Genomic DNA, 144,179 nt, shown 5'->3' on the forward strand with positions numbered 1-144,179 from the left:
TTTCCTGAGGCCTCCCCAGCCATAACTCCTGTACAGCCTACAGAACTGTGAGTCAAACCTCTTTTCTTTATAAACTACTCAGTCTCAGGTAGTTCTTTATAACAAAGTGAGAACATACTGATATAGTCCTCAAAAACAACAACAAAAAAAATCTGTGAAATTGCCATAGCCAAGAAGAACATAAGTAGACATGACTACAAAATATAATCTGGTATTTTGGCTGAGAACCTGGAACAGAAAAAATACATTAGATTAGAGTAAAGAAAATTACAAAAACAAAAACAAACAAACAAACAAAAAACCAAAGATGCTCCTTGACTTTCAATGGGTTATTTTCTGATAAACCCATCTTTGTTGAAAATGTTGTAAGTCTAAAATGCATTTAATACATCTAACCTACCGAACACTTTAGCTTAGCTTAGCCTATCTTAAACATGCTCAAAACACTTACATTAGCTTACTATTAGGCAAAATCATCTCACACAAAGCCGATTTCATAATGGATTTTTTGAATATCTCATGTGATTTATTAAATACTGCACTGAAAGTAAAAAACAGAATGGTTATATAGGCACTCAAAGTATGATTTGTACTGAATGTAAATCCCTTTTGCACCATCATAAATTGAAAAACGTCTAAGACAAACCATAGCAAGTCAGGAACTATCCACATGAGAGTTTGTTAATACATTAATACCGCTTATTAATTGTAACAAATGTAGTATAACAAAATGTTAATCATGTGGAAAATTGGATGCAGAGTATATGGAAACTCTCTGTAGTAGTTTCTCAATTTTTCTAAAAATGTAAAACTGTTCTGAAAAATGAAATATATTGAAAAATAATGAGCCCTCCTATGTCTCAGCAATTCTATTTCTAGGTATATAATAAATAGAAATATGTACATATATTCATATAATAAATGTACAGCAATGTTTATAGCATTACTGTTCTTAAAAGCTTCAAATTGGAAATAATCCTAAAATCTTTAAATTGTATAATGAACATATGTACTGTATTATAGTTACAGTGAAACTCTATGCACCAATAAGAATGAATAGACTACAGCTACACACAACATAGATAAACCTAACAAACTACGCAAAGAAAACTTCTTTTAAAAGTGCATACTATGATTTTATTTATATAAAATTAAAACTACTACAGCTAACCTGTAGCATTATAAGACAGGAGAGTGTGCTTACCCTTGTGGGGAGGTGACTGGGTCAGAACATAGGGGTCTTGTGTCTTCAGGTGCTGGTAATGTTCTCTTCTTTGATCTGGGTGCTGGTTACAAGAGTGTTCACTTTATGAATTTCAATACAAGTTTGTTTTAAAAAAAGTTTGCGGCCGGGCGCGGTGGCTCAAGCCTGTAATCCCAGCACTTTGGGAGGCCGAGACGGGCGGATCACGAGGTCAGGAGATCGAGACCATCCTGGCTAATATGGTGAAACCCCGTCTCTACTAAAAAATACAAAAAACTAGCTGGGCGACGAGGCGGGCGCCTGTAGTCCCAGCTACTCGGGAGGCTGAGACAGGAGAATGGCGTGAACCCGGGAGGCGGAGCTTGCAGTGAGCTGAGAGCCGGCCACTGCACTCCAGCCTGGGCGACAGAGCAAGACTCCGTCTCAAAAAAAAAAAAAAAAAAAAAGTTTGCACCTGTAATTTCAGCACTTTGGGAGGCTGAGGCAGGCAGATCATGACATCAGGAGATCGAGACCATCCTGGCTAATACGGTGAAACCCCATCTCTATTAAAAATACAAAAAATTAGCTGGGCATGGTGGCAGGAACCTGTAGTCCCAGCTACTCGGGAGGTTGAGGCAGGAGAATCACTTGAACCCTAGAGGTGGAGGATGCTGTGAGCTGAGATAGTGTCACTGCACTCCAGCCTGGGCAACAGAGAGAGACTCCGTCTCCAAAAAAAAAAAAAAAAAAAAAAAAATTTGCAGAACATTCACAGGATGTTGAAGCATTGTTACACCCAGTACATGATGAATACTGAAGTATTCATGAATGCCCTGGCATGAGATGCTTTTAGACCAGGTGTCTCTAACTCTGGCCACAGATCTATTTGGAACTGTTAGCAACTGGGTCTCACAGCATAAGATGAGTGGTGGGCAAGTGAAAGAAGCTTCATCTGTATTTATGGTAGCTCCCCAGCACTCGCGTTACCAACTGAACTCCACCTCCTGTCAGATCAGTGATGGCACTAGATCTAATAGGAATTCAAACCCTATTGTTAACCATGCATGTGAAGGATCTAGGTTGTGTGCTCCTTATGGGATTTAATGCTCCTGTCACTGTCTCTCATTGCCCTTAGATAAGACTGTATTAGTCTGTTCTCATGCTGTTAATAAAGACATTCCCGAGACTGGGTAATTTACAAAGGAAAGAGATGTATTTAATTGACTCGCAGTTCAGCATAGATGGGGAGACCTCAGGAAACCTGCAGTCATGGTGGAAGGGGAAACAAATACGTCCTTCTTCACAAGGCAGCAGCAAAAAGAAGTGCAGAGCAAAGGTGGGGAGAAGCCCCTTATAACGCCATCAGATTTTGTGAAAACTCACTCACTATCACAAGAACAGCATGGAGGTAGCTGCCCCCATGATTCAGTTACCTCCTACCAGGTCCCTCCCATGACATGTTTGGATTATGGGAACTACAATTCAGGAAAAGATTTGGGTGGGGACACAGCCAAACTATATCAGGGACCATATCGTTGCAGGTAAACAAGCTCAGGGCTCCCACCGATTCCACATTGTGGTGAGTTGTATAATTATTTCACTATATAGTACAATGTCATAATAATAGAAATTAAGTGCAAAATAAATGTAATGTGCTTGAATCATCCTGAAACACTCCCTTTGCCCCTCTGGTCTGTGGAAAAATTGTCTTCCATGAAACTGGTCCCTGGTGCCCAGAAGGTTGGGTACCACTGTTTTGGACAACTAAGTTCTCCAATGACCTGTCATAAAGTAAAATATCACAGATCAAGAAAATAAAACACAAACAAAAGAAAGTAAGCCTTGGCAATAACATGGGGTGTGTTACTGTGTTTGTGGAATTGAAATCCTATTTTTAGCTTTAGTTCTCTAAAATAAGGGGTGGAATATGAAAGCAAATACAATAACAGAAAGAAGTGACAAATAATTATAGCTACTGACACAGGGTTGAATAGGCTTAGATAGTGAATGAATATGTTATGTCTTCCTTACAAGAGAAAAATAACAGCATAGGACTATCTCCTCTCAAAAATGTAAGAAGATCCCCTTGTAACAACAACCAACTGGTATATTGCCATCAATCAATCCATGTGCCTTTATTTTTATCCTACTTGTAATAAGAGAACAAGTATTTATTCAGAGAGGTAGTATGAAACATAAACTGTAAGGCAAGATTGCCTGAAAGATTGCCTTAAATCCTGGCCCCGTTATTTAGTAGCTGTGTGGCCTTGGGCACGTGCCTTACTTCTTCCTAAAGAACTAATAATACCTTTTCAATAATGTGTTTATGAGGATTAAATGTAAGCTTTTTTTAATATTAGCCAAGATCATATATCAAGTCCTGCAAATTAATTCATTAAATCATAGAACAAACATACAAGGAAGTCATTTTTACCTCTAACTTACAGCAGAAGAAACTGAGACTTAGAGTCCTTAAGTGATTTGCCTAAGGTCACTCAGCTTTTAAATAGTGGAACAGAATTTCAAATTCAAATGCATACTCTTCCCCTTCCCAGGCTTCTCAACCCACCCAAAATGCTTTCATCCACTAAATTAGGTTCTTTCATTCAGGATATAAATCAGTCTGTCATTTTAAAGATCTCTGAAACCATCATTAGGTTGTTCTTTTGAGAACATATCTCCTATTATTTTTGAGAGGTCGTATATGTTAGCTCATTTAATTCCTTATTCAGGTAAATGAAATCTATTATTTTTCATCTTCTCCTCGTTGTAGTGATGAGAACCAATGATCATTATCTGCAATATAAAAGGCTTTTTCTTATGTGAAGAGCGGTTATTAATTTTAGAGAAGATAACAAACTAAGTCTAAAATTTCACATATACTAGAGCAAATTAAAGGGCCTTTGGCCATACAATCTCATTCTCCATGAATGGTCTCTGACATCTCTGCATCTCATTTTGTAAATCTTCCAAATAATTAGTCACCTTATTATATTTACCCAGGGATAATCTTGAAGAGACAACAATTACATATTTATAAAATACATTCTGACTATTGGGTGAATTTGCTTTGACAGCGTGGTGCCTTTTTCCCTTGCATCTTTTTATTCTAGTTGCCACAGACATATGGAACTTTAAGAAGTATGCTGAAATTTGGATTTTTGTTTTACTTGCTGATTTTGACAAAAAAAGAGCAAGCAAACAAACAAAAAAATGAAATGAACAAGAACCCCCTTGTGCCTTTCTTTTAAGGAAAAAAGAGAGGTTGAAATTACAAAATGCCATGATCAAAGTCAATTTTTAAGCTCAGATTTTGACACAATAATTTTACAGAAAAATCACTTGAGTGCATGAATTTCCATTGTTATATATTTAGAACTAATCAAGAAAAATTTAATCTTTTTTATTTTGCACATATATAAGAAAATTCCATACATTGATATCAATATACCAGAGTCTTTTTTGTTGCTGTTAATTTACCTTATAAGATGACTGACATTTCTATCATTATGTTGATAGTACAATATGGAATTAAGCTTAACTACTGACCCCTTGTTTCAGAATGTTTATACTGCTATTGTTATTTAAATATTAGAGGTCTAGAATGTTTGTAATAAATCCTGAATATCTCCAGTCAGGAGGGGTGCTTGCTACTGCTACATGGAAACTAGTTCAGGACTCAACCTATTAACAATGCAGGCTCTCAGTTGGAACCCTTATACTTAGGAGTGGTGGAGAATCAGAGGCAGATCTAGTCTTAAAAAAACTGCAAAACAGCTTAGAGTCAGTTCTAACCTTGAGCTATTTAAGGTTATCTGCCCTTATTCCAACTGATCTACAAGAAATAAGATGAATCCTCATAGAAAAAGGTAACAACATTCTGAGATTCTACAAGTAATACTATATGTAATATTTGGCATTCAATAAAAAATTACTAGGGATATAAAAGATAAAGCCCAGAGGGGAAAAAAAAGACAGATGACCCAGTTATTGGAGTTATCAAATACAGACTTTAAAGTCACTTAATTAATATCTTCAAGAAAATAAATACACAATGGATATGTTTTCCCTAGAGAATTAAAATTCAGTGAAAGAGAATCATATTGGATGTCTAAATCTAAAATTATTGACTGGTTAATATTCAAAATTTAATACATGAGTTGAATGATAACTTTCAGATATTATTAGACAAACAGAAGATGAGGCAGTTGAATATTTATAGTCTGAAGCACAGAGAGCAGAAAAGGTAATAGCTATGTAAAACGACACAATAGATAATATGGGGTTAGTAAAAAATATGTAATATATTTGTAATTGCAGTTCCAGATGTGTAGGAGAGATAAAATGAGAGGCAGAAGCAATATTTGAAAAAAAAAGATTTTCCAAAACTAAAGACATTAACTTACAAATTTATTAATTTATAAATTCTGTTTTAAAACCCAACCAGATTAAATATGAAAATATTCACACCCAAAGGCATTAGAGAAATACTGCTGACTTCCAATGTCAAGTAACCATTGCCTCAAATCAGTACCAATCTGACATCTAACATTTCAGTAGAAACAGTAAAGAGAAGAGAGTAGAATTAATCTTATTAAGCAAGTCAGTGGGATTATCAGTATTATTAATCTCTAAGATGATGCAATAAAGTAATTTTAAAGTGGCAACGAAATAAATATATTTTTAGATGTAAAAAAATTGTCATCAGTGTAATTACACTAATGCAAATACTAAAATTTTTTTTAATCAGGCAAATAAAAATGATCTGAGATAGAAAAATAGTAAGGCGTGAGGCAATAAAAAGCAATGATAAAGGTAAATGTGTGAGCATATATGAATATCCCTATACAGGACAACAACAGCAGAATAATAACATTGGTAATAATTACAATAATTATGAGGTGGTGAAGGAGGATGTCTTATAAACTATATATTGTGGGCCTTTGTGTGTGGAAATTAATAAACTGATTTTAACGTATACATGGAAATGAAAAGGGCCAAAAAGACCAATATAATCTTAAAGAATAACAACGTTGAAAGACGTTTCAGATATTGAGACTTACTATAGTGCCATGGAAATTAAGAACATATGGTATTGGAGCAAAGACAGATATATAGATCAATGGAAAAAGAATAGGGTCAAGAAGCAGATTCAGATGCATATAATCACCAGATTTATGAAAAAGGCTCTACTGAAGTGCTCCAGGGAAGGGCTTTTTTTTTTCTTTTAAATAAACAGGACTGAGTCAATCAGAAAATTAGAAGTGCATGTGGGAAAAAGTGAATCTTGACCTTTGATTTATACTAAAGGAAGAAAACTCTTGGCTGCTACTTTGCACTTAAGAAGAAAACATGAAAGAACATCCTCATGACTCTGGGTAGCAAACATTTCTTAAATAGGACATTGAGAAGTACCAACCATAAAGAAATAGTGATTAAAATGGATTACGTTACGACGAAGAAGTCCTGCTTATTAAAAGATACTGTTATGACAGTAAAAGTCAGGCATGGGGAAGCTGTTATACATGTATCCTGCAAGGACTTCTACCTATATATATAAAGAACTTCTACTTATTAACAAACAGATAGCCAAACACCTCCCCTCACCATAAAAAGGAGTTAAATATATTAAAGCCAGTTCACAAAAGATGATATTTTAATGCCAACAGGCATATGAAAAAATACTCAATATCATTATCACCAAAGGAATGCAAATTAAATTCACAATGAACTATCACCACAAAACCCACAGAACAGCTTACATGAGAAAAGATTGACCAGACCGAGTATTCATAGAAGGTGGATAACTAGAACTTTCATAAACTGTTGTTGGCCTGTCAGTTAGTAAAAACACTTTGGAAAATTGTTTGGCAGAATCTTCTCAAGCTAAAAATACATATGCTCACTTTTCTACTAGTTCCATTCCTAATTATATACTCAACAAAACTGCACACATATGATTAAACAAAGTCATGCATAAGAAGGTTCATGATAGCATTATTTGTAATAGCCTCCAACTGAAAGCTACTCAAAATTACCACTAACAGTCAAATGGATAAATACATTCTAGTACATTCCTGCAATGGAAAGTTGGTATATTCCTACAATATTTAACAGTGAGAGTGAACACACTAACTGCTACACAAGAGAAATAAATGAATTTCACAAATACAATATAGAACAAAGGAAACAATATACAAAAAATGACATACAGTATTATTTTGTTTGTATAAAGGTAAAAATAGCTAAATTGATATATGAATTTAGAAGTAAGGATAGTGATTACCACAAATGTAGTCACTGGGAGGAAACATTAGGAATGCTTCCAGCATGCAGGTAATGTTTTCTTTCTTGACCCTGGTGGTGGTTACATAGTGTCTATTAATTTGATGATAGGAAGAGTTGTGTAATATTCTACATGTATGTTAAATTTCAATCAAAAGCTTGTTAAAAATGACACTCAATTATTTGCCATTGAATCCCTTACAGTACACTTCATATTTCTGCCAATTTCAGTAATTAAAGAGGGGAAAGTGTATGTCTTACGATCAAATAATGACAAACAAGTTTAGAAATGAGGCTTCTGTGAGTGGGAATCCGTTTGAGGCAGCGAATGGTACTAATTGCTCCTTGGAGCCTTAGGAAACATAAAGTCCACTGAAAAGGCTGTAATTAATGTGACAGGAGTCACACTGGTGGAAGGATTAGGGGCACCAGCCAGGAGAGCTCAGAGATAGAACTTGAGCTTTCTTCCAGATGACAGTTTACCTAGACATTTACAGGAAGCAGACGACGGTGGGAAGGGAGTCATTTTCTTTACCAAGGAGACTATCTCTGTGGAAATCTTAGCACAGGGCCTTCCATGTCCTTGATTGCTGACAATAAATGAGCTTGTCCTGACACACATGCTTTGCCACCTGAAAGTGGGCCTGAAGCACCCTTATAAGTAACAGACTGAGACAGATAGAAAGCTGAGGGTCATTTCATCAACCTCACTAGATGGACTGCCACCTTGGTTGGGAACATGGCAGCAATTTAATGGATGCACATAAACAAAAATGTAATTACCACTGTTGGGATTTGTCCTGACACATGGTTAACACTCCCATTCTTGTGCAAAGTGACAGAGGAGAATGTTTCTTGCTCTAGACAGAAGAGGGAAACTGGCCAATGTTTTAGAAAACCTAGAATAGATAAGCCTTTAACACCAACATAGGCAGGCTCAAATCTAGATGAATCCATCCACTGTATTTATCGTATCTTTTTGTTTTCTCATTCTCACAAGCAGATCTTATCTTTCTTTTCTTTGAGGTGGAGCAGCATGTTGAATTAGGATAAATTAATAGACTAAAACAAAATATAACAAAAGCCTAGTTTCAACCCCTTACTGATTCTCTAATTTGAATCATAATTGTTTTCGTCTATGAAATGGCAAAAATAATTTCATCTATAAAAGATGATATATAAATGAACCCATTTTATAATGCTTGTGAGTACAAATGAGATAGTAAATATGGAAACATCTTTCAACTGTGAACAACTATTAAAACACTAGTAATTAATAACATACAAAAGCTGATTTCTTAATTCATATCTACTTAAGGTCTGATTGTGCTGTTCATCTTGTATAGTAGATATCTGTGAAATGTCCTATACTCTAAGGGAAAAAATAATTCCCATAGATTTCTCATATTACTTCAGGACACTCTCTCTTGAATTTGTCACACAGCACTTTTTATGGTTATCTAGTACATAAGTAATTCTTGGTAGATTTTAGGTGTCAGTATTTGTTGAACGAAAGTCAAAATTAAATATTAAACTTTTTTATTAGACTGTAGTTTGTTGGATTGTAATATTAAAAAAGAATATTAAAATTAAATATCAACTTTGGAAATAAGTGCTATGAGAAATGAGGTTCACGGAATATATTTTATCTGTTCATAGGCTTGAATCCACTGATTGAGTTATTGCAGAGACTCTATATTTTTGAAGGTTCTGTGTTTTATCAAATAGAATTTTTTTTTCAACAAAGGTTATTACATGATTATAAAGTAATTATTTTCCCAACTATTACGGGGAATTGGATGGATTTTAAAATTACAGTATTAAAATTACTTTAAAATTACAGTATTGTTGTATTGGGCTTTAACATGATTGTGACAATGAATCTATCTTATTACTACTTTTCTGTTTTGCTTTTCTTAAGTATGAAATGACCCTGCTCACCACCCATTACTGAAAGACAAATTCTGGCTATCTAGCTAAATGATAAAAATTTGAAGCCAAGGGACAGAAAAGTTCTGTGTCATTTGAAAAGGGTTAAAAATAGCAATTTCTGGTTTTTAGCACCATGAATCTCATCAGCTCAGAGAAGTTGACTGACATCTGACCTTGGCTTATGATTAAATGCCATCCACATCACAAGAACCTTCCCTTCCTTCCTTCCTTCCTTCCTTCCTTCCTTCCTTCCTTCCTTCCTTTTTCCTTCTTCTAACAGTCCAGTATATGTATATTGATTATATTGGATATTATTCATTCCCCCATCCAGTCTTACTCCCTACCCTTATCCATCCTGTACTGTGTTCCTTGAAGTAGTATTTTTTTTCCATTTATTCACTCATTTAATCATTATGGGTGTTGTCAACTGGATTTCCTGTCTTCTAGCTTGCAGTTGGGAATGGTCAATTGAAAGCACTGGTAGTAAATTGAAAAGTGGGAGGGGGGTGAAGTAATAAAGTTGGGGATATTGTGCCATGTCCACAACCTGCTGTTTCATAGGTTGGCATGAACTGTGTTTCCGGTCAATGATGACCAGGGTACCTCTTAGTTACCTATCCTATAGCTCCATCTTTCTGTCAGGGTTTCAAGGATCATTCCTCTTTTCTCCGTCAAACCTGGATGTGGTAACAGTTCCCAGCTCTTGTTAATTCTGGAATGCTATACAACTATTTTTGAGAAATTATTTTATTATACATATTTTCCTCTATAATACCAAATGAGCATACCATCTCATTCCTCTTGAAACTCTAACCTATCAGAGTGATACTGTAAACAACTGTTAAAACACCAGTAATTAATAAAATATAAAAGCTGATTTCTTAATTCATATCAAGCATTATGGGAGATGAAGAATATGGAAAAGAATAGGAATTAAGAGACTTCCCTAGGTAACTTACAATTCATACATAAAATGTCGAGGAAAAGTGCTGTATTATTGAACTCAAATAGATTAGGAGTTCAGAGAAAGGGGAGTTAATGAATGCAGAATCAAAAAAAAAAAAAATTTATCCTTCAGCTCTCAGAAGAATAATCTTTTCTCAAGAAAATCTTTCCTGACCTTTAAATGGGAAATCCAACTATCACATATTCTCATGACACAGATCATTTGTAATTTGTAGCAGCAGTTGAGATTTTACATGTGTCTATTTGATTATTCAATAGGCATTGTTTTTATCATTGGATAATAAGCTCTTTGAAGGCAGAGACCATGCTTGCTTTTTTTCATAAAATTCTAACTTTAGCACCTAGCACTACACATAGGACATAGCAGGTACACAATATTTTACTTGTTGATTAAATGAGTGAACAGATGTAAAAAATAAAATAGACGTGGTGAGCAATTTTAGCAACTATAAACTGGGTTTAATGACTGTTTATCACATATCTGGAATGCATGTGCACACTGTAACATTAAATGTCTCTTTGGGAATCTTTCTCTGAATAAACAGAGAAAGAGATATCTTTTCTATGAAGTTCTTCTAAGGAGTAGACTGATCAATATTTAGTGACTTTTGGTCCTTATCCAAAGTATAATTACAGAATCATTAAATGATAAGACTTTCAGGTCAAATGTTGAGTCACATGATCGATTTCACTGTGGAGTCCTAATGCCAACCATAGATCTCTGCTTTAGCTGATGACAAGTGACATTCTCTATGATTCAGTTTTACACACTTGCTACCGGAAGCCTGAGCTCCCTGAGGATGTGGTTGTTTATGGTCTAAACAGGCAATGATTCTCAAATGTTTGTGCATCAGAATCACCTGTTGGGTTGTTAAACGCAAATTGCTTGTCCTCCCTTCCAGAGTGCCTGATTCAGCAGATCCAGGGTTGAAGGGAGCAGAAAGAATTGGCATTCCTAATATGTTCCCATGTGATGCTACTGGTGCTGCTGATCTGGGCACTGAAATATGAGAAACACTGCATTTAAGGATGCCTTTATTCCCAGACATCCAAAGTTTGTTTTTCCATACAAATCCTGTCACTACTAATAATTTTTCTTTTTCACAGTTTCTATAGTTTTACCTTAATCTGCTATTTCTACCTTGAATATTCAAGTTCAGCAAACATTTATGGCAAGGCTACTATATGGTGGCATCATTCCAGGAGCTAGAGATTTATTAATTAATGAAGCAAGAAACACAAGAAAAAATTTCCTGCCCTCATAGAGATTATATGTAGTGTTTATAGTCAGAAAGGTTAAATGTATGCTTTGTGCTTAACTTAAAAAACATTCCCAAGAAAGATATTGTAGTTATAGCATCTTATTCCACACAATTAATATAGTTTTAACTAATGTTTATTAGAAAAAGGAGGACATGTCAGAGGATCCAAGATGGCTGAATAGGAACAACTCCAGTCTACAGTTCCCAGCGTGAGCAACGCAGAAGACAGGTGATTTCTCCATTTCCAACTGAGGTGTCAGGTTCATCTCACTGGGGTTTGTCAGACAGTGGGTTCAGCAAACTGAGTGTGAGCTGAAGCAGGGTGGGGCATTGCCTCACTCGGGAAAAGCCAGGGGTCAGGGAATTCCCTTTCCTAGCAAAGGGAAGCCGTGACAGAGAGTACCTCGAAAATCGGGACACTCCCACCCGAATACTGAGCTTTTCCAATGGTCTTAGCAAACGGCACACCAGGAGATTATATCCCGTGCTGGCTTGGAAGGTCCCATGCCTACAGAGCCTCACTCACTGCTAGTACAGCAATCTGAGCTCGAACTGCAATGTGGCAGCGATGCTGGGGGAGGGACGTCTGCCATTGCTGAGGCTTGACTAGGTAAACAAAGCATCCAGGAAGCTCGAACTGGGTGGAGCCCACCTCAGCTCAAGAAGGCCTGCCTGCCTCTGTAGACTCCACCTCTGGGGACAGGGCATAGCTGAACAAAAGGCAGCACAAAATTCTGCAGGCTTTAACACCCTTGTCTGACAGCTTTGAAGAGAGTAGTGGTTCTCCTAGCATGGAATTTGAGATCTGAGAATGGACAGACTGCCTCCTCAAGTGGGTCCCTGACCCCCAAGTAGCCTAACTGGGAGACACCTCCCAGGAGAGTCCAACTGACACCTCATAGAGCCAGATGCCCCTTTGAGATGAAGCTTCCAGAGGAAGGATTAGGCAGCAACATTTGCCATTCTGCAATATTTGCTGCTCTGCAGCCTCTGCTGGTGATACCCAGGCAAACAGGGTCTGGAGTGGACCTCAGGCAAACTCTAACAGACCTGCAGCTGAGGGTCCTGACCATTAGAAGGAAAGCTAACAAATAGAAAGAACATCCACACGAAAATCCCATCTGTACGTCATCATCATCAAAGACCAAAGGTAGATAAAACCAAAAAGTTGGGGAGAAACCAGAGCAGAAAAGCAGAAAATTTTAAAAATCAGAGAGCCTCTTCTCCAAAGGAATGCAGCTCCTTGCCAGCAACAGAGCAAAGCTGGATGGAGAATGACTTTGACAAGTTGAGAGAAGAAGGCTTCAGACAATCAGTAGTAGCAAACTTCTCTGAGCTAAAGGAGGATGTTTGAACCCATTACAAAGAAGATAAAAACTTGAAAAAAAGATTAGACAAATGGCTAACTAGAATAAACAGTGTAGAGAAGACCTTAAACGACCTGATGAAGCTGAAAACCATAGCATGAGAACTATGTGACTCATGCACAAGCTTCAGTAGCTGATTCAATCAAGTGGAAGAAAGGGTATCAGTGATTGAAGATCAAATGAATGAAATTAAGTGAGAAGAAAAGTCTAGAGCAAAAAAAGTAGAAAGAAATGAACAAAGCCTCCAAGAAATATGGGACTATGTGAAAATACTAATTCTATGTCTGATTGGTGTATCTGAAAGTGATGGCGAGAATGGAACCAAGTTTGAAAACACTCTTCAGGATATTTTCCAGGAGAACTTCCCCAACCTAGCAAGGCAGGCCAACATTCAAATTCAGGAAATACAGAGAATGCCACAAAGATATTCCTCGAGAAGAGCAACTTCAAGACACATAATTGTCAGATTCACCAAAGTTGAAATGAAGGAAAAAATGTTAATGGCAGCCAGAGAGAAAGGTCAGGTTACCCACAAAGGGAAGTCCATCAGACTAACAGTGGATCTCTTAGCAGAAACTCTACAAGTCAGAAGAGAGTGGGGGCCAATATTCAACCTCTTAAAGAAAAGAATTTTCAACACAGAATTTCATATCCAGCCAAACTAAGCTTCATAAGTGAAGGAGAAACAAAATCCTTTACAGACAAACAAATGCTGAGAGATTTTATCATGACCAGGCCTGCCTTACAGCAGCTCCTGAAGGAAGCAGTAAACATGGAAAGGAACAACCAGTAACAGCCACTGCAAAAACATGCCAAATTGTAAAGACCATCAATGCTAGGAAGAAACTGCATCAACTAACGAGCAAAATAACCAGCTAACATCACAATGACAGGATCAAATTCACACATAACAGTATTAACCTTAAATGTAAATGGGTTACACACTCCAATTAAAAGACACAGACTGGCAAATGGGATAAACAGGCAAGACCCATCAGTGTGCTGTATTCAGGAGACCCATCTCATATGCAGAGACATACATAGGCTCAAAATAAAGGGATAGAGAAAGATCTACCAACAAACGGAAAACAAAACAAAACAAAAGCAGGGGTTGCAATCCTAGTCTCTGATAAAAGAGACTTTAAACCAACAAAGATCAAAAGAGACAAAGAAGGCCATTACATAATGGTAAAGGGATCAATTCAACAAGAAGAGCTAACTATCCTAAATATACATGCACCCAATACAGGAACACCCATATTCACAAAGCAACTCCTTAGAGACCTACAAAGAGACTTAGACTCCCCCACAATAACAATGGGAGACTTTAACCCCCACTGTCAACATTAGACTGGTCAACGAGACAGAAAGTTAACAAGGATATTCCAGAATTGAACTCAGCTCTGCACCAAGTGGACCTAATAGACATCTACAGAACTCTCCACCCCAAACCAACAGAATATACATTCATCAGCAGAATATACACATCACACTTATTCCAAAATTGACCACGTAGTTGGAAGTAAAGCACTCCTCAGCAAACGTAAACGAACAGAAATTATAACAAATTGTCTTTCAGACCACAGTGCAATCAAACTAGAACTCAGGATTAAGAAAGTCATGCAAAGCCACTGAACTACATGAAAACTGAACAACCCACTCCTGAATGACTACTGGGTACCTAATGAAATGAAGGCAGAAATAAAGATGTTCTTTGAAACCAATGAGAACAAAGATACAACATATCAGAATCTCTGGGACACATTTAAAGCAGTGTGTAGAGGGAAATTTATAGCACTAAATGCCCACAAAAGAAATCAGGAAGATCTAAAATTGACACTCTAACATCACAATTGAAAGACTAGAGAAGCAAGAGAAAACACATTCAAAAACTAGCAGAAGGCAAGAAATAACTAAGATCAGAGCAGAACTGAAGGAGATAGAGACACCAAATACCCTTCAAAAAATCAATGAATCCAGGAGCTGGTTTTTTAAAAAGATCAACAAAATTGATAGACTACTAGCAAGAGTAATAAAGAAGAAAAGAGAGAAGAATCAAATAAATGCAATAAAAAATGATAAAGGGCATATCACCACCAACCCCACAGAAATACAAACTACCATCAGAGAATACTATAAACACCTATATGCAAATAAACTAGAAAATCTAAAAGAAATGGATAAATTCCTGGACACATACACCCTCCCAAGACTAAACCCTGAATAGACCAATATTAGGCTCTGAAATTGAAGCAATAATTAAGAGCCTACCAACCAAAAAAGTCCAGGTCCAGACGGATTCACAGCCGAATTCTATTAGAGGTACAGAGAGGAGCTGGTACCATTCCTTCTGAAACTATTCCAATCAATAGAAAAAGAGGGAATCCTCCCTAACTCATTTTATGAGGCCAGCATCATCCTGATACCAAAGCCTGGCAGAGACATAACAAAAAAGAAGACAGTTTTAGACCAATATCCCTGATGAACATTGATGCAAAAATTCTCGATAAAATACTGGCAAACCGAATCCAGCAGCACATCAAAAAGTTTATCCACCACAATCGAGTTGGCTTCATCCCTGTGATGCAAGACTGGTTTAACATGCACAAATTAATAAATGTAATCCCTCATATAAAAAGAACCAAAGAAAAAACCACATGATTATCTCAATATATGCAGAAAAGGCCTTTGATAAAATTCAACAGCCCTTCTTGCTAAAAAATTTCAATAAACTATGTATTGATGGGATGTATCTCAAAATAATAAGAGGTATTTATAACAAACCCACAGCCAATATCATACTGAATGGGCAAAAACTGGAAGCATTCCCTCTGAAAACTGGCACAAGACACAGATACCCTCTCTCACCACTCCTATTCAACATAGTGTTGGAAGTTCTGGTCAGGGCAATCAGTCAGGAGAAAGAAATAAAGGGTATTCAATTAGGAAAAGAGGAAGTCAAATTGTCCCTGTTTGCAGATGACAAGATTGTATATTTAGAAAACCCCATTGTCTCACCCCAACATCTCCTTAAGCTGATAAGCAACTTCAGCAAAGTCTCAGGATACAAAATCAATATGCAAAAATCACAAGCATGCCTATATACCAATAACAGACAAGCAGAGAGCCAAATCATGAGTGAACTCCCATTCACAATTGCTTCAAAGAGAATAAAATACCTAGGAAACTAACTTACAAGGAATGAGAAGGACCTCTTCAAGGAGAACTACAAACCACTGCTCAATGAAATAAAAGAGGACACAAACAAATGGAAGAACATTCCATGCTCATGGATAGGAAGAATCAATATTGTGAAAATGGCCATACTGCCCAAGGTAACTTATAGATTCAGTGACATCCCCATCAAGCTACCAATGTCGTTCTTCACAGAATTGGAAAAAACAACTTTAAAGTTCATATGCAACCAAAAAAGAGCCCGCATTGTGAAGACAATCCTAAGCTGAAAGAATAAAGCTGGAGGCATCACACTACCTGACTTCAAACTACACTGCAAGGCTACAGTAACCAAAACAGCATGGTACTGGTACCAAAGCAGAGATATAGACCAATGGAACAGAACAGAGTCCTCAGAAATACTACCACACATCTGCAATCATCTGATCTTTGACAAACTTGACAAAAACAAGAAATGGGGAAAGGATTCCCTATTTAATAAATGGTTCTGGGGAAACTGGCTAACCATATGTAGAAAGCCGAAACTGGATCCCATCCTTACACCTTATACAAAAATTAATTCAAGATGGAGTAGAGACCTAAATGTTAGACCTAAAACCATAAAAACCCTAGAAGAAAACCTAGGCAATATCATTCTGGACATAGGCATGGGCAAGGACTTCATGACTAAAACACCAAAACCAATGGCAACAAAAGCCAAAATAGACAAATGGGATCTAATTAAAGTAAAGAGCTTCTGCACAGCAAAAGAAACTACCATCAGAGTGAACAGCCAAACTATAGAATGGGAGAAAATTTTTACAATCTACCCATCTGACAAAGGGCTAATATCCAGAATCTACAAAGAACTTAAACAAATTCACAAGAAAAAATCAAACACCACCATCAAGAAGTGGGCAAAGGATATGAACAGACACTTCTCAAAAGAAGACATTTATGCAGCCAACAGACACATGAAAAAATGCTCATCATCACTGGACATCAGAGAAATGCAAATCAAAACCACAATGAGATACCATCTCACACCAGTTAGAATGGCAATCATTAAAAAGTCAGAATACAACAGGGGCTGGAGAGGATGTGGAGAAACAGAAACACTTTTACAGTGTTGGTGGGACTGTAAACTAGTTCAACCATTGTAGAAGACAGTGTGGCGATTCCTCAAGGATCTAGAACAAGAAATACCATTTGACTGAGCCATTCCATTACTGAGTATATACCCAAAGGAGTATAAATCATGCTGCTATAAAGACACATGCACACGTATGTTTACTGTGGCACTATTCACAATAGCAAAGACTTGGAACCAACCCAAATGTCCACCAGTGACAGACTGGATTACGAAAATGTGGCATATATACACCATGGAATACTATGCAGCCATAAAAAAGGGATGAGTTCATGTCCTTTCTAGGGACATGGATGAAACTGGAAACCATCATTCTGAGCAAAGTGTCACAAGGACAGAAAACCAAACACTGCATGTTCTCACTCATAGGTGGGAATTGAACAGTGAGAACACTTGGGCACAAAGTGGGGAACATCACACACCAGGGCCTGTCGTGGGGTAGGGGGTGGGTGGGATAGCATTAGCAGATATACCTAATGTAAATGACGAGTTTAATGGGTGCAGCACACCAGCATGGCACATGTACACATAGCTAATAAACCTGCATGTTATGCATATGTACCCTAGAACTTAAAATATAATTAAAAAAAGAGAAACAAAAAGGAGGGCACACATTTATACCAAATAAACGTACCTTCTGTTTTGAAAAAATTCTCATGACAAACTAAGACATATAATGCATTTGTTAAATATTTCTTTGAATTACATTCAAATGCCTCTTTCTCAGTATATATTAAGCAATATCACAGATAATGGTTGTAGTTTCTCTGTCTCATATAAAAATGTTATCCCAAACTGAAATATTTGATATTTTTAAATCAGGCATTTTTAAATACCCGAGGGTTTTAAACTGACATGGGAAATACACGACTAGAAATGTTGCCATTTGTTTTATTGAAAACTTGGATTAAACAGTAATTTCTGCATTTGTTTCCAATGTAGTTAAAGCTGATGAGATCAAGAAAATGATCTTGATGTTTTCATTCACACGTTTTTTTGCTATTTTTTCTACAGGTAGACAAATCCTTACATTTCTGCATATACATTCAGTATGTAGGGTATTATATTAACATTGTTATAAAATATCAGTAAAATATTTTTAGGAGTACTGATTATCCAGATGACTTTAAAAACTTCTAGTTTTTTTATTTATTAAAATGTAAACTTGCTTATCTTACAGTAGTATCAAATTTAGTAACGTGGTTTTAAAAAGCCTATAAATTGTTCCATTACCATGTAACTCATAGAGGGAATATAATAAAAAGGCTGGGTGGTATAGTATTAGAATAAAAAGCAACAGTGTTTCAGACATGAAGGCCTTTCTTTACATCCTTTGCTAAAAAGTTTGAACTGTAACATTAGAATCTGATAGCCTGAGTTCCTACCTCTGTTCTACCATTAAATAGCCAAGTGACTTTGGGCACTTCCCATACCCTTTCAGATTTTCATTTTTCTTATCTGTAAAACTGGCTTCACAAGAACACTTCAAAGGATTGCTTTGAGTTAAATCAAGTAAAGCTTCTTAGGCAGACTCCATCACATAGGTATGTATGCAATAAGTGTACATGTATTGATGCATATCAATGTCAGACAGATAACTACATCTGTTGACAGTTAGAAAAAGAACGAACAAGAGGCAGAAATAGTATACTGAAATGTTTCCTATTGGTGTGTCCCCCCGTGTGTAATGAACCACTAGTTAGAGACATGCTCCCAGGAACAGTGTTTCTGGATCAAACATATTGAGGAAACGTTGCATTTTCTATCTTCTTTCTGAACCTATTTGCGTATCAATATCCTTGAGAAGTTCTGCAAAATATTTCAAAACATCTCCCAGTTCTTTTAAAACTTCCTAAATATAGATCTCATGTAATATCAATTATATCCTATAGAACTTTTATAGAAAATACTTTGCAGAATGCTGGCCATACTTTACTGGGCTAATATGCTGGTAATAGGAAAAGAAAGACAAGCTGGTAGTCAAAGGAAATTAGAGAAAGAATACACAGGAATTTTACAAGCGGAAGGACCATCCTGAAATGGTAAGCATTACATCAGTGTTACTTTGATTTAAACAGCAATGGCAGCTTAAAACAATGTAAAAACTGAAGAACAGACAATTTTATAAGCAATGGCATGTGTCTGATATGGTGGGAAATAATAGTGTCAGCACATTCCACATGGGTAATTGGTTTTCATTGTGCATATTTCCAGCAAATTGGGCCTTTTGCTCCTAATTTAAACACCCATTTTTGCCTAATTATGTTGTGTATTTACATCTCACATTATCTTTGTTAACACGTGGAAATTCAGCTGGTGACCTAGCAGGAAGTCCCTTGAAGCCATAACTCTTAATTACCTTCCCTGGAGCCAGAGTGCTTTGAATTGAGAGGTAGTCAGAACTGGTTATAGGAAAAGTGCTGCAAAAAACACACAGATGTACAAGCCCTGATGGTTTTGATCTATACGTTTTTGCTCAGTGTTTTTTAGTAGTCAGTAGCATAGGCTTTTCATTCAAATAAGCTAGGTTCAAGTACACACTGTACTATTAAGTAGGTGGTATGAGCTTAACAAGTTACTTGATTGTTCCGTGCCTTAGTCTGTTGAATGTTAAAATGGAGAAATTATAATAATACTTAAACCCATAGGAATTGAGACAAAAAGACGTGAGAATATATGTAAAGCCTCTGAAATATAGAGTATGTTCACTAAAAATGACACTAGTTTTATAACTGTTCATTATAATTATTTCCTTGTGTGTAGTGAGACGTGATTAAATATTTGCTGCCCTCAAATTATATTTATAATGAATAGTATTCGTTAATAATAAGCAAGCCATAAATTTCTGTCCTTATTTGAATTATTTGTCTATTTGATGTTTTATATTCTCATTAAAAATACTAATGCATCAGCTTTTTGTTTCATATTTAATGTTAAAATATTAATTTGCTTTTTGGTGTGCTAATTATATATATTTATATATGTATACATTTTGAGACAGTGTCTCACTCTGTCGCCCAGGCTGGAGCGCAGTGGCACAATCTCGGCTCACTACAACCTCCAGGTTTAAGCGATTCTCATGCCTCAGTCTCTTGAGTAGCTAGGATTACCAGCACGTGCCACCATGCCCGGCTAATTTTTTGTATTTTTAGTAGAGACAGGGTTTTACCATGTTGTCCAGGCCAGTCTTCGACTCCTGACCTCAGGTGATCTGCTTGCCTCAGCCTCCCAAAATGCTGGGATTACAGGCGTGAGTCACCTCACCTGGCCGCTAACTGTATTCTTAAAGAAATATTTGTTCAATGTGTTAATGATTTTAAACATTATTAAATAAAATCATTGGAATAAAAACTAAAATCAGCGATTTCATGATTACTGAAATTTAGTAAATTTCAGCAATGACATGACAGCATAAGAACATTCTTAGTCAATAAAAAGATTTAAGACCGAGAAGTGTGTCTTTTATGATGGAATTCAAGTGATCCAATGTAGGCAAAAACTAAATATTTAAGTACAATCTCATGTAATAGAACAGCTGGCGTTCTAACAATGATTTTATATGACTCTTTTAACATAAGTACCTTAACGACAGCTACAGTTTATTAACTCTATTATCTTAGTCAACAATTGTTCCAATGACTATATACATTGTGCCTTTGACATCTCATGAAAATTATAGAGTAAGTACCATTATCCCCAATTTGCAGATGAGAAAACTGAGGTAAAAGAAAAATGGAAATTGTCTCAACTCAGTACTTTTGTCTCTGTCTTTCTTCGGGAGACAGAAAATACATCATTACTAGACATGAGCATTTCAGGACTTACGTGGGGCTAATGATAGCCTCCCATTTTCCTAATTTTTTTTTTTTTTAATGGATAGGCATTTGTCTCCAGCTGGATCAGGGCCATTCCCATGAATTTCTTGGGTGTGAGTCAGCAGGTAATGATTTTTTTCCCCACATTTGTGATTGCAAGTTCTATGTTTGTACAAATGAAGTGATTCATGGCATGTTTCTTCTGCCTTGAGAAAGCTTATATGTATTAGAAGCAAATGAATTTGAGACAGAGAAAAGAGAGAAATAGATGCTGTGAAGCCCTTGAATTATTTCCTCTCTAAATTCAGCTTAAACTCTGCAGTTTTGTGTTTCTGTCATGTCACCCACTATGTTTTGTTTTTTATTGTCAAGGTAATTAAGTCAGGTTTCTGCAATTTGCAATTAGAAGAGTTGCTCCTATTTAAATCAAGGAGAGTAGGTATGTTATCCAAACTAACACGGCTGATTAGTAGTAGAAGTAAGAATCAAACCTAGGTCAGTTAGTGCAAAAGCCCATTCTTTGAACACTGGAGACAAACATAGTTTGACAAATAAAAAAATCCAGCAATCAGTTTTTAAATTGGGTTATTTGTTTTCTTGCTACTGAGTTGAGTTTCTCATGTATTTTGGATACTTACTCATTATCAGATACAAGGTTTGCAAATATTTTCTCTTAATCTATAGGCTATTTCTTCACTCTTGTTTCCTTTACCATGCAGAAGGTTTTTTTTTTTTCTAAATGTTCATTAACTTAAAAACAGATACTCCATTAATTTACTCATACTAATCTTATTTGATCTAAACTTTTCAAGGGATTCGTTTTTTTTATTTTTTGTATTTTCATTGGTATATTATAGTTGTGCATATTTGGAAGTATTTGTGACATTTTGATACATTTACACAATGTGTAATTATTAAGACAGGGTCACCAGGATCTCTGTCACCTCAAACATTTATCTTTTCTTTGTGTTGGCAACATTACAATTCTTCTAAATATTTTGAATTATACAATAAATAAGTATTAAGCATAATTTACTTACAGTACTATTGAATACTAGAATTTAATATGAGCTACTGATTTATTTATTTATTTTTATTTTATTTTTTCATAAGTTATTTGGGTACAGGTGGTATTTGGTTACACGAGTAAGTTCTTCAGTGGTGATTTGTGAGATTTTGTGCACCCATCACTGAAGCAGTATACACTGAACCGTATTTGTTGCCTTTTATCCCTCGCCACCCACACTCTTCCCCCAAAGTTCCTAAAGTCTATTTTATCATTCTTAGTCTTTGTGTCCTCATAACTTATCTCCCACATATCAGTGAGAACATACGATATTTGCTTTTCCATTCCTGAGTCACTTCACTTAGAATTATAGTCTCCAATCTCATCCAGGTCACTGCAAATGCTGTTAATTCATTCCTTTATATGGCTAAGTAGTATTCCAGTAGATGTTAGCGTGAATACAGTGATTAGGGAACATTTGTACATTGCTGGAAACTAGTGCAGCCACTATGGAAAACAGTATGGAGATTCCTTAAAGAGCTAAAAGTAGAACTATCATTTGATCCAGCATTCCCACTGCTGGGTATTTACCTAGAGGAAAATAAGTTATTATATGAAAAAGATACTTGCACATGCATGTTTATAGCAGAACAATTCACAACTGCAAAATCAAGGAACTAACCCAAATGCCCATCAGTCAACGAGTGGATAAAGAAACTGTGGTATATATATATACGATGGAATACAATTGATTCTACCTCTAGGTATGCACCCAGAGGATTTGAAATCAGTATGTTGAAGAGATATATGCACCCATGTTCATGGCAGCATTATTCACAATAACCAAGATGTAGAATCAACCTAAGTGTCCATCAGTGGATGAACGGATAAATAAAATGTACATGTATGAAATGGAATATCATTCTGCCTTTAAAAAGAAAGAAATTCTGTCATTTGTAATAATGTGAATACACCCAGTTGACATCGTACTGAATTAAATAAGTTAGCCACAGAAAGACAAATACTTATATGTACAATCCAAAACAATCAAACTCAAAGAATCAGAAAGTAGGATGGCATTTATCAGAGACTAGAGGATGACAGGGCAATCGAGAGACATTGGTCAAAGGGCATCGAGTAGTTAGATAGGATGAATACAGTGGTTGTGCTCTACTCACAGCACGGTGACTATAGTTAATAGTAATGTATCATGTATTTCAAAATTGCTGAGCATAAATTTCAAATGTTCTTATTACAAAAAATAAGTATGCAATATATTAATTAGCTTGATTTAACCATTCCCCATCATATACATATATCATAACATGACATTGTACTCTGTAAATACATACAATTATAATTTGTCAATTAACAATAAAAATGGATTTTAAAATATCAGCAATTAGTGTGAGAGTGAGATGAACACCTTTTAATAATTCTTGGACTTTTTTCTAATTCCTTAACCAACATACTAAAAAGTGGATGAAATGATAAAATGTAGTCCTAAATTCTCATTATCAGTAACTACTTTCACATGAAGTCCTTTTAAAACAATGAAAATGGATTTTAATAGCTGATTATTGAATAAAAAGCCCAAAGAGGCAGCTTTTCCTAACCAGGTCATCAATTGTGATGCTAAAACAGCGATATCATGTTCACATAGTGTTAAATTAGATTTTTAGAGACTGTTGTCCTATACTGGTGGCATCCAAGAGCACATTGCCCAAACAGAAGCTAAACACTTGGTATGGTCCAAGGTAGATAGACAAAGAGCTGAAGCTTCTCTAAGCTGTTGAAAATAATGCACTAACAACTCAACTGAGAAGCTGATGATAATGCAATAATGGAACTGGATAGCCTGTAATAATATTTTGATTTTGTGGGAAATGTCTTTTCTTTATTGGAGCTGATAACAAGCTGTGACTATTGACATAGAGATGTAGAAGTTTCCCTGGCGTTTGGGCTCTGAATGCTGTTTATATTCCGAAGTCTGGTAATTCATATGAACAATGATGCCCCATTCTGACCACCCTCGTAAGAACCTCAAATGAATGACATTTGGTAAGTAAAATCATCATTTTTTTTTTTAAGTCGCCAAAAGCACAAGCAGTCTGCAGTGGCTAGAGTTGACTATTTCCCCAGGGGTAGGTGTTATGATTCCCCACACTGTCTTAGAAGGTCCACTGCTGCCAGAATATTTCATGGGGTGCTCTTACACATCATCCAACATGAGCTAATATATCATTTTAACTGCAGTTCTGGGAAACACAAATGGAGATGTTGGGTTGGAAATATACGAGGTGTATTGAACAGGGGGTGTTTTGATTGTGAATGCAGAGAATCTCAAGAAAATATGTATTCCTCTGAAACTGTTTCCGTATGTTTCCTGATCCACAGATTTCGCTACAGGAGACATGGTGTTATCTTGATTAATGCCTTCATCGTAAATACATGATAAATGAGACCTTACGTCCATTCTGGCCCTTTCTCACTGTAACAAGATCAAAGGAGATATATTTCATTCTGCTATGAAGGTTTTTTTTTTTATGTTGTGTAATGCAAAAAGGTGACCCACTCTTATAGCAACTCTACTTTTATGCATGCCTGTAAAGAAAGAAGAAGATAATTTCTAAGGTTAAGATCTCTTTTTTTTTCTCTAAGAGATAATTTTTTTTTTTTACACAATATGTGGGTGTTACAGAAGATAACAGTGTTTTCCTTTTTAGTACTCATTCTTGTCATATCTTGGAAAAAGAAAATAAAGGTGATGTTTGTCAGTTGTATCCAACAAAATGTTTACTAAATTTTTGTTCTTTGGGGTTATTTAAAGGTTTTTTTGGTGTTTAATTATGACAGAAATTTCCCATAATTTTCTATTTGAAACAGTTTTTCATTGAGCATCCTATATACTTGTTTACCTGTAGGTTAAATTCTTAGCAGCAAGGATGCTAATGGCTAAAAGTAATTAGCTAATTCATTACATTCGGATGTTTTGAAGGAAATATTTTGCACACACATAAAACTGAAAATTTTTATAAAATTTAACGGGTTTTATTCCTTTAGACAATTTGGCATTTATTTTTGCTTAGTAAGGCTAATTCTAAACAATGATTACAAAAAAGAAAACAAACAAACAAACAAACAAAAACACCCAACACTATTATTTCCATTTGTAGCATTGTTTTTACATGTGCATTTTTAATTCATAGAAAATTGATTTCTGCCTAAGAAAGGCAGAAAAGGAAGCAAGTTTAATTTTTTCTCCAAAGGTTTAGCTTGATTTCCCAACACCATTTATTTCATTCTCTGGAGAAGGGAAGTGTTAAACTGAGAAGAGTTTCTTAAGCACCCGGAGCATCAGTTATCTTATCAATAAAGTTATTGTTGCCTCTTCAGCGGGTCGTACTAAATAGCTAACAAAATAGCCCACGAGAAAACAACCCAAAACCACCAACAACGATTTCACATTTTAAAGATTTAAAACTACTGTTTCAACTTGTCAGGACTTTTGTATTGCATATGCTAATTAAATTCCTAAGATGAAAATTTATTTCAGTGAAAGCTATAGTTTTCCTTAAAGGAAAAAGTTTGCATACACAAATTTTTTATGTTATATCCTAAAGGATGATTTTCTTTGCAACAATTATTGACAAACTACTGGTAACTCCAGTCACGGGAATACTAAGACGAGGCTATTGACACATCAGGTGACAGGCATGGGCTTTGACTTCATTTGTTATGTGATGGAAAAGGATTTTCTTGGAGTCATTTTCCCTTGTGACACATACCTTGCAATTGAAAGCCAGAACACAGTAGATGTTCAAGGCATTCTAGTTGATTGAATTCACATGACTGGGTTTGGCAATTCAATCCCTGACTATAACAAAGAAAATGGCTAAATAATCCCCGTTGTGACACAGTCCAACATCCTGAGGTCAGACACCAGGCCTCAATTTTATTAGAGCTACACCTTAATTAACAATATTTAGCCAGTAATAGGCAGTTTATGAATTTATTCTACTAGGTATTGATGTTAGTTCATTTGAATTTAAAAATGTTAAAATGCAGCAGATTTTTTTTTTTTAAAGACAGAATCTTGCTCTGTTGCCCAGGCTGGAGTACAGTGGCGCCACCTCAGCTCACTGCAGACTCCGCCTCGCAGGTTAAAGTGAATCTTCTGCCTCGGTCTCCTGAGTAGCTGTGACCACAGATGCGTGCCACCATGCCCGGCTAATTTTTGTATTTTTAGTGGAGATGAGGTTTCACCATAGGAACTCCTGACCTCATGATCTGCTAGCCTCAGCTTCCCACAGTGCCAGAACCACCGGCATGAGCCACCGCCCCAGGCCAAATGCAGCTGATTCAGAGGCATTCACAATCTGTGCATGCACCTAGAGTTGGCTGTCAAACAGGAGCATTCTTTGCAAAGTCTTGGGGGAATTAGGGAGAGAAATTCTGCAGAACTAAACAGGCAGGCGGCCCATTGGGACACATGTTTCCTGTAACGGGTATTGTGCCAGTGCACAGTGTTGAAGGGCATAAATAAAATGTGATGGAAATAGAAAGGAAAGAGAGACTCTATTTCCATAGGGACATGTAAAGTATAGTGATAATATTCTAACAACAAATTATATAACTTTTTGCCCAAATCTATTTTTAAAGTGGAAGATTAGAGTTGAATTTTGTTCAAAAACGAAGGTTATGTTCCCTATCAGTTAGTTTTTGAAATAGATGACAGATTAATAGCTAAAGACTTCTCATTTTAAATATGCATCCAAAACTTTAGGATGATAAACTAAGTGTGATATGGAATGTTAAGAAACATCACTTTGGTCTGGCAACATAAAACTGGAATATAGATGAGTATGGTTTAAAAGCTGTGTCCCACCCAGAATTCATGTGTTGAAACATAATGCAAAATGTGAGAGTACTAAGAGGTGGGGCTTTTGGGGCAGCGATTAAGTCATGAGGGCATAGCCCTTCAGACAGTTGCCTCACTTTATCTTGCTCTCTTTCCTCTCTGCCTTTTGCAATGTAAAGATGCAATAACAGTGTACTATCAATGAGCAATGGTGCCTCACTGGACACTGAACCTGCTGGTGCCTTGATCTTGGACTTTTCAGCATCCAGCTGTTACAGTAGGTAGATAAGTATGGCAGGAGACAGCTCCGCCTACCAGCACACACTATCCTCACCATCAGGTGATGCTCAAGTAGATGTTAACTGTCTCTCTAAAAGGATAATTGGTCATAGCCAGTGCTGGAGAAAGGCAGTCTCTAAATAGACAGAAACATCTGAAACTGTTGATCAGAGGCTTCCTGATAAGATCTCAGGAGTTGGGCGAGTGGGCTCACATGTGTGCACTGAGACAAAATGGTGGAGTTAAACTGGTATAGGACCTTGTAGGAGCATTTGACTGGTAAGGGAACAACGCCTTTAGTGAGCATGAGCACAACTCCAGTAAACACACTGTGCATGCTCCCCTCCCAAGTGCTAGCAGGCCACCGCACATACAGACAACCCACCCCAAGGGAAATCAGGGGAGAAAAGATACAAGACCCCAGAGTATGCCAACTGCAATTAGTCCATTCTCATGCTGCAGATAAAGACATACCCAAGACTGGGTAATTTATAAAGATAAAGAGGTTTAATAAACTCACAGTTCCACCTGGCTAAGGAGGCCTTACAATCATGGTGGAAGGCAAAAGGCACATCTTACATGGTGGCAGACAAGAGAGAATGAGAGCCAAGTGAAAGGATAAACCCCTTATAAAACCATCAGCTCTTGTGAGACTTACTTGCTACCACCAGAACAGTATGGGGGAACTGCCTTCATGATTCAATTATCTCCCATCGGGTCCCTTCCACAACCCATGGGAATTATGGGAGCTACAATTCAAGATGAGATTTTGGTGGGGACACAGCCAAGCCATATCATCAACATATAAAACCATAAATCAATGGGTAAGCCAGGCACTTGATCTCTCAAGTCACCAGCTTGTCCCTCTCCCAAATGTACTATGCTTCTTTTCATTCCTGTTCTAAAACTTTTTAATAAACTTTTGCTCTTGCTGTAAAACTTGTCTCAGTCTCTCAATCTACCTTATGCCCCTCAGTGAAATTCTTTCTTCTGAGAAGGCAATAATTAGGTTGCTGTAGACCTGTACAGATTTACTGCTGGTAATACAGACAGTGAGAAAATACATTTTTAATATTTATAAATTATCTTGTCTCAAATAATCTATTATAGCAGCACAAATAGTTAAGACAATGTGTTATGGGCTGAACTGTATCTCCCCAGTGTTTACATGTTGAAGTACAAGCCCCTAATACCTCAGAAGGTGGCTATATTTAGGGATACCGTGTTTGAAGAGATAGTTAAGGTAAAATGATTTACTATGAGTGGGCACTAATTCAATATGACTGGTGACCTTATAAGAGGAGATTAGGACACAGGCACACAGAGAAGAAAGACCATGTAAAGACAGAGAGAAGACAGCCATCTACAAGACAAGAAGAGAGGACTCACGATAAATCAACCCTGCAAACACCTTATTCATGGACATCTAGCCTCCAGAACTGTGAGAAAATAAATTTCTGTTGTGGAAGCCAGCCAGTCTGTGGGACTTTGTTCTAGAAACCCTAGCAAATTAATACAATGAGATTCATGCATAATTTTCTTCAGTATTTTTGCATTCTACAAAATATGTTTTCTCTCAAATACAGTTTTGTATAGGGAATTCTACAAAGGTGAATTTGTAGAAAGGTGATTTTTTATTGATTATCACAGTGATTAAGATTCTCTCTCTCTTTTGACCAGATCAGCACTGTTCTTATAGTTTTGACAAAAGAAGATCGCTCAGAGCAGTCTGAGATATGTGAGGTATACAGGTCCAGAGACATATGAGTATGGGCCTTGTCACGTACTTCTCCATCCACACTTGAGGCAATTGTTTAAGGTCAGTTTCTTCCCGACTTGCTGCCTCACCCATTATCTTCATGTTCCTGGAATTTGTGATACGAAGAACAATATATAATCAATAGCTTATGTTATTTTAATGTAATTGTTGGTAAGCAAAACAGAAACTGCCTCTTCTTTTCCTTTAAAAATCCACCTGTAACTGCCTCTAATGGAAACACATATTCAGGGCAATTTGAATCTATGCACCTGGGTTGCAATCCTCAAGACTGGTCCCAGTAAACTCCTGACTTACATTAATTTTACCCAAGCTTCTTCTTTTCAGGTCAAGATATCTTATTATTTGCTTCTTATGACAACTTTGTAATTCATGTATTATTAATTCATGAATTTATGATGAAAAGAGGCAAAGACAGCTTAAGCAATTTGCCATGTTCACACAGCTTATAAATTACTGAGCCAAAGATCAAAACTAGATATTTCTTACTCTCAAACATTTTTTTAATCGCTATACAATCTTTACTTGTGCCTATCTTTTACAAAAAGACTGACAATGAGCAGTTCAAATGGCAGACTCTCAAAGGCTCTACTAGAAATAACATTATTTCAGTTAATTGAAGTTGTTAGGGCTCAGGTAATGATATCCTAAAGTATGGCATTTCAACTTGCTGAGTACTTGAATTCAAGGAAATTAAGAGGTCTCAGAAATAAAACTTCAAACCAATGTCTCTCTCTGACCTTTCCCAGCCCTTTCTGTCTCTCTGATCCTCTTTTTTTCTTCCCCTAAAGCACTAGAAGGGACTATTTCTGGAAGTTCCTTATCTGACTGAGAACACTTCTTTCCAAAAGAAATGTGATTGTCTTAAAACCCTGTCCCTAGTAATCTCATCAGATACCCAGGAAAGATCAACTACCTGAGAAGAGAAGAGATTGTGAGTCAAGATAACACCCAGACAGATTTTTCAACTATTCTTCTAAAGGCAGCTCTGAACGCTTACCTGGGAAACTTTATCTGCATAATTAAACAACCTTTGTTCATAATGAGGTTCTGCCCCCATCTTTCTGCCACCTACCCCAGAGCTCAAAGGAACTTTGTTCCAGGCCATTGTCCTATTTGCTCATTTATTTCCCCTGAACATTATTTATTCCTTTTTTTTTTTTTTTTGGAGATGGAGTCTCGCTCTGTCACCCAGGCTGGAGTGCAGTGGTGCAATCTCGGCTCACTGAAAGCTCTGAATCCTGGGTTCATGCCATTCTTCTGTCTCAGCCTCCCAAGTAGCTGGGACTACAGGTGCCTGCCACCATGCCCAGCTAATTTTTTTTTTTTTTGTATTTTTAGTAAAGACAGGGTTTCACATGTTAGCCAGGATGGTCTTGATCTCCTGACTATGTGATCCACATGCCTCAGCCTCCCAAAGTTCTGGGATTACAGGCCTGAGCCACTGCACCTAGCCCATTATTTACTCTTAAACCCTCCTTTCCCCTACCCTGTGATAACGAGCACATAGGCATCTGGACCTTGTTAAATTAATGTGTAATCACCCTGCTGGAACTCGTTCAATTTATTTAACTTGTGTAGGTTAAAAACATTTGTTCCTTTTTTCTCCTATTAGTCTGTCTGCTGTCACTTATTTCAGCAAAGCTTCAGAGAAGTCAGAAGAGAAGCTTGATTTCCATCCCTAAAAAATATTCAAGATTTTCTCCTGTCATATTTAGAATCTAATAGATTGACAGTCAAAGAGGAAAGAATAATTCAAGTACAGAATTAGAGGGTTCTAAATGAAAATTTTTCTGGGTACTAAGTAAGTAACATAATTCACTCAATAAATCTTTATTGAGCACTTCTTCCAGTCACCATTCAAACATGTGAGAGAGTTTGAAGCATTGCCCTAAGAGCTGAACATAGGCATAGCCCTTATTTCACAGAGGTTAGAGCATAATGGGAGAAAATAGACAAATTAAAATATCAATTAAAAAATTTTTAATGCTACAAGTGCATAAATGACTTGGGGACTTAAACATAGCTTATGGCTCAGACTTTGAGGTAAGATTTGTATGCAAAAGGAGAGAATCTCAATAAAATAGAATCAAGGTAGAAGGATTTGGGGATATTAAAAATAAGGGAAAGCATGAGTAGAAATTTCTGGTTATATCTCATTTCTTAGCATAATTTGAATTTTCAAAGAGGAAATGATACATATATGTTCTTAGCTTAGAGATTAGAGTCCTTCCTGATAATGTCAAGTATAATATATATATATATATATATATTTGTTTTTCTTTAGGATAATGTATAAGAATTCCTAGGCTTCAACCAAATATTGTGCCTATATTTTAGACTTGTCTTACAAAGCCTTGGTTTTTCTGAAGCTGTTGATCATTGAACATGTGTTATATCAGTTTCCTAGGGCTGTCATAACACATGAACACAAACTGTGTGAAGACCACAAAAATTTGTTCTGTTACTGTTCCAGAGGCTAGAAGTCTGGACTAAGAGTTAGTAGGGTTGGTTCCCATTGGAGTTTGAGGGAAAATCTGTTCAATGCTTCTCTCCTAGCTCCTGGTGGTTCTGGGTAGTTCTTGCCAACCTTTGGTTTGTAGATGCATCATGACATTCTTTGCCTTAATCTTCACAAGATGTTCTTTCCTGAGTCTCCTCTCCTCTTCCTATCAGGACACCAGTCATATTGGATCAAGGCCCACTCTAATGGCGTCATGTTAACTTGATTACATCTACAAAGGTCCTATTTTTAAGTAAGGTCACATTCCAGGTACTGGTATTAGAACTTCAACATATTTTTTGGGGTACACAATTCATCCCATAGTATATACCTCTATAGAAATATCTTCTTCGGCATCCATGATGCTTATATCGGTCATTTATAGCGAGAATAATGCTGTGTAGCAAATAGTCACAACACCTCATAACATGCAATCATAAATTTGGATTTTGGGTCACAGATCTGAAGATTGGCCATTTCTGCTGACCTGAGCTGGGCTCTGTGTTCTCACTCTCAGACTCCTGAAGTCAGCTGCAGGTGAGCTAGTTTTCTTTGCTGACTCTGGCTGGACTCTCTCACATGTTTGAATGCTGACTGGAACATCTGAGCTGCTTGTTTCTGCTCCACTTATCTCATCTTTGAGCATGCTAGGCTGAGGAGCAAGAAGGAAGGTGCAAACACAGTGCTTGTTCAAGCTTCTGTTGTGTGAAATTTGTTGTTATCCCATTGGCCAGAGCAAGTCATATGGCTAAACCCAGAATCAGAGTAAAGGACACCACCGAAAAACAGAGAGAGATTTGTAGAGACCAGGAAACATTGGGACTGTTAGTTCAACTAATTTATAATGTGCTAAACTTGTTATTTTTCTCTCATCTACTCTGCTTCTCATTTTTAAAGTTCATCTTTACTTTTTTTTCTCACATATAAGCTCCCCCAGCCCCTTAAGACAACTTTTCAATGATTCTTTACTCTCCTCTCTATACCCACTCAGACATTTAACTTAAATTTTCTTCTTTTCAGAAATATTTAATTTTGTTTGTTTGTACACACCAAATACCTTGAATGTCCTAAAATGAATTTATCTCTCCTCTGCTCTTCTTCTGTCAATAACTGTCCTTTCACTGCCCGTGAGATTACAATTACTTGTCCAGAACAAAATTTTTAAAGTTGCTTCTCTTTTGGCATTTCCTTTAAATGTTCTTCCTGTAAAATATGTTTTAGATTTATCTCTTTTCTTCTGTTCTTAACACATCAAATAAGCTCATACTTTAACACTTGAATTATTTGTTTTTCATAATCTATTACATATGCTTTCATTAGAATTACCTTAGCTCAAATATTATTTTCACTTCGGTACATCCTTTCCACAGTTACAACAACAAAATGAATTTCAGTTTTTCATTTTACAGCTTACCCCTTCTGGCTCTTTGCCAGCTTTTTCCCATCCTGCCTTTTCAGCTTTATTTATTAGTGTTTCCCCGTAAGAGTTACAGCTTCCTAAGGGCAAGACTTTGTCTCTGTTATTGTTAGTAAGCAGCACAGTATCTTGCCAAGCAAGATATAGGGTACAATATATATTTTGAACAGACTTAGAGTCACATATTCCCGCTTTCTAATCAAAATGCTATCTTCCCCTTCACTTCTGTCTTTGACTTTTGCCAATACCAGCCTAGAATGCCACCTCCTCACAACTGTAAAATACCCCTCAAAGGGATACAGAGCAGAAAGGAATGCCTCTTTTCTCAGCATGCTCATAATTTGTGGGGAGGAAGCCAAATAAACAAGTGACTATAATAAATTGTAGTAATTGCCAGGACAGAAATATTCATTAAAAGGTATGGAAATGTAGAAAAGGATACATAATCCAGCATTGATGGGACAAGCAAGTCTTCTCGAAAAGTGAAAGAGAGTAGAATTCTTCAGGCAGAGAAGACAGAGAGCAGAGCGGGAGGCATGGATCAAGCTGGCTATGAAGAAAACAGCAAACAGTATATTACTAAAAAGCGTTAAGTTGCTGAATGCTGAGATACAAATTGATAGGGAATGCAGTGGGTGTGAACCATATCTTGGAGGGTCTTGTCTTTATGCCATGTGAAAGAACTTGAACTTAATAAATGTGGAGATGCTTGAAGGCAGTTTTAATCAGGAGGATAACAGGTACAAGTTCACCATTCCAATCCTGGAACAAAACGTTAAGTCCCAGGTCCCAGTATTTACATGGCACTTACAACCTGCAAGCTCTGAGACTCATTCTCTTAATCGTCCTTTCAAATGTTTTTAAGTATTCTGAGAAATATTTCTCAGTTAATATATTCATGCCTTAATGGTTGACTTAGTTGACCTTGTCTTTTTTCGCCAGTTGTTCTCAAATGATGGTCTTCCACAGACAAATCATTAGTGAAAAGGGGAAACAAAAGTAGGCTTTTCTAGTAATATAGCAAAAATGTGGACAAAATCTTTTTTTGACAAATACTAATGAAGCAGCCAGGTGGGAGGGGGTCTCTGGCAAAACTCCAACTTGCCTGCGCACTAGGGTGGGGACACAGAAGTCCGGCTGGTTTGTAGCAGGGAGGAGCCTGGCCCCTCCTCTTCCTGTGTGGAACCTTGGCTTCAAAGGGAGAGGCAGGAAGCACACTAACCGGAAGTCTGGCTTTGAGGCGAGACCATGTTTCTGCTTTCATTCTTTTCACCCAATAAAACTCAGCTTTACTCATCCTTCAAGCCATCAGTGAGTCTCAATTTTTGTGACTATGGGATGGACAAGGACCCTGACTCTAGCTAAAATAAGGAAAAGAACTGCAACACTAACTTTTGATAGAATTCAAATCTATCAAATATGTAATGATGCAGACATTGAAGGCTAAATGAATAAAAATTGATAAGAAGTCATTCAGAGTACTTAGAGAATGAAGGTACCGCTTTATAAAATTACATTCAAGACCATTGATTTTTAAAATTAATTGTAAATAAACGAATATGCTTTTGCCTAAGAGTACCCCAATAGATAAAATAAGTTTTTCCACCTTGGGAGAAATAGAGTAATTTTTATTTTGATTTGAATCTGTAAAAGTATAGGACAAAAGTTAAAGTCAATATGAAGTGCAGACATGGGAATTAGAAGGTGGAAGAAGAATTTGTAGCACAAGCATAAATTTATTTGAAAGGCTAGATTAATGTTCACATGCTTATGCATGAAATGCTATTGCCTGTCTTAACTATTCCATTATGTGTTAATAATAAAATAACCCATATGTGCAAAATGAATATGTTACACCAAGAGAAAATGTTTAAAATGCCAAGTAAATACCACAACAAATGTATGAAAAATGCTTTACTTATGGTTTCACTTTGTGAATTCTTTTGATTTTTTTTCCTGTTTTTAGTCTTCTGCAGCACAGAAAGGAAGAGTTCTGTTCTTTATAGAGGAATCTTGTTTTGATACAATTTTACATTCATTCAGTTTATATTTAACTGGAAATTTAAGACATTGTGCTTTGTAATTTTTAAAAATAAGTATTTAAAACGATGTAGAGCTGTGAGGCTGGTTCTCAGAGCAGCAAGGCTTTGAGAAAAGCTTAAGAGTTGGTGCCAAGTCTTCTTTCCTTATTCTACTTTAAACTTTTTCTTGTTTAATTTGCATTGTTTAGGAAAAAAATTTGGAAATTGAATATCAGTTCCCTTCATTGATTTAATGCTTTTCTTTTTCACAAATATTCATTTATCAATTTTTCTGTGTATGTTTGAGAAGGATTTCATTTTTCATGAATTCAATAGTATATCCAATAACAATACACATTACCTCTGGACCCAATTTTTCAACATAATAATTTTCTTTTGTTTATGTAAAGCCGGCGGGGCATTAGACATGACTTTTGTTGTTGACTGTTCATTTGATTCACTTACATTATCAACTAGTTCTGCTTTTCTTGATATTTTGTTAGCTCTTCTCCATATTCATTTCTCCAGTGTTTTGAAGATGACAAGGATTTGAGTGTGATTATTATTCATGATGCTTATTATCTTTATACCAGTCTCACTTTTGTCACTGTTGTCCTGAACACCTTTTTAATACTTAACAGAAGATTGTTGTTTAAGTTGAAATTAAGCCATCTCTGTGGAATTGTTAGCAATAACAGTTTGTTCTCCATCATCTGTAGATAAACTACAGATGTAGAATAGTCTCTCTGCAAAGACAGTGAATGACATTTTCTCTACTTAAACCACACTGAGGGGTACAGCTTGCTTTTTTAGAAAAGTTGTTTTTAATATAGTGCTCTAAGGAAATCTATAGGCCTACAACTTTGTCCGGAGCTCTTGATAATACTTGTACACATTTTTCCAGTGCCTTCACCTTACCCCTTAGGTATTGTAGTGTGATGGTAAAAAACACAGGCTTTGGACTTAGGCAGATCTTAGTTCTAACATTAGTTCTCCCACTTATTAACTGGATGATTAAATTACTTAATTTTTATAAGATAGGGAAATACTTGCACCAATAAAGAAAATCAAGGTCGTGGTGATCTTGGAGGCCAAGATTGAAGGGAAGATGTTTGGACAGTGAGAGGAGAGGAGGATTTGGGGAACTCTTCCTCTGGTGGCATGTGCTTACCCTGGAAAAGTTGTCTTAAAGGTGAAAAAGCTGAGACGTTGCATTGGAAGTCTCACAGGGAAAGGTAGGCAAAAGCATTAGTATGCAGGGCCCACTAACGGTGGAAGGAACCTGATATATGGCCTCTACTTTGAGCTGAGGCTACATCACAGAAGTAAAGGTAAATGAAAGGAGAGGCAGAACAACATTTGCAAGGACTGAGGCTGACTTAGCCTGACCCCTTGTCAGAATCAAAGTTCAATCATCTTTGAGCTATTATAACATCCAGAGCCTTGAATAATTTTTCAGTGTCCAATATTTAATAGTAATAATAACAATAATAGTAATTTTCAAAACCCAACAGGGCCAACCCTTGTGGGGTGAGTGATACTGCTTTTGAGCAGGAAGGTGATGTTCTTATTTAGGCCAAAATGAAGACCCTAGAAGGAGGAGAGCAGCTGCTGGATAAGAAGCAGAAGGACAATGAACAGGGGTGTCAGGCTTTGTGAATAACTTGTTTGAAATGGCTTCCATATTTTTGTTGTCTGGATCCTGGCAATTAGATAGTCTCTTAAATAGTCACACAAATGATTGACTGGTTGGTCCCCAGTGCCATACAATCATGTTCAAATGATGACCATAAGCATCACATCTACGAGCTCCCAGCTTTGCACTATCCGACATCATCCTTCTGGTTGAACTAGCTGAAGCTGTTAAAAGTATGCCAGGTATGACCATGCCACCCAGGGAAGAAGGCAAAGGCCTACAAAGACTTTAAAGCTAATCTGAAATGCTTCCTTTAAAGTTTGTGCAGATCTCCATACATTATCATAAACAAGAGCTCTCTCTAAACCTTGCCACTGGCTGCTCTTTTTACCCTCAGATTTGTTCCCCTTCAGACACAGGAAAAGGCATTTGAATTTACTGAGAATAAGTTGTTTACTTCCTAAGACCATTGGTGGAAGCTTCCAGTAGTGTAGGTAGTGTAGACCATCCCAGTTGGGGACACAATGGACATACCTGTATTTGAGGCAGACGACAAGAAGAGTCCAGAGGACATAGAGGTCCATGAAGAAGGTTGTCAAGGTCAGGTAAGCAGCAGGACTCTTTATATGGCTTCTGTTTGTTGCCCCCTCTTCTGGATACACTGATGGGGAAGAAAATGAACATTCCGACACATGGAAACACATTCTTTCTCCGAGTCACAACATTGCAGTGCTTCACAAAGGGGCAGCAGCAAGACTGTCATCACAGCAGGCACGGTGGACATGCCAGCAACCAAGTCTGCATATTCCAGACAGATAAAGCCAGCACTGACAGGAGCAGCCTCCACAGATATAGGAGATAAAGGAACCAGCAGGGAGTGGTGGACACTTTTGTTATGTCCTCAGAAAGTCTTAACATGGCTATAGCAAGTGGAACAAGGCTGTCCCTGTCTTCAGAGGGTAGTTCCAGCTTATCAGCAAAAGCTACCAGTCTCTCCCAGAAGTTAGGATGCATGTGGTCATTGCAGGAGCTGAGACTGCCTGCAAGCCGGTTGCAGAAACTGCTAAAGAACCAGTGGTGGAACTCCCTCATATCAGTCTTGCAAGGTGAAGGCTATATAAGTGAATGGGATGGAAGCCAGAGAAGAGTCCCTGTATTAGTCTGTTTTCATATTGCTGATAAAGACATACCCAAGACTGGGTCATTTATAAAGAAAAAGAGGTTTAATGGACTCACAGTTCCACGTGCCTGGGAAGCCTCACAATCATGGTGGAAGGTGAAAGGGACTTCTTGCACAGTGATGCAAGAGAGTAAGAGAGCCAAGTGAAAGGGATTTCCCCTTATAAAACCACCAGATCTTGTGAGACTTATTCACTACCACGAGAACAGGGGTAGTGCATAAGTAAGACCCACCCCCATGATTCAGTTACATCTCACTGAGTCCATCCCACAACAGGTGGGAATTGTGGGAGCTACAATTCAAGATGAGATTTGGGTGGGGACACAGTAAAACCATATCAGTCCCCCAGTGTAATGCTAAATCACAGTGGGAAAAAGCTCCCTCTAAAAGACATTCCCACTATCATGAGACAGGGTGGACAAGTCAACTCTAACATACTAACTAACATACCTTCTGTTAGTTGGTAGCCCATCGTGGAATTACTAACGTGGAAAAGGGAAGTCCAGAGCAACCTAGTGGGCAGACAATGCAGCTCCTCCTAACAAAAATACCAAGCTCAGTCACTTGCAAAGGAGTCTAGGTTATCTCAAATTTTAGAGAGGAACCAATTATAACTAGCTCAGGGTCCTCAGGTTAAGAAGCTGAGCAGAACTAACTCCTTCTATATGAACTTCAATATTCAGTACATAAACATTGGTTTTAAGTTCTGTGATTGTAAGATCTATTAATAGTAGGATTAGCTCATTGCTGAACCTCAAAGCCTGTCCTATTACAAAAACAATGGCCCCAGATTCTGAAAATAAGGGATTAGACTGAATTGAATCATTGCTAAAAACATCCATGTCTACCCCACTGCATGAAATGTTGCACCAGCTTTTACAAAGACAAGACCCAGAAGTACTGGATTTTTCTTAATAAGTTGCACAGCCAGATCTACTACACAAACACTAATCCAATATCCTGCAAGATAGAGATCCAGGAGGATTTGCTCTTTATTAAAGAACCCCAAAGCCCACAGTGCTGCATGTGGTACAGAGGCAGATATTACGTCTGAGACTGTAGAGGAGAGCAGCATGGAGTCCATTATGCAGTTAACAGAGTATGGAGAATGACTGGACATTACTGGGGTCGTAATACCTGAGACCGAGGTGATCTCAATCTTTGAAGCCTATCAACAAACAAGGGGCCAGAGGATGAAAGTGAGGCTGTTTCTGATTTAGTCCTACTACTTTTAAATAAAAAAATCTTCTTTCTGAATTTACATGTTTCACAGGTAGTATAGCCTCCATCATGGATTCTGTCACATCAACCAAACAGCAGTTGGAGACTCCAGTACAGAGTCAGCAGAGACCAACCTCACATTCATCTTCAACTGAGCCAGTAGCATTTCCTTAACATGTCAGTCATGGGTTCTGCAAGCTGTGACCAGAAGTCACATTCTGGGTGGGCTGAGAAGCACTACCATCATCCTTTCCTCTTCTATTTCTTTTTGAAAGAACCCAGACATAGACGTAAAGTCTGTTCCATAAACAAGCAATAACAGAACACATGCTCTCTCAAGATATTCAAGGGAGGGAAGATGGGTAAGCATCTTTTGTGGGTAATCAGAATAGGAAGAGCTCTCATCTAGACTTAGCAACTCCACTTCTCGGTATATATTCTGGAGAAAGTCTAACGTGTTCTCAGAGGCAACTATGAGAATATTTGTATGAAAACAATTTATAAGGATAAAACACTGGAAATAGTCTGAAGTGTCCATCAACTTGTCAACTGGAGAATTGATAACATATATATACACATGTGTACATACATATGTGTGTGTTGTATACACATGTACATATATATGCATGTTGTATGCACACACATATATATATACACATGTGTATATATATTATATATTTTAAGTTATCAAAAGCTAGTTTGCTCATGGTTTCAGGCACACACAGCCAACCATGGTTCAAAAGTATTAAATGAATAACTCCAGAAATAAACAACTGATAAGTTTTAAATTGTGCACTTTTCTGAGTAGTGTGATACATTATCATACCATTCTGCTCCATACTGGCTAGGAATATGAATCATCTGTTAGTCTAGTGTACCCACATTGTTGATGCTCCCCACTCATTTAAACTTGGTAACCATGTTGGTCATCAGATCAACTGTCATAGTATTGCAACATTTGTGTTTGAGTAACCCTTATTTTACTTAATAATGGCCTCAAAGTGCAAGAGTAGTGGTGCTGGATATTGTTATAATACTATTTTATTATTGGGTATTGCTGTTAATCTCTTACCATGCCTAATTTATAAATTAAACATAATTATGGGCATGTATGTATGAGGAAAAAAGTCACATCGTATATATAGGGTTTGGTACTATCTGTGGTTTCATCATCAACTGGAAGGCCTTGGAATGTATCCCCATAGATAAATGAGGACTACTATATACATCATAAGTTATCATACATATGGTAGATAGGTAGGAAGGTAGATAGAAAGGTGGATAGACAGATATTATACAACAGTGAGAGTCATAAACATTGATGTGGAAGAATCTCACGTACAGTTGAGTAAAAAATAGTCACAGAAGTTGTTCTGTAATTTGATTTATAGAATATTTTGAAAACAAGACTAAACAAATTATTTAATGAAAATACTTGGCAAAATTAGAGATAAACAAGTGTTTCTATGGTAAAAAAGAGGGTGATATCATCCAGGAAGTAGATACAAGAGCTTCAATAGTGTTAGGAATTATTCTGTCTCATAAACATTGTGGTCAATTCACAGGTATTTATTTTTTAATATTTTTCACACATTAACAGTTTTCAAATCAAGACAATCTGAAGTGATGTAGTTTGCATTGTCATAGAAATATTTATTTCAACCAATTTGTTTTAGTACAATTGTACTTTTTATGTATTTATGAGAGTGGTATGTCAAAAACCAAAGTTGAGAGATCTTTTATTAATAAGAATAAAATAAAATTTTGAAGTTACAAAAAAAATGAATAAGAAGGCATTCAGGCTGGGCGTAGTGGCTCACGCCTGTAATCCCAGCACTTTGGGAGGCTGAGGTGGGTGGATCACGAGGTCAAGAGATTGAGACCATCCTGGCCAAAATGGTGAAACTCCATCTCTACTAAAAATACAAAAATTAACTGGGCATGGTGGCACACGTCTGTAGTCCCAGCTACTTGGGAGGCTGAGGCAGAAGAATCACTTGAAACTGAGAGGCGGAGTGAACTGAGATTGCGCCACTGCACTCCAGCCTGGCGACACAGTGAGACTTTGTCTCAAAGATTAAAAAGGAAGACATTCAAAGAACTGACTGGAGTAAAACCAAGGGGAAGGACAAACTATGAATAGATATACAGGGAGTCCAAATGAAACAAAAATATGATTAAGGATATAGAAGACAAGCTGAGAATTTTAGCTGAAAGCTAGCAAACATAGAAAAGAAATGAATGTAAATTCTGAAAATTAAAAATAAAATAATCAAAAATTAAGAACAGTTATATGTAATCTTACTAGACAAAATTTAGAACACCAGATAAAATCTGATTTTCAGATAAACACCAACTTACTATTTTAGAATGACCCGTGTATTACTTAGGATATGCTTGAACTAAAGAATTTTCTCCATGCAATATTTTGAACATATTGATATCAAAACGTATATATTATCTGAAATTAAAGTTTAATTGGGAATTTTTTACTTTTATCTGCTAACTCTAGGAACCTAAATACAAGATATATTTTAAAGTGGATTTAACATAGATAAAAAGAAAAGAGAATAGATCATAAGAAAAATTTGCAGAATGAAACGTGGAGATTTTAAAGAAAGAGAAAGACACCAGAGTGCATAATAAATAGAGGACGCATGAGAAGGCTTGACACGTGTAGCTCATGTTCAGAAGTAAAGGGAAGAAAGAAAACAGCAACAAAACGTCTGAAATGATGATCACTGGGAAATATGAAAAATTCACCTTTAGATTCAAGAAGGCCTATGAAACCCAAATGGTATAAATGAAAAGAAAACAACACTTGACATATCTAGTAAAACTGCTAAAAACAAAAGCCAAAGAGAAAGTATTGAAAGGGTTCAGGGAAAAAAATAATGTATTCAAAGAACAGTTAGACTGTCAGCTGATGTCCAGAAAGAATTAGTGCAAACTAGAAAAAATGAGATATCTTGAAAGTGATGAAAAGAAGTAACAACGTATTCATCTATACCCAGCATAAATATGAAAATAAAGGTAAAATGGAGACATTTCACACCGTAAAAAACCAAAAGGATTGGAAATCAGCAGATCTGCACTGAAAGAATTATTAAGGAGCTGCTCTAGGAAGAATGAATATGATCCCAAATAGAAGGTCAGAGATACAGGAGACGATAAACAGCAATAGAAAAAGCTAAACAGGCTTAAAAGTTTAAAGAGATATTGCTATATAAGATAATAATATGAAGTTTACAAAATATGAAGTATTAAAATTCAAAGTGAAATAGAACCCAAAGTTATGGGATCTACAAGGCTTTTACTGTTAGGAAAGAAAGTAAAAGGAGCAAGTAGTATTTATTTTTGAGAAGACAAGGATGCACTGTAATCAGTAGAGTAACTTTTAAAGTAATGGCACATGGGTATAAAACTATCAATTTAATATATGGGAGGAATCGAATCATCATCTTTATCATTATTCATACAATTAATTCTAGAGAAGATAGAAAAGGAAAAAAGCTGGGCGCGGTGGCTCACGCCTGTAATCCCAGCACTTTGGGAGGCTGAGGCAGGCAGATCACAGAGTCAGGAGATCGAGACCATCCTGGCTAAGACGGTGAAACCCGGTCCCTACTACAAACACAAAAACAAAATTAGCCGAACGTGGCGGTAGGTGCCTGTAGTGCCAGTTACTTGGGAGGCTGAGGTGGGAGAATGGCGTGAACTCGGGAGGTGGAGCTTGCAGTGAACCCAGATCGCACCACTGCACTCCAGCCTGGGTGAGAGAGGGAGACTCCGTCTCAAAAAAAAAAAAAAAAAAAAAAAGAAAGAAAGAAAAAGTAAAAAGAAAAAAAGCACACAAAACAGGTAGAAGCAATTGAAAAAAGTATACATATATATATAATTTATACAGACCTTAAAGTATTTCAAAGATTGTCATACATAAAACCAAATTAAGACACAAAAATTTATTAACATATTCTTTAAAAAACATATATTTAAAATATTAATTATAAAACCATTGAGGGCAAATAAAAAATATATACCACGTACACACTAACAAAAAGTGTAGCTATGTTAATATTAAAGTAGTTTATGACATTATTTCTAAAGAAAGCATTATTAGGGTTAGTGAATAAAACTCTATGATCATAAAACTTCAATCTACCCAGAACACCTACCAATTTTAAATTTATGTAGTTATAACAACCTCAAAATGGTTAAAGCAAAAATGGACAGATCCAAAATAAATAACAGAAAAAAAAAACAAATCCACAATCACTGTGGGAGAACTTTCAGTTATTGATAGAATAAGCAAGCAAAAATGATTAAAGATAAAGAAGAGTTCAATGTTATAATTATCTAATTTTACCGGATTGCCATAAATATGTTTGCCATATACAGAGCTCAACGAAAGCAGAATTACATATTCTTTCCAAATACAAATAGAACGTTTACAAAATTGACAATATATTTGGACCTGAGCGTGTTGTAATGAATTTCACAGAGTTGAAATTATACAAAGTATGTCCTCTGATTGGGTAAAATAAGAAACAGAAAGATGATTGAAAATTTCACGTATGTTTGGAAATTAAGATGTATACTTCTAAATTAGACATAGATCAACAAGAGCTCATAATGGAAATTAGGAAATAGGTAGGGACCAAATGATAATGAGATATGAAATCAAATGAAAGGCAGCCAATGCTATGCTTAGAGATAAATATATAAACTTAATTACATAAAATAGAAAATGAAAGAAAGACTGAAAATCAATAAGCAAATTACCCATCTCAATTCAAGAAGGTACATAAAGAACACCAAATCAACTCGAGAATGCAACTACTGCCAGACTACCAGAGTCAGTTACTGAATGTGAATATTCAGTTGTGTAGCTTAAGCAATATTTTATCAATTGATCTGAAAAACCTGAATCTGGCAAAGCTGTATGGGTACCTGACTGGCAAAATTCTAAAATGACCTCCGACATTCTACCCTTGGTGAATACAGCTTCCAAATGCTAACAGGTCATTAAATGTAGATTTCTGTCACAAAAAATTATTACCTGCTTCCACTCCACCCTGGGGACAGATGGTAGAAAATTATATACTAACTTTAACACATTCTATTTACGCATTTTCTGAACAATTCAGCAACTCCTCCTTTTTTCCTCATCTCTAATTCTAAATGTTAATAGCTAGTAGAAGATACATTGTAAAAAAATACGTAATATATTTTAATATATTTTTCATTTTAATATAATTTAACAAATTTCAAAATTTAGTGTTTTGTTAAGTTCTGATTGACTTATTTTCTACTCTATCCCAAAGAGATAGTATTTGGCTCTCTTTTCCACTTGATGAATATAAATATGATTTATTGACACCTACTTTGAAAAAGGCATTGTGACTGGCACCAAGAACGCAGCTGGGCAAAGAGGACCAAAATGCATTTAACCAATGAAGGCCATTTCCTAAAGGACTTTAGAGTATAATGAAATTAGTTATAAATTGATTCCAACAGAACGGAGGAACAACTGTGCTATTAATTGGGTCGCAAAGACTCACTTTGGGGTTTGACAGCTATCTTGGCTTGGTTTCCGTCTCCAGCATTGGCATTCCAAACCCTGCGAAATCTTAATAGATTTTCTCAACCCTGGAAAGAAAAGAAAGTAATTGAACAGAATGTAACAGTTTGAAAAAGAACGCAAACCCCTGGAGAGATTAGAGGTATTGACTCCAATATTGCATCATTCTGAAAATTTTTTTTGCATCTGCTAAACATGAATAGCTAGCTCCTTTATTTCCATATCACACCGTGGAAAAATTCTCTCTGGGGAAGTGATTCCTTTCTTGCATCCTCATCTATCTGTCTCCCCTTGGGATGCTTGGTCTGTTTTCTTCAGGTTATTCTATAATCCTGGTTAGAAACATTTCTGTTATGGTGATATTCAGTATGTCCCTTGAAAAGGGAGTGAAAGTAATATATCTTGATAGCTAGCTAAGAGCTGGGTATTGCTTTAAACATGTAACTTATATAATAGCTATTATTTTTGTTAATACTTTTCTTCTTATTGTCATAGCAAAAATTCATTTGAGCATTTACTATGTGTTGTATGTACATCATCTGAATTCTTACTGGAAACATAAAAGTCAGACAGTTTTTTTTTTTTTTTTTTAATCACTACAAAGGGAGAGACTGAGACTCAGAGAGATTAGGTATCCTGCACAAGGCACACAGTCAATAAGAAGGGTATCTGGGTTCCAGCCAAGTTGGCAACACCAATTTCCAACTTAGCCATTTTATCTCTTATTTTGTGTGTGTGTGTATGTGCACATGTGTGTGTGCGTGTGTGTGCACACATGCACCAGAATTTCTGGTCCTGAATCCTGGCTTATCGGGATGATCAGCAGTGTGATTCCGGCACATTATGTTAAAATTTCTGATTGACTTTCTTTATCTGTAAAATAGGGATAATTATAACACCTACCTCTTGGAGTTGTAAGATCAACGAATGAAAAACAGAATGGAGTCTGCTATCTGGTAAGTGCCATAAAAGAGTTGCCATCATGATTTTTCAACCGGTCTATCAGAATGGAAGTTCTATCTAACAACCACTCATAGTTTTTCTGTTAGTGTTTTATTGCTTTGCCACTTCCCACCTGTATCCTCTCTACCACTTTGATGAGCATGTAGGTGGGGGCTCATGATCTATACTCCCTGTGCAGAGTGGAAGCCAAGATAGGTGTGAGTATGATCTATGCGATTGTCAGCCCATGAGCTGCAAAGTTATGGACAGGGAAGCCCACCATATCTAGAAACTATCTATGACAACACAGGAGCCTCATTTTTCTTATGTGAGTCATATTAGCGCACAGTTAAAATGCAATGTCTTTGGAGAAGCACAGTAGTTTAGGCAGAAGCCATAAACTCAAACACCTGTAGGTATCAAGCATTGGGAAAGGAACTAGAATGAGTCAAGTGAGCTGGTGTTGGAGAACATGTGGGTCCATGTTTCAGGAAAGATTCTGAGAACTTCTGCCAGCTTCATGAAACATGGGTCTTTCTCCAGAAATTAGTAAAATATAGTTATCCCTAGGTATCCATGGCAGATTTGTTCCTGATCTGCTCATGGTCATAGAAATCCATAGATTCTCAAGTCCCTGATATAAAATGGTGTAGCATTTGCATATTACTATGTACCTCCTCTAGTGCTGTCATTTTTATATTACTTACAGTACCTAATGCAACATAAGTGCTATGTATAGATTTGTTATGCTGTATCATTTATAAAATAATGATGACAAAATAAGTTTCTAGACATTTGAACACAACCAAACATTTCTTTCCTCGAATATGTTTGACACATGTTCGGTTGAATTCATGGACATGGAACTATGACTGTACTCATGTTTATTTAAGAAGCAGTTACATGGTTTTTCAGGAACTGTTCTAAGAACTTTACACATATTAATTTATTTAATCTTCATAACAATCCTATGTGATAATTGCTACCATTGTTTTCATCTTATAGGTGAGGAAATAGAGGCACAGGGAGTGCCAGGTATTACTGGGACCCATGTTCATAGCTATAAGGACGAGAGTAGTCAAGATATGCTTAGTCTCGAGCTGGTCATTTTAAACAAAAAAATCATAGCTTGCCTTAGAGAGGACAATTCCTTAAACTCAACATAAGACAGTGTTTCTGTTTTTGTTTTGTTTTTGTTTTTGTTTTTTTTTTTTTCATTTCTAAAGACAGAAAAACTGAGGTTCAAAGAGATTAAGTGTTCTGCCCAAAGTCTTAAAACATCTTATATCTAAAGGCCACATCAGCCCTTTTCTGAATTTGAGATCCTCATTCATTCATTAAACCTTATCCTGTCTTATTTTAGTATCATAAGAAGATAAAATGAGTGAAGTTGTGGTTAAGTTTCCTATTTTATTTTTAAATAAACAAATGTAATACCAGGACCACTGCCTTTCAATTTCAGTGTGAAATTATTTAATCTTCTTCTTATTCCCTGAAAGAATCGAACGCTATGAATTTCCCAAGATATTTACTTGGTGGCTGCTTGCTATTAAGAAACTTCTCTGGAGATGATTATATATATATTTAAATCTATATTCCAGAGAAAAATGTTTTCTAGAGGTCCTTGGGACACCACACACACACACACACACACACACACACCCCAAATAGAAATACAATAAGCATTATAGGTCTTTAAAGAATGTGTCTGCCGTATCATATTTATAGGGTGAGACTGTTGTCTCTTCTTAGGTCTTATATCTTCTGTTTCTGGCAGATGAGGCTGACTCACTGTGACAGACAATTTAGAGCAATGTGAGGCTGAGGCTCTGCAATCTTTCACACGTCTCCTATTGGCTCCCCCAAAGAAGCTTTGCCTATTAACATGTCTGGCAGGGTTCTGACTTGAGTGCTCAGCTAGACTGTAAAAGACACTCATACCGGGCGACAAGCATGGGAATGGCAGGTTCCGCTGCTTCGCTAAGACGACTCAGGTTGCCTGTGGAGTAACGTGGCTCTCGGGAGTGATAAAAGTTTTTCTTTGAACCACCACAGCTAGACATTCTTAGGGAATGTACAATGTTTTATAGCAATGTCTCCCAAATTTATAAAGACAATGATGTCTTTATGTGTCATACCTTCCAGGATATTTTTACCTGCTGTTATGAAATGATGTAGGCAACCAAGATGATATCCTGGCCCTATTATGTACTAGTTGTGTGGTCTTGGACGTGTTTCTAGAAATAGACAAATCTTATTTTCTTCCAGTAAAAGGTAGAAAAGCACTAGTATAGAGAGGGATACTAAGAGCCAGGAGGTCACTTTTAGTGACTAATAACTCTATGTTTAGATTTAGAGAAGCATAGATTTGAATCCTGACTCAACTGGATGATCTTAGACAATGAACTAGATTTGTTTTTCAGCTTGTTTCCACATTTTTGGAATAGAGGTAGTATCTATCTGGAAGTTATACAAATTTAAAAAACAAGAATGCATATAAAATACTTAGCAATGTGCCAGGCACATAGGAAGTCACTGAATAAATGGTTGTTATTAGATTACTATCACCACCACTCTCCTATTCTTACTTAGTATTAAGACTTACTGTAAATACTTTAGAGTTTAGCTCAGGAAAATTCTTTCTAGAGACACAATTATTTTATTAAGTAGTCTCCTGGTATTTTGGGCTTTATTGCTAAAACTAAGTAATTTAAACTGTTGTGAATAGCATAAAAAAAGGAGAAGTCATATGGAAAGAAGAGAGCTAAAGATGGAAGTAAAACACAATAGTTACATTTGAAATGTTAGGGAGAGAAGAAAAGCAGAGAGGAAGCAAGCGGTACTCAAAGTGAACATACAACTAAGAACAAGAATCAGAATCCCCCAGATACGGAAATAAAGTCAACGTTCAATTTCAGTGTTAGCCAGGGGCTCCTGTTGTTGTTTGCTTCTTTTAGGGAAAAACACTTCAAGTCTTTCTCTTGAGTCGGAAGGACTCAAGAAATAATAATTGCAGGCTTGCTATTAGTTTCCATTGCAAAACCCACAATACTTTTGCACCAAATTAATAAATTCCTTGTAGTTGTTGCATTGCTCAATGTTAAGAACAAAAGCAGAACATTACGCAAAGCAGTAACAATGAATCCATGTCAGGGCAATTGGTGAAGGTCATGGGATTGGAGTTCTAGTCTTTAGGGCCTCAGGTGATATAACAGGAAAATGATCTCAGAAATCTAGGAGGAAGGTGCACCAGGGAACCCAGGAAGTTAAGCTCACAAGTAGAATAAGATATGGTCAGAGTCAGCAATCACTAGAAGTCAGAGTGAATTTAAAAATCTCAGGTTGCTTTATTATCGACTCTTCTTTTGACCTCTCATTTCAGAATCGTAGCCTGAAAATGTTGTGCTAACATAAAGAGGTGAAATTGATGGACTGTAAAGAGAACTGTGGGCTGGCCATGCCACCATAATTTTCTCTTGCTGTCATTTTTTCCCCTGAATTAAGTGATTCTGACCTTGAACAAATTGCTTAGCCTCTTTGAATGTAAGTGTCTTTACCTATGAAACTGAGGATATTATACTTCTCATAGAGGTTTTTGTGAGATTTAAGTGAAATGATATATTTTACACACTTCACTTAGGATTTGTGTACAGGTTATAAACTCAATAAATCAATATTTACCCTTAAGTAAAACAAACAAACAAAAAGTTTGATACAGCCAAATTGGGGCAGAGACTTAGAGATTTATTTCTTTAGGTATGTAATGCCTGTGCATTGGCACTACTACGTCAGCTCTTTCTCCATTCATGTGAGTTTTTGAGTGGTGCTGAATGGCACCATACACTGTAATAACAGCCAAGTTGATAACCAGTTAATCAAATGGCACGTGTTTATTGAACATAAACTATGAGCTGGCACAAGTAAGGAGCTGCGCCCACAAAGAAAAACCAGGCTAAATCCTTGTTCTCAAGTGCTGAAAATACAATGACAATAAGCAACTAAAATCACACACACAAACATAGGCAATGTGAGAATTTTTTCATTATACTGACTTTTGGCATGCAAAAGGCAGAGTCATTATTTAAGCTTTTTCTTCACAGATAATTGTGTTCTGTCTGTTGATATCATTAAAACTTAGGGCCTTTCTGCACTGGGAAAGAGTGCCAGTTACTGGAAGAAACTTTCTGTTTGAATTTTATAAGCATTTTATATTCCCAGTCAGTTTTAGTTTCGAAGCGTCATAAAGTAACATTTATCAAAAGCTTAAATGTCCTTTCCTGTCATTTTAAAGGAAGAATAATTTTGTCTTAAGCACATTATTTAACTATATTGAAAGTCTTAAAATATCAGCAAACGACTGAAAATAATTTTATGATGTAATAGCTACTGCAAGCCAAAGATGGATATATCTACTCAAAGTTTCAAGTCTTCAATAGATGTGTTTGTAAATTGTATAGTTATAGTTAATTAGCTACTGTATATTTAAAATGCTACCCCAAAGCTCTTGTTAAATGGTGCTTTTGTAGCATTAATTATGATTCAGTGGGACTTGCAGCAAAATTAAATTCTGAATGAATCAAGGGAGAACTGTTCTTTAGAACATTACAGTTAGTCCCACCAATGATCAGAAGATGTGATATTGTTATTATTTCCTGTAGATTAATTTCCCTTATTTTCACCAAATATAATTAGTAAGTAACTGATATTCTTCATAGATAACTCAAGAAACAGAGTCCTAGGGAACTCCAGTTTCTTAGAGACATCTGTCTATATTAATATTTTCCAAAAATCCAGCAATATCAGGCATTATCAGGAAGGAAGAGGCACATCAAACAGAAATACAATTTTTCAGTTGTATGAAATAACAGTGTTCAAATGGAAAGGGCCTTGGCTTTTCTCCTTGATAGCTATATAATTCTGTGAAGGTCAATTTGTTTCTGAGATTATTTCTGTAGCTTTCCATTTCTGCTTTTATAAAAAGGAGATAATTATACTCACAGGCATTTTTGTGTGAATCCATATACATATCTTGAAATGGTAGTGGTGATCTCATGAGTTGATCTTGCATCCATCTCCATGGCTATGTCCATATGTTATCTCCACTGTTGTTGCTGTAATTCCACCACCAAACTTATTAGAGTTTGATATGGTTTGACTCTGTATCCTCACCCAAATCTCATATTGAATTGTAATCCCCACATGTTGGGGGTGGAGCCTGGTGGGAAGTGACCGAGTCAGGGGTGGATCTCCCCCTTGCTGTTCTGGTGATAGTGAGTGAGTTCTCACAAGATCTGGTTGTTCGAAAGTGTGTGGCATATCCCCCGTGCCCTCCTTCTGTCACCATGAGAAAATATGCTTTGCTTCCCCTTCACCTTCCACCATGATTGTAAGTTTCCTGAGACCTCCCCGGCCATGTGGAACTGTGAATTCATTAAGCCACTTCTCTTCATAAAGTACTCAGTCTCAGGTAGTTCTTTTTAGCAGTGTGAAAACGAACTAATACAGAGTTGACATGGTTCTCCTTAGGCTTGACTTACTCTGTTTGCTGGATATGTGACCCTTAATGAGATTATTTGTAGGTCCACTAAATGCCTCCAGAAGTGTGAAATAATCTACCGTATAAATATGGCCAGTAAAGTTTTCCAAATCTCTCAAATCTCCTAATGGGGGTGTGCTGATGAGGCTAACCTTGGGTAATACGTCTTATAACTACACTTCTAAAAGGAAATAACAGAGCTAGAAAAGTCCAGAGAAGAGATCAATTGAACTAGTAGCTCTAAAATATTTGTGTATTCTAGAATCAGCAGGGAAGCTTACTAAAAGGCAGATTCCTGAAACACTATCAGATAATCTGATTCAGTAGGGAGTAGCAAAGGAATCTGAAATTTTCACAAATATCGGAGACATTCTGAGATGTGGGAAAGATTAGCCAATGACGGTAAAACGACATGAAACAGGCAGCTACGTGAAGCAGTAAGTTTTTCAAAGGTGGAAATATTCCTTTGCATTCTACCAATGTACATTGACTAATGGCAGAGCAGTGGAGATGGGGAGGCAGCCATATCTAAAAACTTCACATCACACTAGGTAGCTAGCTCTTAGTGATACTAAGGTGATAAGGTTTGGCACTGTGTCCCCACCCAAATCTCACTTTGAGTTGTAATAATTCCCAAACGTTATAGAAGGGACCCAGTAGGAGGTAACTGAATCATGGGGGTGGGTTTTTTCCCATGCTGTCCTCATGATGGTGAATAAGTCTCACGAGATCTCATGGTTTTATAAAGGGGATTTCCCCTGCACACGCTCTCTTGCCTGCCCGCATATAAGACAGGCCTTTGCTCTTCTTTCACTTTCCACCGTGAATGTGAGGCCTCCCTAGTCATGTGGAACTGTGAGTCCATTAAACGTCTTTCCTTTATATATCACTCAGTCTTGAGTATGTCTTTATTAGGCATCATGAGAATGGCCTAATACATAAGGTTTTCATCAAGATTTAGAAAAAAATAAAAATTAATAAAAATTGGTCTTAAGCCTCCTCCATTATACATTTTCTCCTCTGGTCCTGTTTTATCTCATCTACCTTTCTCTTTAGATAATATACAAGATAAAAATTTTCCCTATAGGCTGATAAAATTCACCTTCTCAAACCCCAGTGCCAGGATCTTCTCTCCAAGATTGATTTTAGTTCTCCAGCTCCTATACTATATCACCTGTGCATTGCCTAGTCTTACTTGGAGAACGAAGAAGGAATTTGTAGGGATTGGATTCTGCCCTTCATGTAAATGTCTCTCTGCTTCTTTCAGTGAGCAAACAGTCAAAACATCGTAATACAGAAACCATTCCATTTCCAATGAACATATTCTACTCTATATTTAACAATTTCTAGAATATTTGCATTTGAACAGGTGTTTCTCAATCCTTATAATTCCCTAATTGGTAACAAGCACTGGAACTTTTCACCTGTTTTGCCCACTCCAGCCAGGTCTAAAGAGCAATGCCAACCAATTGAAGGGGATTTCTTAAAATTGAATGTCTACTCATGTGACATAGTAAACACAGGCCTATGTACTAGACACATAATAGAAATAAAAGATTACTCTTAAGTCTCAAAAATATTAAGTATAAAGGACAGGAAGAGATAACTGCAATGTACATGAGCTTTGAGTCAGATGAAATCATGTTTGAATTATACATCAAGACGTACTAGTTTTGTGTCCATAAGCACATTCTTGACCTTACAAAGCCACAACTTTGGAATGGGATAAAACATGCAGCTTTATTACAAACATATATGAAAAATCAAACAGCTGGGTGGTTGAAATATAGTATATATTTAGTGAACATTCATTTCTCTTTCCTTTTCTTTCTATTTTATCTAGAAAGGAAGAAGCTTGTATAACTTATTATACCAAGAAGAGCAAAGGCTCAACTTAAGAATAAACTTTGATAGCAAGAGATAGCTCTAACAAATTGTCAATCCCTATTTCTTTACCATTTTTCTCCCTAGATTTTACAGATGTTACTTTTTCACATAAAGCTTAACAAGGGACTCAAGTGCAGTTTATTTTTCCCCATTTTTCTATGTCTTTCTGGTCAATAATTTCCCTAATATCAAGTGCAGCTTTCTCTCCAGACAGGCTAGCAGAGTCAATGTCTCAATATTACTTTGGTTCTCTCCTGAATTTTTGCAAGGGCATGCATGGGCCAATAGCCAGCAGCCACCCCTGAAAGGCTCAGGTGAGTAATGAGGCTCAGAGTTACAGATCAGAGGCTGTGCTGTCAGGAGGAACAGACCTTTACTGGCACCGCAGGAGCCCTCTGCAGTCAGTTGTAGAAATGCCATGGGTACCATTTTCTTATGTTAAGGACTACTAACTTTTATTTCAAATTCCAGCAGTAATAAAATGCATTTTAAAGTTAAGAGTAACCCTGAATGAAGTGTTTTTTTTTCTTTTTTTCATAAGTTGTACTTTTGATCACATTCAGTCAATCACACTTTAAGCCCAGTAGCCTCAAAGGAATACTCCCATTGCTGAAGTCCTTTCTCCATGGCTATGGACATAAGATACAGTAGGAAAGAGTGTGAGTAAAGATACAGGTGGATGCCTCCTTTGTGCACTGTGATAGGCACTGGAATAAATCCAGCTCTTCTCCACGAGCTGCCTGAAAAATGAGAGAGGGATAGAGTCTAACCAACAATTATCATGCAAGATATTGAGTGCAATATTTGAGATGTGGGGTGTCAGTAAAAGCTCTATTCACTATTCAACTTTTGGGAACTGCCTTGAAGAGTGATTAGGGGCTTTCCATCTTAAGAAAAGAGGTGGCATATAACAAAAGGAAAATCATGTCTATGGAAGAATAAAACAAAAAAAATTGAAGATTTAAAGAACTGGAATAAATCAGCTGTCACTACAATAGAGGACGAAACTATGTAGAATGGGATGGAAAGATAAGGGACAAAATATAACAATATAAAACTTTCCCACTAAAGAACAGTTTATAGCCTTATATGAAACTTGTAGATTTCCTATAGAAAGCAAAGTATGGGAGTAATAAGAATATACTTAGCAATATAATGGATAACTTTAACTGCAATGTGGAAGATTTGATATTAAAAGCAGAATCAGTCATGAGTGTTTGTGGTAGTCTAAGAACAATATGGTGAAGATTTACATCAAGCCAGTGGTTCTCAACTAAGGGAGATCCCTCTCACCTATACACAGGGGAAGTCTGGCAATGTCTGGAGACATTTTTGCTTGTCGCACCTGGAAAACTGATACCAGAATCTAGATAGAGGCCAGGAGTACTGCTAAACATTCTGCTTTCCCAACAAAAAAGTAACTCATTCAAAATGTCGATAGTGCCCAGTAGAGAAAGCTTTGTCTGGACAAAGTCTATGACACAAGAGACAGAGAAGAAGACTGAATTTGATGAACAATTTTAAAGAAATTTGAAGATTAATATAGAATGTAAGGAAAAGGAAAAAGTTAAGGATCTCTAAAAATTTGTTAACATAGAGGCCCTTAACAAATAAGATCATTTTGAATATAATAAAATAGGATGACATTATATTATCTGATCAGGGTCTCCAGTAGTTTGTCACCTAGAAGAGATTGAAGGCTAGAAATAGATTTTTGAGTCAATGTCTTTTAAGTTAGAGTTGAGACCAGGGAATGAATGAGATATTTAAAGAAGAGCATATAGGGTTTGTAATCAGAGATATGCATCAGAAACATCTGGTCCCACTCTGGGATATTTTAAATTGGTAGATTGAAAGTAAGTTCCAAGAATATGTCTCTTTAAATATACTTTTTGAAAGGATAAGCAATATGTGTTTAATGGCTCTCTCTATTGGGGGAAGAAGTAGTATAGAGGGATGCTTAGTCTGTGATGATAACTAGTTTTACATCATTCCGTTGAGATTCATAAAAATATTTTTATATAATTACAAAAACAAAAAATAGTATTTTCTAAAAATCTAAGGACAAGTTCAACAATACACTTACCTATTTTTTGAGTTGGTGGCATGAAAGAGAATCCATTCCAAGTGACTATACCATGTATGAATATAACTATATGCACCCAGTGGAACTGTGGCTTTGGTAATCATATTGGTGATCATAGTGCTACTCTGAGACTGATGTATATGCATTAGAAGCTAATGTAAATACATAATTATTCTTATGTCTGGGACTTGGGAAATGTAAAAATATGGGACATAGATAAATAATTTGTCAGTTAAGTAAAAATTCTATCTCAGTTATGATGTATTTAGCTTTAAAAAATTACATATTTTCTAACTTTGTTGAAAATTTAAAAAAAAAAGCAGCAATTAGCATTACCAGTATCAAATTATTGATGTCTCAATACCATTTACCAAGAAAAGGCAATAAGACCCCCTGGAAAAAATGACTGAATCCAAATCTGTTTCTTAATCCCACTTTTTAAAAGGTAAACACAAAACAATATACACATAACACCTTAGATGTTATCTGAGAATGATAGGGCACCAATTTATTATGTTAGAAATTTATAATAAAGGGAAAGAGATCATAAATCAGACATTTAACCTTACCTGTCCCCTACGTGTTGCACCTCAGAATGACAAATTAGCTGGATGAAGGGATTTCCTTTAAAAGAAGTAGTCTAGCCAATAAAGGAAGAAGGGAGGTTAAGGGAGGTTAGAATTAGACTATCATCATTTTGTAACTCTTACTGATGTAATGAATCTAGGCAATTATCTTTAGTTACTGCTAACATCACCAAAAGGAAAACCGCCAAACATGACATACCTTCTGCCCTCCAAAATCTCAAACTTGAAACTGTTGGAGCATCTAGATTTATTTTCAAAAACACAAGAAACAAAATAATGTATAAAATAACATCTTGGGAAGATAATCAGCAAAATCCAATCTGTGGGAAACAAGATAAACAACCCAGTTTCATCAACAACTTAATAATAAAGGGGCAGGGAAAGAGAGAGAGAGACCCAGAGAGTGAGTAGGGGGAGAGAGAGAGAAAATATCTTTTTTTTTTTTGAGATGAAGTTTAGCTCTTGTTGCTCAGGCTGGAGTGTAGTGGCGTGATCTCGGTCCACTGCAACCTCTGCCTCTCGGATTCAAATGATTCTCCTGCCTCAGCCTCCCAAATAGCTGGGATTACAGGTGCCTGCCACCACACCCATGGCTCAAGCCTACAATCCCAGCACTTTGGGAGGCCGAGGCGGGTGGATCACCTGAGGTCAGGAGTTTGAGACCAGCCTGGCCAACATGGTGAAACCCCATCTCTACTAAAAAAATATAGTTTAAAAAATTATTAAAAACACATAAGGGATATCAACCACCAACTAGAATATAAAGTTTTTATTCTAATTGTTATCCAATCCAGTGAGCTATAAAATAATAGTTTATAATACAGTCAAGTTAATTTTAAAACTAGTTGATAATATCAAAGAGTTAATACTAAATTTAGGTGTGATAATGATACATGATTACATTTTAAATTTTCCTTTTCTAAAGTATTACTAGATATATATTTTTTGGATGACACAATTATGAAATATATGAGATATTTGGGGAGTGAAAAGTGAGTTGAAGTTTAGAAGAAACAAGATTCGCCATAAATTGAATTATGGGAACCGCGTGATGGCAGAGCAGGGCTCATTTTAGTATTTTTTAATACTTTTGTATATGCTTGAAACTTCTCGATACTTTTCTAAAGCTTCTCAAGTGATTATATTTTTGCAAGTGACTACTGGTGCATAGTAAGAACACAAAGGCGTAAGAACATGGATTTGAAGAATTTGCTGTGGCAGGATTAACATCAGTAGCTGACTTTAAGCATGACCTTGAGTGCAATTCCAGGAGGTGCTGGGGGAGGCTCTGAAAAGATAGAGCTCCAGTATCTGCTCACACCAGAGTTAAAAGCAGACTCATTCAGATAATTTGGTTACTTATTTATTTCATTATTAAAGAAATTACTGTTTGTGTGTACCTATGTTGGTGTGTGTGTGCATGTGTATATCTGTTGGGATTCTTGGGGGATTAACTCCCCTGAAATACCAAAATCCACAGATGCTCAAGTCCCTTATATAAAATGGTATAGTATATGTATATAACCTATGCACATCCTTCTGCATACCTAATACAATGTAAATGCCTTGAAAATAGTTGTTATACTGTATTGTTTAGGGAATAATGGCGAGAAAATCTATATGTTAGGAAGACGAAACCATCTATTTTTTTCCCCTGAATACTTCTGATCTTTGATTGGTTGAATCCACAGATGTGGAACCCACAGATAAGGAGGGCCAGCATATGTGGTATGTTGTCTTTATTTGATTCTCTTAAGGTTCTTAAAGGTCTTTGAAGGGCTTTGTAATATATCTATTTTATAAACCCTTTCATAATTCCCCTCATTTCCCTCTTCTCATTCCACCAATGGATACAATACTACATAATTAAATAACTGATTAAGTGAGACTTGGTGGGCTTAATTAAACTAGGCTGGATTGGAGATACATGGGCACACATATGAAATCAAAGAACGTGGGTCCTGAACATAGGACCACAGGAAGGATGGAAAGATTCTTCTGGAATTCAAGGACATGTAGAGGGTTGCAAAACCTTGACTCAATTATATTTTAAGACTCTCATCTCCATAACTCTATTCAGGGCCCTAAAAGAATTTCTTTTATAAAGATGGTTAAATATTATCATGAAGCTCCATCTTAACAAGAAATTAATTCTCAACAGAAGAGTCTGCCAGGCTTGTGCAGAAAGGAAGGGGTATGGGTAGAAAATGCTACCAGGGTTTTAAGTCCTAAGGACATGTGTCTAAGCTTCAATGTCTCTTTAATATCAAGCAATGATACTCCTTGTTTCCAATTCTCCCAACTCACTCCCCTCACTCCTACCAGTAGCATATCTGATGCCTCTTTATCATTTAAAGTCAAAAACCATCATAGGACCTACCAAAACCCTGGCCATTACAATACTTTTTCATATAATGGGTGCCACTCTTTCCAGACACCATAGAGAGGTTTATTCTGATTTGGTTCACCTTGATGCTAGCAACTGGAAAACTGCTATTGGTATACGTGGGTGTTTATAAATAGGTGGTTTAGAAAATAAACCCAGATTACATCTGGCCATTTAAAGTGTCCACTCTATGGCAAGTTCCCTCTCCTGAACTGGGCCTCTCTAACTGTCCCCATGAAGCACTGTCCAATGTGTCTGATACTTCCAGTGTCTATGGATAGCATGTAGAATAATCTATTTGGTAAAACAGCTCGAGAGTGGAAACATCAAGGTGATTTGTGGCCTGGTGAGATAACTTCTCCTCTTCTGTACCCCATCTTACTTTTTCTTTAAACCTCCAGGAAGTGTCATTAATTTAGGGCTAAATCCACAGCAAGCCAGTTTTATTTCTGAGTCCCAGTTTCCAAGTTGATCAAATACAAATGCAATTGCTGAACAACCTGATAAGACTGTGAGACATTTTAAGAATCATTTGAAACAACTATCCATTTAACAATATGGCAGAGATAAGTAGAAAACAAAAATATGAAATATTAATGATATTGCCAGTTGACTCAGCTTGTCTAATTTTTAGTTCCTTAGTGTAGGCTTCTCTGAACCCCACAGTGTCATAAATATTTACAGCGTTGGGCTTCATTGTGTACATTGTCCTAAGTGTGTGCCCTCAACTTAACAGTTCTGAATCAGTAAGTCTGCCCCATTCTCTCCTAAACAGATGATAACCTGTACATTACTTAACGCTATGCTTTTCAGGACCCAAGAGTCTATTTAAACACACACTGAATACTGGATGTCTCAATAAAGATGTCTTGAATTACCTGGAATAATTGAACCATCCAGAAGATGCTAGATTTTTCCACATGGCATTGAAGTCTATGGTATAACAGTCACCTCATGTGACGGAGGCATCGTGTGACCAGGGACAAATGGTATATAAAACAGAAAGGTTAAGGGCTGTCAGATCCTGACTGTGCCCATTGTATTTCAGTAATTGCCACTTAGTATTTGATTTAATGGAAGCTGAGGAATAAAAAAATGTTTCTCTAGACATAGCTGTGATGCTAATTTTTACTATACCATTCTCTGTCTTCCTAAATTACATTTGGAAACCTCTGTTTTCTATTATAGTTTCCCTCTCCCGGCTTTCTGCACACATTCTCCAGTCTCTCAGTGGCCTCATTAAATACAACTACTGTACAATGTAAATTATAGGGTGTCTGGTTAACTAGTTTGTCCTGCTCTGAACTAAAGAGGCAAATTCCATTGTATCTATGGGGCAAAATATGTGCCTGTCATCCTTACTTGTTAGGCTGCCCAGTCTTCTTTTAGATCATTTATTGATGAAATTTGTTAACTCCAATTATGTGTGTCTTGGAGGGATCCTATGTATGTGCATTTAAAAACACCTTGTTCTATTTCTTCAAATTTGAGCTAGGAAAAGGTGCTCTTTGCTTCTATGAAATACCCATTGATAATAATAAAGTCAGAGAGTCTGGAAGGAGCTATTTTCATCACATTCAGCTCTTCAAGTTATACAAGCCTCCACAGGTAACACTAGTGAAAAATAATCATTAGAGACATCCTATGGGAACTGCAATTCCAAAGCAGGGGCTAATTAGTCATCCTTAGAGTATTACCTATTGTTCTGTTTCTAACTTGGTCTTGGAGAGATTCCAAAACTTGAAGATCCAGGATACAAATTTATTCTCTTAGTAATATTTACAGTAATTATAGTCCATGCCACAGTTAGAGTTAACTATGTTCTTCCCTGACTGTAAAGTCTGTGTGTGTGTGTGTGTGTGTGTGTAATTGAATAAAGGCAAAGAAGAAAAAAATAAAAAAACAAAAAACAAAAAACCCTGACTGTATCTGTAATCTCATACCAAATGCCCTTTTGAGATTCTTAACACCAAATTAAATCTTCTGTTCTTTGTTTTCTTGATCTAACTGGGACCAGCAGCCAAAGGCGATGAAAATCTACAAGATAAATTATTCTGGTTTCCAGTGAGGTTGTGGATACTACAAAACTTACAAGAGAGACAGGCCCTGCATACCACAAGTTCTGAAGAACATCAAAGCATTAGGGCTTTCTCAGAAAATCTGGAAGTCCCTAGATTACCATTTGAATGCCTATTCAATCACTTCAAATCCTTGAAAAGGCAACTTTGAAGGAGGGTGAAGGAGGTTAATAATTAATAATGTAGTACAGAGCTTCAACTGGAGCGATTTAAGCATTTAATAAACCAACACACAGCTAAAGCTAGCTCATTAGAAATAGGGACAACTGAAAATTGAAGAAAAAAGTTAGAGCAACACGGTTTGTTTTTGGCTACACCAGTCAGAAGTGTCTTCAATAGCAGTGAGAATAGATAGCTGTCTTTGAGTATAATTTGAGAGGAAGTTGGAAAGCTACAGAGCTCCAAAATAGCTCTACTATGAACTTACCACTTATGCCAAATTCTGAGATTTAACACATTTTGAAAGAAGCAGCCTGTAACATTTATTCCAAGTGAATTTATCAAGTCCTATTGAAACCAAAATTAATTTGGGAAAGAGTGGAAATATTTTGAACACCTAAACAGGAGTTGAAGAAAGAGAGAAAGAGAGCAATCAAGAAGATGTGATTGGCAATTCACATAAAGTAAAACAATAGGTTGGATTAGGAGACTTAGAAGCCATCAAAACTACAAATATCCTGGCACCAGTATTATATGTAATTCCCCCCCAAAAAATAACAACTATTAAATAGATCAAGGAAGTTCCAAATGCCGACAATGTTCCATTTCATATTTTGAACTAATTCATTGAGCTGACTATATTGTGTCCTCTGCCCATGCTTTGCCTTCTAATCAGGTATTCCCACACAGGCTGGATATTTTGATGGATGAACTGCACTGAAAGGGATCATGGACAAATCCTGAATATTTCCTGCTTTACAATTTTGCCAGCAGACTCCAGTTTCAGGTACAAAGAGACTCCTAGTAATATAGAGACCACAAACATGTAAAGGTACTGCAAAAGCAAGCAAGCAAACAAACAAAAACCAGAAAGTTTTGTCTTTCCCTGATGTAAGAGGAATCAGATGAAGTCCTAAGCCTCAGTCTCCCCATCCTTCTATATTATGTATTGGACATTCTATGAGCCCCTTCCGATGGAGATATTAGGCAGACATGGGTAATATTAGTGAGGACAGGAAGAGTTTGACTATTAAGAAGCCTTGGTGTATTAGTCCATTTACATGCTGCTGATAAAGATACACTCGAGATTGTGTAATTGATAAAGAAAAAGAGGTTTAATGGACTCACAGTTCCACGTGGCTAGGTAGGTCTCATAATCATGGCAGAAGGTGAAAGCCCCATCTTACATGGCAGCAGGTAACAGAGAGAATGAGAACCAAGTGAGAGGGGTTTCCCCTTATAAAACCATCAGATCTCGTGAGACTTATTCAATACCACGAGAACAGTACGGGGGGGGAAACTGCTCCCATGATTCAATTATCTGCTACCAGGTCCCTCCCACAACACATGGGAATTATGGGAGCAACAATGCAAGATGAGATTTGGGTGGGGACACAACCAAATCATATCACTTGCTGAACTCCAATTACAAATCTTACCCCTCCTCAGAACCAATAATCCCCAAACTTGCCTAGACCTCATAATCACTCAAGAGAGCTCTGCTCTGGATCTGTCAAGTCAGAATTTCCTCCACAGAAGATCTGGTCAGGCTCTTTTTAGTACATTCTTCAGAGGATTCTTCTGCTCTCAGCCTGGCACTTTCCTGTGGCCTGAGAGTTGGGAGCCACTGTTCTTTATTCTGTAGTTTGTTCTGGACCTTTTATGTTTCAAGTCATAAATCATACTCCCAAGAGCACTTTCAGCAACTTTTAGACTCTATTCTTTCATTTCTTTTAAATTCTCATTTCCTCAATGCCCTTTGCCTGTCGTAGGGATCTTATTCCCAACCCACATACATTTTCTGTGGCTTTCAAGTGTATTTTATAAAAATGACTGCATACGTGCTAGTTAACAGAAGCTGAATCCCCCAGCAGCGCCACAAATGCCTCTCTGGTGAAGTAACTCAGCCCATGGGGTTACTGGTATTGAGTTTTAAAAAGAAGGTCAAATATCACATCAGAAAATCAGAAGCTAGTGGTATCTGTTTGTGAGATTCATGGCAGAACAGTAAAAATAAAGTACTGGGTAAGGAGATCTAGGCTCCAATTCAAGCTTTTGTACTGATGTGTTGAACAACTTGAGCAAGTTATTTAATCTCTCAGATTCTGAATTTCTTCATTTGCCATTTGAGAGCTTTCTCATTTGCTTTATCTGCATCTGAGGGGTCCTTGAGGGTCAAATTAGTAGAAAGTGCTTCACAATTGTAACGTACTGTTAGTAATCCAAGAAACACCTCCTAAGATCTGCTTTTTTAACATTTAGATCAAAATTTTTTCCGTTACTTTACCATCTTCTAACTCTCAGTGCTTCTTCTCATAAGTGGAGATAGAGAAAGATCTGGCATGCCAGAGAATTTTGTTATCCTTAAGAATCTGAGTAATGGAAAGGAAATAACACAGTTTCTAAGATTTTTTTCCTTGTATTAGTTTCCTAGGACTATTGTTATAAATGAGCACAAACAGGTGGCTAAAAACAACAGAAATGTATTCTCTTACAGTGGTGGAAGACAGCAGTTTAAAATATGGGTGGGTGTTGTCCCGGTTGCACTCCCTCCAAAGCTGCTTAGGTAAAATCTTTCCTTTTCTCTTCGAGTTTGTGGCAGTTGCCAGCAATGCTTTGGGTTCTTTGGTTTGGGGCAGCTTAACTCAAATTTCTGCCCTCATCTTTACATGACTGTCTTCTCTCTATGTATATTTGTATCCACATTCCTCTCCTCTTATAAAGATACCGGTAATTGGATTAGAATTGGTCTTCATCCCTTGTAACTTCATCTCAACTTGATTACATCAGCAAAACTCCTGCTCTGAAATGAAGTTATGAAGCAGGAGAATAGGGTCTGGAAGCAGGGAACCTAAAGGCTTGCGGAACTAAATCAAAGGGAAAAACCCCAACTTCGTAAGACCAAGTAAGTGACTTTGCGACTCCAGCTATGATGGGAAACATCCTCTTCATTTGCATAGGATGTACAACAAGTAAATAACTTGTAACCTCACTTCATCCACTTCATTTGCATAGGCTATATGCCAAGTAAATAATTTCATAACTTTACTTCAGCCTCTTCATTTACACTTGGGTGTACACCAAGTAACCAATGTGAAACCTGTAGAGGGCATTTAAAACCCAGAAAATTCTGTATCTGACTCTTGAGCCACTTGCCCGGACCCACTCCCACCCTGTGGAGTGTGTTTTCCTTTTTCAATAAATCTCTGCTTTCATTGCTTCATTGTTTACTTGCTTTGTCTGTGCATTTTGTCAAATTCTTTGTTCAAAATGTCAAGAGTCTGGCCACCATCCACTGCTAACAGTTATCCAAGCAGATTTTGGGTGGACATGCTTTTGAGAGACCGTTAAACCCAGTACACTTCTATGGATTTTTTTCTCTCTCTCTTCTTGAGCCTCCTTTATAACTGATTTTTCAAAGCAAAACTTTGAATTTCTTATCAGAAATTATACAAATTAGGAAGAATCCTGCCTCTTTTATTTTAGTATGAAAATGAATCATGGCAGAAAACTAGAATTAGAGGGTTACAATCTACATTAAAAGAAGAAATCAGTTTCTATTGGAGGGGATGGAAAGGCCTTAGTACTACTGAAAGGGGTGTGGAAACACAACTGTTGAAACTTCAATCCATGGAAGCTAGGGGATATTTTATACCTGCATTAAAATATTTGAATAAAGATTACAAGACAAAGTGGAATTACAAAGTTATTTGGTGAATGTCATCCATGGGGATAGGAAAGCTAAATCAACTCATCTCAAAATAAAACTATTCATCAATAAAATGATTTTTATAGTGCTAACAAATATATAATTTTAGATAATATATCAATAATATATATTAAGACACATAATTATAACATATTAATATAATTACAATATTAATAATATATAAATCATCTATAATTATTTATATATAATTACTGTGATGGTACATGTGTATATATTTTATATTTAAATAGGTATTTAAAATGTATATAATACATGTATATAAGTATATATTTAATATATGTATGTATATATATCAAATTACCTTAAGTTCATTTTTTTTTTTTTCTTATATGCAGAACCGTAACCTGATTTCTGGGGGAAATTTAGTGGAAAAAGAAAGGTTATGGCTGTATAAACTTCACATTCAAACATTAAAACATTTCATCAAAGGTTGTTAATTGAGTAAAATGTAAGCATTTAAACTTGATTACAAAAAATGAGTCTGAATCTATGCTGCTCTTCTTTCTTATCCTACTCAGTGAAGTTCAGAGCTAAGTTTAATTGTGCTAAAACCATATTCTTTTTATGTTTTGTTTTGTTTTTTGAGACAGAGCTTCGCTCTTATTGCCCAGGCTGGAATGCAATGTTGTGACCTGGACTAACTGCAACCTCCACCTTCCAGGTTCAAACAGTTCTTCTGCCTCAGTCTCTGGAGTAGCTGGGATTACAGGCACCTGCCTCCACTCCTGGCTAATTTTGTGTATTTTTAGTAGAGATGACATTTCATCATGTTGGCCAGACTGGTCTGAAACTCCTGACCTCAGGTGATCTGCCCGCCTCAGCCTCCCAAAGTGCTGGAATGCTAAAACCATATTCTTAATGACAATATAATGGCAGAGTTTAATGTACGTTGGAGTTCCCCTCCTTACCGATAGCTTTTTAGTTTCAATTCCTGGAGTGTTCACAAGTGTGTGGTATATATTTCTTATTTCATTGCAAAATACGCTATAACAGGTAGAAGAAGTTGGTGGTATGAAGTATTAGGTTGAGCTACATGAAATTGATTACATTCAACATTTTTTTACCTACCAGAAAGTTAAACTCATATTGTTCAAATCAATATAAATAAATAAATAAACTAAAACAAGAAAAGAATAACTGTCAGGGGAAATTCACCACAAACGAGTTTGCCACATGTCCTTTTCTGATAGAATACTAGAGTGTTTTATTAATATGTGGAAAAGGCATTCAGCATTAGTTCATTTATTGAATATTTAATGAGTATTTTTAATGTGCAGAACACCAGAAGATATGCCAATAGACCATGTAAAACAGGTGTTTATGCCCTCAAATAACTTGGAATCCAATTGGAGTGAAAGCCAACGTAGCCAAAAAATTGTTTTAACATTCAAATGACATTTACAGAACCTTTAGGATGCTGCAAGTGCTGTGCTAGGATCTGAGAAGCAATAGTGAGCAAAACATAAAGCATGATCCCTGTTCTCATATTCTGGAGGTTCAGACTGACCTTAGTCACGTAAACTCAAATTTTATCTACCAAGACCAATACTTCAAAAAAAGAAAAAAAATGCAGTGTTAAAGGAACTTATAATAAAAAAAATCTGATACAATTTTTTGGACTTCAGCAAACTAAAGGTTGGGTAAAAATTAACTAGATTAAGCTGTGTGAGTGTGTTATGGATATGGACAGGAGGCAGAGAAATACTGGGTGGAAGAGGGTGGGGTACCTGGTGAGGGCTCCACCCTCAAGCCCGGACCTGCTGCCCAAAGTGGGAACTAGCCATGTTTTCCCACCCAAATGCTGCCTTTTGGCTGAGCCCGCCCCCATCCTGTGCCCATAAGAATCCCAAACCCCCGACTCAGTAGACATACACATACATACGCAGAAGAGAGAAGCATCTGAACATGAAGAGGAGAAGCAGCAGCTAGACGTCAGAGACTACGGTCAGAGAAGGGTTCAGCCAGGGATGGCCAGACTCCAGGGGAAGATTATCTTCCCTCTCTACCCACTTTACAGCTCCGCTTCGCTCTGAGAGCCATTTCCACTACTCAGTAAAGACCTCTACATTCACTACCCTTCAATTCATTCATGTGACCTGATTCTTCCTGGATGCCAGAAAATAACTTGGGTACCAAGAGGGCAGGGTGTAAAAGGCTGTCATCCTGTCCCTCCACTGAGCTGGTTAACACTTAGTCATCTGTGGATGGCAAATGCTAAAAGAACACTGATTGTGACACATGCCCTCTGGGGCGCTGGGGGTCGCAGATACCCGCTTTCAGATGGCAGAGCTAAAAGAACATTGTAACATGCTTGGACGCTGCCATGGGACCCTCACCAAGACTGCTTCCATCAGAGTGGAGCTGGTGCATTTATTTGCTGGAACCATCCACTCATGTGCTCCCTGCCATAAGGGATTGAGCACAGCAGCTGAGTAAACGAGCCACCACCTTCACAAGTCCTGCAAAAGGATCAAGGAAGCTATCCTGTTTCATTATTATTGTTGGTGGGGATTTCTGTCAAGGGAAAGTGCTTGCTCCAGGAACTGTAAGGAGCCAAGTGAAGAATGCAAGATGGCAATAGAAGGATCAGCAAACCCAGGCAAAGGAGGGCCTGGAAAATTTCCTTAAGGATGTTGTCTTTCTCATGAACTCTCTGAGAAGCCATTAAATACTCATGCAGAAAAGTTTGGAAATCCAATTTGCATTTTAAAGATGTCTTTCCCAGCAGCTTGGAAACAAGAATGGATTAGTGAAAAGCTAGATTGAAGATAGGGTACAGGCTACAGGTTTTTGCAGGAAACTCAGATAAAGGTGGTGGCAATAGGAATGAGGGTGATCTTTGCTATAGCAGGGACGTGCATAGAGCATTGCTGAACCACAGAGCAGAGGTATATTTCTCAGAGTTGCTGCATGTAGAGAGTAGGCTCAAAGATCATGTCCCAAAAGCATTGCAAACGTTGAATGAGACTCTCACTGCATCTGCAAATTCCTGTTATACTATCACTTTGTGTGGTCCAATGTGATTTGAAGGAGAAGTTGAGACTAGACCATCATTCAGGTTGTTCCCCCAACTGTATGTATTTACAAGTTATTTTATCATTCTGGGCCTCAGTTCCCTAATTTGAAATATGAAAAATAATGCAGTCTCTACTTCATAGGAATAATGTTTTAATCACATAATATAATGAAAAAGAAATTTGACCAAGGAAGGAATATTGTAAAAATGTAAGTTATTAATTTTTTTTGCATAATTGTTGAAAGCCTATCTTTCTAAAATATGGTAGGAAGGGAGAAAATAGGACTAAATATTGTTTCTGTGCTCAGAGAAAAAGATATTATTGTCTCCCTTTTCATTTTGTAAGTTTAGAGGTTTTAATTCTGAGCTTTTTGTAAAAAGCTCCATACCCTGTGGGTGCTAAATAATTACTTGTCAACTGACTTGTTATTAAATGTTACTTTTAATCACCTTGCAGAGAGAATTTAAAGTAGGTTACAGAAGGACAGTCTTGATAACCTAATGGATCTTAAAATTTCCCTAAGTCTGCTGTGTTGCATTTAAATTCATAAGCTATTACACCTTAATTTCTTTAGAGAGAAGATAGTGCTCTGTGAGCTTTTTCTACAATAAAGAATTTTGGAAAAAAACATCTTTCAATGGAACAATTATTTCTTTCCAAGGGAACAATTATTTCTTTCACAGGATGACCTTTCCTTCAAACACCTCCGGTTGGTAAAACTTTGTAAGTTTTAGGGGGGAAATAAATTCTTTAGAACAGTGTCTGTATCACCTTTTCCAAACAAAAGAAAGGAAAGAGATAATTTGAAAAAATGATACAACAAAAACCCAAATTTCAAGGCCAGATCTTATAAAGTGCCCGCACGTAGAACATTTAGTCTCACCGATTCATGAGAAAGGTGCATGCTGTTTTACAGTGGCTGTCTGAGTACCCAAGTCTCCAGGTAACTGATACTGCAGTTCTCAGAGCTGTTGTGATGAGCTGGGATGAGTCAGGTGGTATATCCTTCCTTCTGGATGCACTGAAACTTCCTCCTTAAAAGCAGAACGATGATCTGTAGCCTTTGGTTTAATGGCGTCTCATGTGCTTGGCTTTCGAAAAGCGAATGACCAAGTAAAATCTGGAGCAACTCACCAACTATTCAGATGCTTACTTTTCCTAGTACCAAACTCTGAATGACTTGTAATCATCTAAATGATGCATTTTCTAGATTCTGGCAGCTTCCAGATATCAGACACAGATATCTACAGTTTTCAAATATCTGTCATTAAGATCAGGCCTTTGCGATTAGACAGAGATGGCGGCAATACATGGATAACCACCTACCAGCAATAAAACTTTACTTAAATTCTCTAAAACTCAGTTTCCTCATTTGAGAAGTGGGGATATTAATAATGTCAAACCCATATGTTTATAGGCGGCAGGATTAAAAAAGCAAAGCTTTCAGCTCATTACTGGGCACATGGAAGCACCCAATACATATAAGCTGTTATTCTGAGTCCTCGCTCATTGTCTTGTGGATGGCTGTCTTCCAATGTCTTCACATACCTTTCCTCTGTCTGCAACTGTGTCTTAACCTCCTCTTATAAGGACAGTAATCATATTGGACTAGTGCCCACCCATATTACCACATTCTTTTTTGATTACCCCTTTAAGTCCCTATCTCCAAATAATAGTCACATTCTAACTTGCTGGAGTTTAGGATTTTCATATAGGAATTTTGAGGGAACAGAATTCAGCCCATTACAAGGTCTCATAAGACCAAAATTAAGGTGACCGTTGATACTACAGTCTCTTGGGGTCCCTTTTGAACCTCATTGTTTGTAGATAGAATTCATTTTGGATTAGGCTAAGTTGTTAGAAAGGAAAAGATAATATAATGTTAGATAGATATAGATAGATAGAAAATGTATATAAAATGTAACATATATATATAATGTATAAATATAATGTTATATGTGTATAAAATATACCCAGCTCTGAAATATACCTTTTTAGGTATATTTAGGTTGACTTCTTCATTCTTGGTATTCGCCTTCCTTAGTCTGCTCATTCTCTAGTCCACTCACTTACATTTCTTTTTCATTTCCTCCTGATTTTTTAAAATTCTTGAAATATTTTATTTTTATATTCTTAATGAGTGGGGTTTCTTTTCATTGCCCAGGGTGGCCTAGAACTCCTGGGCTCAGGCAGTCCTCATCAGGCTCCCAAGTAGCTGAGACTAAAGGTATATTGCCACCACACCCAGCTTAGAAACTTAAAAAAAAAAAAAAAAGTTCTTTTTAATTAAGAAGCTACTAGGATGATTTGTACAATAAGACAGAAGTCAAACTCTAGAATGAATCATATATACATTTTAGATCACACACTTATCTATAAACATAAAATAAACCTTCGGTGGACCTCGATACTAATGTCTCTGGGTTCTCCTCCCTACTGAATTTTTATCTCTCTTAACCAATCTAGAGAAAAAAATAATAATAATGATCTTTATCTTGTTGCAGCACTCCCTATTCTTCTGTTTGGAGTGGCGACTTTATAAATGACATTATCTTAGTAAGACTTTCTCTAAAATTGTGTACTTGCTCAATAATTATCAAATATTCATCACTTCCTAGTTATGGAAGTTTTGCATTGCATTCCGTTATGTGATAGAAAAATGCTTTTAAACTCAGTAAGTTTTCAATAAAAGAAATGTGTATGTTACAGTGCAGGGCTCTCTCTCTTTCTCTGTTTCTGTTAATCTTTGTTCTTCCTGTTGCATGCACACTCCGTGTTCCCAATTTTGTTATGTCTGGCTTGATCAGAAATCCTCATGTACTGAGCTGAAAAGAAACATCACTTCCTATTTGCGATTGGGCAAATGCAAAGAAAAATGGTCATTTATTGAGATTAATGGTAAATCTTTTCCTGTTCACTGCCCCACAGGCCCATAGCTTCTCAGATCAAGAGCAACCATTTAGCAACTGTATTCTCTTTAAATTGTGGGTCAGATCGTATTTCTTATGATACTTGGATATCCTAATATTACTGAATTAAACTGCGATTGAGTTAAAATAATGTTAAGAAAAACTCCACTAGTAGATTTCTTAGTTCTTGGTATTCGCCTTCCTTAGTCTGCTCATTCTCTAGTCCACTCACTTAAATTTCTTTTTCATTTCCTCCTGATTTTTTTTTTTTTTTTTTTTTGAGGCCGAGTCTCGCTCTGTCGCCCGGACTGGAGTGCAGTGGCCGGATCTCAGCTCACTGCAAGCTCCGCCTCCCGGGTTTACGCCATTCTCCTGCCTCAGCCTCCCTAGTAGCTGGGACTACAGGCGCCCGCCGCCTCGCCCGGCTAGTTTTTGTATTTTTAGTAGAGACGGGGTTTCACCGTGTTCGCCAGGATGGTCTCGATCTCCTGACCTCGTGATCCGCCCGTCTCGGCCTCCCAAAGTGCTGAGATTACAGGCTTGAGCCACCGCGCCCGGCCTCCTCCTGATTTTTTAAAAATTCTGTTATAGTATTCTTTTGGTTATACATTCAAACATGTTCTTACAAGTTTTGAGAAAATCTGAATGTCAATTCATATAATTGCAAACAATCTCACACAATATGGATCTGAAATCTAGACTGCAAATGTATTACATGCATTTACGTTTTAATACAAAAATTGGCCGGGCGCGGTGGCTCAAGCCTGTAATCCCAGCACTTTGGGAGGCCGAGACGGGCGGATCACGAGGTCAGGAGATCGAGACCATCCTGGCTAACATGGTGAAACCCCGTCTCTACTAAAAATACAAAAAACTAGCCGGGCGAGGTGGCGGGCGCCTGTAGTCCCAGCTACTCGGGAGGCTGAGGCAGGAGAATGGCGTGAACCCGGGAGGCGGAGCTTGCAGTGAGCCGAGATCTGGCCACTGCACTCCAGCCTGGGCGGCAGAGCGAGACTCCGTCTCAAAAAAAAAAAAAAAAAAAAAAAAAAAAAAAATGTTCTTATTATATAATCACTAAGTGGAATTAGCTTTTAATCTTGCTAGACAAAGTTTATAAGACATCATTGTTTCCGAAGAGGCTCCTGCTGTAGGCCTTAGCACCTAAGGTTGACTCCAGATCAAACCAAAATGAAGTCACTTTTGCTAAGTGTCATGTAATCAAACTGAATTTTCAAATGAGCTTGTTTTTTCTAAAAACCAGGAGATTCTACTGAATCTGAGTCAGCACAATCAGGCACTTTCCTCTGTTTTAAGCCTATAAGGAAAGTGGCTTTGAAATGAACAATTTTCTTGTTCCTTGTTTCTGATTTCTTTAGTCACTTTCTGGCTATAAAGCTCAACTTTTCTGCCCGACTTATTGTAATAGTCATTCTACTTTGTAGAAAGAGCTGTTGCCCAATTTTACAATCACAAATAGAAGACAACTAAGTCTTTAAATTAGATTTGCTGTGATTTTGTCATTTGATAGTCAATGTAACTAGTTAGTCCAAAGAAATTTTTGCCTGTCTACATTGACTTTCAATAATTTTGAGAAGTAACTACATAGAGTTTACTTATTCTACTAGAAACTTGGAATATACTTTCTCCAGAAAGTATCAAATCAAGAACTATAACTTTATTAGTACAGAGCAATAAAATCTTTATATCAGATTCTGGTTTAAAAATACAATACAAGACAATTCAATCTTAAGGGTATGGAAAACCAAGTGTATTTCATATGCTTTCATTTTTCAAAAAGTTTATTACCTTAATGTCATGTTGTACATGGACCACTCGCATCTGAATCGCTTGAGCTGATTACTTTCTGTTCAGTTTTATTTTTTAACTCAGATATATGTGGTCTCTGGCATAGTGAATCTGAATTCTGTGGGAGGGACCGTTACTGAAGAATCTTCAGTAAGTTCATTAAGTCATTCAGCAAACATCTCAGTGTCCACCATGTACCATCCATTATTACAGGACTAATGATACAACCACAGCTGCTACCTGTCAGAGAAAACTACATTCTATTTCATGGGAGACAAGTAAAGAACAAATTAATTTAAAAATAATTATAATGTCCAATTTGGTAAGTGCTATTCATAAAAATAAAGCACCTCAAAGGGTTAGGGACTCCAATTAGGAGAAGAAGGAGGGGAGATTTCAATTTCAAATAAAATAATAAAGGAATGGATCATAGAGACAATGCATGAAGGAAGAGAGGGGAAAATCCAGTGAGATATGTAAAGAGAAGGACTTTCCAGGCATAACAAATTAGAGTTGAGATGAGAGGAGCCTAATACGTCTGAATAAGAGCGAGAATACTAGGGTAGCTGAAGTCAGCTGAATGCAGCAGAGACAGTATTTGTGGGTCCATAAGAGAGTGAATTCTGCAGACACACTGCTTGGTGACAACCACTCACCTGCTGTGTGACCTTTGGCAAGCTTCATAATTGCTCTGTGCCTCAATTACTTCATCTCTAAAGTAGATGAGCAATAATTGTACCTCCCTTATTGAGTTGTTATGAACGTTTAATATTTGTAACTGCTTGGTACTCATAAAAATAAAGAATAACAGAAGATGGGTTCAGAAAGGCAAGGGGTATTGAATCTGTAGAATATTTACTTTCTCTCTGAGTTGAGAAACCAATATAGGTTTGAGTTGAGAAATGGTGAGATTCAACATACATATTAAGTAGGACAGAATTTTGTATTTCTTTTTTTATTCCTGATTAAGGAATTCCTTGGAAAGAACACCTGAATTTTTGATCCAGCATGTCATTTATTTTATTTTATTGTTGTGGCCTTCGACCATCTGAATATCAAAAATCTCCTCTGTTTAAAATATTCTCAAGTATTTCCAAGGGTTAATATATGCTCCAGTACCTGTTATTCCGGTCATGAATAGTAGAGCACCACTCATACTTTCCTTGTTGCTACATCCTAACACAAATCTATCATTTCCAAGTTCTTGACCCGCACTTTGCTTGTCCATATTACAGGATATATATGTTTGTCCAGCTTATCTCACTGTGTTACTTGAATGTCAACTGAGATAAAATATACATTAGCTCACTGAAAATGATAAAACTCTGTAAAAGCAAATATTTGATAACCCATGGTGTTGTTCTTATGTTTTTAAGTTTTATAGCATTGGGCCAATTACAGAAGGTCCCTAAATTATGATAGTTCAACATACAATTTTTTTTTTAAAGACAAGTTTTCACTCCGTTGCTCAGGCTGCAGTTACAAATTTTTGACATTAACATGGTGTGAAAGAAATACACATTCAGGAGAAACTGTATTTCCAATACCCATACAACCTTCTTTTTCTTTTTACTTTCTGTATTCAATACATTACATAAAATAACACTTTTTTTATAGAATAGGATTTGTGTTAGATGATTCTGCCCAACTATGGGTTAATATAAGTGTTCTGACCATGTTTAAAGTTGGCAAAGCTAAGCTATGATGATTGGTAGGTGAGGTCTATTAAATGCATTTTCAACTTACAATATTTTCACCTTACAATGGGTTTAGCAAGATGTCATTCTGTTGTAAGTCATGGAGCACTTCTACTTTTTCCTATTTGCCCACTTATAAATTCATCTATTTCCTACTTGTACTTTTGAAATTCTTTAATTGTGTCATGCACTGTGCCAAATTCTATTTTGGTCTTCATTTTAAGAGTTACTAGTTAATCTGAGGGTTGCATTTTGGGTTTTGAGTACCTAAATCAGTATGTCAAACACTGAGCCCCCAAATACCTAGACAACTATAGAACTGAAGTTGCCTGAAGCAAAGGCAAGCACAGCATCGTGGATGGACATAGTAAGCCCTAACATTGCAGATAGCCCCAAATAAAACTACGACCAAGAATTCATGCTCACTGATGCAAGTTTATTTGCTAGTTTGGGGATGAGAATGAGATTGAGACTCGAGACAAGTTAAGTGTTTGGGTGATGCTTAGATAATGTAGAAGCATGTCAGGGCCTCTGAGTCTGAGGATTAAGGTTGGAGAATGAGAATACACTAAAATCATGTCAATGTTTAGCATAGGAGAATAAGTATGTGATTGTATACATTTAATTTAGTATTCTCAGGCCCTTCTACCTTGACTATTCATTGAGAACTGGGCTATATTCTCTCACCGAAAATGGATGTCCCTTCTGTTTAGTTACTAGTTTCCCACATGCCATTCTTTTTCCGTTTTTATTATTTTATTTATTTTTTTGTCTCTCATCAAAGAGCAATACAACTTTGGTTATAAACAGCAAGTGCTACGAATTGCCAGCTGGATGCTCTACTTGTAGGCAATGACAATAAGAAGAGGCTGATGAACAAAAGCTCATGTTGCTGATGAGAAGCAATTAAGAGAGCAACTAAGGACAAGTGTTCCATTTGAGACAGACAGGCACACAGAGAGTGAGTGAGAGAAAGAGAGAGAGAGAGAGAGAGAGAAAGAGAGAGAGAGAGATCACCAGGCCATTCAGACTTTACAAAGCTGGTCTGTTTTCTTCCCTTCAAGTGGCTAAAGATGCCAGGATTCCTGACATCCTCAATTGAATTTTCCCCAGGTTAATCCCATCCTTCTAAAAATATCCAAGCCTAAAATAATGATGATGTCAAACACAGAAGTGGTTCTTAGCCCTGGGAATAAGAGGACAGCATGGCCGTGGAGCTGCACAGCAGCTTGTTAGAATGATGTCTGTAGTAGCATGATGGGGCCTGGAGACAGTGTCTGTGGGAATTCCAACAGCAGGCTTCAACCCTATCACATGGCACTTGCATAGAAACTCATGAAACAACTCAAAAAATACGTTTGTGCTCACAAATATCACTGCAATGGTTATTGAAACTGTACTTTCAAAATCTAATGTCTCCAAATTACTCAGTAACTCTACTCTTAATGAATTTACGATTAATTTTTAGAATCAGTCCTCTGCGGTTTCTTCAAGTTCTCCTAAGCAAACAGTGATGCTTTGTTTGTTTGTTTGTTTGTTTGTTTTGCTAATCTTTGGTGGAAAATAATGCTGCTTTCATTTGCTGACCGAACCTGCAAAAGTCTTGTTATTTACCATGTCAGTATCAGCAATGGGAAGGCAGTAAATACAAAGCTTAGGACAGCAAGTTCTAGGAGTCAGGAAGGCCTGGGTTCAAATCCATGGTTTACTGAATGTAACTTAGCCAAGTTACTTGACCTTGATAAGCTTCAGTTTTCTCAATGATAAAAAAGGTAAACATAGTATCTAAGTAAGAGAGTTCTTCTTAGAAATTCAAGAGGGGGAAAAGAAGCATATACAGTGACTGGTAAATAGTAAACAGGCAGGAAAGTTACATGTTATCGTGAATTCTCAAGCTAAGGCATTCATAAGCAACATAATTAAATGGTGTGTGGCTTTCAATGGGGAGTTTCTTTAATTCATTATTTAAAAATTAAAAACATAAAGAAGTAAAAACTAAGCTAAACTCTTCTTTCTCTTTTGGATGTTTTATTTTACTTTATAACTAAAACATTGCTCAAGACTAATTATATCCTTGATTTTAACTTCAGTTTTGTTGATGATGAAAGATAGAGAAAAGGATTTCAGCACCTGGGGTGGGGAGGATAAAATGGTTTATTATTTGGTGGAAGAAAAAAATAGTATGGAAGTTATTTATAGTCATCAATCAATAATTGCACACTTTTGAATCAGAAATAATTGATTGGAAAGCAAGTTTTGAGATTTAACGAAGTAGAAGAATGCTAATTGCTATAAGCACCCTGAGTTTGCCCTCTCTGCTACCATCAGGTGATTTTTCAGGTATCTATGTGTGCCTTACCCTTCTGGTTTAGAAAATGATGCTGCTTCCCATTATTTACAAGGCATGGTTAAAATCTGAAACCTACTTTAAAAGTACTGTCACTCTGAGAGTTTTGCACAGTAAGAGAGTTTGCAACGATAAGGAAGTGAAGTAATCTCAAAGACAGTTTCTACTACAATGTAGATGTCAACATTATGCCAAATACACCCATTAACTGAGAATCCTGCTTTTGAATCAGCCTACTCAGGCTTGTGGCTTCGTCTGCATATGTGAATGTGTTTGTGTTCACTGCCAAGTACGCTTTGAGTTGGTGAACACAGATGCCACAATGAAGGCTGAAAATACTAGGTTTTTAAAAAAGTTACATCCTGAATTTCTGCCTGCGCCCCCTGTGTGTTTTATTCTTAATTGAAATGTTCATATAAAAAGAAAGATGATTATGTGATTCCTTTACCGGCTGCAACTAAAGAATATTCTAGTACTCAGAGCTGGTGCACACCTCTGCTGGGCTTTGAATTCCTTTTAATGGACTTACACATTTCAAATAGGAAATACTAACAAGGCTCTTTGTTTCATTAACTGCTGCCAAAAGCATGTACAGGAAAACAAGACTGCTCGTTTCTGAATTTGCTTGTCCCATTCATGTTACTGCCGATGGGTGCTAAGAGGACCTTAGAAAATGAACTACTCTTTGGAAATGAGCGAGCTGAACCCAAACTTGCTCCCACCTACATACACTCTCTCCCCAAAACAAACTATTTCACATATCACAAGAATATCTCTTCTCAAAGACTGAGTCAATAAAAGCAAATATCCTTCCTAACTCACAAAAATTCCTTGGAACAGCTCTGTCAGATTCTTAACTTTAAGACTGAGCCTGTAGGGATTGCCCATTTTTAAAGGAGCTCACCAGAAGGAAACATAAAACTTAACTGTCATCTGTATTTTTGGAAATAAGAATATGCCACTTGTCGCCAGTTTCCCACCAGTCTAAATAATTGCTTTTTGGGAAGTGTTTCTATTATCTATTGCTGTGTAACAAACTCCAGGACTTAGTTACCTTAAACAACGGTTATTTTATTTGTCCATGATTCTTTGGGCCAGGAGTGGTGGCAGGGCTCAACTGGGTGGTTCACCTGCTTTGTATGGTGTCACTGGGATGGACGAAAGTGGCAACATGGCTTCATTCACCTACCTAGCAGATGGTGTTGGTGACAGACTGACATTTCAGACTGAGCCTGTATTCTCCTTCACATGGCTACTTTGTCGTCTGCACAGCATGCAGCTGGGTTTCAAGAAGGAGCATTCCATAAATGATGAGCGTAGATTCTTCCTAGACACTAAGGAGCCAAAGAGCCCGTGGAATCAAGACGTAGAGATACTCAACTTCAAGGACTCAAAGTAATATATATTAATTGTCTTATTCTTTTAAGGGCTTGTTTTAATGGGATACATACATTGTTCAAAAATATCTTTTAAATTTCAGTATGTATACATTCTCCCCCTGAGACAGGCTTTGAGGATGAGCTCACACATGTTAGGTTTAGAATGTTGCCATCTCTCTGTAATATTAAGATGAGAAACAGCAGAGCTTAAAACAAAGTGAGGTGTGGTGAGAAATTGTCTGACCAAGTATATGGCATGTGCCTAAAACAGAAAAAACTTCTCTTTGATCTTGTCTGGCAACTTGGTACCTGTGCACCTGAGTCTAAATACAATCAGATAAATGTGGGTATTTTGCTTGGTACAGGTTTGACAAGCCAAGATCCTGCTAAAGATTCTTAGTGTTGATTCTACTATTAAATCCAAATAGCATGACTAAACCTAGCAGAACCTAGGATATACTTTAAAAGATCCTCAACTCCCCTCCCTTCCTCCCTCTTAAAAATATGTGCATTCCATCTGTCTTAGTTTTAAAGACCAAAGGCATCCCTGGAAGGTTGTGAAGAAGTCTCTCTCATTCTTCCTATTTAAATGGTGGGGAAAGAAGTTGGTGTTAAGTGATTTGCTCAGATTTGACACTTACAGACAGAATTTAGTTGAAACTTTCATCCTTGTCTCTTTATAAAGTCATTTTTGTCTTCCCCCTACCACTGGCATATACACACCACAATTATTATATGCAATTAACTAAATTCCCAAGAGAACAAAAACTTACTTTTAATTAATTGATGATGCCAAGTTCAAGACATGTTAATGATGTTAATTACTAACCCTGTAGTAATACTTCTTAAGTCAGAGGTAAGTGGCTCTTTGTCTTGATAATAATTATAGCAGAGATCACTGAGGCTAGTAATACCGAGTTTAAAAACAAACTCTAGTCATTCATTTTCTACCTTCCCTTTCACTGAACATTCAACCTTAGTGTCAGGAGGGAAATGCAAGGAGATATATGTAGATACGGGTAAGCTGGAGAGCTCCTGCCTCATATAAGGTACCCTCATCTTCTGTGAATTATCATGTGATCATATGAGCTTAGTGTTGCAAGTGCTTTTGATATGTCAAGAAAAACCAGGAATTCAGATTTTTTTTCATGCATGCTCCATATTTTTAAAATGTTAGCAATAATTCAGATTTAAAACAGTGTGAAGGTCAGTTTCCTAGGGCAAAATAAATATAAAAGCACAAAAACAAACTGCATAGAAACATTTATAAGGGCATATGAAGTACCATGCATGAGGTTCAAGCTTCTTAAATAGTTTTTGTTTTTTTAATTTAGGTTAAGACAAGATAGAAGAAATATTTTCCTTGTTTCTTTTTATTGCTTCCTAAGCACCGAAGTAAAATTCACGTAGACACATAATATGTAAATTCAAATGTATAACATCCATATATAAATACAAATAATATGTGTGGTTTCTGTGGTGTTGTAGATTTCATGGTGTGGTAGATTTCAGACATGAGAACAAATCCTTCCATCTCTAGATGTGCGTCTACATCCATTTGACACTACTCTCATCATTAAGTAAAGTCTCTTTCCCTGTCCTTGAATCTGGGCTTGACCATATGACTTGTTTGGTTATTGAGACATTTGCAAAAGTAACAGAAGCAGAGTCTCTCCGAAGTGTTTCTGTACTGGGGCTCGCTTGTCTTGCTGTTCTGTGGAACTCTTCTGCCATCATGTGAATAAGCTAAGACTGCCCTGTGGGAGGAAGAGGGCCACATGAAAGGAACATCCAGATATTGCAGCTGGCCCAGTGTGCCTAGGTGAGCCAGGTGAGCTGCAGCTTTATGCCAGTTGAGACAACTCCGTCCAGAGAGCCACCAGGCTGACCCATGGAATCATGAGAAATAATGAGCATATATAGTTTAAAGCTATTTTCAGATTCACTTACTATTGAGGAAAGAGTAGGCTTTAATGAGGAATAGTTTTTCATTTCTTAGCTGTATGATATGGATGAGGGACTTGAGCTCTCCTAAGTTCTAGTTTCCCCAGTGACATAACATATGTGAGTTAAATAACATGCAACTGTATCAATATTTATCTGTCCTTCTATTTATTTATCCATTATTCATTTATTCACCTGTTCATCCATCCATCTTTTTATCTATGGATTCATCCATTCATACATCCATCCGTCCATCCATCCACCTATCCATCCATCCATCTATGTGACCATTCTCCTTTGCTATTTTTAAAGGGCTTTATAAGTAATGTTATTAATATAACAATGGTTTCTGCTTCCAAGGAACTTTCACAGGTTTTTTAAAAACCTTACTCTTTTCAACAAACTTGCTTGGTATATACAGTGTCCTTTAAGCAAATTAAGAAATATAAAAACTGAAGCTCAGAGAGTTATAGGAGTTAGTTTGACAAACAAAGCTAATGATACTGGAAACACTTAAAATCAAGTGTATTGACTTGTTCTTACTGAAGAGTGCTATTTTCTCTCTAGCTCCTAAGTGAAACAGTGACATAATTTTAGGCAAATTATTTATTCCAGATTCAGGTCTCCAATGAAAGTATTATAATTTTTAAAAAATAGTTTTATATGGCCATTTTTTAATTCACCAAAAGGCATATTTTCACAGATATTTCATATGCATACAAGGAAAGACAAAGTGAAGACATAACGGTGTCATGTTATTTAAAATTGTAATATATTCCAGGAGTATTTTTTACTATATGTTTTCTTCATTTTTCAGTTATACTGTTGATTTGATTAGGTAAGGATACATTGAGTTTTTTTTTTTTTTTTTTTTTTGAGACGGAGTCTCACTGTGTCTCCCAGGCTGGAGTGCAGTGGCCGGATCTTGGCTCACCGCAAGCTCCGCCTCCGAGGTTAATGCCATTCTCCTGCCTCAGCCTCCCCAGTAGCTGGGACTACAGGCGCCCGCAACCTCGCCCGGCTAGTTTTTTGGTATTTTTTAGCAGAGACAGGGTTTCACCGGGTTAGCCAGGATGGTCTCGATCTCCTGACCTCGTGATCCGCCCGCCTCGGCCTCCCAAAGTGCTGGGATTACAGGCTTGAGCCATCGCGCCCGGCCACATTAAATATTTTTAAGAGAGGAAACAGCAGTTACTGTTAAGGTTTCAGAAAATAGTTATTTCTTTGTTTCTATTTTAAAACTAGCCATGCTATATATCAAAAGTGTTAGTATTCTCACTCTTTATCCTTGGTAGGGTTTGATACTCTCACCTTTCGAATACTGCTTCCGTTTTATCTTCCCTTTGTCATATTTCCCCTTGACAACTCCATTACTGTAAGAATGTCATTTGATTTTCTTTTTCTCTCCCACTTCTCAGTTTCTCTCATGCCACTCCCTAAATAGGAAAAATAGCTCTGTTAATCTTAACAAATCTTTTTCCTTCTTTGGTGGTAAAAAACCCAAAACAAACAAACAAATACGATGTTAAATGTGTCTTTTTGTATGCGCAAGTTTCACACCAAGCTCACTGACCACTCTGCTCACCTGCTTAAATTATGACAAATATCCTCTTATCTTTCATATCTGTCTCTGACTATAGACTTCTTGGAAACCAGAGTTAATTTTTAAATGACTGTTTGTTGTGTAATATTCTAGCATTGTGGTTTATGATTTATTTTTAATAAATGTACTTTCAGTTGGTAAAGTACCATTTTTGTCTTTCTTGATTCTTCCTCTCAAGGACATGTGGGAGTTTCTTATTATCACCAACATCTGGTCTTCAAGATCTAAAATTCAAGCTATAAACTTACCTAAAAAAACACACGTGCATGCAAACACAGCTGTCTGTAGGTTTCTTTTGATCCCGCTGTAAAAGAAGCTACGTGTCATTTTCTTGATTTGAGGCTTTTCCAAGTGAGGGAACTAAGAGATCTTGGACTTCTCACCCTCATCCTTTTCATCTTCCCTCCTTAGGGCACAGCATGTGTGAAAATTGTGGGCGAAAAGACATTCTTTCACACATTCAAGATTATGTTGCATTTTGGTGGAAAATAATTCGGACAAACTGAGGTATCCATTTGCTTTTGGGGGCATCTTGTGAAAGACGTCAAACTTGAGCCTGTTTCACATTTGCTTCTCCTGCTGAGTGGTGTTTAGGGGAAGGGAGGGAAGCGTTATGTACATTTATTATGTGATCAAACTAATTTAAGCCTCATTTTAGTGGCAGATGAAGGGCCTACATTTATGAACATACTAACTGGTACCATAGATAAACCTAAACAATTCAAGTTTTTCAGGGAGTCAGTATTAAATAGCATGCATGCCTCCTTGCTTATGATCAAGGAATAAAGTTAGAACCACCAAACTCTATGTGGAGGAGATTAACACAAGTTAAATTAGGCTTGTCAAATCTCACCATCCCAGTGTAGAGACAGGAAGAGAAAAATGCCAATAGTCTTCACATTTGGCTTAAAAGATAATTTCAATTTCTTCACATGCATTTTTCCCAGAGATGCAAAAAAGCAGCAAAGCAAGAGTCCATATTCAAAATTTGCCCTCAATGACTTTTGAAGCCATGTATGTTGATTAATTTATTAAAAATTTATTTGCTTTAAAAGAAAACTAAATCATGATAGACCACACACATTTCTATAGCTGGAAGAATTACAAAACAGATTTTCTGAATTAATAGGGCCTCTCGATTTTGCTTTGTAATTCTTGTCTTATTAAGTGGAATGACTCTGTTGTAAATAAATACACTTGTTATATTTTAGAAGATGGTTTGGGATATTTTGGTTGCCTAAGGCTGAGAAAGGCTTCCGGATCTTGATTTACAGGTTAACAAAAAGTGCCCATTCTAGACCTTATGCATAAAAAGTTTTCTTTTTTGAAAAATTAGTGCAAAAATGAAAATCATCTAAGTATGAGATTTACTAAAGACTTTTTCCCTTGTTTTGTTCCAAATCCCACATTTTTTTAATGGTATAACCAAGAGATCTTGAATGACAAATTCAATAGTAAATTCAACAAAATGATTAATGTAAGAATAACAAATTAAAAGATTTCCTAAATGGCAACAACTCTTGAATTTATGATTTCAAATGGTAATAATGGATTCCTCAAAAGTTTCCAATTGCAGCAGGTCTTTCAAATGTGATTATCTCTGCTTCATTTTTCTCTCTCTACCAAAAGTTTTGTGCTACATTACATACAATTGAGTTGGCTTAGCCTAGGAAGGCCTCACAAGAAAATCACGTTTGGATGAATTGCAAAAGTAAGAAACATGAGTTACTGGAGAGGTGAGCCTCACATGTAGGACACGGTCATGAAAAGGTAAGAGTGAGGAACATGTCAGTTCTGTTGCAAGTGACCAGTGAAAACATTGGGACAATAGAAACAGAGGTTTGTATTGAGGAACAACAACAAAAAATAAAAACATCAGGACAAGTAGAAACATAGGTTTGTATTGAGGGTAACAACAGCAACAAACAATAACAATGGACAAACAATGAAACCTCACCAAATAAAAGAATATAATGAAGACAGGTAACCGGAATTAGCTGTAAACACATTATTACTTACATTCTTAAAATGTAGTAATACTGCTTTTAAGTATACATAGCAAAATGGAGTCATTATCACCCGTTTAGATGTCTTTTAGAAACTTACTAAAGTGTGTAGATACGGATTACCTATAAGTAGAATACTGAAAGCGCATACTTTGATATTATTAAGCAGATGTAAAAACAAAAAGACATTTTCAGTAGTGAGAATAAAACATTCATGTACTGAAGAGAGGAAAAGGCTGGTTGCCTTTGGACCGTAGCAATAGATAATCACCAGAATGGAGAATGTACTGATTTTAAATCCTAATCAGTTGTGACTTCACAAAGTTTAGCTCACTCGCAACGCCCATGGCTTGAAAGTCAACCTATCAGCAACAACTGACTCCAGGAATCACATTCTTGCTTCTGAAAAATCATAAATTCTTCAACTCCAATTGTGCTATGTAAGTTACTTGCTTTATTAAGAGAAATTATTATACACAAGCCTGGATCTCCCTTTGATATCAAGTACTATATTTCCGATTTTCCTTTCAGATGTTGAATTGTGGCCTTTTCTTTTCACGGTAGGTAGAGTTTTCTCTAATGATTTTATTTATTAATTAAAGACTAATAGAAAATATACCTTATAAAATACAGAATGGGGAAATCCATTCTTTCAAGAAACTCTCACTTGTAATTGTGAAAACAAGCAAAACCAATCCATGCTTTCAAAATGCTCAGACATCCAAGCTGAAAATTCAGTGATAGGAATGCACTTGACATTATAAGAACACATAGGAAGGCAATTTAACTAAAATTTAATGTGAAGGAAATCAGAGAGGGTTTACTTTCAGCTCACTCTTAAAAAGAAGTAATAAAAATAATAAAAGCAAATGGAGAGATGACCATTTAAGAATGAGTAACTACACCAGACATGGAATTACACTCAGTTCAATGATGTTCTAGTAGAAAAGGTGAAATTCATAGAACTGTGAAAAATAGAGTTACAAAGGTAGGCAAGGGCTAGATTATTAAAAGTCTGTTGCCATCTGAAGGAACTTAGCATTTTGGAAGTGGGAAGGCATTGATATGCTTTAGAGACCTTTTCAGGTGTTCTCCTTATTACTCTGGTAACTCTGTGAGGAGACAAGGCAGGGGACAAGGAAAGTGAATGTCTGTGCTGCACTAAGAACTGTGACACCTAAGGAGGGAAAGCAATAGGATAGTGAAAACAATAGGAATGATGGAGAACTTCTCTGTAAGTAATATCAGGAGACAGAGCATGACTTGATATAGAGGGAAAGAATGGGGAAGAAGTCATTACCCAACAGAGAGAATAATCATGCTTCCAAATGTAATGGAGATGAGAGATCATGAGCCAATAATATATATTACTATATAAATCTTAAAACTAGAAATCAACATGCAGTTCTCTTTACTTGGTATTTCTGAATTTACCTCACTCGCTACTTAATTTTTGTAGTGTCCTTTTTAAAGTCTTTCAACAATTGCATTATTAAGTCCTTTGGAAAAAGACATATTTTACTTTACTATAAAATGTGACACCAATACAGAAAACCTTTGAGTAATTGGCAAATATATTGTATTAGCCCGTTCTCACGCTGCTATAAAGAATTGTCCGATAACAGGTATTTTATAAAGAAAAAAGATTTAATTTACTCAGCATTGCTGGGGAGGCCTTAGGAAGCTTAGGATCATGGTGGAAGGTAAAGGAGAAGCATTCACCTTCCTCACAGGGCAGCAGGAGGGAATGAGTGCAAGCAGGGGAAATGCCAGACACTTATAAAACCATCGGATCTCATGAGAACTCACTCACTATCTTGAAAACAGCATAGAGAAACTGCCCCCATGATTCAGTCCCTTCCCACCAGGTCTCTCACATGACTTGGGCAAAATTATGGGAACTACAGTTCAAGATGAGATTTGGGACAGAGCCAAACCATATCATATATAAATCGTAGAAATTCTTGTGCATGAGGAATAAACCATCTTTAGTGGGCTCAGAACAGGAGTCCCTGGTCTTGAGGAGCTCTGTGTATTTGTCCATTTTCTTCTCCAAGCTCCTTTTGACCTGTTTCTGTGGCCTCATGAGCTGTTTGTTATGGTCGTGGAAGTTGGCCTTTTGATTTCTCTTCTCCTCCAGGGTAGTTGTCATTGCCTGGTACTTCCAGCCAACCTCATGAACCAGACACTCCTGGCATTATATATATATATATAATATATAACATATATTTCTATACTATATATATACACATGTAAGTTTATAATGAATTTCTCTGCCTGTTAGAATTAAATGATTATGATTTTTTCCTTTCTACTCTTCTGTATTTTCTAGAATTCCTACTATAACTATGCATTACTTAATAATAAAATAAATTAATATTTTAAGAAAACAATTCTTGTTGCAAATGTTTGACCATCAGACTTGGTTTGGAACAAGCTATTACCAATGTTTCTGTGCCTACTTGGTCTTTGATATATAGGATCCGTCTTTGGTATTCTTTTGTACCATATATCCTGACTATGAGGTGGCTATATTTTTCTCCCAACAGAGGTCTTTTAGTAAATGATTTTATGGTTGGCATTTTTACAGATTAGAAAGCAGACCAGCTGGAGGTCATACTGAATTAAAGTTTGCTTAGTATCAAGGACAACAGCTCAGACGTCATCAATACAGGAAAACACAGGTGTCTAAACAGAAAAAGATCAGCTTATTTCTCATTCTGCCAATGGGGAAAGTGTTTCTTTGTCATATGTTCTTGAGGGAAAAACAAAACCACATTTTGTAGGGTCTATGGTAGTGTTAATAGGTTTTCATCTTTGTGCCTGTTTTTTTATTTGCATATGCAAATAAAGGAAATTGTGAAAACATGAATGTTGTGAGGATTGTATACACAACTTTATTGCATAAAACAGCATGCACTTTCTATTAATGAAGCCATACATAACCAAGTAAGTGCATGAGTGAGCCCATTATTCTTAATTATATAACTAAACATGGAGAGGCCAAAGAAAATCATTTATTAGTTAAGAATGGTTTTAAAAACAATCATATTTTCCTCAAGTTTAGCACTTTGAAATCATGCTTTAAGATATTCAGGGAACATTAATTATTTATTACATTCAGGTATGCACATACATATTTGGTGAATACATTTAAATATGTATACACACACATAGATCCAGGAGTATATGAACATGTGTATATGTATGTATACTTTAAGTTTATGATTTATCACTGGAGGTATAAACATGTCAACATTGTTTTTGACATAGCCTCTAGTGTTGAGAGGAATATGGCAGCCCTTTTCTCATCTCTTGGGAGATGAATTCCATGTTTGGGTAGTAAAATAAAAAGCAGACCTCTCTCAAACAGCCAGAAACCCCAAACTTTGTAAGTTGTTATAGCTTCATCAGCCTACCCTATGTAAAGCATAATAGAAGTACTGTAATTGAATTATTGAAATAAAAACATAGAACACTTTATTTTGTCTGTAATTGGACATTTGCTAACACTAGTGCAGATGTAAACTGTTGAGGTAATCTGCTTGTGCCACATTTCTTTTCTAATTGCATTTTTCAGCCTTCTATAGAAGCAGTTTTACCTTAAATAAGTCTTCTAATTAATCGTGTTTTACTTATTTTTTCCATCTCCAACCACTAATTCTGATGGTGTTTGGAACAGAATATGCTCTCAATACATATTGGTTGGTTGGGTACATGGATGGATGGGTAGATAGATGGATGGATAAATGGAAGCATGGATGGATGGATGAATGGATGCATGGAATGGGTGCACATGTTCTACCAGGAGCACCACATCATCTCCCATTTCATCAGCTTTGGTGGGAAGTGGTTAGGCACAGGACTCAAAGAAAGAGAGCACTGGCCAGGTACGGTGACTCACGCCTCTAATCCCTGCACTTTGGGAGGCTGAGGCAGGCAGATCACCTGAAGTCAGGAGTTTGAGACCAGCCTGGCCAACATGGTGAAATCCCATCTTTAGTAAAACTACAAAAATGATCCTGGGGTGGTGACACACGCCTGTAATCCTAGCTACTGGGGAGGCTGAGGCAGGAGAATTGCTTGAACAGAGGGCAAAATCAATCACAACAACATTTGGGTTTCTGTAAAATCGATTTGGTATGTATCATTTGACAACCAGTCTGTATTTCCTTTGAATTACTAAGTACCACCTACTCTACTGATTTAGAACAGTTTCCTATACATGAGATCGGCATATGCAAATTAAAATATCAATGACTAAAGTGACATATGGCTTAATCTTTGCTTTAAGTGAAATCTTATCAGGCGTGAAAATCTTTAACTGCAGATAGAATGCGTCCTGACAGCACGAACTTTAAGGTTTTTTTCTTTTTTCTTTTCCTAACAGCAGTTATTGGTTTATCATTAGTTTAATCAGAGACAGACTAAAATGTGTTTGTTTTGTACTCTCATTGCAGCTGACTTGCTAAAACTAGAAGAGCAGATTGGAAACATAATACGCAGTGACATTCTGAGACTAATGCCTAATTCTGTCCACCTGTTACCAGGTAAGTGCATCCAGGCAGTTTCTTGAGCTATTTGAAAAGCCCTCTAAGGTACAGAAAAGATAAAAGGAGATTTTCAAATGTGCATATGCTGGAAAAGCATTCTCCTCTCCAGAAAAGTCCTTTTTGGACTCTTTCAATCACCCTTTTTACAATGGAGACCCCTCTTTCCCAACTCCCTTTTATCCATGTTCTCAAAATCTTATGTCAAGAGGTGAAAAAGTAAAAGTTATTTTCTGTTTTTCTGGCTTACATTGTTTTTATTATACCCACTCTCCTCCATGCCTACTTCTTCTTTTTCAAGGGTGGTCATTAATATCATCACTACTGACATTTCAGCAGTTAATGTTCTTGATGGCTAAATATGGAAAATACATGTGACTTCCTTTACAGGTTTATTATTCTCTAGTGATTGAATCAGAGGTGAAAGGAGTAAACGACATTTTAAAAATCATTATGGAGTCCTTTGCCCGTATGCACTGTTGGCTTCTGACCTTCTAATCTGTCATTCTGAGTCCTGGGTAGTTCATGTCTGCAAACTAGATATAAAATGTATCATTGGGAGCATCATAATGAGTGCCATGCCACTCTTAGTGGTGGCTAATAGCACTTATTTAACCGTAATATCAATATACCCTCTGCTGTATGAGAAGAAAACTGTCCTGTGCCTCACCAAAATGTATGGTTGAATTAGTCATGGAGTCTGATTTATCTTTTTTTAAAATTAGCAATCTTTGTCTTTGAAATAGTAGAAGCTCACGCTAAGTTTGTTATGCAACTCTTGAGTTAAGGAGGGATGGGAGGGCAAAGAATTTCCTCACATATGTGAAAGAGCAAAACTGAATATACATAATGAACCAAAAAATTTACATTTTTTGGATTTAGCTTATGATTTATAAACTTAACTTAGTTTATAATAAATTTAGAATAAAGAAAATGTAATCTTATTTATGAAACAACACTCACTCTTTTTGGCATGATAGCCCTTATTTTGAGTTGACTAAAATACAAAAAATAGCTGGGCATGGTGGCGGATGCCTGTAGTCCCAGCTACTCAGGAGGCTGAGGCAAAAGAATTGCTTGAACCTGGGAGGCGGAGGCTGCAGTGAGCTGAGATCATGCCACTGCATTCCAGCCTAGCGACAGAGTGAGACTCCATCTCAAAAAAAGAAAAAAAAGTTATAATTTTAAAGATGTTTAACTGCTGGCACTATAAAACAATACAATAAAATGATACATTATATTTACTAGAAACTTACCTTTAAATTCTATTGAGTAATTACGTTTTTAAATTCTTTTAAAATGTGATTTAAAGTGCATGATAAGCTTTGAATTCATGTTCCTCAATTTCTCAATACTTTCTACTCTCAGTACATTATGAATGATCTTAAATTGACCTAAGGTGTTTAGAATCATCTAACTATACGCCATTTCTAAGCAAAGTGGGGGTTAATGCAATTTTGGGTCAAAGACCAGTAGGCACCTGAAAAATTAATAGAATTTCTTTCTCTTAACCTTGGTCAGATATTTCCCCAATCCCTGAAGGTGAAAGGCTAATGTTAACGTTAACTTAATTCCTATGCTACAGGATCTTCTTATTTACAGTCTACTAAGATTTAAACATTTCTAGTTAAACCGACATACTCGACTTTAACTTATGAGAGCGCTTCACTTTCCTTCCTCTGCTAAAGGTAGCTGTTTATATTCCACTGAGGTCAAGACCTCAAAATAAGAAGCTACATTTCTTTTATGATTTGAGTCTCTTCTCTCTTTACCAGGATAAAATGAACTGAAGAAGAGTTCTTTATCTGGAAGAGGTAGAATTAATTTGTTCAGTTTGTAAAATAATGGGTATATAATGAACACACTCTTGAATAAGTAAACCTTAATATAAATATTTTAGACACATTCATCACAAGATTTCTTTTAAGAAGAGTTTCATTAAATTATATTTGGCAATCTCACCCTTTAACTCATTACAGCAGAAACTCTACAACTTAATGAATAATAGCTCTATCTCCAATCAATAGAAAGATTAATTCCACTGTTATTTAAGTTCATTTTGTTTTTTACCATCCTCCCAACCATCATAACAAAAAGGTAGGTTTGAAATTCAGTATATATAAATTAAATAAGCCATTGGCTTGTTTATGGGACTGTAAATAAGTGACTAGTACATAGTAAGTGTATATAATAAATAGTTATTAATTATAATTTTGTTGGTAATGTTTACACTTAAGCAAATAGATGCCCTGAAATTGTATATAAATCAAATATGTCTTATGAATAGTGTGTCATAGATCTTATTGTTTCATTGCATGTCCACAAATAGAATTGTGAGAATACAGAAAGGAATTACACACTTAAGAATCCTAGAACTGGCAGGGCACAGTGACTCATGTCTGTAACTTCAGCACTTTGCGAGGCCGAGGCAGGTGGATAACTTGAGGTTAAGAGTTCGATACTAGGCTGGCCAAGATGGTGAAACCCTGTCTCTACAAAAAATACAAAAATTAGCCATGCATGGTGGGACACACTTGTAATCCTAGCTACTTGGGAGGCTGAGGCAGGAGAATTGCTGGAACCTGGGAGGCAGAGATTGCAGCAAGCCAAGATCATGCCAGTCGATTCCAGACTGCGTGACAGAGTGAGGTTGCTTCTTAAAAAAAAAAAAAATTCTAGAACCTTTCTTGCTTGCCTTTTTAACTGTGTCTCACTTTGAAGAGTTCAGCAGATAGAACAATATTTCAAACAGAAAATATTGAATGTATGATTTCAAATAAATGTGTCTGTTTGATTTAGCCACCAAGAGGTAAGATTCTCAACTGTTTCTTTACAGTTTGTAAAAGCACAGAGAATGATCGAGAGCCCAGTAACCAAAAGCCCTGTCCATTTAGTTCCCTATCCACCCTTTGTTTAATCTACATGACACCAAATACACTAGATTTCCTACTGTTAACTTGGCACTATCAACACTCCTTAGAGGGATGGAAACTGTTTCCCAGATTTATCTTCCTTGTATGCTTCTGGCTTGAAAAAATGCCCATAAGAGAGCTCATGTTAAACTTGAAAGGTAGAAGTGAAAGAAAGTCATTATTTCCTTGAGGTGATCACAGCCAGGCTTACAGGCAAAGAATCACTGAGGCTTCCAGCAAGCTCTTGAGAACCACACACTTTGGTGCTTCAGGCTGAAATTATTAGTGTCAGCTCCCGTGACCACTGATGGCAGTTCTCCTACGACCTTCAGTGATAGTTTTCCTGGACTTTACTCCCTCAGCCCTTAAAAGGATCATGTAAGCACTAATTAACATGAAAATCTTTATATCTGGAATATCAAAACAGCTTATTTTCCTTATCAAAATAAGGAAATTGGCTTATTCTGAGCCAATAAAATGAACAAATGCTAAGCACGACTTTAACATGTTTTTGACTTAGGTCCCATTTGCATTTACAAACCAGTTTGAATAATTTTACATTTTTGACAGTATAATAAATTCTAAACTAAAGCCATGCCAATTCTGTTGCATTATTTTAAAATTAATTACTTTATCGGCTAATACAACAAACATGGTTGGTCTAGGGTAAATATATTGACCCCAAGTAATTTCATTTTTTTTCAATAATATTATTTTCATCAGTATACAGACCAGATCAGTAAGATTTTATCAGCTACACAACAGGTTGAAGAGTGTTTCCCCAATATCCATGTCCACGTAGAACCTCAGAATGTAAGTTTATTTGGAAACAGTGCCTTTTCATATGTGCTTAGATAAGATGAGAAGATACTGGATTAAGAGAAGCCCTAAGTTCAATGACTAGTGCCCTTATAAAAGAGGGCGCACAGAGAAGAAGTCCATGTGAAGATCTGTGCAGATATTAGAGTGTTTTGAGTATTACTGAAGGAATGTCAAGGACTGCTGTGAGCCAACAATAAGGTAGGAAGAAAAAAGGAAGGAGTCTTCCTTGGAGCCTTCAGAGGGATCATAACCTTCCCAGCACTTTGATTTTAGACTTATAGCTTCAAGAGCTCTGAGGGAAAAAATTACTGTTGTTTTAAGCCACTTAGTTTGTAATAATTTGTTACAGCAGCCTTAGGAAACCGATATGGATTATTTTAAGTAAACTCAAGAGACATCTCCCATGATATGTTAAAGGTTTTGGGAAAAAAAGTAAAGTTTTTTAACCAACTAACCATATAAATAAATCTAATGATATCAAGTAATACAGCTAACAAAAAACCTCACATAAATAGAAATGCAAATACATTAAATATATTAACAATCTAAGGAATCTAATATGACTAATGTTGAATTAACACTAATTTAGTAAATGCAGTAATTTAGTGAGTACCTATATTAACACTTTAAGTGTTAATAAATTTTAGTAAATGGGATTTATTCTATGGATTGTTGGGTGGTTTAGTATCTGCAAAGTATATTAATATTATCTATTATAATACAAAGATCATAGGAAAATGTATCATCTTAATACTAAAAAGTAATTAAACATAAAAATTATTTCTGATTTAATTTAGAATTTTAATTTAAAAATGTATGAATAACAGTAAATTCCTTTTATTCTATTTTATTTACTTATTTAAATTGTTCATTCTGTAGCCAGGGAATGTTTTTTAAATGATAAAGTTTATTAATCTTAATCAAATAGCCAACATTGGCTCAGTGGCAGAACATTACACTTTACCACTAGGGACATGGATAAAATACGAATGTCTGCTATCCCCAGCTTCTTCAGCATTACCTTAGAGCTTCTATCTCATATAATTAGAGAATAAGAATTGCAAAGAAGAAAATAAATTTATTTTGTCATAATTTGTTAATTTTATGGCCTAACTTAAAAAAAAACTGAAATAACCAACTGTTAATATTGTAATTATAGATTTGAATGATAGCTGATTATAAGATTTATTTTAAAAAGTAAATTCTCTTGCTACAGAGCAGCCAGAAGAAAGTAAAAATTAATAAAGAAAATAAGTTGGTCATAGTAACAACCCAAAGTATAAACAGCTAGGAATAATCTAAATGAAAAACATAAAATTACAATATATAACTGTGTTCCATAATAAAAGAGTTGGATAAGTAGAATGATCAACAATGTTTCTGGATTTTAAAAATTGTAGTAAAAAATATATCCCTTTTCTCAAATTAATTGACAAATTTAGCTTATTTTCACTTTTTTTTTATATTTAAGAAATAAGGCTGGGCACAGTGGCTCACACCTGTGATCTCAGCACTTTGGGAGGTCAAGGCAGGAGGATTTCTTGAGGCCAGGAGTTCAAGACCAACCTGGGCAATATAGGGAGGCCTTTTCTCTACCAAAAAAATTTAAAAAAGAAAATTACCCATGTGTGGTGGCACCCACCTGTAGCCCCAGCTACTTGAGAGGCTTAGGCAGGAGGGTCACTTGAGCCCAGGAGTTTGAGGTTACAGTGTGCTATGATCATAACACTGCATTCCAGCCTGAGGCACAGAGGGAGACCTTGTCTCTAAAAATAAAATAAAATAAAATAAAAATATAATTTTCAGAAATAAGAATCATTGGCAAATTTACTCTACTACATATTGAATTATAAAAATTGATGGGTGAGAAAATAAGGTTAAAGCAACAAACAATTATTAGTAAGATTTTGAATCTAATACAGCTGATCACCTCAGATCAGTATGGAAGGGATAAATTATTTGAAAAACCAGAATTCTCCCCACATCATATACCACAGTACATTTCTAATGGAATAAAAATTTAAATGCAAAAAAATTAAATCTTAAAAGCACTAGAAGAAGATGTAACTAACATTTATATATTTCAGAACTTTGAAAATCTTGTGCCTGACAGTGAAATCAGGATTGTTGAAAAATGTATCCATGTAATATATTATTAAATTTTCATGATCAATTTTAAAAAAAGAAAAACAGAAATAGGTACCATCAACAAGGCAATGAAGTAAATACAAATGCAAAGATGGGTCTATAAAAAACAGAACCACTCTGAATATCTAAAAATAAAAGTTTGAATAAAAATAGTACTTTCATATAATGGAACATTTTCTTGACAAAAATCTTTTAGAAATTAAAAGACACACTTGAGAACCATATGTACCATAAGTTTCTCTTTTTATAATTAAAAGTTAAATTAGGTAGATGTGCACGGAAAAAATCTGGAAATATGTGAATATGTAGATTACATATTCTTATATATTTGGATAGTGATATTATAATTAGTGTGCTCTTTATATTTATCTTTTTTTCTGTTTTCCTACCATAAACATGCATGTATTGGGAAATCAAAATGTTAGTTGCTATGGTAATGAAGTTTATGTAGATTAATGTTTATTGACATTAAATTGTGCATGATATATTAAATTTTAAATGATAGTTACACAACAGTCTACATACCATAATTCTAAGACATAAGAAAAAAAATCTGGAGTACATAAAGCAAAAGCTGCCTCTAAAAGGTGAATTTATAAATAGTTTATTCTGGTTTTTCAATCTATACTTTTACTGTTTCAATAATAAACCCAAAATAAATAATAAAGTCATGTTATTTAAAAATATGATCAAATGGTTATTAGGTTAAACAGGTATTAAATAATTAAAATAGTCTATTTCTGTTCAAATGGACTTCAAGTTATATTCCATTTTTCAATACATCTAGTAAGAATTTCAGCTACTGTGTTAGCATTATTTCCATTTTTCCATAATCTATTTTTCTTTCATGTGTAAGTCAGATCCCAGTTCCACAGGCAGAGGTATGGGAATAACCTGGCAGTCTGTTAGAAATGCAGACTCTCCGGCCCCACCTCAGACCTCATGAATCAGAAACTTCATCTCATCCAGAGCCTCAGCTAACTTGTGTGAACATTAATTTGTGACAGACTGAGTTGTATCTGTTGAGACTACCAAAATATCACCTCTTTATTCATGCTTGCTCTGATGACTTCAGGAAAAATAGCAAAACTCACTCCTCCATATCTGTTTCTCCTGAATCATTTTCACCATTGTACTTACCATTGTCTGATCTTTTAGCTTATATTTATTAGTTATTGTATACTTACTTGATTATTTTTTTTAAATTCTCTCCTATGTCTAAGTTTAGGGCAATTTAGCAAGTGTGCTTATCCGGCAGTGAAAAGTGTTAAGGTTTCAGAATTGTATAGCAAGATTGAGTCAAAGTCACAAGTAGAAATAAAATCAGTGTTTATGCAGCAAGTACTCCTTAAATTATGACTGCATCATGCATACACACAGTGCACAAATCAGCCCAAAATTCCTGCCCTCATGAAACTTTCATTCTAGTCAGAGGATATAGGTGATATGCAAAACAAATGTTTGGTAGCTTGCATGGTGAGAATTGCCAAGGAAAAAATACTGGCTGAGTGAAACTGGGATTGTTGGAGTGTGCCAACAGTGTTATTAGGAAAAGTCTCACTGAGAAGGTGGCGTCAGCTCCCACTTATTTATACCCTACTATGTACAAGGTGCTATACGAGATGCACCAGAGGCATGGAAAACAAAGAATAAATATGAGAAATTATGAAATAGAAAGAAGAAACGTGGCTGTGGTTTGTATCAACATGTAGGAAGCATTCGTAACCAGCCAAGGATCCAAGCAAGTGGATAGTATTTGGAATAACCTCTGTGCAGTCACTTGGATGTAGGCATTCTACCCTTGCTGCTCTACAACACTCTTCCATGTATGAATTGTGTGCCCTCCTGTGTGCAGTCTACGGCAGACCCGCCACTAAATCCCCCGAGTGTCACAATTCAGGGCCTGACATGTAAAAGACAGTGAATAAATGTCTCAGGAAAGATCAGAGAATGAACAGGCGAAGAGTTGAGAAAGGAACCCAGAAAATAACAGCGTTTCCTTGACGTTGGAAAGTGGAAAAGTAGTCGCTGCAGTATCCCCAGGAGAATGAGAATGTAGGATGCTGGAGACAACATTGTTGAAATGACTGGGCTTAGGGTTCCGGTGTTCTGAAGCTGTGCATGGTCCCCAAAAGGGGCTGATGAACTTGGAAAAACAGAAAGTACCATGAGAATTAAAATCTTTTTTTTTTTTTTTGAGATGGAGTTTTGCTCTTTTTGCCCAGGTTGGAAGGCAATGGCCCAGTCTCGGCTCACTGGAGCCTCCACCTCCCGGGTTCAAGCGATTTTCCTGCCTCAGCCTCCTGCTGAGTAGCTGGGATTACAGGTGCCTGCCACCATGCCCAGCTAACTTTTGTATTTTTAGTAGAGATGAGGTTTCACCACGTCAGTTAGGCTGGTCTCGAACTCCTGACTTTAGGCAAATCTTCCTGCCTTGGCCTCCCAAAGTGCTGGAACTACAGACGCGAGCCATCGTGACTGGCAAGAATTGAAATCTTTATAGAGGTAGAAGAGGTAACTCATTCAGGTAAAAGCAGAAGGATAAGTAGAAATACAGGGAGCTGTGGTCAAGAAGAAGAATGGCAGTGTTTGATTATATTTCTCTATTATGTGTGTATGATAATGGCCTAAATGCACATCAGATGTTGACCATTTGCAGCCAAAATAAGCATGGAGTCTCGGGCAAGGAATGCCATATAAAATATTGCTAAAAATCAGAATCTTATTAAAGACACTTCTGAAAAAAATCTAACTTTTAAAGAGGGGCTTGATTAGTTTATATATTCTGGAACAGCATGAGAAAGGAAATGATGTGGGTTTTCTGCCCTTCATGTCAGAAACTGACTGCAGTTTTTTGATTACAGACTTACTAAGTACCATGTCAGTATGACGTTTACCGTCCCCACAAACACGACGGGATCTAATTTAACACAGTTTTTGACGAGGCCATGTAACTGGGAACAGAGTCTTACTGTTTGCAGAAAAAAGGAAGAACTTCCTAACTGGATAGATATACCCAGCAATATTCCCAAATGGCTTTATGTCTTCTTCACAGGCTGGCAAATCATTAAAAAAAAAAAAAAAAAAAGGTTTTCTCTTCTTGGAATTAAGAGACATGTATGTAAATTTATCAGGAAAATAAAAAGCCATCGAACTCACTGACTACTACAATTTGTAACTCATCCAGACGGCACTCTAAGGCACAAGCAATCCTCCGTCAAGTCAAATATCTTCCTTGGTCATATTTTACTAGTTAACATTTAGCAGAGTTTTCTCCTCCTCCTCCTCCTCCTCCTCCTCCTCCTCCTCCTTTTAATGGCAGCAGTAGCCTCAACAAGATGCACTTAGAAATTTTCAAGTTATTTTTCTCTCAGTGATAACCTTTAATGAGAATGATGACTGAATATAGTTACACCTTTGTCTGAATGGCCATGAAGGGGTTTCTTACCAATGGGAATGTTTGTGGTGTAAGCAGAAACAATATGTTCTGCTGATTAGTACTTGTTGACTGCTGGCTGACTGGCTGTGACCCAGGCTCCTGCTGCTGACTTCGTCTCCGGTCTGTTCACAAGCAGACTTTGTAACCTTGCCCAAGTTATGTTACCTCTTGGCATTTTGTTGGTAAAATGGATGTAATCAGCTTTCCTGACAGGAATGTTGTAAGGGTTAATTAATTACTGTTTGTTAAGTGTGCTGAGATTGTCAGATTAAAGGATTAGGGAAGTGTCAAGTTTGTGTTATTATGGTATTATTTTTCTTTGTTTGATAGGAAATGCCATTTCTGTGTAATTTGCTTTAACGGTAAAATAAGCCACTTTAATCAATGCACAATCAAACCCTTATTCACTGAGGACAAGGGTATATGTATACAGTTAGCAAGAGTAGTTGGGTTAGCTGACACGAGGGCAGAAATCTGAAAATTAGACACTGGATACAAAGAAAGCACAGAAAATGAGAGCGGGGGTAATCAGGTTCTAAGTGCCCAGGAGACTCGTGTTACATAGCCAGTGTAGTCTGTTATTAGCAGAGGGGAAAAGAAAAGAAAAAAAGCACGTTACCTTAGCAACCAATACTCAAACCAAAAAAGAATTATGTCACCAAAAATGTTTTGAAGTGATTGTACATATGGTCCAGGAACTAAATGTAAAAAAATATTTCATTAGATTCCAAAGGGGATTTTAAACATATGAAGTTATTAAAGACTTACTTAGTATCTTAAAAGTATACATGTCTAGATGTTATTTTACTTGTATAAATACATATTAGCCATATTTTAGGGTTTGATCATTATGATAATAGCTGGTTAACATCAATTTTTCCAAAAAAAAATTGACTTATATCTAAAAATGTTATCTAGAAACATATAGAAGTTGCAGTAGTTTTTAAGACACAATTATTCTAATAAGCATGTTACTAAATATAGTTAAATAGATCAATATGTATGATTGCTAATGAATAATCATTTGGTACAAATATTTAAAGTAAGGAAGTTAATTTAAAGTGTGTGACATTTAACGGACTACAGGCAGGAATTTTTTAAACAATTCCTCTCATAATGATTTAATAATTTGTATCTAAAGATGTTCAAGATCTTTGTGATAATCAAGAATCATATTGAGTTGATCAAAATTCCAGAAGTTTTACAACTTTTCTTGGACACAGAGATTAAACTTCATGATCATTTCACCCCAGAACAGAAAGGTCTGCCATCTCCATTTTGAAAAACTGCAGGGAGTTTTAATCATAAAGAGATGCTGGATTTTGTCTAAATTTTTCTGCATCTATTGAGATGATCATGTGATTTTTGTTTTTAATTCTGTTTATGTGGTGTATCACATTTATTGACTTGCATATGTTAAACCATCCATGCATCCCTAATATGAAACCCACTTGATCATGGTAGATTATCTTTTTGATATGTTGTTGGATTCAGTTAGCTAGTGTTTTGATGAAGATATTAGCATCTATGTTCATCAGGGATATCGGTCTGTAGTTTTCTTTTTTGGTTATGTGCTTTCCTGGTTTTGGCATTAGAGTGATGCTGGCTTCAGAGAATAAATTAGGGAAGCTTCCCTCTTTCTCTATCTTGTGGAAGAGTGTCAGTAGGATTGGTACCAACTCTTCTTTGAATGTCTGGTAGAATTCTGCTGTAAATCTGTCTGATTCTGAACTTTTTTGTTGATAATTTTTTAATTGCCATTTCAATCTTGCTGCTTGTTTTTGGTCTGTTCAGGGCATCTAATTCTTCCTGATTTAAGCTAGGAGGATTGTATTTTTCCAGGAATTTATTCATCTCTTCTAGATTTTCTAGTTTATGTGCATAAAGATGTTCATAATAGCCCTGAATGATCTTTTGTATTTCTGTGGTGCCAGTTGTAATATCTCCCATTTTGTTTCTTATTGAGGTTATTTTGATTTTCTTTTTGTTTTTCTTGGTTAATCAGTATGCAAGGGAAATAACTCAATGTAATAAAAGCCATCTATGACAAACCCACAGTCAACATAATACTGAATGGGGAAAAGTTGAAAGCATTCCCTCTGAGAACTGGAATAAGACAAGGATGTCTGCTGTTACCACTCCTCTTCAATGTAATACTGGAAGTCCAAACCAGAGCAATCAGACAACAGAAAGAAATAAAGGACATCCAAATCAGTAAAAAAGAAATCAAACTCTCACTGCTTGCTGATGATATGATTGTTTACTTCAAAAACCCTAAAGACTTCCCCAGAAAGATCCTAGAATTGATAAATTGTAGGATTTTTACATGGAAGTTACACATTGGCTTTGGTTTAAAGGGTTGGATATCTTGAAGCGAGGGGCTTACATGTTGTGGATAGATTCAAAGACTTTCTAATTAGTGATTGACTGGGAAGAGAAGCTTTGTTTAAAAATTGGGGGTCAACAGAAAAGAATATTATCTCTGGTTCATGAGTGCGACTCCCTCAAGGCCCCATAGGAAGAAATTTAGAAAAAAAAACAGAATGGCGGCAGCATAAGTTCAGTCTTCAGTTCCCTCTTAACTGAAGTCTGTGGGCCAGTGGATCTGTTCAGTGAGGATCTGGGTTTCTGAAAAACAACTCAGGGACATATTTTAAGTTGTTACTTTTAGTTTCTATAGGGAACCAAACATCTCTTGACTGTTAACGTGCTTGGATATTATTTTAGGGTTCTGTTACCTTCTTGTCTATTTCGGGGATAGGTAGATACCTGGAATTTCTTTTGAAGGAATTCAAGAATTTCTTTTGAAGGAATTCAAGGTTTTCCTTTATTTTCCTGCTTTGAGGGCTGCAGGCCCCTAAAATAAAAGGACCCTACTCCATCTCACTTCCAATCACACTGAGAACAAATCCATCAGGATCTACATGGGAGCATCCTTAGCTACTTTTCTGCCCTGATCTTCTACCACTTTTCTCCTTGCTTACACCATTCTAGCCCTTCTACTTTGCTTGCTGTCCATCAGAAGCACTGTGTTTGCTCTTCCCTAAGACTTTTGTTTCTTTTGTTCCTTTAGCATGGCTTCTTCCCTCATTTCATTCAGTTTTGTGCTCAACCATTACCTGAGAGAGCTGCTCTAGGCAACCTGTGAATAATAACACCACTGTATCATTTTGCTGTTACCTTATTCTACTTTTAATTTTCTCTATAATACTTTTTGTCACCTGCCATACTATCTACTCATCTCTCTTGGAGAGGAGGAACTCTTTTGTTTACTTCTTCAGAGCATAAAAAAGTGCCTGGCACACAGTAGCTTAATAAATACTTGTTAGAGATTTCAATACATATTGAGATACTATTACTTAAAATTTTCCAGAAAGTCTTAGTTAACAGCCATATTATTATTTATTGAATATTCCCCAAATCAATAGAATTCTGTAAACTGAGAAAAAGATACTCAAGCAATGAATGGCATTCCCCAAACATACACATTTTGTTTGTTACAAACCTTTCTCAAAAGCATTTAAGATTCATAAAATTGTAGCAACCTATCCTGCCAATCATTTTGGTTGTTATAACAACCAAAAAATTATTTCATCACATTCACCTATTCATGAAAAATTCCCATGAATGTATTTTTCTACTAGCAGGTCCAACGATAAAGTGTAGATGCTAAAATCTGAAGATAGTTCTTCAGTGAGAAAACAATTCAGCCCTGAAAACCAAAATGTCCACTCCTACATAGACTCTTCTACAAGTAAAGTATTTAAGAGTAATAATCATGGCAATATTTTAGAATCATAATATGTATAAGAATTAGAGAAAAGGCTTGATATCACCTAACTCAATCCACTCATCTTGCAAAGTAGAGACTCAAGTGCAGCTTCATTTTGTGCAGCTATTGTGCAGCTATTGACCAAATAGCCAGTAAATAGAAGCATCAGGTCTGGAACTCAGGTTTCCATGCATCTTCTAGCTTCATGCTTTTCAGTTACGTCATCGTGTCTCTTCTTCAAGTCATATACCTCTCTCGCTTGCTCTCTCTCTCTCTGTCTGTGTAGGTGAAGAAGTCAGTTCTCTAAAGTATAAATATATCCACGCACACATAATTGTTTTCTTAACACATATAATGATTAAGACTATTTGCATTTTTACTCTATACCCTTAGCATATTCAACTAAAATAGGAAACATGTACATTGTCTTTTAAAAGTTATAGATATTTGTGTGCGTGTGTGTATATACCCACACATATATCGTGTATATATACGTATATTCTTTCCTATATAGATTTCAAAATAGAATGGTTTATCCACTTAAATTATAAAATAGAATGGTTTATCCAGTTAAATGTGTAATTGTATAAAATGTGAAATACCAACTAATGCTAGCTATATTGTAGTATTTACATTTTAAGGTATGCATTTTTTGAACATATTAACATAAATTTTGTATAGGCTCCAAAATTTATTCATACCAAAAGTCCTCACAGTTCTTTCAATCCATATATATATTTATATTTATATTTATATATTTATATATATTATATAAAATCAGCTATTACATCTATTACATCTTGTAAGGCCAAATTTCAAGGGATTATTTTCCCTTTTTTACATTCAATATATACATTGCAAAATATATTTATTTGATAGAATATAAATGCTTTGGATTAGGTGTGCTAGGAATGAAGAATTTTAAGAGGATTTACAAGATGGCTGATAATTTTAAGAAGGGGCAGATTTGGGGAAGTTTTTGAGAATAAAGGATTAGAATATCTTTTGGTTTAAAAACAATGCAAAGGAAATCTTAATATAAAGGATTTATCATCTGAGTATTCTCATGTAGGACACACATACACACACAGACACGTATGTACACACACTGAGGATATAATACTTAGGGTATATTGTGAATAAATAAGTCCACGAGGTATCATTTAAAGGTTGTTGGTGTGGTGAAAGAGCGAAGTGCAGTCGGTATTGCCCAAAGGTAAACACATGGACAGCTTCAAGTTACAAAGAGTTGGTCTTGCACAGCAATCATTGCAGCAGCAAATATAAAGCTTGCCTTACTTTATTCTGATGACTATCTGGATAACACATTATAAAATTTCAGCTCTGCAGGTCATGGAATCATGGCTCACTTAGTATACAGATGTCATTGTTGATGCTTTGACTCTAATTCCAGTAATACACCCCAGTTCAGGCCCTTTATGCCTCCCACTTGAGGTCACAAAGTTGGAAGGAAACTTAGTTCACAGTAAAAGAATTCTAGGGCCCTCGATTTGTATTTACTTTGCCTGTAAGTTTGGTTCTAATGGAAAGCCATGAGTAGTGCCCACAACATGAGATTTATGGAATTTAAGCTCACCATGAATTTCTGTAGGGAAACGTGGGCTTTATCTGCCTTAACAAAAGCAGTCATTTTCTGGCATGTCTAAAATTAGATTACTGTTAATTTAATATTCCCAAATTAAAGTGCTTACTTGTGATACGGCTTAGCAGTTCTTGAAAACGTCAACATTTTATTAAGGGGCATCTGTTTGGAAACTCTCCAGAGCTGAAGCTTCTATTTTCTGACTGCAACTGGTAGGTGTGAGGGCCTTGTATCCCTGAAGCACTTAGTGTGAAGACACCACGCACTTAGGTCCAGAGCTCGACTCCTCACCACGGAAAGCAATCCTTTGGCCTGGTTGTGAGATGTGTTGTTGTCTGTTTTCAGGCTGACATTGTTTTAATGCAGAAGAAAAGTTTGAGAAGAAAAATGATAATTTGGTATCTAAATTTCCTAGGAGCTAATTTTGCCAGCTTATTTTCAATTTGATTAATCTGATACCATTTTATGGATCCTGAAAAAATAAAGTTTATTACCATTCATCTGAATATTCAAAACCTTAATTATCCTTCCAAATCAATCTCAAATACTACCTTCTTTGTGTAATCTTGCCTTGATACTCCTAGTGATAGCAGCTTCCTCCTTTATTTTCTTTTCTTGCACATGAGAAGACGTAATATATGGTAATTTATATATATGTGTATATATGCTTTGCCAACTACACCGTGAGTTGATTCAGGGCAGATTCCATGCCCCGTTTATCTTTTATCTCCAGCATCTAGCCTAGAGTCACCATTTAATAAGTGTTTGTTGAAGGTTCACACGAATAGACAGTCTAATTGGTTGGTTTCTTACTCATCTGTCTTCAATGTATATATGCTCAGATTACTTCATAAATCAGTTGGTAATTAAAAGCAGTTTATAAAGTCTTCAGGAATGTGTTGTGATTGGCATCATCATCATCATCTTTGTCATCAAATATTTACATGTTAATTAAACACCTACTCTTTCTAACTCTGGGTGGTATATGCATTGCTGAAAACTTCTGTATATAACTGACTTGTATCATCAAATAATAGTTTAAGTCTGCTATTTGAACTGCAAAGCACAAATATCTGTTTAAAGGAACTCTTTGGTTCATTTCCTTAACATAAGACAGTCATGTAAAATGATGAAAATAAGTGGTATATTTTAGTGACAAGAGCAGGGAACTGGAGTTTTGTGGTTATAGTCTCAATATTCCACCATTTGTTTGACTTTGAACTGATATAAATGATTTTATGTCTCTCACTTATTAACTGTAAAACAGGAACTTGAGATGGATGATTTCTGAAATTTCTGTGATACTAAGTATAATAGCCCCAAAGATGTCCTCACCCTAATCCCTGAAACCTGTGACTATGTTCCCTTATGGGAAAAAGGGGCTTTGCAGATGCAATTAAGGTTAAGGGTCTTGAGTTGGGGATATTATCCTGCATTATCCTGCATTATCCAGATGGGCCCAAACTAATTACATGATTTTTTGTTGTTGTTGTTTTTAGATGGGGGTCTCACTCTGTCACAAGGCTGGAGTGCAGTGGCGTGATCTTGGCTCACTGCAACCTCTGCCTCCTGGGTTCAAGAAATTCTCCTGCCACAGCCTCCTGAGTAGCTGGGACTACAGGCACGTGCCGCTATGTCCAGCTGATTTTTGTAATTTTAGTAGAGACAGGGTCTCACCATAATTAGTTAGGATGGTCTCGATTTCCTGACCTCTTGATCAACCTGCCTCGGCTTCCCAAAGTGCTGGGATTGCAGGTGTGAGCCACTGCACCCGACCTACATGATTTCTTAAAGGCAGAGAACCAACCTTTCCTGGCTGTTGTTACAGAGGTGATGTGACCCTTGGAGAATTATCAGAAAGTTACACGATTTGAAGATTGAGGATGGAGGCTACAGTCAAGGAATGGGGACTGTTTCTACAAGCTGGAACAAACAAGAAAATGAATTATCTGCTAGAGCCTCCAGAATGGAATGCAGCCTTATGAACATTTTGATTTGAGTCCAGTGTGACCTGTATTGGACCTCTGACTTATAGAAATGTAAAGCAATAAATTTATGTGGTTTTTATCCACTAAATGTGTGGCAATTTGTTACAGCAGCAATGAGAAAACCAACATAATGTCTCATTGTCTTTGGTCTTGAAAATCCTCTAATTCCCTATTTTAATATATCTTAGGTTTAAATTCCAATGATCATATATTAGGGTTGTTTAAAAGTGAGGTGCATTCGTACCAGGGATTTCTGTCTTCCAAATTCATGTATTTGATATACTTCAGAAAACCTTTCAATTCACTACTTGAACAAAGGAATTTGTAACTAACTCCTATCTTCCTTTTACACAATAGAAATCAAAGCCTGCAAGAGCTCATGCCATTTACTTTAGTCAAAATCTGAATGATGCATTGCATAAGTAACAACATAATAGAGCCCTCATATTGTAATCTGGATAGATGTCTGCTGTGCTTTGAAAATCAAATATTGTTCCCTTTGACGTTTTGACAAGTAATTTCGACAACAATATACATTTGGCTAACTCATGAATGTAGTACTTCTCGTCCTCTGGATTGTGCGGGGTTTGCACTATGCTAAGAATGACAACAATTATGAAACTGACTTACATCTGCCAAGTGAACAGATGGTCTTGTAGTTGAGAAGAACAATGGTGAAGAAAGAAAAGGCAAAGGGGTGGGGGTGGGGGGAGCTGGTAGGGTGGATGAAACTCGTGCAATCCAAAATAGCACTAATAAAACTAAAGAAGGATACAGACAAAGGCATGTTATAATTTATTACTGAAAGGTATAGAAAAAGAGGAGAAAGGTCTTGCTTGTTTAACTTTCTCACATACTGGTAGTGAATCTAAGTCAAGTATACTTGAGACTTATAAGAGGTGAAATCATAATGTTGATACTCTCCTTTATGCAAGTAGTTATTTGAAAGTATCACCAGTGTGAATTTGATACCAGATGGAATTTCTCCTTTAACGATCTACATTTTTCTCTTTTTAAAAAACTTATCTGGGGAGCAGACAACACAAATAACAGAAGCAAAAACTTACATAGACAATAAAAAACTTTACAATGAAAAGCAGAAGTCTTTCTTAAATATATTGACTTCTTTCTTTATAATTTGAACTTTTCACGAGGTGTTAAGTTTGTAAGTATGAATATCCATTATCATATTATTCTCTAAAATAATATAGTATTATACTACCCTTCTGGAGCTAGAGGTGTTAGTGCAAAGATCCTGTTTTAAAGACTGTTATGTGTCTTGAATTTTTATTTTTGTGTTTTTTTATTTTTTCTTGAGTTAATTTGTCATATTTTACCTTTATATATTTCAGATTTTTATATGTAATATATATCATACTGCATATTAGTTTATGGAATATTATACATTTAATAAATATTATATGGGGGCAGTTCCAAGATGGCCGAATAGGAACAGCTCCAGGCTACAGCTCCCAGCATGAGCGACACAGAAGACAGGTGATTTCTGCATTTCCAACTGAGGTACCAGGTTCATCTCACTGGGGCATGTCAGACAGTGGGTGCAGGACAGTGGGTGCAGCCCACAGAGCATGAGCCAAAGCAGGGCAAGGCATCGCCTCACCCGGGAAGCAGAAGGGGGAAGGAAATTCCCTTTCCTAGCCAAGGGAAACCATGACACACAACACCTGGAAAATCAGGTCACTCCCACCCTAATACTGTGCTTTTCCAAGGGTCTTAGCAAACGGCACACCAGGAGATTATATCCCGTGCCTGGCTCAGAGGGTCCCACGCCCACGAAGCCTCCCTCATTGCTAGCACAGCAGTCTGAGATCTAACTGCAAGGCAGCAGCGAGGCTGGGAGGGGGGCACCCACCATTGCTGAGGCTTAAGTAGGTAAACAAAGTGGCTAAGAAGCTCGAACTGGGTGGAGCCCACTGCAGCTCAAGGAGGCCTGCCTGCCTCCGTAGACTCCACCTCTGGGTACAGGGCATAGTCAAACAAAAGGCAGCAGAAACCTCTGCAAATGTCCTTGTCTGACAGCTTTGAAGACAGTAGTGGTTCTCCCAGCACGGAGTTTGAGATCTGAAAATCGACAGACTGCCTCCTCAAGTGGGTCCCTGACCCTCCGAGTAGCCTAACTGGAAGGCACCCCCAGTAGGGGCAGACTGACACCTCACGTGGCCGGGTGCCCCTCTGAGACCAAGCTTCCAGAGGAACGATCAGGCAGTAACATTTGCTGTTCAGCAATATTCACTCTTCTGCAGCCTCTGCTGCTGATACCCAGGCAAACAGGGTCTGAAGTGGACCTCCAACAAACTCCAACAGACTTGCAGTGAAGGGTCCTGACTGTTAGAAGGAAAACTAACAAACAGAAAGGACATCTACACCAGAACCCCATCTGTACATCACCATCATCAAAGGCCAAAGGTGGATAAAACCACAAAGATGGGGTAAAAACAGAGCAGAAAAGATGAAAATTCTAAAAATCAGAGTACCCCTCCCCCTCCAAAGGAACACAGCTCCTCACCAGCAATGGAACAAAGCTGGATGGAGAATGACTTTGACAAGTTGAGAGAAGAAGGCTTCAGACGATCAAACTTCTCCGAGCTAAAGGAGGAAGTTCAAACCCATCACGAAGAAGCTAAAAACCTTGAAAAACGGATTCTATTTATATATTTTTCACCAACTTGTGGTATAATTTCATGACAATCTACCTCTCATGGGATGAGAAGATAGTAAACAAGTCCAAATTGTGTTAATAACAAGGATCTAAAGTTAAAGCAATTTGTTCTCTGAAAGGATTTTCTATGTGTGATAAACTCAAACTTAAGACATGAACTTTGTGACAACTCTTCTGGCCTTTTTATCTGGGTGTCGGGGGCTATGTCTTGTTTCTTCATTTGTGTAAATGAGAATGGTGGAAAAGTAATAATATCTGACAAGTTATTTTATAGCTCTAGAATCCATGTTACTATAATTAGCCCAGTCAGCTGCAAAGTGCCTGAGTTCACTGTTCAATTCCAATATTACCTATCTACTTTTATTTTCTTCCCTCTGCTTTATTTGGATACCTCTATGTTTTAAAGTAAAAAACTGAGCATAGCATGATGCTCCTTAGGTGAAGGACTATTTTCCTTTTTCCACAATATACTAATAGATTGATGTTCTTGCCAGGTTTTGTTGTTGTTTTAACAGAGGCTATTTTGTTGTTGTTCCTGCAATCATGAAAGAATGTCTTAAAATTTGTTACTCAGTATGTTTTCCTCTGAAAAATTCAGGTTACTTTAAAATGGACTCAGGCATTTTCCATCATATGTAGTCTTCTTATTATAAAAAGCATCAAACTATTATCTCACAAAGCAATGACGTTACAGTTGCTGTGTCACATTACGATTTGGGTAAAGGCTCAAATACACTTCAGGGGAAAGTGATTGCATTTAACAGTCCCAGTCCTGTCTTTCTTGACCTTTTCTTCCATCTTTTGCATCCCATCCTACCCTCTGGTAAACTGCACCCTAACTGCTGTTATACTTTTTCCTCCAGAGAAGTACTGATGTCAGTTATAAATTATTGAGTCTTTTTAAAAAATTATCTTAGTTCAAGCCATTCTTGTAAGCATTACACCTATGTTAACTTACTGAGTTTTGTCATTACGACACTCCTGAGATAATAGTCCTATTATTATAGCCCCTGTTTTGCAGATGAAAAAGCCAAGACATAAAGATTTCCATGCATTTATAAAACTAGCACATTGATGAGTTGGGTCTTAAACTCAGGTAGCCTGGATCTCTACTAATGTTCCGTAAAGAGCAGAAATTAGCTTCAATTGACATTGACCTCTGTTTAAATTGTATTATAAATTGGTGACTGAGGTATTAATTAGTTTAACTTATTTAATTACATAGTACAAATATTTTTCCTCCTTTAAAGAATTACAAGCATCATTGAGGTCACAGGAAGGTATTTGTAAGCAATGGCTCTTGTGATTTCTTGATATTATATCCTTTATATCGTTATGTCTACATTGTTGACCTTAGGTATACTTTATATTAATTTCCCATTGCACTTGGTTACCAAGATAGGAAATCAAGGGGCCACATTTGATTCACTCCTCACTGCTACCTTCATCCATGCATTAACTCATTCATCATTATTCCTTTATTCAGCAGATGTATACCAAATGCTAGCTGGTCCCTAAGCACTGTGATTGTTTTTGGTTTGATTGTTTGCAAAGAGGAATATGACACAATTCTTGTCTTAGGGGACCTCACAGTATTTGGGAAAGCTAGGCACACAAATAGTTTGTTAGAGTGTAATGTGACCAGTGTCACAATAGATACATAAACAGATTGCTACAGGATCATAAAAAAGGGAGAAAGTAGCTCCATTCATTATCATGGAGATTTAATAAAGGCTTCACGAAGAAGAACTATAATAAATCTTACAGGAGAGATATAATTCCATCACATAAAACAAGAAACATGTCAAGCATTCTCAGAGCATAAAGGGCCAAGTGCATTTAGAAATTGTTGAAAAAATGTTACAATGGCTGAGACACAGAATGCTTAAAGTCTGGGGTCATTGATGTAAGATGTGAGATGGGGTCAGTGAGATAGTCCAGGGTCCAACCTGGGAAAGGCCTTTTGACAACCTTAGGGACTAGACTAACCCTTGTATAATGGGCATGGCATGATCATCCTAGCTCCAAGTTGGGTATAAAAAAGAATGAAAAGATGTGAAAAATGGGAAGCAAATTCAGAAATCAGGCAGGAGTCATGAAGGGGTGGTGGAAGTGAAGAGCAGAAAAGAACTCTGAGAACTTTTTAGGGCTAGAATGAACAGGAAAGGATGTAAATAAAGCATGAGGCACTAGGAGAAGCTGATACTGTCCAAAGGGGTGGAAAACGCCAGGAGAAGGGAACTTTGAAAGCAGTTGAGAATGTGATCGATTTCTAACATGTTCATGCAACTTTAGGTGCTTGTAGCTATCCTATATAGAGGAGGATAATCCACTTGATTTTGGAACACAAAAGCAAAAATGGGGTAACAGAAATACACGTGGAAAGAGTTATCATCAAATTGATGATAAATGAAGCCAATGGAAATTGATGATTGTACAGAAAATAGTGTGGAGAGGGAAAGGCAAAGAAAACTGAGGACCTGCTAGAATTGAAGTAACAAATTAAATTTATTTCACAAGCAATAAGGAATATTTAATTAAATTCTTGATGGATGTGAAGAATAGAGTTTCTTTTATTCACAAATATTGAAATTTCTTTTTCAGTACCAAAATATTAAATTGGCTATATAAGAGCTTGAATGTTTCTTTTCCTTTGTATAAATATCCCCTCCCCTGCACTTATTCTTTTAAGCAGGGGCTCTATGCATGTAAATTGTATGTTATTTAAACACTCTCAGTTCTCAGAATGTGTCAATAGTGGGGAGCATATTCTATAATCAGCTTCCAATATTGGAGAGAATCATGAGCTAGGAATTGGGATTTTGTTCTGCTTTTGCCTACAACTCACTAAATGAGGCCGACAAGTTATAGAAACTCTTTGAATCATTATATGGGATGTAAAGTGATGTGAGCAAACACAATGATGCTTCAGATGTCTTCTGACTCTATACTTCTATTAAAATCTTTCCTGCTTTGAAATTTTCTGTGTATTCTTCAGCATCCCTTTCTTGTAAACTTGGCCTTGGTAAACCTACTACAACATTGTAACACTAAAAAGAGTAACTTAGCATTGTCTCCTGCAGTGAGGTTTTCAGACCTTTTTGTTGGTGGTCTAGATTTTTTAAATTAAAAGTCAAGTTAAAAGCATGCATCAAACTCTTACTGGTACTCAGCACATAAAGCAATACACAGTCCAAAACTTACCATTAAGGTCTTTACATTAATTTGGACAATTTCTGTACACTCTCCTGAATGTCTCAGCAATAAACAAAGACCAAAAACTCTTCTCTGATCATGGCAGAGTTATGTAATGAAGTAGTTCTTTTTCACCATATGGCAGCACCACTCTCCTTTCATTGTAGTGTTTATATAGAACCACTTAATTTTACTCAATTTTATTACTTGCCTATAAAATGAATGTAAGTTAACCCACTGTAGTTTTGTGTCATTTGAAAAAATGAACCTTTAAAAACTGCTGCTAGAAGTTAATAAGAAAATAACTCTTTAGGCGTTTATTCCATTGCTTATTTTGCTTTAAATGAATATGAAAATCTCAATATTTTTACTTATATTGACATTCAACAAGGATAGACAGAACCTGAACCTTATAAAGCCCTCTAGCATTTAGATGACAGTGATGATAACCAGGTGTGGTAGAGAATTCTAAAGGTCTCTATCACATAATGTGTATAACACTGTGGACGGGCTCTAAAACTGCAAAAATTCCCAAGCCGAGCCAATTTATGGGTGATATTTATTGGTCTTTGCTTCCAAACATCATCTTAAAATAATTATTGCAGTATTAACCAAATTTAAAATGACTCTTTTTTTTTATTATTAATGGCATTTTTTTGATAAACAGAAAATTTTTGTTTTGATAAAGACTTATTCATATAAGTGTTTGTGGTGGTCAGTGCTTTTTGCCTCTTTGTAATGAAATTGTTGCCTACCCCAAGTTGCAAAAATAGGATTCTTTATATTTTTGTAAATGTTTTAGACCTATGATCGCTTTTGATTTAATTTTATGTATAGAATAATGAGGAGATTGACTTTTTTGGTGTACATTTGGGTATCCAGTTTTTCCAGCATCACTTATTTAAATGTGTAGTCTTTTCCCATTGATTTTGCTAAGCATCTTTATTGAAAATTGCCTGACAATATATATGTAGATCTATTTACCTTTTTCTTTTTTGTTTATAGATTCTCTTTGAAATCAGAAATTGGGTTTCACTTTCTTTGTATCTCTAGACTCTAGCTCCGTGAGTAAGATATTGTAGGGATTTATTAAAATTTGCTAAATAATGAAATAAATATCTTAATGTCAAATTGGAATACTTGATTCTTTATAGATATACTCATCCATTCAACATAGTTTTTTTTGTGTGTACCTCCTCACGTCAGGCATTATCATACGTACATGAAACAGACACAGCCTGCTATCCATGGTACTTTTGGCATAAGGAGTTATAAAAAGCATTAAAGAGGTAATTTGCAGCCAAGTAAAATATTAGAGTGGTGAGAAAGCCCATGCCGTTTTGACAATGTATAACAGGGGAAAGTTACCTCTTGCAGTTAGTGACTTAGATACTCCTTTAACCAAATATATAGGATTACATTGCTAGACATTCTCATAGACTCAGAACGCCATATGGTGGAATTGCCTTCACTACCTACATTATAATGAAGTCTTCTCTTCAACATCAGAATACTATGGTTTTTGTTTGTTTGTTTTTTGAGTTTTTTGAGACGGAATCTCACTCTGTCACTTAGACTAGAGTGCAGCGGCGCGAACTTGGCTCACTGCAACCCCTACCTCCCGGGTTTGAGCAGTTCTCTGCCTCAGCCTCCTGAGTAGCTGGGATTATAGGCACCCACCACCACACCTGGCTAATTTTTGTATTTTTAGTAGAGACAGAGTTTCACCATCTTGCCCAGGCTGGTCTTGAACTCCTGACCTAGTGATCCACCTGCCTCAGCCTCTCAAAGTGCTGGGATTACAGGTGTGAACCACCATCCTAGCCAGAATACTATGTTCTAATGTACCAAAATGATTAAATTTAAAATGTTTTTAATGTGTTTATAAAGTAAAATCTGAAAAACATAACATTTCACTTCAAATATCATTGCATGTCTATAGAAGTAGGGTGAACATTTTAGATAATAGAAAGAGGTAATATAGTCAGCAAAGACTTTGAAATTTCCAATTTAAAAGTATTATATGTCATATGTTTTATTGTTTCAAAATAGGCTGAATAGAGGGAAAGCCTAGTTGGGCTTTGGGAATTCATTTGCAGAATGAAGTTCAATATGGGATATAGCTCTGGGAGAAAGAATCCTCTCTACAGTCCTCTGACATTTTGGCTTCATCATCTAGTGATCCCAAGTTAGTGACCTATGCCCTGAAAAGAAATGTAATAATGTAGGAAGTCCGTAGTCATCAGCAACAGACAAGCTCCCATCCAGAATCTCAAATAGGTGGATATTTTACTAAATGATAAAGAACACAGTCAGCAGAAGTAGGTGTGGATCCCTTTTGGTAATTTAGTTTGGCCACAGGTTCAAAAGAAACCGCAAAGAAATTTGTTTTTGTTTGCTTTGCTTTGTTTTTATGTTTCAATTCTTACACTGTACTTAACATCAGCTGTGGCTTGGAGTTGAAAGCAAATCTCTCTTCAATAATCTGGGCATTTATATAAAAAAAAGCATTTTTAAAATTTATGTTGCTATAATCTGTTTTACATTTATACCTTTTTACTTAAAAATTATTTATAATAATTAAGTGGAGAAAGAATGACTTTTTACAACAAATGATGCTAGAGCAATTTTACATTTATTTGCAAACCAAACAATGAACTTCAATTCATATCTTATCCTGTATTAAATAGAAACTCAAAATGGATCAAACACCTAAATATAAAATACAAAATTATAAGACTTCTAAAAAAAACACTGAGGAAAGTTTTTAGGATCTTGAATTAAGAAAAGATTTCTTGGCTAGTACATCAAGTCAGAATATATGCAAGAAAAACATAAATTTTAGTAAAATTTAAAACTCTTGGTCTTCCAGAAACAGTAAAGAGAACAAAAAGACAAGCCGCAGACTGGGAGAAAATATTTGAAATGACATATCTAATGTGGGACTTGAATACAGAATACATAATGAACCTCTAAAACTTAGTAAAAACAAACAATTTTTTTTTTTTGTAAATGGATAGAAGGTTTCAGCAGACGTTTCCACCAGAGAAGATATATGGATGGCAAATTAAACATGACAGATTTCAACATCATCTGTTAGCAGAAAAATGTAAATTAAAACCATAATGAATGTGGCATCAAAAGAGATAAACTGAAAAAGACTGACCATCTCAAGTGTTGGTGAGAATGTGGAGGTACTGTGTTAGGACTCTCATACACTGCTGATGGGAATGTAAAATTACACATTTTTGAAAATTGTTTTTGCAGATTTCTAAAATTTACATGTACACCTAACATATGACCCATCCATTCTACCCCTAGATGTTTACCCAAGAATAAAGAAAGCATATAACCAAACCATAATGTATATACATGTTCATAGTGGCTTTCTTCATAATAACCTAAAGCTGGAAACAACTCAAATGTCAGTCATGAATTGACACACAGAATCTGGTATATTCCATATAACAGAATACCATTTACATTAAAAGGAATGAACTATTGATTCATATCACAACATAAATGAGTCTTAATTATGTTGGATGAAAGAAAACAGGAAAATGCCAGGCGCGGTGGCTCAAGCCTGTAATCCCAGCACTTTGGGAGGCCGAGACGGGCGGATCACGAGGTCAGGAGATTGAGACCATCCTGGCTAACACGGTGAAACTCCGTCTCTACTAAAAATACAAAAAATTAGCCGGGCGAGGTGGTGGGCGCCTGTAGTCCCAGCTACTCGGGAGGCTGAGGCAGGAGAATGGCGTGAACCTGGGAGGCGGAGGTTGCAGTGATCTGAGATCCAGCCACTGCACTCCAGCCTGGGCGACAGAGCAAGACTCCATCTCAAAAAAAAAAAAAAAAAAAAGAAAAGAAAACAGGAAAATAAGAGCATTCACTGTATGATTGCATTTAGATATCTTTCAAGAAAATAAAGCAAATATAGACAGAAAATACATCAGCGGCTATGCCAGAAAGAGAGGAGCTAGAGATAAGTATTATAAAAGGGTAAGAGAAAACATTTTGGAATTTTAGATAAGTTTATTATTTTGTTTGTGATGGTGGTTTCAAACTTATAAAACTGTGCTATCTAAATATATGCAGTTTATATAGGTCAATTGCAATAGAGTTAAAGAGAGACCTAGAGTTTTGTAACCTTCTAAGGTACAGGAGTTCATAGCAGTATCTTCCTTCTATAATTCTACAGTACTACAACTCAATTTTTTGGGCTTTTTATGGTTAACCAAGAGTAAAATCATGGTGACAATAAAATTTGAAAATCAAATATTTTTGCAACATATACAGTATGCAATTATTACAAAAGGAACTACATGAAATTATAACTGGCTTTCCATTGAAACATTATTCACAAATATTGGATTGATTCAAATTTAGAAGTGGCTCTTAATCAAGGGCGCATTTTGTATTTGCATGTGGACCTTTTTCAAAATGTACATGCCTAAACTCCCATTTCACATCCATTGATTCAGAAAAAGGAAGATAAATCCTGGAAAAGCCCCAAAAATAATTCTGATGTGAACTGCCAGTAAATAAACACCAATTCAGAATAAGGAAATTAAAGGAAAACATGTATTCTTAACTAGATAATGGAAGGACCACAGTTATCTTGTCAGGCAAATTAGATGTTAGAATAAATAACAAAACCTTGGCCATGGGACAGATTATGCCCTGGTTGATCCAAAAACTGAATTGAGAAAGTAGCGTCTCAGTCTGGTGAGATGGAGAATGTAAGATATAAAAATACCTTGGCAACAACAGAAACTGGGGTCTACAGAGGAGGGAGTAAAGAGGGAGGGGGAAAAGTGTTGAAAATCTGACTGTTGGGAACTATGCTTGGTACCTGGGCGACGGGATCATTTGTAACCCAGACGTCAGCATTTTGCAATATACCCAGGTGACATATCTGCACAGATACCACCTGAACCTCAAATAAAAGTTGAAAAAAATGTCTTTGATATTTCACACTTTTATCACAATTTACTGTTACATAGTTCTGGTAACCTGATGTCACCGATTTAAGTATTTGAGAATTTCATACTGGTGTTAAAGAAGTTTCAGTTTGTATACATACGTGGAATCATAGGGTCAGGTTGATTTGAAACTTTTGAGGGCTCTGTTCTGCTTGCAAACTTCAGAAACCCTGGAGTTGTGGATCTGAGCAATGCAGATCCATGATGTACCTTCTGATGCAGAGAAAGTACAGATATTTTTAGAACTTGAGGGTATTTTATAGGCTTTATCTGTGGTAGTGTTTATGTTCTATAGGGTTTATAACTTGATTAATAGTCTAAACCCAACACTCCATGTTAAATATTTTATTATAAATATTTTTTGGTTTGCTGCTTCCAACAATCCTATGTGATAAATATTACTATCCTGTTTTATACCTGAGGACTGAAGCACAGAGAAGACAGAGAGCTTGATGAAGAAAACCTATGTTTAAAAAGGTGAGTCAAAAGTTTTGGTTAATGTTTATTTGATATCAAACATCTACCATATTTGCTTGAAGTTTGAAAAGTACTTGGCCACAAGCCTAGGTTTACAGTTAAGGTCTTTTGATTCTGATGCTTGGGAATGTGAAGAAGGTGCCAATCTTTCTCTCAGATTGGTCTGATCTGTTGTGCTTTGGGCTCTGTTGTCCTAGGGGTCTTTAGAACCAATGTACTGACTCAGCGGAAAGATTACTCAGCTACAGGAGTTCCAATATTCTGAGACTTTAAATCTTTCTGGAATTCCTGGCATAGAACAGGGCTACAAAGGCACACAAGACAAAACATAGTGATGATAAAAAGGAAGCAAGAATGACTCTATTCTGACACTTGAAGAGACTTTGGGGAAGAGCAAATGTAACAGGGCGACCCTTACTCTGATGCAACCTACTCTCATAAGACTTTAACTTAGATGGAGTGAGAGGAAAGAGAAGAGAAAGAAGGAAGAAGGAGGAATACCTTGTGATTATGAAAGTATGGCCTTATTTCTTTGAGGAAAGTGTATCTCTTTGTAAAGGTCAAGTGTTAAATGACTGATGGTGTAGGTTCCCAGCTAATAGTGACTATGTTTCTGGTACAGGAACTCTAAGGACAAACTCTAGCCTGCAGTAAAATGTTGTTTAAAGATGCCAAGAAGAGGAGGAGGAAGGAGAGGGGAAGGGGAAAGGGGGAAAACAGAGGGGAGGAAGAAGGAAGGAGGAAGAAGAGGAAGAAAGAGTAAGAAACAGCAGCAGCCACCACCTCTGGATTTTTGAACATCTGGCTAGGTGGAGTTGTATTTATTAACATTCTTACTTCTTTCCTTGTGATTACAAAAACATTGCCTTATTTCTTTGAAGAATATGTATCTGTTTCTAAAGGTCAAGTGTTTAATGACTGATGGTGTAGTTTCATGGCTAATAGTGACTTTGTTTCTGGTATCAGAGCTCTGAGGACAAACTCTATTCTGCAATAAAATGTGGTCTAAAGATGCCATGTGTTTCTCACTGCTCTGATTAACTGCTCATTTGGATAGCTGATTACTGCATTGTCCAGAATATTAATCAGGAGCCATTTAAACAATGCCTCTGATTTGGCTTAGAAACATGTGACCAAGAATGAGGACAAATGTGTCAAATACTCACTAGTAATCAAACTTCTATGATTATTACTAAAAACTCCTCAGTTTGTCTTGACATTATCCCAAACATCAGGTTTCTGGAGTTTAAGGAAACTAGGTTACGTATTTTAGCAAGTTCTGTGTCATGTGTATTCCCAAGATGAATTGATATTCTGTGTTCTGCGACAAAGATGTCTCTTGCAGGACTAATTCATGATTAGGGGCAGGATTTGTGTGAGAAAATTCAGAGAACAGTGATGAGGTGACTATATAGCAATTTCTTTAACTTCTCCAGTAACAGCAAAATTCCTCTAGGTAGATTGTGCCTCACCTCCTGTTTGAGTTATAAATTGCTATGTATAAAAACAATCCAAAACATAGTGGCATAAGGCAACACTTATTATTTCCCACACAATGTTGGGTTAGCTGGGAATTTCATTTGCTGTTGTCTTCTGAGGTTACTTGTGTGTCTGATTTCAGTTAGTAGATCTCTTGGGAGTTGGGCTCAGTTAGGGTGTCAGGATGGCCGAACATCTCTCTCATTGTGATCTCAATGTTTTTCTTCCCACATGGTCATTAATCAACCTAGACCAGACATTGACATGGTGTCAAGGTTCAAAAAGTGAGTATCCTAAAAGGACTAGAGCGCTAGATGCTTAACTTGCATCACACATTACACAGACCCATTAGACAACACAAGTCACATGGCAAGACAAGAGTCCATACAGAATGAGATTATGCAAGGCATGAATATCAGGAAGCATGTTTTGTTGTAGTCCACCAGGTACCAGTCTAGCATACCTCCTCAGTCCTGATGCAAAAACATCATTACATTGAGGATATGAAAAATAAGGTGGAGACAGAAAAGAAAAATGGAGAAAAGCAGAAGGGAAAATGGCAGACAAGATTTAAGAATTAAAAACCAATGTAGTTGTTGGAAAAGACTATAGTTTCAACAAAATTTATGTCATAGAATAAATAATGATGTTCAAGTAACTTTGTAGAAATGTACATCATATCATGTATACCGCAGGTGTGTGCAATGATTTTTATTTTAGATATTTATTATAATCTGATTGAATTTACTGTACAGCATTGCAATTAGATGAACAGTCTCTGGATCCAGACTGCATGGGTGTGAATTTAGACTTTGCTACTTGCTAGCTGTGGACTTGAGGTGGTTACTAAATCTTTCTAATATCAGTTTTCTCTTATACAATATGAGCTTAATCATTATGCCTATTTTATGCGTGGCATGCTGAGAATTAAATGGATTAGTAGTGGTAAAATGCTTGGAGTGGTGCCGGGCACAGAGTAAGGGCTATATAATTTCTTCTTCTTATCATCACCATCAGAAGAAGAATCAGAAGTAGACCCTCAGTGACGCCCAGGAACACTGAGTGACCATGCAAAGGTACCTCCCACGACCCCTTGTGCCCATTAGTCTCTCATAGCAACTGGGATTGTAGGTGAGTCCTTGCTCAGATTCTGAGCTCCACAAATGTGTGTTTTGAGTCCACTGAGTTTATTTGAACAATTCTTAAACTGGATGGGTCCAGGATTGGATTGAATCTGACCATTAACTGGTTTGGATCAAGTTAGAGGCTTCAGATTGGTACTTCTTTGAAAATAAGTTTGTCTCCATCCAAGGAGTCTGGAACTCCGCCTTATGGGACTCTAGCTAATTTTACATGTAATAATTGTGGGCCCAGAACTAGGATATTTTTAGAAAAATGAGTTAACTTTACAAGAGAAGACTTAGTATTAAAACAGTCACAATGGGAAAGTTTTAATTTAGATAAAATTATTTACTTGTCAGGCAAATTAGAAAAGAAGGGATCAAAGACCCTGCAAAAACAATGAGATGCAATTTTGACTGGTCTGCAGAGGCATCTAAGAGATGAAATGAATCAAAGCTTTCCTCTTTAAAGGGTTCCTTACAGAAGGTAAGTTTAAAAATCTTAAAAGTATTTTTTTCACAAATATTAGTTAAAACTTTTAGCCACCTGAGTAGGAATTCTTGTTCCATTGGCTAGAAAAACAATTTTGATCCAGGTAGTTTTAAATAAATTAGTGAGTTTGTGTTATTGTACTTGGTGCATGGACAAAATTTTAGAATGAAAGCTATACAATCTCTTTTTGTCTATATGTTTATGTATGTCTGTATGATATGTATATATACATATATGTATATGTGATATTTGTTCATCTTATTATATTGTCAAATTAAATCACGAAAGAGCTCTGTTTAGTTGTCTTTAAGAAAAACAAGGTTTATATAAATGAAATATTCTATCAAAAAAAGGAACTAATCCAAATGCATTTCGAGTTCATGTGATTTGGTTAATCTTTGATTAAAAAAAAGTATTGGTTTGATTACAATAGGTATGTGTTCAGAGTTTTCAACATTAAATATAATACATACGCACAAATTTTCCCACCTAAGTTTACTGGTAAAATAAGCTAATGTTATCTTTATATTAAGAAATTCATCAGTAGAATAAGAATAACTATAAAAACATAATGGTTGGCTGTTTTGTATTTTATCAATATCAGAAATCCAAACATGATTATTAAAAATAAGTGAGTTATATAAATGTAAAATAAACGTTTGGTATAAGAGATGTCCTTCCTATACCAGAAGCATTTTACATTTTTATTGTTGAAAATGGGTAGTTGAGGCCAAGAAAAATCTGTACAAATAATTTAATTCTCAGACCTAGCCTCCACCACCAAGAAAAAAAAAGTTAACAGGATACAGGTAACAATTTTCCTTGTTTATTACAGAGAGAGTAAAGACATTTGGGACTATTAGTAAACATGCTCTGTGCTGCATTAAGAATTTACACTGTGAGAAACCACATGCTTCTAGAAATTATAATTCATACATTTTGCCCATCTATGGATTGCTAATGTGACAGACAGTTGACATTTGGTTGCCTACTGGTGTTCAGTGAAAATTAAGATCACTAAGGGTAAAAATTACAATTAATATATGTAACTAAAATCACTAGAAATAAAAAGAAAAGAACTCTGTGCAAATATACAAGGAAGGTAAAATGTGCTTTTGTGTGGAATAGTGATATAATATGAGGATGTTTTATTATTTTTAAGGTAAAAAGCCTAATTTTTGTTTTAAAGTAGAATGATTCATTGTTCCCAAATGAGGAAGGGAAAGTATAAGACAAAAGCTAAAGGGATGAGAGCGCTGTGGAAGGTTTCTGGATGATGAACCTTACGGAAGGAATTTTATGTGTGATCAAGCTGGCTAAGAGTAGAAGGAAATTATACAATTTTATAAAAGATGACTATCAGTATCAAAAATGTACTGACATAACAGCAGAAGTTTGTCCTCTATTATAACAGCAGGGTTTTTTTGAGTATTGGTCTGCCCTCAATAGAAAATTTTGAATTTTTTTTTTAACTTCTGAGTAATTTCACTAGGAAATAAAAATTCACTGTTTTACCTAAACAATTTTCTATGATTAATGATGTCTTCATTAGGTTTTGATCATGTGAAAAAAGCTGAATTCTTTTTTTGAAAAGGAGTTAAGGTTTTTCTACAACCAGTTTACATTCTGTATTTGCCTTTAAAGCCTTTTCGTGATTACTTTGGTTAAATGAATGACTGTTCACAGTGACCTAAGATTTTACTTTGATCAAGCATTTTAAGTCTTTTGTGTTTTTTTGTGAATTTCTCCAAAACAAACTCAAGTGTTTGTCCTGACCTAGAATTAACTTCAGAATTTTCCATATAGATGCATAGGATACCTCAAAAAGATAACTCTCCTTATGAAAACAGAGATATTGAGATAATGTGGCTTATTTGGTATATTAAATTATATGGAAAGCATTGTCAAATAATAAGTAATAATAAATCTTCTTTGAGTTATATTTGTATGGATGTGATATTAATATGTATTTTAGAAATTATATGAAATTCACAGAAATCGAATCGTCCTGGTATAATGCTGTCAGTCACAACTCTGGTAGTTACCATAAAATGTTATATGCAACAGAAATAGACAAATTTCCTTGTCAATTTGTGGAATTGTAATGAACTTTCACCAGATCTTTAATCATGGCCATTTCAAGTCTTGTGTTTCACACATGGTTCAACTGTTTACTTTGGTACCTTCCTAAGCAATGATAAACTTAAAGAGTTTCATCTTTAAGGAGATTCATGGAAAGGATTCTGACAAATACAGGTTTCATGCCACTGGACTCGGTAAGAATTTCCAGAACTCTAACAAAGAAACTGACTGGTTTGAAAAACTATTAAGCGAACGTCAAGCAGAATAAAACTTAATTAAATGACAAGAAAACTATTTGACAGATTTTCATGCTAAGTCACCCAGTACTGACATTGTTAAGATATGTAATTTGAACAAACTTCATAGGATTTATCCCAGTCAAATTGCCTGTGATAATCTACTTAATAAACTGTGCGATTCACCTGGAAAAACAAAATTGGTATCTGAATTGGAAAAACAAAATTAGTTTTTAAAAAGATGTAAACTCAACATTAAGCTTGGACTCACAGAGGACCAATACAACTGTCTGATTCTTCTGTGTTCTTGAAGCTTCTGTTATTAAAAGCTCTGCACTCTACAACTCATCATGGAATGAGAAAAATAATCCAAATTATAGAAAAAAATATTGGTGGGTGACTGTTGCAGGAGTGCTAAAATTGTTTACAACTAATGTTTGTTTTGTCAAACTATAGTCCTGGGAAGACAATCAAAACTTCAGGTGGTGTGTTTTCACCACCTGATGAACCATGTGAATGTTTAGAGATGGACTTCATTCAGTTGCCACCCTCAATGGGGTATCACTATGTTCTTATAATAGCTTGCATGTTTTTAGGTTGGATAAAAGCTTTCCCATGTATTAAAACTGATGCTCTGATAGCTAAAAAGTTATAAGAAAATGTGTTTCCAACAACCAAGAAACCCATTTTACTGGAAAATTATAAGGCAGTTAAATAAAGTGTTACAAATACAGTGGCACTATCATTGTCCCTATCACTATCTGTCTTCTAGAAAGGCAATCAGATTTACTTCCACCGGAAAACATAAATTGACCATTTATAAAATAAATACTGAAAGACTTATGCTTCTAGTAGTAAAACTCCCCATGTATCTCTCACTATTTTAAACTCTGACGTGATTGACTAATACAAGACATTAATGCATTATGCTAAAGTGTATTTTCACCAGGTACAGAAAACTTTCTCTAATCTATCAGATGAAGACAACCAGATCCTTCACGACCTGTAACCTAGAGACTGGGTCTTTTGAAAATGACACCAGAGAAAGACTGCCCTTAAACTCCATTGGCAGAGACCATGCCAAATTCTCCTCACCCCCACACTGTGGTAAAACTTCAGGGACTTGTACCTTGGGTCTAAATATTACAACTTAAAAAGCTCATTAAGACTCCTGTAACTGTATACCTGTTGTAGACCTTAATGTAAATTTGGCCAGAGAACTTTTTTCCCAGAAGCAGACAGCCTTCTAGAGATGGACAACTTTCCCAAGATTGCAGATCAAGACTTCTCCACCATTATGAAAGCTTTATTTTTCCTCCCTATTTCCTCCTGTCCTAATCCCTTCTCTAGTTTACAGAAAAATCCATGAGACCATAAATTGTGGATAGCTTTAGTGAAGGCTTAAGCTGTAGCAAGAAAGCAGAGCAGTTTTTGGGTTTGTGGACTAATGCTCAAAAATCAGGAAGCAATTTCACTAATGCCAGTGCCTCTCAGTGTTCCCCAAAGGAAGAGTGGAAAGCTGTCCTTGTTATTCTAGACATCACTGCTACTTGCTTTCCTACACCTGATGGAAACAATACCCAGACCTTTCTAATTAATAACCTAATTGCTACCAAATATAGAAAACTTGTCTTAATGATGCCTGCAAAATGTAGGGTTAGAATAACAAAACCATGAAGAAAGCATAGTCATTCAATTAGTTGACATTGTGAATTGTAAATTCCATACCAAGACCAAAGAAGTCCATTATGATAGAAACAGAAAGTAGGGTCCGTGCCCAATGGTGTGGTCAGCCTCTCAATACTCAGAAGCTGACCAAAAGAGAGGAATTGTTAAATTACTTTAAATTTGGCCTAAAGCTGCTTTCATATATAGAATTATGTAACTTAGTAAGTAAACAAACTGCAACATAACTTGAGAGCATATTACTGTTACAAGTAAACTAGGCTCAACAAAATATAACAGCCAAAATTTCAGCCAATTACAAGCTGCAAAATGCCCAGATACGTTCAAATAAGGCAAATGTCGAGCTATAACCAGTGAGAATATTTACATATGTCACTTCCTTTTCCTTTCAATAAATACTGCCTCATCATGTTGTTGAGTGAAACATTCTGAATTTTTATGGATTCAGGGTGATGCCCAATTCATGAATTATCTTTTTGCTTGAATAAACCCTGCTGAATTTAATTTTTCTAAATTTTTTTTTATTATACTTTAAGTTCTAGGGTACATGTGCATAACGTACAGGTTTGTTACATATGTATACTTGTGCCATGTTGGTGTGCTGCACCCATCAACTAGTCAGCACCCATCAATTCATCATTTATATCATGTATAACTCCCAAGGCAATCCCTCCCCTCTCCCCCCTCCCCATGATAGGCCCCAGTGTGTGATGTTCCCCTTCCTGAGTCCAAGTGATCTCATTGTTCAGTTCCCACCCATGAGTGAGAACATGCGGTGTTTGGTTTTCTGTTCTTGTGATAGTTTGCTAAGAATGATGGTTTCCAGCTGCATTCATGTCCCTACAAAGGATGCAAACTCATCCTTTTTTATGTCTGCATAGTATTCCATTGTATATATGTGCCACATTTTCTTTTTTTATATATATATATATATTTTTTTTTATTATACTTTAAGTTCTAGGGTACATGTGCATAACGTTTATATCATGTATAACTCCCCAATGCAATCCCTCCCTCCTCCCCCCTCCCCCTGATAGGCCCCAGTGTGTGATGTTCCCCTTCCCGAGTACAAGTGATCTCATTGTTCAGTTCCCACCTATGAGTGAGAACATGCGGTGTTTGGTTTTCTCTTCTTGTGATAGTTTGCTAAGAATGATGGTTTCCAGCTGCATCCATGTCCCTACAAAGGACGCAAACTCATCCTTTTTGATGGCTGCATAGTATTCCATGGTGTATATGTGCCACATTTTCTTAATCCAGTCTGTCACAGATGGACATTTGGGTTGATTCCAAGTCTTTGCTATTGTGAATAGTGCCGCAATAAACATACGTGTGCATGTGTCTTTGTAGTAGAGTAATTTATAATCCTTTGGGTATATACCCAGTAGTGGGATGGCTGGGTCATATGGTACATCTAGTTCTAGATCCTTGAGGAATCGCCATACTGTTTTCCATAATGGTTGAACTAGTTTACAATCCCACCAACAGTGTAAAAGTGTTCCTATTTCTCCACATCCTCTCCAACATCTATTGTTTCCTGACTTCTTAATGATTGCCATTCTAACTGGTGTGAGATGGTATCTCATTGTGGTTTTGATTTGCATTTCTCTGATGGCGAGTGATGACGAGCATTTTTTCATGTGTCTGTTGGCTGTATGGATGTCTTCTTTTGAGAAATGTCTGTTCATATCCTTTCCCCACTTTTTGATGGGGTTGTTTGTTTTTTTCTTGTATATTTGTTTGAGTTCTTTGTAGATTCTGGATATTAGCCCTTTGTCAGATGAGTAGGTTGCAAAAATTTTCTCCCATTCTGTAGGTTGCCTGTTCACTCTGATGGTAGTTTCTTTTGCTGTGCAAAAGCTCTTTAGTTTAATTAGATCCCATTTGTCAATTTTGGCTTTTGTTGCCGTTGCTTTTGGTGTTTTAGACATGAAGTCTTTGCCCATGCCTATGTCCTGAATGGTACTACTTAGATTTTCTTCTAGGGTTTTTATGGTATTAGGTCTAACATTTAAGTCTGTAATCCACCTTGAATTAATCTTCCTATAAGGAGTAAGGAAAGGATCCAGTTTCAGCTTTCTACTTACGGCTAGCCAATTTTCCCAGCACCATTTATTAAATAGGGAATCCTTTCCCCATTTCTTGTTTCTCTCAGGTTTGTCAAAGATCAGATGGCTGTAGATGTGTGGTATTATTTCTGAGGACTCTGTTCTGTTCCATTGGTCTATATCTCTGTTGTGGTACCAGTACCATGCTGTTTTGGTTACTGTAGCCTTGTAGTATACTTTGAAGTCAGGTAGCGTGACGCCTCCAGCTTTGTCCTTTTGACTTAGGATTGTCTTGGCAATGCGGGCTCTTTTTTGGTTCCATATGAACTTTAAAGCCGTTTTTTCCAATTCTGTGAAGAAAGTCATTGGTAGCTTGATGGGGATGGCATTGAATCTATAAATTACCTTGGGCAGTATGGCCATTTTCACGATATTGATTCTTCCTATCCATGAGCATGGTATGTTCTTCCATTTGTTTGTGTCCTCTTTGATTTCACTGAGCAGTGGTTTGTAGTTCTCCTTGAAGAGGTCCTTGACATCCCTTGTAAGTTGGATTCCTAGGTATTTGATTCTCTTTGAAGCAATTGTGAATGGAATTTCATTCATGATTTGGCTCTCTGTTTGTCTGTTACTGGTGTATAAGAAGGCTTGTGATTTTTGCACATTAATTTTGTATCCTGAGACTTTGCTGAAGTTGCTTATCAGCTTAAGGAGATTCTGGGCTGAGACAATGGGGTTTTCTAAATATACAATCATGTCATCTGCAAACAGGGACAATTTGACTTCTTCTTTTCCTAACTGAATACCCTTGATTTCTTTCTCTTGCCTGATTGCCCTAGCCAGAACTTCCAACACTATGTTGAATAGGAGTGGTGAGAGAGGGCATCCCTGTCTTGTGCCAGTTTTCAAAGGGATTTTTTTCAGTTTTTGCCCATTCAGTATGATATTAGCTGTGGGTTTGTCATAAATAGCTCTTATTATTTTGAGGTACATTCCATCAATACCAAATTTATTGAGCGTTTTTAGCATCAAGGGCTGTTGAATTTTGTCAAAAGCCTTTTCTGCATCTATTGAGATAATCATGTGGTTCTTGTCTTTGGTTCTGTTTATATGCTAGATTACGTTTATTGATTTGCGAATGTTGAACCAGCCTTGCATCCCAGGGATGAAGCCCACTTGATCATGGTGGATAAGCTTTTTGATGTGCTGCTGAATCCAGTTTGCCAGTAGAAAAATTTAATTTTTCTAAATTTTTAAAAAGTATATGGAACTACTGAAACTCTCGTATATTGCTAGTGGGATAGTAAATGAAAATCAGTTTGACAGCTTCTTATCAACATGCAGTTACCATGTAACCTATGACTTTTACCCTCGTGTATTCACTTAAGGAAATTAAAAATATGTGTCTCAAAAAACTTGCACACAAATATTCGCAACAGGTTTATTCAGAATAGTGACAAGCTGTAAACAATCCAAATACACATCAACAGGTGAAGGAATAAACGATATGTGTTATATTTACACAGTAGAATATTACCTAGTGACACAGAGGAGCAAGTACTGACAGATGCAACAACACAGCGGTGTCTCAGAAACATTGTGCTGAACAAACTTCAGACAAAAAGGCCACTTACTGGATGATTCCATGTATATAAAAACCTAGAATAGGCAATACTAGTCTTTAGTGGCAAAAAGCAGATCATCAATTTTCTGGGGCAGGAACTAGGTTTCCAGACTGCAAATAGGCACAAGGAATCTCTTTGGGACCATGGAGATAGTCTTTATTATGGTGATGGTTAACACATGTGCCCAGATTTGTCCACAGATGCATTTTATGGTATGTAAAGTATACTATAAGAAAATTTCTGTAATCCTAGCAATCATAGAGGCTGAGGTGGTGGATCACCCGAGATCAGGGGTTCAAGACCAGCCTGGCCAACATGGTGAAACCCCATCTCTTCTAAAAATACAAAAATTAGCCGGGCATGGTGGCACATGCCTGTAATCCCAGCTACTTGGGAGGCTAAGGCAGGAGAATCATTGAAACCAGGAGGTGGAGGTTGCAATGAGCCGAGATCATGCCACTGCACTCCAGCCTAGGCAACAGAGCGAGACTCTGTCTCAAGAAAAAAGAAAAAAAAAGTGATGTTAAGTAAAATTCCAATGTTTTCAATATCAGAAATTAGTCTAATTCATATATAATTTGTTATTTATTAATACTTCTTAAATGCTTCTACATTTTTTAGTTTGATAGAACTATTTTATGTCAAGTGAAAAATTAATGAATTATATCACTTATTTTCTAGTTGATGTTTTCAAATAATAATTATTACATTAAGAAAAAATAAGCAACACACTTAAAGTTGGCATTCTAAATAGATCTCAAAAAAAAAAACCACTAAATACAATAAATCTTTCAATTCTCATCAAACCTATAAAGTTCACAAGGACTGCAATGTAAAGTCACAGCTGGTGTTTGTTTGCACACTTACATTTGATATTTATAGATAGACCAAGATAACTGAGATATTATTTTAATGTATGAATACTATTTTTGTCATGGGACAGAAAAACACTTTAAAAGTTCAAAAAACATTTTCAACCACAAGGCAGTATTTGTACTGTTTTATCTATCTCTGTGCTGAGAATGGTTTCTCACAGTTGATTGAATCTATTGTTTTAGAAAAAGCAAATTATCTGGCCAGGCGTGGTAGCTCATGCCTGTAATCCCTGCAATTTGGGAGGCCAAGGCGGGTGGATCACATGAGGTTAAGTGTTCAAGCCCAGTGCCAAAATGGTGAAACCCCATCTCTACTAAAAATACAAAAATGTAACTGGGCGTAGTGACACATGCCTGCAGTCCAAGCTACTCGGGAGGCTGAGGCAGGAGAATGGCTTGAGCCCGGGAGGCAGAGCTTGTAGTGAACTGAGATCATGCCACTGCACTCCAGCCTAGGTGACAGAGTGCGGCTGCATTTCACAAAAAGGAAGAAGGAAGGAAGGAAGGAAGGAAAGAAGGAAGGAAGGAAGGAGGGAGGGAGGGAGGGAGGGAGAGAAAGAAAGAAAGAAGAAAAAGAAAGAAAGAAGGAAGGAAGGAAAGAAAGAAGAAAGAAAGAAAGAAAGAAAGAAAGAAAGAGAGAGAAAGAAAGAGAAAGGAGGGAGGGAGGGAGGGAGGAAGGAAGGAAGGAAGGAAAGAAGAAGAAAGAGAAGGAAAGACAGGAAGGAAGGAAAGAGAAAGCAAATTATCAAGTTAAAAGAAAAAGTATGTAAAGTCAGTGAAGAGAAAGGCCTGGCCACAGGTCACCAAGAGCTTAGGGAGAGACAAGTTTATAGCTGGGGTTTATGTGAAGACTGTTAACATCTTTGATTATAAAAATGGACAGAGGCAAAATTCAATTGGCACTGGAAGAAATGGAACAGAGGAGACAACTCACACTTAACTGTGCATATTGCACTCTCAGTAGCTATAGCAATAAGGTGTTCTTCCAATGGTAAAAGTAATTCAAATAATATAGTCATTTGAGTTAAAGCCAGGGATCACTTGTTTATGTAGCTTCATTTTGGAGAGGGAAGGAGGTTAAAAGAAATTAAGGAAGGCTTTATGCTTTCAAAGAGCATGAAACAATGAAGGGAAATAATATCATTATAAACAAATTATAAAATAATTATAAAAAATAAATTAATTTGAGCAAGTATACTCAAGAGAGCTTATGCTTATGGTTGGCCTGTTGCTTCTCCTGCTGATTTTGATTGAGTCAATGAATATAATAAATTATGTAATTATATATTCATTATAATGTGTTAATTAGTGCCTACCCAAAAGATGTGTCCATCCAGAATCACAGCATTTGAGCTTATTTGAAATAATTATCTTTGCAGATATAATTAAAGTAAGGTTCTTCAGATGAGATTGTCCTGGATAAGTGTTAGCCGCAAATCCAATGACAATTGTAGTTATAAGATACAGAAAAAGGAGAAAATACAGAAAGACACAGAGAAGAAGACCATGTGACAATGGTGGCAGAAATTGGGGTGATGCAACTCTAAGCCCTGGAACACTAGGGATTGTTGGCAGCCACCAGAAGCTAGGAGAGAGACATGGAGCAGATTCCACCTCAGCCGCCAGAGGAAGCCCACTCTACTGACACCTTTGATTGACTTCTGGCCTCCAGAACTATGATAGAATAAATTTCTATTTTAAGCCACCAAGTTTGTGGTAATTTGATATTGCAGTCCTAGGAAACTCATGCATTCATTTTATCATTCCTCTTCTACTCATCTGTACCACTTTATTGATGGACTCATGAGATGTGAAAATTTGTGTGTTCCATCTCCTGATGCCATGTATACACTGGCCTTTACTGTCAGCAGAGAGAGCTAGATTCCTCAAGTGTTAGAATAAAAGACAGTCAGTAGATAGATTTAGTGATCTCTCCACTCTGGTCCGTTTTAAAAACAGAGGACAATTTTAACCAAAGAGTCAACTCAGAGACTTGTCAGTTATCTATAATAGCAACAATAACCACACAGCTAATCATTAGCGCCATCTCAAATTGCAGACAACATACCAGAGCAGATAAATGCAAAATCAGGCACTTATATTCAAATCCTCCTCTACTACTTACAGCTGAAGGACTTAGAGAAAATTTCCTGATGTTCCAGTGTCTCAATTTTCTTCTCTGTAAAATATGGATGATAAGGACATCTACCTTATAGTGTTGTAAAAAATGCAAAAAACTGATGTAAATTTATGTAAAGCATTTGGTCAGAGGCTAAAGTTAAGAAGCACTTGATAAATATTTTTTTGCTGGTTTTTGGAGGTTGCAGAGGGAGTGGTGGTTTTACTTTTATTGTAATTGCTAATAGTCTGGTCAATGTCTTCTAAATAACAATGTCATGGAGTTTTCCAAGCCCATTTGAGCCCTTATGTAAAATTGCAGTATTTACTAAATATACTCCACTTTTTGAACTTTTTCAATTAATAGTTAATGAGGCTGTGATTCCAGGAGCTGGATTAAAGGTGTTAGTCAAAGACAGCAGCACAGACCTACTTTGTGAAACCTGCAGGGTTGATAATGGTCACTCCGACATCATTTCTATGAAAATATTCAGTGTTCTAAATATTCACTGACTCAGTGACTCTTTTGACTATATCTTTTTTTGAGATGGAGTCTCACTCTGTTGCCAGGCTGGAGTGCGGTGGCACTTGCAACCTCTGCCTCCTGGGTTCTTGACTATACTTTTAAAAGTAGCTTTAGAGGAGAAGACACACAGAGACACACAAAAAAACACAGAAGAATGCAATGTGATGATGGACTTACTAGCTTTCAGGTTTTAGAACTAAAAGAACTAAAACCACCTACTAATGAAATTATAACCTATACTCTATGCAAATCAATAAAAATAAGGAGGAAAATATGTTTTCCTTCCCACTGCTTCTAAAGGTATATATGGGGAAAGCTTATCTGAATTATGTTAAATGAATATATCTATAATAGAAAAAAATAAATGGATATACAAAGGAAGAACATACAACTGATAAAATGATGAACTTACAGACAGAAGAAAATACCAGTTCTCTTCATTGATAAATGCAGAAAATTTCATATATAATTGATAAACTATTTTAAAAGGCTTTTTCATGTTAACAAAATATAACAAGGATGATGTGAAGTCTCTAATTTGATATGTGGTATATTATAATTTTAAAAGCAATGCTATTATTAAAAAATTCATTTGCTGTAATAGTCAAATACATTTTTAAAGGAAAAACAAATATGCATTGAAATATTTCCACCGGGACATACTCTTCTAATGGAAATGCTGAATACAATAACAAGAAATGTTTGCTAATTAAAAGTCATTTTTTAAGCTTTCAATTTCATTGTTTTTTTCTATTTAAAACAGTGGGAAGAGGAAAGCAATCAAACAATATTTTTAAAAGGAGAAACTTTTTTAAAAGATGCCGTATTTAAGAAATGCTACTGCTGACTTCATATTCAATTCTTTTTTAATTTTTGTTTTCAAAGGTAAATTGGATCACATTAGTATAAATATTAATATATAAAATTAAAAATAAAGTGTTAAGGTACTAGCCTTTTTTTTTGTTTAATTAAAGCAGTTTTTTTTTTGTTTAATTAAAGCAGTTTTTTTTGTTTAATTAAAACACTACACATCTTTCTGGACAGATTCAGTGTGGGGCTAAGAAATGGCCCTAGAGTTTATATTAGTAAAAAACTAATATAAGTAAAAAACTAAAAGATCTCTAAATTTCACTAGCTCCCAGTACTTCATTTTTTATTTCTTTTTTAAAAAATTATACCTTAGAATTTGGTTTCTTCTTAGTGAGGAACATTCTGAGTGTGGTTCTCATACTGATTTTGTTACCAGCTTGCTTGAAGTCATTCTTTGTATTAAATCAAACAAAACTGTGCCTGAGAAAGCCTCTAAACTTCCATCTGTGAATCCTTGCACATGAACTGTAACCTAACTTGGTAAACGGAAAACCTACTTTAGGAGTATGCTTCTGCAATAATAGCTGAGTCTCAGCCAATTCCAGTAGCCATACTTCAACTACTCACAGGCAGATAACTGTTCAAACCAGGCTCAAAGAAGGGAAATGTCAAGCTGTATCCAGACCAGCCATTTGTGTATCTCACTTCCATTTTTCTGTAATCACTTTCCTTTTTCTGTCCTTAAATTTGCTGCAACCATGAAGCATCCCTGGAGTCTCTCTTAATCTGCTGTTATTCTAGGGGTTGCCCAATTTGTAAACAGTTGTGTTTTGTTTGTTTCCTTTCTTAAACTCTCTTTATTTTATTTAACATTTTTCTTTTAATATTTACAAAAGACACAGCAAAACTGGGGGTCAGGTAAATTATTTATAAATTGGAGATAATGACTACTCTGTCCACTTTATATACATATTATAGGATAAATTGGGGAAAAGATGTGTATGGCAGTACTTTGTATACTGATATGTAAAAAACAAACATGAGGTAATAGGCTAGTCTTCTCAGAATGCATAAGTGCATTTTTAAGTCAGGGTTTTATCAGGAAAATGAAAACCATCTTAAGCATTTTAAGAGAATTATTTAAAAAAATATATAAGAGGATTGAGGCTTGTTGAAGGCTAGAGGACCAAAGGTCAAGAAAGCTTCCAATGGTCTTCGAGAGGCCAAAGAGTTTTGGGAATCAGAGGAACTTCTAATGTTTGATCTCAAATGCCTGCAGGAGTAGAACCAGTTGTTCTGCAGGAGGACACCTGGAATCCCCTAACCAACCCTCTGTTTTGCTCTAAGCTTATCAGCCAGCCTGTATCTGCCTTGGAAGCAATGATGGCTTCTGCGTCTTGTCTGACCAATCACCAGAAAGGAACTCTCATTGACAGAATCTAACCCTGAACCTAGCTGCCAAGGATTTGGGGAAATGTAGTTTTGAGGTTTTCAGAACTGTGTCCCCCTCCAAGAGAGGGATGTGAATAGATTGGGAAAAATGGTGCTATATTAATAGTGAACAATATGTCACACTGTATTAGTCCATTCTTGCACAGCTAAGAAGAATTACCTGAGACTGGGTAATTAATGAAAAAAAGGTTTAATTGACTCACAGTTCCATAGGCTGTACAGGAAGCATGGATAGGAGGCCTCAGGAAACACACAACCATGGCAGAAGGAGAAACAAACACATTTTACCATGGCAGAGCAGGAGAGAAAGAGAATGAGGGAAGTGCCACACACTTTCAAACAACCAGATCTCATGAGAACTCACTCACTATCACAAGAACAGAAAGGGGGAAGTCTGCCCTCAAGATTCAGTCACTTCCCACCAGGCTCTTTCTCCAACATGTGGGGATTAAAATTTGACATGAGATTTGGGTGGGGATACAAAGCCTAACTATATCATTTCACCTCAGCTCCTCCCAGATTTCATGTTCTCACATTACAAAATTAATCATGCCTTCCCAACAGCTCGCCTAAGTCTTAACTCATTTCAGCATTAACTCAAACATCCAAGTCCATAATTTTATCTGAGACAAGGCAAGTGCCTTCTGCCTGTGGGCATGTAAAATCAAAAGCAAGTTAGCTACTTTCAAGACACAATGGGAGTACAGACATTGAGTAAATGATCCTATTTCAAATAGGAGAAATTGGCCCAAAGGGTCTACAGGCCTCATGCAAGTCCAAACTCCTGTGAGGAAGTCATTAAATCTTAAAGCTCCTAAATAATCTCCTTTGATTCCATGTCTCACATCCAGGTCATGCTGATGCAAGAGGTGGCTTCCATGACATTGGGCAGCTTTGCCCGTGACTTTGCAGGGTCCAGCACCACGCCCAGCTGCTTTCACTGGCTGTCATTGAGTGTCTGCATTCTGGGGTCTAGAGGATGGTGACCCTGTTCCCATAGCTCCATTAGGCAGTTCCCCAATGGGGACTCTGTATGGGTGCTCCAACTCCACATTTACCCTTCACATTGTCCTTGGTTTTTCATGAGGATTCCACCCCTGTAGCAGACTTCTGCCTGGACATCCAGGTATTGCCATGCATCCTCTGAAATCTTGGTGGAAGTTCTCAAACTTCCACTCTTGCCTTCTGTGACCCACAGGCCCAATACCACATGGAAGCCACCAAGGCTTGAGGCTTTCATCCTCTGAAGCAATGGCCTGAGCTGTACCTTGACCTCTTTTAGCCACAGTGAAGCTGGAATGGCTGGGACACAGGGTGCCATGTCCCAAGGTTGCACAGAGCAGTTGTGCCCTGGGCCTGGACCATGAAACCATTTTTCCCTCCTAGGGATCCAGACCTGTGATAGGTGGGCTTCTGCAAAGGTCTCTGACATTCCCTGGAGACATTTTCCCCATTGTTTTGGTTATTACCATTTGACTCTAATGCAATTTCTGCAGTCAGCTTGAATTTCTCCCCAGAAAATTGATATTTTTTTCTACACATAGTCAGGCTGTGAATTTTCCAAACTTTTATGCTCTGCTTCCCTTTTAAGCATATGTTCCAATTCCCAACCATCTCTTTGTGGACACATATGACTGTATGCTGTTAGGAGCAACCAGTCCCACATTTTGAATGCTTTGCTTCTTAGAATTTTTTTTTGCCAGATACCCTAAATATCATCTCTCTCAACTTCAAAGTTCCACAGATCCCTAGGGCAGGGGCCCAATGCTGCCAGTCCCTTTGCTAAAGCATAGCAAAAGTGACATTTACACCAGTTTCCAATAAATTCCTCATCTCCATCTGAGACCACCTCAGCCTGGACTTCATTTTCCATATCACTAGCAATATTTTGGTCAAAACAATTCAACAAGTCTCTGTGAAGTCCAAACTTTCCCACATCTTTTGGTCTTCTTCTGAGCCCTCCAAACTGTTGCAATTTCTGCCTGTTACCCAGTTCTAAAGTCGCTTCCACATTTTCAGGTAACTTTATGGTAGTACCCACTGTCCTGGCACTAATTTTCTATATTAGTTTGTTATCACAGTACTATAAAGAGCTAAGACTGGGTAATTTATGAAAAGAAAAAAATTAATTGACTCACAGTTCCATAGACTGTACAGAAAGCATGGCTAGGAGACCTCAGGAAACTTACAATCATGATGGAAGTTGAGGGAGAAGCAGGAGAGAGAGAGCAAGGGGGGGGGTGGGATTTCCACACAATCAAACAACTAGATCTCGTGAGCACTTACTCACTATCACAAGAACAAAGGGGAAGTCTAGCCCCATGATTCAATCACCTCCCACCAGGCTCCTCCTCTAACATGTGGGGATTACAACTGGACACAAGATTTTGGTGGGCGCACAGAGCCAAACCATATCACATACAAATATTAAACTAAATTATAAATTAATGGTGTTTTTCGAAAGCACACATCAGAAGACAAAGGATTCATGGGGACTTTGCTTTCCAAAATCACACTGAATGAAGAAATAAGGGACTATGCAAACTTTGCATGAGAATGGATCTATCTTCTGAGAATTTGTGTGTCTAATACATTCTGTTGTTTTGCCTTGTATTCAGGAGTGATTGAGCTCATAGATAACTGAAAACAATGTGCCTTAGCAGAAGGTTGCAGCAAACTGAGAATGGAGACAGAAGAGCTTGCTGAAAGAGCTAATGCATGTTTTCAAACTTCTAGGAGATCAGGCAGGTTCTTGGGTATAAATTCATGGTGATAAGTAGGTCACAATTTGAAATCTGGGCCCATAGCTTCTGACTGATGCCAGTCATAAGTCTGTGATCTTACGAGGACTTTTGGTTCACTTTGATTAAGAAAACAAACAAACAAACTATTAGCAAATACGAGCTGCAAATTTAGACTACCTCAGACAGTACAGCATATGTTAAGAGCATAGACTCTAGAGCAAAAACACCTTAATTTAAAGTCTAGTTAAAAAAAAAAATAACATGACATGAGTCAAATTTCTTAGCATTTGTATGTCTTAATTTTCCCTCCATTAAATGGAATAAAAACATCACCTACTTCATAAGACTGTTGTGAGAACTAAACAGCCTAATACACTTTATGTGCTTAGAACAAGATTTTAGCTAATTGTTGAATATATTGTCTTTTTGTACTTAATATATTTAAAAGAACATTCTAGGGGCTATATTTATTATTTGTTGGACTGTGATCACCATAATACAGCATGATAAAATGCAATCCAGGTTGAATTTGCCTCATAAATATCCTATATTAGGCACTATGCTATGTTTTTACACATTATCTCATTTTTTTAAATGTTCCTCCACACCTTTATCTCCTTAGCCCATTTTTACATGAGCATTGTGGTTAAGGAACACATATGCTAGAGCCAGAATGCCATTTTTGATCCCAACCTCATCGCTTGGTGGCTATGAGACTCTATATAGTTTTTTAACATCTCTATTTTCATTTCTTCAATGATAAAATAGAGATAATATTGCACCTCTTTCTTTGTATTAAAGGTTAAATATAAAACACTTAAAAGAAGAATTGAACATCATTGTTACTCAGAGAGTGTTCACTACTGCTATTATTGTTGTCTTCAAAGTGATTCATATGATCTCACAAACCTAGAGGCTCCTTTATAATTCCCAGCAATCAAAAGCAGTTGGCTCGTATTTTATGCAGTTCCTTATTGACCAATGCATGTTTGTATCCAAGAACATGCCTGCTGTCCTAGAATTTTGCAAATACTCCTTATGAAAATTGTGTTGAACACGAACAAAAATAAATACATACATGTAAATACAGACACACATATATATATTTATGGTTTATAGTAGCCTGCATATTTTAGTAAAACTTGCGATGTACATTTACAGTGTTTATAACTTTGGTACTACTTTTGCTGAATACAATTGAGAATATGAAGTCTTCAGCTTGTTTTTGCTTCCCTTTGCTTAAATCTCTGTCTACATGAATGTTCTTCCCACATCATTAACTATACACACAGAAAAAATATAAAATGCAATATACCTAGATATGATTTAAATATTTTTCTATAGTGTAAAGAATGATATTTCTAGTCGGTAAGCAATATTTAAATGAGTTTTGAGAATTCTATGTATAATTTCTTGGATTCCTTTCTTTATGGATGACTGTAACCAATCGCCTTGCTCAGGCTTTAAACTCTATTTTTTCTGCTTCAGCTGATTAATTAAGCCTTAAGGTGTTGATAGCCAGGAATACCCAACAGAAGATAGTTTTTCTTTCAATCTGTCTCTTGAAGAGAATCACTGGATCCAATTCAATAATAATAATTTTAAAAACCTACCAGTTATACTAATTAATATGGCTTTTGCAATGAAGATTCTAAGTCTTAGAGTGATGCTTTAACTTAAAAGAAGTAATATTTTTGCCTCACCACATGTATTGTGTTCTGACTCTGTAAAATGGTTACACAGTCTAATTTGATTTATAACATTTTTGGCTAAAGGAAATGAAAGAAAAAATATAAATAATCTCTTCATTTTAGAGTCTTTGATAAGCATTTTTTCTTCCTTATGTATAGCCTGAGTGTTCCAATGGTATTTAAAAACTTCGGAATCACTTGAATCACTATATTTACTAATTCATGTACTGGGCCACAAGCCTTCCATAATTTGTGTAACTTTGTTAATACATATAGGAAATACATTTTTGTAACAAAAATTCACCCTGAATGTAAAACAATATTAAATATACAGTATTATAAATTAAGTAAAATCAACTGTTACCCCAGAATATCATGAATATTTTATTTATCAATAGTCAATAGATATTCTTGATCATTGCCCTCAACTCTTGTACTTGTAAAATCAACCCCCTTTGTCATAACAAATTTACTAGCAGACTCTTGGTAAAGGATTCTTACGAACCCCAGCTCGTGAAAAATGGACTCAAGTCATGTGCCCTTGTGATATTTGAAGTAGAACTTATGATATTCCTTCCATCTATATTGATCTTCTCTTTCCTGGTTAAGATTCTAGGCTTTCTACTAACTATTTTTTTAATATAATTCTCCCCTTCTTCCCTCTCTCTTCTCCTCCTGGTCATATTTGTGTGGATATACTCTTATATGAGTACACACACACACACACACATACACACACACACACACACACACACCACTTTATCCTTCCCAGCATTTTTTATTACAGTCATGCATTTCTCTGTTTGATGTGCATTCTCATGATTGGGCTGTTAACAATATGATGATCTGACAACAAGGATTGTGTCCGTCATTAACTTTTGAAACCAACTTAGTGCCTATCATTCACATAATCAAGAAACATTTACATAAGAGGGTTCCTAACTAGGAATGAATATTAAAAATGAATACTGGCCAGGCACAGTGGCCCACGCCTTTAATCCCAGCACTTTGGGAGGCCAAGGCAGGTGGATCACCTGAGGTCAGGAGTTTGAGACCAGCCTGGCCAACATGGCAAAACCCTGTCTCTACCAAAAATGCAAAATTAGCTGGGTGTGGTGGTGCATGCCTGTGATCCCAGCTACTTGGGAGACTGAGGCAGGAGAATCACCTGAACCTGGGAGGCGGAGGTTGCAGTGAGCAGAGGTCGTGCCACTGCACTCCAGCCTGGGCAACAAGAGCAAAAACAACCTTTATAGTCCCAATCCTCATGAAACTTAGAGTGTTAGAATCTAATACTGGAAATAGATACTTATTACATATATCACATATGTATGTTTGATTTTTAACAAAAATGGATAGATAATACAGATATAGATAGACATAATATATACTATCTTAGCTCAGATTGCCATAACAAAATATAATTATGTCTCACAGTTCTTGTGGGTGGGAAATTCAAGTTAAGGTGCAGGTAAATTAGATTCCTGATGTGGGCTCCCTTTCTGGCTTACAGATGGCTGCCTTCTTGCTATGTACTACACCGTGGAGAAAAAGAAAAAAAAACAAGCTCCCAGGTACCTCTTACTATATAATCCCATCATGATAGCCTCACCCTCATGATCTCATTTAAACTTAATTAATTGCAAAGGTCTTATCTCCTAATCCCATCACATTGGGGGTTATGGCTTCAACATATAAATTTAGGTGGGGGCTGAATTCAGTTTAGAGCAGATATAAGGGGACATTTAGACTGAGTTGTAAAAAGCCCTCATTGATGATCATTATAAGTAGTTAGCAACCTTAAGCAAGGAAGCACCATAATTTAACTTGGTGTAATTTACTTATCTAAAAGGTTACCCTGGTGGGGAATTGTTCAAGGGCATACATTTGGAAATGGAAATGAGTTAGGGAGCACTGACATTGGTTCAGGTGGCCACAGTGGATGAAACTCAGATTGTAACCTTGGTGACACAGAACAATAGATGGATTTAGTCAGATCACAGAAAGAGCATTAGCATCCCCCAATGATGAGTTGGATGTGAAGATTACGGTACAGAAATTTGCAAATACTCATTATGAAAAGTATGTAGAACACAAATAAACAAAAATAAATGCTTCTGTGTAAATACAGACACACACATACACACATACACACGTTTTCTAGTAGCCTGCATTTAACTCAGAGTTAAATCCCAGCTTTCTGTGGCCAATATCTTGATAGATAAAAGTGGTGTTATTGAGATGATGACACCAAGAAGAAAAGAGGTTTTAGGGGGCGTGCTTGGGAGTTCAGTTCTGACATTTATGGTGTCACTGAGAAATGCAAGGAGAGGAATCAAGGCAGCAGTTGGTGATATAAAATTGACCTCAGAGGAAAGGTCTAGGCTGAGTTATAAATGCTGGGACCATAGCTGGACGATGTGGCTTATGCCTATAATCCCAGCACTTTGGAAGCTGAGGCAGAAGGACTGCTTGAGGCCAGGAGTTTGAGACCAGCCTGGGCAACATAGTGAGACTCTGTCTCTACAAAATAAAAATGAATAAAATAATATCTGGTCACAGTGGTCACATTTATCATCTTAGCTAGCCATGAAGGTAAGATTAGAGGATCTCTTGAGGCCAGGAGTTTGATTCTGCAGTGAGCTCTGTTCACATCACTGCACTTCAGCCTAGGTGACAGCAACACCCTGTCTCTAAATAAAAAAAAAAAAAAAAAAAAGAAGATCATTAAATGAAGACATGATTTGAAGCTATGAGAATGGATAAGTTGTTCTAGGGAGGTATGAAGATAAAGGAAAGGAGTCCAGGCCTGAAACAAGAGAAACTCCAAAACTGAAAGCTAAGGAGGAGGAAGATGGGGCGAAGTAAGACTGTGAAGAAAATGAGCAGATGAGAGTCTCAAGAGAAAGTTACAGAAGAAGATGTCACAGAGATCAAACCAAGAGGTTGTTTAGGAAGAAGGGAGTGGCCAGTTTGAATGTATCTAAACGTTAAGAGTGATAAAGACCAGAAAATATCCATTTTGCAACTTGAATTCGGTGGTGATCTTAACAAGATGAGTTTCAGTGCAGTGAGGGCCAGACTTCAGAATGGAGTGGAGTGGGAGTAAAAGGGAGGCGAGGAAGCACAGGTAGAGCATGATGTATTAATTTCAGACATTTGGGTTAAAAAGGAAGACGAGAAAAAAAAAATAAAAAACAATTTCTCCAGAGGCAAGTGGAGTCAAAGGAGTGCTACTTCAGAATAAAAGATTCTGCATCATTTGGGTTTGATAATAATGATACAAGAGTGAATAAGAGATAATTGACACAGGATAGAAAAGGAATTTTGCCAGAACAGAGTTTTTGAGAATCTTATTTAGGGTACACATGAACAGATTCTATTGGCCTGGAAAGAAAGATACTGGCCTAGAATGAAAGATAATTCTTTCATTTCAACACAAGGGTGTTGAAATAGGTGTTGATTTTATAGTGGGGAGTTAAGACAACTGCCATTTAATGGTGCCTGTTTCCTCAAGACAGGCTCATCAGATGAGCTCAAGCAGTGGAGGCAGGATGGGGAATTTGATGATCAATGAGAAGGTGTGAATAATCATTGGAGAAAGAATCCAGACAGACTGACAAGCTGTAGTGTGTTCAAATGCAGCTAGTGACACCAGTAACCCAGGACTTTTCTTTAATAGCACTCAACTGAATTTAGGCTGAAAGAAAATGCATGTATCAGTTTTTCCAAGGTCTAGGGTGTAAACTAAGAGACAGCTGAGTTAAAATATTTGCAAGTTATTAAAATAATGAGTTGCAGAGACTGAGCTAGACTTGAAAAAATAAGGTAAGAGGACAAATTTGGATAGAGTGAACATAGTGAGTCAATGGACTGAAGGTCTTGATGCTTTCTCTACTAACTAATTAATTGCCCTTGAAGTCTCAGATCAAATGTTTCATTTTCATATTTAATTAAATATCCAATGAAGTCGTTGGGGGTGCTATGTGTTGGATACAGAGATGTGCTGGCCAGATCATCTAAAGAAGGACTTGATATCTAGCTGTAGAGAATGTGGTCATCAGATGGCTTCCATTCGTTAGCAATTTCATAGTCTACTCAGCTGTGGACAGCTGCTTTGTCCAAAGTCATGTCCGTTCTAGGTCTGCCTGAATACAAGACAGAGAAAAATGAGGGTACAAGTTTGCCATTGGAGCTCAGTGGGGGTCGTCCTGTTGGACACTCACTCCAGAGCTCCTTGCCCACGTGGCTTTCTGAAATCTACATGATATTTCAATCTTTCTGTTCTTTCATGTTTTCTTCCTGTTACGGACTGAATTTTGTCTCCCTCAAATTGATATGTTGAAGACCTAGGCCCCAACGTGACTGTATTTGGAGAAGGGGTCTTTTGAGAGGTAATCAAGGTTAAATGAGATCATGGAGGTGAAACTTTAATCTGATAGAACTGGTGTCATTATGAGATGAGGAAGAGGCATCAGAGATATCTCTTTCTTCATGCATGCAGAAATGAAAGGCCATATAAACATTACAGCAAGAAGTAGAAAACCATAATCTATTTAAAAAAGTCTCACTAGAAATGGCACTTCAGTCTTGAAGTTCTAGCCATTACAACTGTGACAAAATAGATTTCTGTTGTATAAGCTGCCCAGTGTCTGGTAGCTTCTACGTCAGGTATCTATATTCACCTTCATGTAAAGTTACACTAGCTTTCTATGCTATGTAAGATCATAAAGTGATTGCAATGTAACACTTTTGCTGGCTATCCTACTCTTGCTTTTTTTTTTTTTTAATTCCTAATATTCAATATTATCTTCTTCCATTGGTGCATCTTGCACTGTAAACTTAAAGGAAATTTCGTCTAATGTGGAACAAAACACTGTTTCACACGTTTGGTGAGGAATTTTCAATCCAGATGCCCCGAGTTGCTCCTTCGGTCTCCCCCTGTACAGGACAGACATAACTTGATCCTTATGTTTGGTATAAAGTTAAATCCAACAAATTAATAGCCGTGGAACTACTGAGTTATGCCTTAGTTTTGTAAGAAAGTCATTGTCGGATACAGAATTTGGTAGCATAAGGTCTGATAGGCAGATAGTGCCATGAGAAAACATACATATAGCTTATTTTTCTAACCTATTTCATTTTAATAAGAGGGAAGAAGGAATACCTCATGCCATCTGTGTTGTTTCCATGTGTTCCTAGAGAGCTGGCTAAGTATATCGTGCTAACTAATGTTGAAAGGAAATGCTTAGAGTATGTTTACACAGCTTTAATATCCTCACTGTCCAGAGGTTCGTAAAACAGGATTACCTTTTTTCTCCTTGCAAATGAGCATGCAGGATTTTCTCCAGCTCCTACAGGAGTAAGCTTTATATCAATTTTGACAACATGCAGGACAACAGGTAGTATTTTTAATCATTTGTATTATCTGATTGTGTAAATGTGTTTTCACCTTGAGGGGTAGAAAAAATATATCAGCATAGGAGGGTGGATCATGAGGTCAGGAGTTTGACACTAGATGGTGAAACCCCATCTCTACTAAAAATAAAAATAAAAAATTAGCCAAGAGTGGTGGCAGGCACCAGTAATCCCAGCTACTTGAGAGGCTGAGGCAGGAGAGTCTCTTGAGCCTGGGAGGCAGAGGTTGCAGTGAGCTGAGATTGCACCACTGCATTCCAGTCTGAGCAACCGAGTGAGACTCCGTCTTAAAAAAAAAAAAAAAAGAAAGAAAGAAAAGGAAAAGAAAAAAAATCAACAAGATGTTTACATTTATTTCCTGTTTTCTTGCCTTTTAAATTAGTATAAAAAATAAAAATAATTAACATGTTTTTGCTGTCATTCTTGCTGCACATGGCATGCTCTTCATGTAACCTTCAGCTACCTACAGCCCTTTGCTTTTCCTTGAGCAATTGTCCCTCTCAATGAAGAAGGAAGTGACAGATCACTAGTGTCAGTTTAATGTCAGTGACTCAGAATCCCACTGCAAAACAACTTCAGAATTTTAGCTTTCCAGAGGCATTTAAAAGTTCCATTCAGATATTTGATTTTTAAAATATATTCCAAGAGGTGATGTGGTTTACTGCTAGAGTATCATTTCTTTTCAAAATAAATTATGATGCACCAAATTTTTCTTAGGAAGAAGAAGAAGAAAAAAATCACCAGGACAACTAGAAAAATACTCTTACTGGTCTTTCCCTACCTTAGGTTTTTATTGCACAAGCAGCATTTTTCTGTGCCTATAAGAAAACCGCTGTAGAAAGAGGCAAGATGAAATAAGAGATAGAAGCAGAGAGAAAGGGAAAGAGAGGTGAAAGTGGAGGGACAGAGCAAAGGAGAGAAAGCCAAAAAAACAAAAACAAAAACAAAAAAACCCTAAAATTATCTTTCTTACAATCTCTTTGCTAAAAATTGAGCACATTTTTATTTTGGCTTGATGTTCAACTATCAGCTCCTTTATCTGATAAAATATTTACACTTTATACTTAAAGCAAACATAGTAGAATATCACTAAGGTAAAAGTAATACACATCTATTCACTTGTAAGGGGCCTATAGCCAATGTGAAAAAAGATTACTAACTCTACTTCCTTTGCCCAAATTTACTTTAACGCCTGCGGCAGCTAAGATGTTAAATAGATTTGCCTAATGAATGAATGATGAATTGAAATTGCATGTGCTTCCGTGTTTAGTGAATCTCAACATGTCGTGACCAATAGACTTTATTCAAATACAAAACTTCTGCAAACAAAATCATCAGTGTAATGGAGGTGTGCCTTTTCACAACCCAAAACATTACTATTACAATCACTGCTTGGCTTTTATTAATGTACTAGGTAATGGATTAGAGAATTGGTTTTTGAGTGGAAGCTCTTAGTGTTCTAGAGTCAAGGGGCTGGCTAAAGTAAAAGTGACAAGGCTCACCGACCATAATGTGTCTAATATTTTATAATACTAAGTCTTATAACTGAATAATTTCCACTTTGCTTTTGTCAGCAAAAGGCAATCACTGTTGGTCGAAAGAGACATTCCTGTGAATCAGACCCACTGAAAGAATGATGGTTTTTCAGAGTGTTTCCCTGTTTTTGACTTCTGAGTCTTTGTGAATACATTACAATAAAAAACCAAACCAAATCAAAACAAGCAAACAACAAAACCCTAACCATATCTTGCGTGTTGATACTTCAACTATGCTACTCTTCAAGGATCTACTCACAACATTTGAGATGGTACTAGACTTTTATTTTTTTTTAATCAAAAGTGTGTTTAAGAAGTTTCAGAATACCTCTAAAACCATGTCTTTGTTATCCTTATGTTGACTCTGGTCAGAAATCTCTAAACTCTCAATATATCATTTTTGACCACTAGAAAATCTTGACCACTTTTCATATATTTACACAGTTTCTGAGACACTAGAGGGATAATGATTAATTTTCCTGACTAACAGATAGAGTCCATCTAATGCAGGTTTTGCATTATACTGAACCACTATAATGTAGCATTTTTATAATAGAAGACCAACATGAGCGCATCTTAAAACTGATCAAGTCATATTACATAGTATTACTATTAATAATACATGTGATTAATTTATAACCAGTGATAATGTCTTCAAATAGGAATTAATCTTATTAAATTATTGATAGGTAGATAGAGCTGCAAAAGCTTCTTCCTTTACTGTTCACATTTAGCTGAAAATAGTAAGACTGCTTTCCGCATATTTTTTCTTTCTATTCATTTGAAAACATTTAAATACAGGTATTTGGCTTAGAATGTATGCATTGAGGTGAGTCATTGCAACTGACCCAGTGAAAGCTTACAAAGCTTTGGTCAAATACCTGTCTAGATATCTCTATAAAGGTATTTTTCAGATGAGATTAACACTTAAATCAATAGATGGAGTTAAGC

The sequence above is a fragment of the Trachypithecus francoisi genome, unplaced genomic scaffold (assembly GCF_009764315.1).
Source record: "Trachypithecus francoisi isolate TF-2019V2 unplaced genomic scaffold, Tfra_2.0 Lachesis_group3, whole genome shotgun sequence".
Classification (NCBI taxonomy): Eukaryota; Metazoa; Chordata; class Mammalia; order Primates; family Cercopithecidae; genus Trachypithecus; species Trachypithecus francoisi.